Genomic DNA, 144,179 nt, shown 5'->3' on the forward strand with positions numbered 1-144,179 from the left:
ACTTTTTAGCTTGTGCTAAAACAAGGATACCCACAGACAAACGCTTGTTCTGAAATGGCAGAGGAGTGTCCAGGTGGCACCACCATGACAGATACCTGCAGGTTCAATTCCTGGCAGAGGTTCCTTTGGCTTGACAAGGCATTTCAACCAATACGACTGGCAACTACAATGATTGGGAAGCCAGTGAGGGAGCATGTCCAGGTTCTAGTTTTTTTTTTTGCTCTGTGTGAGGGTTGAGACTCAATCATATGTCTGTAAAAATCCTATCCTCAGAACTGAGATGTTTAAAATGAATTCAAACATTTGATTGTTGTTTTTTAACAATATATGTCAAGTTGATACTTTTGGCCATCAAAATCATAATGCACAAACAGTCCAATGTTCTGAGTCTCCCCCCCTGACCTGGAAATCTTCTTCAACCTCTTGAAGTTGTTGCTGCCGATGTCAGATAGGTGCTCATGTCACCATATTTGATTGTATACACGTTAAAGACTGAGAACAGTTCTGCTCTGATGCTTGTACCAGCATGGCTTTTAGCCACTGGAGCGCTGCAAAGACAAAAGCAGGGCGTGATTAAGTGGATGAATAGATGGACAGAGCTATTGGGCCTGGATGATAGGGAAATAAATACTGAAGCGGGTGGCGCTGAATGCCAAAGACTCACTGGATGTGAATCCTTGAACACAAGCATCAATTCTTTCAAAGCACTCGGCAAACAATAGAATGTGAAGCCACACAGAGAGCTGGTTGGCCAAGAAAAGAAATCTCTGTTATCAGCAAAGTTCAGAGACAGAATAATGCTCATGATGAGAATCTTCTCTAGAACCAAGGCCAGAGTTAAGAGAGTATTTTGGCAATGCTTTGAATGGCCATAAAATGAGGTGGCTCTTAGGAGAAATACTTTTACAAAGAGTGTGTGCCGCATTGTTGTTTGCAAAATACCAATTATAGGTCCTATAAAGGGAAAGGGTACAAACAAGCCTTGCTCTTCTTATTAAATATAGCCTTTTAATGAGAAATAGATTATTATATGAAACATTCATTTGAAATAAGCTGATATAATGATCTCAACAGAACAGCAAAAAAGTACATAGGCAAGGTATTAGGTGTAAAAATCTTCAGACATATCCATGGATACATGTAAGCAACACCGTGGTAGCATAATGCCATACGAGTAAATGTGCTTGTTTTATGGACCTTGCAGTGGCTTGAAACTAAATTGCAATGTACAGTATGTTTTGACAATATAAAAACAGTCATAAATTGTCATGAATCTAATTAGATACATAAGACATGGATGCCCTGTACTTTGTGCCAATGTACTCAAATAGAGGGCTTTTATGAAGTAGTCTTTGTATTCCCTTTCAATACTGTTATATTTCATAATATTGTTACTGTAGCAGAGTTAATATTTACAGATTTACTGTACAACAGGGGACAAAAATAAAATATCCACCATTTCTTCAAGTCATCCTTTGTCTCTGTCTGGTGGTCGTTTTCCCCACATGCACAAACCTCCTCGAAGGCGTAGTTCTCAGGAGGAGATGAAAGGTGTATATTTGATCAACATTAATGGTCTTAAGTTCTAGCTAATTCAGTGTCACTCTTCTGTGTAACATCTAAAGGTTTTCTCCAGCTCTAAATGTGTTAAAGGGATAGATAACAGGCACTTAATAATAATAATAATAATAATAATAATAATAATAATAATAATAATAATAAAACAATTCATTTGGACAGTCCAATGTTGAAGCTCAACAATCTCAAAAGTCCCCTACTTACTGCATTTCTATTCATTCCAGTCTTGTGATCGTCTCGTGACTCAATGCTTAGTTTGTCAAAATCAGCTCTACTTCTGCTTCAACAAATCTATAAGTGGATACTGTTACCATGCAAATGTTACAATGGTAATGCTATGGATGCTAACATATTTGTTAGATAAGTGTAAAGTCAAGCAGATGCACTGGTCACCATACAGTACACTTTACTGATATCCAGTGATCCAGAAACCCTCTCTCTCCTTGCTGCTGATCCTTACCTATGCAAGTTGGAAATAAATTAGCAATGCAGAGGTGACTGCTTACTCGCAAGAGGCACCTTTACAGATGCTCTTAACCTGATAAAGATATACACTGATGGAAGTATTGTACTGTGAGATTATTGGACAACATAGAGCTGAGCTTGACAACCTGAGCCTTACAGCTTGATTCCACCGGACACGGCTGCAATTGCGTTACAGCTGCAACGCAGCTAATCGTGGCCATTCTAGGCAATGCTTGTGATTCCACCAGACACAACAGAAGCATCCCAGAAGCAGCTGTCCGCTCTGCTCCGCTTTGTTTTTGATGTAGACTACGTTAATCTTCATCTTCTTCATCAAGGCCCAATTAGTTTGATTAGAATTTGATTTTGGAGTCTAATTCCCAATTCACCGATACAAAGCATTAGTATTTTGCAAATTGCTAATTCTTACAATTTGGACCTTTAACAGAGCAGATCAAGCCATGTAGGAAGTCAGGCACAAGAACGGCATAGAGGATCTGGTAAATTTTAAAAATAAAACTCTGCATCGACTCCCGATCATATATCACATCAAAACAGGCAAAAACAAAAGAAAGCTTATAACTACATAGCCTACTTACCCATGGTAGAAGGACAAAAATTAATGAAAAAAAAATGACTAAAACAAAAAGAAATCTGAGCAGGTTCATAAAAGCTGGCAGGCAAAAATGCTCCATTTCTGAAACGCTTCCAATGTGTTATGAAGCCATGCAGAGGACAGAACAAAATTGTGTTTCTGCCAGAACTGGAACTCGACACAGCTGTGCCTGGTGGAATCTAGCCTGTAGTTGTCCTGAATGGACCACCACATTTGCACGAACACATTGTAGTTACTAAGTGAAATTTCCAAGCACCTCTCAGGTGTTAAGAGTGCTTCACAGAAAGACTGACAACAGTAAAATAATACATAAGGATAATCCATCACATAGAGCCAGACATGACTCTGTTTGCCTAAATCATGACACAAATGCATATCTAGAGACAACTATTTAAGTTGTGATTGTGGATGAAGACAATTCTGCAGTGGAAAAAGCGTTGTCCTTAAGATCAGAACCAGGTTTGTTCTGCTGCTATTTCTTGATTAAATCATCGCCCTCAATTTTGACCACTGTTGTCAAGAGGTGGTGGATTGGTTGTGAAGTTCCAAACCTGCTTTCCAGTTTCACTGTTGTTCCCACCCACATTTGAGTCACAACCTGCCATGGTTGTTCCTAGATATATTACATACTTCTGCTTACAGTTGACCCAACAAGACTAATCTCATATAACAAGTCTTTTAAAGAACACAAAATTAAATGTAAAATGACAAACCAACCAGCTATAACTACACAAAGAGAACACACATAATAAAAGAATTGAAAAAAAAAAAGAAAAAGGTCAAGTTTTTAGATGTTATTCTAAAAGCTTTCAACTGGGCTGGCAGCTTTGACACTAGGAGGAGGGTTTATCCAGAGTTCGGGTGCCATGGCAGCGAAAATGAAGTCCCCTCTTTTTTGAAGTTCACACCCATCTACAGCTAGAACTGCTAGGTTGTATGACATGAGTGACCTTGCCTTTGTTGTTGTTAACAAACATGCACATAATGGACTGGACCTACAAAAAATTCATCAGCAATAGTAATGTTTCAGCATTAAATTACCCAAATAAAGTGTGACCAACAATACATAGGTAGTGTTTCATGTCTCAATTTGATGATTGAGCGTTAAAAAAGAAAAAAAGTTGCAGCTCTGTTGATGTTTCCAGCAACACACAAAACAAGGTTAGATTTCATATCTGGAAAGAAAAACAGAAATCTTTACATTTGGTCATAAAAAGCTTACAGATTAAACACTGCCGAAAAGGTATTTTAAGCTTTAATATAACCATTTCTTTTTTTTTTTTTCTTTTTTTTTCCTGTGGCACAACAGAGAAATTCAATGGCTTTACAACACGATTCTTATCCAACATAATATGCCTTCTCTTGTCGTCTGTCTTTTTGCTGTGCTCTTATCTAAAAACTGAGAGAATAAAATAAAAACATACAAATGGAACACTTTTTTTCCATGTTATGAAGTAAGTACTTCGTGATACGGGGATGAACGTTATGTCTTACCGTATGTCTACCTCAGGGAAGTGTATGGCTTTAGGTTGTCTTGCAAATGTGCCTGAACGATGAATGTTTACACTTTGCTCTTGGTGCTGAAAAGCTCCACAAATCAGCAGTCACAACATGTACATTTTGCAAAGCTGTACAAAATAGCATTGATTGTTAAATCTTCAGACCACAATATTGCACTCACGCACCAGGAGGTACTGCCTTGTGAAAAACACAGCTTGAATTTCAAACACGGGAAGAAGCGCTCCAAATGCAAGATTTTAGCTTAGACTGGAGTCAATCTCAAATGACACATTCAATTAACGAACAGCAATAAGCATCAAGCCAAAAAAAGGTGTACGCACACTTGCACACGCGCACGCACACATACACACACATTCACCCACATATACTGTATATGTATATATAAACAGCTGGCTTTTGTTATTTGACATGACTATCCATTACCGCCCTGCTGTGTGCCTTACGTGTCAGAACAATGACAGAGTGCCTCATAACTCACAGAGCAAATGCAGATTCGCTGTGGGTTTGAAATGTAATAAAGAGCCTATAAGTAATGTGTTGACTACTTGCTCACTAGGGCTATTTAATCCTTACAATGTATAAACATTTTTATTATTAAACCGTCCATTATGTCTGAAATATTTTGCACATTAGCTGAAATAAAAGGATATCTGGTCTGCCCTTGTGTTATGTCATTATTCCTTTAAAAATGTTTTTTCTCAGTAAAGAATGGCAGTTTCAGATACAACCTTTTTGATCCCTCGGAGTAAAATCAAGGCCTCTTTTTCACCAGTACATAGATTTAATATTTCTTTTTTCTTTTTTTTCTCTTTTTTTTTTTTTTCTCGCTCTCTCTTTTAAGTTCTTTTAGGGAATGACAGACATGCTGGGACAAATATGATACAGTCCTTATAGTGATTCCATTAATCTTCTTTATCTGCCTGAAATGCTTTTCATCACTGCCTTTTTCCTTTTTCTCTTTAAGAATTATGCTTACAAAGTTAATATTACATCAAAAGGCAGAAAAGGTCCAAAAATGAAAAAGAGAAAACAAAATTAAGATTAATATCCCCCTCATAGTTCATTTGTTGGGTGTTTCTGTTTGCTGTCCTTATGTCACTATGTTCAACAGAGTTTAGCAGTCAGGTGATCTGATTGTTTTAGTATCTCTGTGCTGTACATGTCCAAGGCATGATTTACTCGAATCATCTCGCTGTTGTTGAGCTTGAGCCTATGCTTTAGCATACAAGAGAAGAGGTCCAGCTGGGGTTTGCCAGGTGCAGATGGAGGCGCAAGGCGGTTAATCCGATCCCTAATGTCCAGTAACAGGAGCATAACAGATGAGGATGAGTAGAACTGAGTTCCTTGCGTGTACGACTGGTTAACCTGCTGCACAGCACTGCGGAGCAGGTCGGCATTAAAGCGCAGGCTGTAGCCGAACACTTGGATATCAGATATTTTTATGTAGATCTGGCGCTTGTTAGGGTCTGCAAGATCCACTGGGCCCTGTCCCGTGTCATTGCGTAGGCCAGTTGGGATCTTAGCACGGCTACGCAGGTAGATGTGCACCGTCTCAAAGAAGGTCTTCCACCGGTTGCCCAGCAGGAGGGTCCAGTTGAAGCACTGCGAGTTCTGCAGTCGTACTTTCTCCCAGCGTGGGTAACCATGTTCCCCAAATGGCATGCTCCAGCCTTCCGAGTGGCTACCACTGAATGGGTTGACATAAACAAAGAACATGGGGTCAATGCTGCTGTTTCTCATCTGGCAGATCTTCATTGACAGACCGATTATCATGTGTAGGTAGTCCATCCGGTTCTTGTTACTTTTAAGAGTCAGGGACATGCGCTTACGCCATCGGGGGTCAAAGAAGGTCTCTAGTCGGATCTCATTACTGATGAAAGTAGTGTGAATGTAGAGTCGTGAATCCATTTTCTGCAACAGGTATTTGAGTTCCAGGTCCTGAAAGTCCAGATCAGTTTCAAAGCTGATGAACTGCTCGCTACGTTCTGAGTCCACATTCTGGGGCTCACAGCGACCACGGTACAACTTGTAGCCCTTGTTGCAGGAGCCACATTGTGAGATGTTGGCCAGGCTGCACATGGCACAGCTGTTGTTGCCCCCTATGACACATGGGATGGGTCGCTGGCATAGGGTGACACCCGTGTGGCACACGCATGTCCTTTGGCTCTCCAGGAAGGTCCCCCAAAACCCGTTCTCATTGCAGTAGAGGAAGGACTGAACCCTGTTGAGCCACTGCATCACAGACCTAGACAGAGAAAAAAAAAAAAAAATCAGTAAAGAAGCATTAACAGTGGTCAGAAGGAAAGTTTAAATCCTTCTCATATCAGCAGTATTTTAAGCCAATTATGTACAAATTTTGTATGCAATACATGGTGCACTTTGTTCTTTACATTTTCCAGAGGACCTTTGGCTTTCATTTATCTCTGTGCATTGTAATAATCACCTTGCAGAGACTTGAACCTTGAGAGAGGCTATCTATAACTGTGGACATAATGTTTTAATTATGTATGTATGTATTGAATTATCTTTTACCTGTCTAGTAATACACTTGAAACCTTTGGAAAACTTTTCAAAGTATCTGACCTTTTTCCACTGCTACACTTCTCACAGGTGCAGTACACACATTAAGTGATAAAAATAAACCCATCATTAAGTTAACTGAGATGTATGACTGTACCTATATAGTCACTTCAAGTGCTTCAAGTGCTTCAAGTCTTTGCAAGTTGACTTAGCCATACTAAAATGAATGAACACAATGGCCGAATGGTATTAAAAAATATTTCAAAAAAATCAATGAATCCATCCATCCATCCATCCATCCATCCATCCATCCATCCATCCATCCATCCATCCATCCATCCATCCATCTAGTCAGGATGGCCAGTTAATAGGATAATTTCTTCCCTTCATGGGGTGGAGTTGCGTTATTTCCCTGAGGTGGAAGGCATTACTTGCTATTCTTATCTTGTCTCTTTTTTGTTTCCCCTCAGGCATCTTTCCTTGTCATCTTGACAGGACTGGAACTTCTTTTCTGACTCTAGGAGGTGAATTCTGAATCCTGATTCTTCCAAGAGAGAAGGGCTGGTCAAGGTTAGCTTGACATGTTAATGAACCTAAGCATTAACTATGATGGATGACATTGCATTCTCAGCAGGCCAGAAAGCCCCCAAGCTATACCCAAATTGAGAACAGAACAGATCACCTATGAGGACAATGGAAGCACACTGCTTGATTCCGCTAACTTTGGCTTCAAGTCAAGGATGGGTTACAGTGAAGGTATGCTAAAATGTTCATGATCTCATATTTGCGCACATTCTCCCAAATATTTAGGCTTTCGAAGCCTGCATTTTAGGAAATGTAAGCATCAACTTGAAGCATACATACTCAAGACTACCCAACACAATCACCTTTACAAAACATAATGTCAACATATTCAGTTGTCATTGAATGGCTGGAACTTATAGGTAATAAATCACTGCTTGTTATGTAAAGGTAATTTCAGTATTGTGTGCCAGCTGTTCATATGCTCCTCAAAAATCCTCAATTTTGCTATTACATGATTCATTTTTCATCTAGAGTCCCAGTTTATTCAACCCTCCCCTTACCTTTGAGTGCATTGTTTGAAATTAGTTATTTATAGTCCTGATGTATTAGCAATAGCTGTTAGAATGAATGTATAATGAATGAATGAACAATAATTTTATATTAGTGTTTATAATAAATATGCATCTGCACCCATAAAATTGCACAATATATTATCTTTACAATCGTAATTTAACCACCAAGGTAAATGGAGTGTTTCGCTTACCTATCACAAATAAGTGCTCCATAAATCAGAGAGATTTGAGTAATACTAACACGGCTTGAAATTGCTCAAGGTAGCTAACAGGATGTGAGATAGTGGATTTCAAGTGATGCACTATTAGTAAAGCTTAGAAATACTGACACTAATTAAAGGTCCAATTTGTAAGATAGTTAATTGTTGAGTCTCATTCCCAGCTTGTCAAATATCAACGCTTTTAGGTTGGAAGAACGGGCCTCAACAATTTACTATCCTATTGGATATTTAATAGCATAATAAGCTTTGAAAAAGTTTGAAATGTATAACAATAAATCATCAGCATACAAACACACTTTTACGTGTTTTTTCTCTGGAGGGACACTGCATGAACAAAGATAACAAGCAGCAGATGAGAAGGGCAAGGCGATACTCCGTCACTAGGAGAACAGCTGGGTAAAGTGACTAGAACTGATGCTATTAAATGAATGCACTTATGAGTAACATTGAAACCTCAGCAAGGATAAAAAACATGTGGGCTGGCAGTATACATAATGTTGAAATATTAACAATTACTATGTTCACATAAAGTCTATTTGATTCAGAGTAATAAGGTAAGAGTAAAAGGCAACGTGCTTCTTTATTGTAGGGAGGGGAGTCCTTAAAAAGAAAAAAAATAAGGATGAATCCTTAATGGCTTGTGAAGGATATAACTTCATTTAAAAGAACTTCTTAATCTCCTATAGATAAGTTAATCAGGATTGCAGCCTTTTTCCTTAATGTAGAATGCTTTAATTTTGCCAACTCTCACTGGCAGAATGTAGGTTCTGTATTAGGCAGAAGGTTGCTTGTCTCATTGGATGAAAGTAGATTCAGTCTGGAGAGGATGTATTCTCTTTGTATTAAATCTGGTGAAGGAGAAACTAAATACCACTGATCTAATTTCAATATTTTTTTCCACGAGTTTCATTTCTTACCCTCTGTGCTGTTTTTTAATTAGTATTGTGTAAGATAATATGTCTCTGAATTATATACTTTCAGTGTCCTATGAGTGTTATTGCTGCTTGTAGATTTCTATGGTCAATATGGCTTTTAATGTGCTCAGCAAGTATTTCACCTGATAGAAAGTGCCACACCTTGGTTGCATGTTTTGGTTGGTGTTTGGCATAATATTTGTTTACACCATGACAGCATGAAACAGAGTCTGAAAGCTTCTGTCTCACGCCAAACACGCAAGAGTTGGCAACCCTTAAAAATGAATTTTCCTCAGAATATTTTTCTTTGGCTTAAATTTTCCTGACCTGTGCATTTTTCATGTATTTTCTTGTACTCTTGCCATGAATCCGTGTGGTCTTTTCCAATGCTGCAACTCAGTTCATGTCACTCATTGATTTTCCCATTTGTTTGTTCTATTGTAGACTTATATGCCTTGTCTGGAGCAGCTATTTCTCGAGCTTGTGTTCTTATGTGCACTAGTGTGCTGACGTCTTCTTTTGCCTCTTCCCAAAGGATGAAATGTGTTAATCTCCTGGCACAGGCGCTGCATTTCTGACTTTATAGCATTTTCCATTGCCTCTCTGTCATATTGCAGTTTGGCCCCGAGTGTCTTTAGAGAGATGGGTGTATCATGTTTGCTTCCTCAAGCTTGTGTTTGTTGTCTATTCCAGTATGAAGATCCCTGAAGGAGTTACCAAGTAGAGATGTGTCTGTATATCGATATTATTATACCAAGTCACAGCAGGGCAAGCTAACCAGTCTGTAGCTGCTCTGGCCGTTGCTTAATATGTTTCCATTAGCTTGTTGACCTACTGAAGCAGAGCTAGTTTGTGGGTGTTGAGTCATAACTTTCAGTGAGAGAGTGTACATGCATTTTACATGAAAGACAGAGAGGGACTGTGCACATTGAGTTCCTCCGCACAGGTGAGTTTCAGCTGTAACCGAGTTGGCTATGGTCAGGAATTAATTCTTGATTCTTTAAGAACTAGAAAGTTTAAAAAGTAACAAGAATGTAAACATGAACTAGTGGCAATCATGATGGAAAATATTATTCACAGTGCTGATAGTTGTATTTCTGCAAAATTTGATGAATGTCATGATTATTTGGCCACAATAATCATACCATTTAAATTGGTGGCAGCATGCTCCTACAACTTGACTGATTTTGACCAGTGACATGTTTATTGTGAAGAACAACGTTCAGCTGCTGAGGTTTGAAAGTTTACAAATATCACAAATGATTTCTTAGCCATCACTTAACATGGATCTGACACAATGATTTGGTATTGTGTAGAATACACAACACTTTTCAAACAGTTTTTCTTTGTTCAAAAAACAAAAATCTTGCCCCATTTGAAATAGCATTCAAAAGAGACTGCATTTGCAGGTGCCTCATATATAAAACTATTCCCATTATTTTTTATTGGCTATTCATTATTCCATTGGACACAGGCACTATCATAATGATCCCTCCTTTGAATTTATTCGCAATAACTGCCGAAATATCCACTCCCAGACAGAAATAAAATATGTTCTATCATATAACTGCCTCACACAATAAGCTATTTGAGTGCATCAAGTGGCAAGTTTTATTTTGCCTTATTTGCTTTCATCTAAAGCAATGGCTCGGCTTACATTTCGCCACAGGAAATTAAATGAAAATATGTTGGAATGGATGCTGTTTGTTTTCGCGAATTCAAACATTCATACTTGGTGTTTGTAATGGGGTATCAAACAGCCCTGGTGTTCAAATGACATACATCATTGCTCCATCCTACGTCATTAGATCAGGAGAATGGAATCTGCCACTCACAAAAGAAGAGAAAACAAAACAAAAAGACCAAAAAAGTGAATCGACACGGTTGTGCCGGCTGAGTATAGTAAAGCCACTGTTATCCTGAACTCCTGTGGTGTATTGGTAACACGTCTGTCATATCTGATATAGTACCTCACAGCCAGTGGCTGGATACTGTCAACACTCGGCTTTTCGAAAGGAGTAATGAGCAATAAATGCATAACGCAAACTGTCACATCATCTCTCCTCTCTGTGGTATCTGCAAACTGACAGTATATCACAACTGGACTTGCTAACTGTTACTATGGATCAGGAGTAGTGTAACAATATTGTGAGGGAACTAGGGCTGGGCAGTATATTGACTTTTTAGATATATCGATATATATTTTCAAATGAGATATAATTTGAGACAGTCATGTTCATATCAATTTAATATTAAGTTACGCTCCACCAACCCTTGCCTTCTGCAAAGCAATGCCAGTTTGCCACACACGGCACAGCTATGCCTCACTCACTCATAAGTTCTCCTGAAGCATTGAAGGAGACATAGCGCCGCTACTCTATTTTAATTAGTCTACAGTGCATCATAAGTCTACATGTTGCACATACTACACCGAAATATGTTTGTGTGAATGATATCGCAAACAATATAAGTACAATACAACGTTGCACTGTGTGTGTGTCGGACAGAGCTGCTTATTTGTGTGAGGAGAGTGTTTGTGTGCAAGGTGAATCATAGCGCATTGTTATTTTACTTGGCAGTTGGTAGTCTGTTGGTGATGAGGGCGACAGATGTGTTTTATAAAAATGCAGCGCAGTGATGATATAGACGTTTCATGCACAAAACATATATAACGTGGACAAAGTCTCTCTCTCTCTGTCCATTCAATGTGCATAAAGAAAAACAATAAATAAGTCAATGTATTAAAAACAATGTCTGCAAGGCCACTTTGGAAAACCGCTTTTTAAACTCACAGAATTGTAATGGCCTCAAACTACAATGGACTTTATACCATTGAACCATCATACTATTCTACTATTATACCACTGTTTTGTGGCCTGTGCTGCAAAACTTTCAACCTCTGCAGCACTGCTATTTATTTTATATAATTTTTCATCTAAATGTTTTGCAGACATATTTTCAAGCAGAAAAAAAAAAAAAACTGTCTTTGCACATTTTTTGTTCAGAGTTTGGTTTGATAAAAGTGCTTGTGACGTCTCAAATGTGGCTTTGAGTTACAACTGAATAGTCATGCCACCTAGTAGAAAATATCGAGATATGAGTTTTGGCCCATATCTCCCAGCCCAATTTCTTTCAGTGGCTCAGTATGAGGAAAAGCAATACCCTTGATAATTATACATGACAGGATTTCTGCATCATACCACATAATTTAAAAAAATTGGGCTTTTTTCGAACAACAAAAGATGTTGGAAAAAGCCGTGTCATGTCAAAATGGATAGAAATTAGGGGGAGGTAATTCATCAAAAGGAGGGTACATTCATATTTGTAAATATGCTCGACTTTGCACATGAATAATTAAAGCCAGTGCATAGCCTGGATGCAAATGATTTGGCTGGGAGTGATGCTACTTCATATCTGTCACTATTAATCATTTATACCAAAGACAAACCGCTATGTTCATTCTACTTGAAGCATGCTGTGATACTCGTTACAGGAAATGCAATAGCAAATCCAATATAGTTCAGCTATAAAGTTTCCTCACAGTTATTGCAGTGAGTGTCCACAACATGAATTTACGATGCTTATAATGAATGGATGGATCCGCGGTGAGGTAAAGCTAGAAAAATGATAAGGTGGTGATACGCGGTTGTAATTGTGGCCAGCCAACAATGCATCTAATGCCTGTCTCTAATTGGCTGATGTAAATATGTTTATTGATTGATCTTATTTAATATAATACAGTGAAGGAGGAACATGATTGAAAACACAAGCTTTTTTTGGTATAGGTTTAACTTGATAACATAAGTTTCAATCATAGTAATTGAAATTAGTAATAAGTAACTTCCCCTTCCCCTGTTTTGCATCCATAATTTAATTAAACTAAAAGCGCAAGTGGCATAATATGAATGCTTCGAGGCTCCATGTAAGAATTATGAGATAAAATGAAACTAAAGAGGAGCTGCTTCATTGAGAGTGAAATCACTCAACTGTGCTGTACTGTCAGTCAATACATTCTTACTGAATGCATATTATAGTACCATGCAATTGGTAACTCTGTTTTTAACAAAGCTGTAAATAAACTGTACAGTTACTCACATTCAAAATGAGGCCTCCAGTGTTTGCATAATAAACATGGTTTATTAAGCAGGTAGAAGGTCGCTCGAGTGAAGCAGATTAAACAAAAAGTGATTTCCTTGTGAGTCCAAGCTCAGCTCCTCAATGTCTGAACTAGCTTTCTTAACAAGGTTGCCTAGGCAACAAAGCATCACAAGAGCTTTTTCTTTTCCTTTTTCTTGTTTGTCTTACCTTTCATGCACATTGCAAAAGACTGTGTGAGCACAGACATGGTATACAGCCACAGACTTCTCAGAAAGTATCAAATTCTGATGTCCCCTTTTTGCATTGCCAACCAAGTATTTACAGTCTGAATCCTGATACTACAGTTCTCTTACTAGTGTTAATGAACCTGAGGGAAGGTTCAATCATCCCCTAGGTTTACTCCTCAATCATCTCTCTTATCTTGGTAACCTTTAGTCACTGGTGATTTGACAAGCTAGCCTCCCGTGTCAGACCCTTGCATTTCTCCTTTCTCCCCTAACAGATGCTCTGCACTATGACCCCGTTTTCAGGGAACTTCTGAACATAGCTTGACTCCGAATGTTCCGAGATGTAAAGGTTAAAAAGCAAGCAAAATAGCACAGCCCCCCGAGGAGCCGCTGTGTTTGTTCCCCACTTGTTGATGTGACACAGAGTTGCATAATGTTGGTTGTGGCTCAGGAGGTAGAGAGAGTCGTTTGTCAGCTCCTCCTGTCCACGTGTGGAAGTGTCCTCGGGCAAGACACTCAGCCACAAACTGCTCAAATGTTCAGCACCTTGCATGGTAGGTCACAGCCATCACTGTGTGTGTGAATTTGGTAATAATGGGTTAATTGTAAAGCACTTTGGATTGAAGTGCTACATAAATGCACCTCATTTACCATTTAGCATCAAAAACTATGCTGTTGATGGGCTAATTTGTGATTGCACATGGGTAGCAGAGGGAGATTCTCCCAGTAGAAGAGCTTGGATGGTGTTGCAACCACTGGAGAAGTCAATGAACATGATTCCCACAGCGCCTGTCCAAGCTGGAGTATGCACAGAGTAGCAGGTGGATGACAGGATGGTCCTCCCCATTGTGGGCCTAATGTATGAACTGGAGGGGATCTAAATGGTCTCTCACAAGGGATCTGGCCTGCTGTCATTTAGAACCCCGGTGTGCCCATTCTGGGCCACTGGGGCCAGACACATTGTTTTTCACATCATCATCAGCACCCTCCGCAGTCTCACTGACAGGTTGAGGATGTGCTGGAAGGCCTCCCTGAGGTGGTTGGCAAACGACTTGAAAACACTTGGGCCGCTGCTTTATGGGCCTTCAGCTCTGCCTCAATTCCCTCATCCTCTGATCAGCTGTTGTATGCAGCCCAGAGGAGAGGTGAGGGTTGGAGTGCCCGTTGGTGATGGCTGCACTTTTATTGAATGAGGGACATCAGAAGAGACAGGCTTAATGGGACTATACTGACAATACACATGTGAAGGTCAAACTCACAAATATGCGATAAACCCATCTTTCATAATAGTAACTCTTACAGTACTGTTAAAGGGTAACTTCACTAATTTTACACGTTAAAGTGTGTTTACAGGTCTTTAGGAGTACTATTGCGTATGTGAAAAAGGTTGTGTAAAGCCTTTTGTGGTGCCAGAGGAGGCTGCATGTAATCTGATAAATGGCCTCCAATGATGTCACTCAGTGGCGTTGCATTGTGGGTAATGTAGGATGCAGGTTTTGAAACAGAAGAACATGTGGAATAAAAAAGGTGATACCTCTGGTTCTGCGCTATCGATTTTGATCATTTGTTCAGTCCAACAGTGTCATAGGTGTGTGATGCGAGACCAGTGGCCTGCCTTTTCAAAAAACTTGGTGCCTACATTATCCACAATGCAACTTAGTGTCTGAGTGACATCACTGGATGCGATTTATACAATTCCATGCAGCTTCCTCTGCAGCCACAAACGGATTTATACTACTTTTTTCACATATGCAGTAGTGGACCCTTTAAATATTGATAAACTAATTGTTCTTTTCATAGGACATTAACGTTATACAAATTAGGGAGTCAATAAGACATGGGATGAACTAAAACATAACTATTTTCTGCATAACAGTTTATACTAATATGAAACTACAACAGTGAAGCATAGTATAGAACCCTATATAAGCTATAGACCACTTGTGCTTCATCCGGCATGTATGCAAAGCACATACACACGCGAACACAAGTGATGAAAACAAATAAGTCCTCCATCTGATGCAAAGTTGTCTCACACAAGCAAGCAAATAAACATGCTGCTCTTATTTCCAGTGCCATCAGGCACCCTTGATGCGTACTCCATGGAAGAGGAAGCGCGTACTGCGACTCTTTGATAACACTTCAGAACAAACCTCTGCCAACTCTCACACACAAATGTGGGTGTGCTCCTTTTCTGTCACTGAAAGTTGACAACTGCTCATTTCCAGACCACTTAAATGAATATTTCACGGATTCTGTTTCCATTTATATGGTGACATCCCCTACACAGAGCAGTTTTAGGGGTGTTTCATGTGGCAGCCTGAAACTTTGCATATTTTGCAGTGTTTTCTGCTATTTGCTTGAGCGGATGGGGAAATTCCTGGCAGTTCAGGCAATGCTGACACCATGGCACATCCGCGGCGAGGCTCTTAAGCTGCAACTGCAGTAGGTGGTGACAGATGTGTGCAATGACCTATCAAGAAAACTCCCACAGCTACATTTTCTCTGCAGACTGCAATGTGAAATACAAGAGTGAGCAAGAGTGCTTTGGGCATGTGCAAGGCTCAGCACTAAGTTGACTTGATGGACAGAAACAACAGAACCATAAGTTGAGATATATAATGGATGACATCCTTACTGTGCATGCTTCGAGAAGCAACAATCAAAATAAAAAACCCTACATCATCCCTGATGAGAAATTGCGCTGAAAGGTGTCACTCCTCTGTGGGATTTATTTCCGTGTCTGCTCTTTCAGCACTTTGAAAAGAACATCCACATATATTGACACCAGTAACAGCACTTTTGCTTGATGCTGTTGCTGAGTAAATCCACATCTAATTTCCATCATGATGCAGAGGTTGTATTTCCACCCACCTCTCTCTAGGCATCTGGTGGTTTGGGTTGTGGTGACAACGGATGCTGAGGCCAAAGAGCTTGCGGGCGGTGCGCTGAATCTTGAGCCGCTGGATCTCCAGGGAACTCTGGAGGAGCCTGTAGCGGGCCTGAAGGTCCCAGTCGCTGCCCCACAGGAGATGCACACTGCTGATGGGCAGGAAGTGAGTGGAGGGCAGCCTCTTCAGGAAGGACTTGAACTCGTCTGGATCAGAGAAAGGGATGGAGCGAGAGAGAGGGACAGAGAGAGATAAAGTTAGGAGAGAATGTGGTGGTGTGACAGAAAATGTGAAAAGGGAAGAGTTAGGGAGGAGGCTCGATCAAGTAAAATGTGAAGATGCAAAGATGTAGCATTCTCCATTTGAGAATAATTCATTTCATTTATAGTTAAAGACATCAGAAATAGAACATCTGAAGAAAAGGAGGGCTGTTTTTATTTATTTCTCAAACTTTAAAGCAAGTTAGTTACACTGACGTTTCCATAGCAAGTCTACAAATTGCATTGGCATTTGTTTACTGTTGTTGCAACCTTATCTGTGAGCCTACCGGTGTGTTTTCAAACAAATGCTAAGAGTGTAAACAATATTGTTAGGTGGGTTTGCTTTACAGAAACACTCGACTTATTTGTTTATTCAACACTAATCTAGCAAAGCATCCTGGGTAGAATTACAAACAAGGAACAGCAAGCAGCAGACTGTGTGAGTGACATAACTCCTGGATCTTTTAGTCCATCTGTAAGTTGTTCATCTAAAATGACTGAATGTTACCTGTGATAAAGAGCAATGCAACATTGCAAATTCATTAGATTTAGTATTACAACAAATAATATTGTAATTTAGGTATTCAAATTGCAAAGTATGACTTTCTTGCCACTAGCTGTCTATCAAACAAAAAACAATGAAGAGACAGTGTATCATTTTGTATTTTGATGATGTCGGGAAGTAGTGTGGGATCATGGGAGATGTTACCTTCACTGTCAAATACCACAATTGTCAACACAAATCTAACTTGACTCAGGCAGAATTAATCATGGATGAGCTAAGTGACGTTTAGTCATGCTCATGGACTTTTCTTCCTCACTGTGACAACCGAATGAAACACACAAGTTACCTTGACTAAAATGAGGTATTTATCTATGTTTAAACATAGTTGGAAACATTTGGGATAGTGTAAGTAAACAACTCACCAAAATACGTTGATGAAAAGTGGCGAATTCATTCAACATTTAAATATGTATCTGTGATACACTGCGTGAAAGGATCATTTAATCAGACTTAATATGAGACGACTGTCATTTCTATATTTTCAAATGTGACAGTGATCAGTGAACCCAGAATTCTGACTCACCTTCCTAACTTTAATATGTAGTCGGTTTATTTTCTTGGATTGCTTCTGTTGTGGGCATTTGCAGAGAACTGAGACCTTCAGTGCAGCAACCACCCTCTTTACTCTGTGCTCCCACACACTTAACTGAAGAGCACTGCCCAAACAAATTAGTTCCCACCAGTGGTGATGATTGTCCTTACGTTCCTCTTGCTGCCTCTGATAATTCTTGCTTGTCTGCTCAGACAGCCTGTGAGCCCAGCTCTCTGACCTTTGTTTTCAACACGAGCTCGTATTTTTCAGCAACAATGGGCATGAAGAAGTTACTGAGATTCCAGCAGGAAATACACTAGGACAAGGAATCTTTTATCTGGTATGCCAATTATGAAAATATTGAGTCAAATGACTCGAGAGTAGCTCATTATTATCTCCGAAGATAAATTTAAGCACATCATTATAAATGATAAAGTGAACAATTGTCTCCTTAGCAATGGCAGTCTAAAACAAGGATAATCATCTCAACTACGGGTTCACATTTCATCTGTATACCATCTCAATTTAGATAATGCTAAACTGCATAATCTACATAGTCTAATCAACCCCCCCCCCCCCCACACACACACAATTCTGGAGGGAATGAGAATATAAATGTTCTTGGAGAAAAGGCACAGCTTCTCCATACTCAACTCCTTGATGAAGGCATCCCCATATTCAAAACATGCAAGGACCAGTGAAGTAAGCCAACACCCTCCTCCAGACCTCTCCATGACAGTTAAACAGCATTAACCACAGAGTTTAGAGCAGTTCTTCAGCAACAGCCGAGAAATGTCAGAATTTCCTCCACTCTCCTCCCAGGCATGTCATGGCTCCCTTCTCCCCCTTTCTTCAAAGAGGCCTGATTCTTTCTCCTCCCCTGTTTTGAACTTGCCATATTCCTCCACCCAGTTTTCAGAAATGTCAGTTACCGCCCTTGCTCTTTTCCTAGAAGAGCTTGGTGTCTCTGGCACTCAATTTTCAGAAGTGTCTGATTCCCTCACCAGAAAGACATCCAGTATCAAGCCATTCCCTCATGCCAGTTCAACAGCTGCCAAGCCCTTTCACACAAGCTTCAAAACCATCAAGGATCCCCTCCTTGATACAGCTTCCAAAGAGTCCGTCGGATGACTCTTATCTCAAGTCACCCAGCACCTTATCTAGAGATTACAGCTCTCACAATGTAACCCTGCTTACCTCTTGTGCCGTTCCTTATCAATTTGTTGGGTCCAAGACATATAATGACAATAATTTCCCATTTCCCAATCTTAAGTCGCCAGTCATGTCATACGTGCCATATCAACATTTCTACAATACATGTCATATCACATTCACACTCCATAGACTATATGAACTGAATTCATGTAGGGAAGTGGAGGGGATGGTGGAAATGTTACAGCTGGGAAAGACGGCTACCCATATGCCATTTGTAGGCGCAAAACCACTAGATATTTTTAATGAGACGTTTGGACATTTTTTTTTAGTTGTGTTTGTTGCATCAGAATCAGAGATTTCTAGTTGTGTTTGTGGTGACAAAACCTGGCATTATAAACCAAAACATGACGTTTCCCAACCCTAATCAAGTGTTCCACATGCCTAAAACTAACACAGCCGTGTCACAACCAAAAATTTAACTTAACGACATAAAGAAACTTAAAGCTCCTGTTAGTAGGATAGTTGATTTTTGAGTCTCACTCACAACTCAAATACAGATGCTATCGGACGGTGGCCAACCCGACCTACAATGAAGTGTCACCATTTAACGAGTTGGAAACGAGAATCAAAAATCAACTATCTCACCAACAGGAGCTTTACCATAGTTTCACCATATTGTGGTTTGCAGAAATGTATGCCAACATCATGGATCAGGATCAACATGGTGATGATTGTCCTGGATTAACATGATGATCCAGGATCAACATAGCGATGATGGTCCAAGATCAACATGGCGATGATGGTCCAAGATCAACATGGCGATGATGGTCCGGGATCAACACGGCGATGATGGTCCGGGATCAACACGGCGATGATGGTCCGGGATCAACACGGCGATGATGGTCCGGGATCAACACGGCGATGATGGTCCAGGATCAACACGGCGATGATGGTCCAGGATCAACACGGTGATGATGGTCCTGGATCAACACGGCGATGATGGTCCTGGATCAACACGGTGATGATGGTCCTGGATCAACACGGTGATGATGGTCCTGGATCAACACGGTGATGATGGTCTAGGATCAACATGGCGATGATGGCGATTTGGTCATCTTTAGTCAATGTTGAGATTTATGTTGTAGTTGTACGAAGCCGAAATGGTGCATTTCAAATCAACTGCAGCCAGCAGATTTAGGATCAGATGTTTTCCAGACTTTCAGAAAATCTATCCAACACAGAGCTCTAGTAGCACCAATTGTAAAAAAAAAAAAAAAATCTATCTGACATGGCAAATGTTTTTATGGATGGATGCAAAATGCAGACAAAGTGCAGCCATGTAAGCAGTGGAAAATGCATTATCTGTGGGAGTGGTAGATGGTGATATCAGTCGGGACAAATCAAATCAACTCTTCTCCTCCCTTCTAAAAAGGAACTGACAAGGCCAAAAAAGTTGTTTCCCAAGAGGAAACAGGAATCTTTGTAGGGAAGGTGCTGTGCATAATTGCGGATAATAGCAGAAGACAAGTGTCTTGAAAGGATACATCTCAGTTGCCAGTTCATTTTACTTAATTTATACCAAGTAGGTGGAGGTGAGAACAAAAATTGTCACTCTGCAGACACACACAACATGACATAAACTTAAAATGTCAGTCTGGTTCTTCTACAGCACTACATTTAAATTAGATTTTCATTTAACCATGTTCGGAGATACATCTTTTGTGATTATAATGAATTTACTAGCTTGAGAATTTAACCACACTGTGTCACAGGATGTTGAACAACATGGATGTCATTTATTTAAAGCAATAGCCTGTATCTAATCCAATCTTTTCTTGGAAAAAAACCCGGTTATTATCGGACATTTATTGTTCCCTGCTGTTGTGGTTGCATATGTAAATTATATAGTCTGTCTGTATAAGATTATATTTTTGTGTTTTTGAAGTATAGAAATCAAGTAAAAAAGGTGTAATGCCTTTGTTTAAAACCAAAGACAATTTGATTAAGTTTGGACAAATGTTCCTTAAACAATTCCTTAATTTATTTTCTTGAGCATGTGAATTGCATTTTGTTTTCTGGGTCATTTATATAAATCCTTTTATTTGGACTCTTCACACAAACTTCTTTTTCAAGCACCTCTTCACAGACGCAGTGCACTCAGTGACCTCCATGACTCACATTAACTTTCTTCTTTGGTGCATAAATATATTTATCTGTTGCTGGCAGGTTTTATTGGGACACTTTTATATCATATCAATAATAGATAAACACGGTGCCTTGCCATGTAACAACTGGGCACAAACTGTGCTCCCCCCCTCCCCCGACTGGGTCCAGTATTCTACTGCCACTCTTTGTGTCTGCATTAGGATTCAATGGAGTAGGGGGTTTTGTATAGGAGACAATATTGCTTGCTGTGACATTTGAGCATTTGAACATTTTTCACTGTCATTCATTCCTTCTGTACCATAAATAGTCACACCTAAGTAACAAAATAGTTTTTTTTCCAATGCACATCAGTGATGTCCCATGTGAGTCTTTTCTGATCTACTGCCCCCACAAACACTTTGACACAAGTTAAGGAAAGATCAATGTGATGGTCAGAAGAAATCAATGTTTACCATTGGCTGGAGACAGGAAGTTAACCCCAATCTTTGGTGTAAATAGGTTGCACTGTCTGCCCATTCACACACCTTGACCTTTTCACCTTGACTCTTTTTTTAGCCCTATGAACGTTTCAGAATACTTTCTTTAGTGAACAAAGATGAAAACCTTTCTATTATTCATGTGGATTTGGCAGTGGGGCAAGGAAGGACTAAGTTGCCAAATTATGAAATGTGTTTTTAAAGGATCTTTAAGCAACAAGAACATTGCGAGATTATGAGATCACCTTAACTGAAAAGCAAATTGATAAAATGGATTTCAGAATAAAAATTGCTAAATATGTCAGGACTTCTCCCCTGGCAAAACAGTAAAAAAAAACCCTATATAGCTTAATCTCTAATGCAATATTGCACAACAGATTGTATATTATTTTCATAAGTGCAATGCTAAATAAAAGTTGGATGCGTTTCCAGCTTACCAGAGTTCTCAAAGTCTTTGTAAGAGGAAGCCCAGGACTCAGACATCCCCAGCAGGGTGTTCTCCATAATCTGGATGTCGGTGATGGGACAGTTGCATTGGGGATACTCGTCGGCGCACTGACAGATGCATTGGTTTTCATGGCACACATACTCGCCCTCTCCGTTGCACATAATGTAGCTCAGAGCTGACTGGACAAATTTCTCCTGCAGGTATTCTGGGAAAATGACCTGCAGACCTGAAACAGAGATACATGGGAGGTTTTAGTGAAGCAGAATAAAAAAGTACAATGCAAGAAAAAGAAAACTAATTTCAATCCTTTTATTGTGTTGAAAATCAGTGAAGGAATTAGTGACAAAAGAAAAACCTTCGAGCTGGTTGTATCACGAAAGTGCACTGAACAATAAAACACTCTTTTTCTTTTATTGTTGTCTCTTTATTTTTTTTTTAACAAAAGCTCCAAACAAGATCTGACAAAATGAATCTGAGAAATACGCCAAAAGCCAAAAAACCCAGTGTGAGGTGAATAGCTTTCTCAGCATTGTGTGTATATATTAAATGTATACTTGTATAGTATGTATACATACTGATGTGTTTAAAGTAAGAATTGAATCACATACGCATTTTATGAGAAAAAGTCGAACCAGAATGGGAAACGGGGCTGTGAAATGGCTGACTACCCTCCAAGATTGCTTTGTGTTATGAGCGCTCATTTATTTTTCTTAGGGATGTGCTTCAAATCTCGACTATGAGTTTAAATCTTGACTGGAGCTGTCTGTGCTGCTGCCAGTCACTCATGATGTGAGAGCGTATAACAGTGATTAGTACCGGCTCTCGTACCGCAAAGAATTCCCTTTGTTCGCACATGTGCTTTTCTGGGAACTATTCATGTTATCATTCGCTTGTGGTCTGCATTCCCAACTTTGCAGCCTTCAGCTTATTAAACACTAATGGTGATGGCCAAATTTGTAATCTAGAGGCCAATTTGTGGCTGAGGCTGAAAGTACCTCTTCACTCTCACCACAGACATGGTATTTATAATTTTTTGAAAGCGAGCCAATCCATATCTCACCCCGGGGATCTCCTAGAATTGAAGCTTGGACAGAAAACAGTAAAGCCTTTTCTCTTCTGTCCAGGCCCCGGTAAAATAAATCCCTAGCTCTACGAGCCACTGGATTGGAAAAGAACTAAATAGATTTTTTCTTTCCTTCTCGTATGAAACAGCAGCTTGGCGAGGCAATATTTTCTTAATAGGTTTTACTTGAGCACAAACAGTGCCTCAGCAGAAAATATGCAACCAGGAACCAGAACGTAACATGTTATTGAATGATGAATGATTGCATTATTTTTTCGCTCACATATTGTTTTCACCTCTGGGTGAAAATAGGAGCCTGTTTATGCAAAAAGCGACATAATGTAGCCGGGATGAAAGGGAAAGTAAGCATATAATTTCATACTGAACACATGAGTCATTTTCAGGGGGCTGTCACTGAGTCAAATGGTATCCCATATTATGCATATGCATGTGGCAATTAACACTTCTTATTTTCACCCACAACATACACTGAACTGAAAACTGTGGGTAATTTAGACGCAAATGAATGTCTCGATATGCAGCAAGATTTGGCTCTGAAACAGGACAACTTCGACATCCATCGTCATGGTGACAGGCTTTGAACAAAAGTGATCCGTGCTATGTATTCACGCGGCAATGTTTGTTAGTCATATCTATGAGTAGCTGATGCTAACAGTTGAGGTCATATTTCTGTGTAATCATGATTTGAGATCAAATACGCAGCTATCACCAAGCAACTTTTTTTACTGCTCCATTTATTCAGCACAATAATACTTTCAACTATGCTCATGACAACCTTTACTTGCTTAGTGTATCTCTGGTTCCCCTTCAGCTCCACACACTCATCAGAACCCCTGCCCATCGGTGACGTTGGGAACGGAAGGAGGGAGGGCTGGAGGGAGTAAAGGGGATGGATGGATCATGTCTGACCACAAAAGAGTTGGGTTGCATGAGGCTTTTTCTCCATCAGGCCTGTCTGCGGCCCCTGGATCCAATATTCATTTAGCTTGATGTATTCCTGGGCTTGAAACTTTAATGTGATTTGTGGGAGAATCCAGATGGCAAGTTCACGGATCAACGCTGCTCACTGACAGTGCCGGTGCCAGCGGCCGGGTGCACAATAACACCGAGTGCCTCAGCCCTCCCTCTTTCGCTCTTCTGTCTAAGCATACCTCATATCCCGCAACCCTACCATCCACACATACACACACAGACACACACACAGACACACACACACACACACACACACACACAGACAGACATTACTTTTTTTTCTGATATCTATGTGTTGGTACCGGGAGATTGCACAAGGAACCATTCGGGATGCTGACATTCAGCTCAGCACTATCAGTCTTGCGATCTCTTGTTTTCCACTCTCCTCTCACTGTCCCTTCTCTTTCCATTGCCTCTCTCCCCGTCTCTACCCCTCACTCCGTCTCTGTACACATCTCTGCTGTCTTACTTCATTACGCTCACTCCTACTCCCGCAACACTCATGCACATGCCCCTTGACTCGTCCCCCACCATCCTTTGGCTCTCATTCACTCCATCAATCACTCTCCTCATTCCTGTTTCTTCACCTCTCCTGCTCCCCTCTACATTCTCCCGACGAGCACGTACCAAACTCAAGTATTGGAAATTTGATGTCTTGTCCTCCCACTCCAGTGTAGAAATGATGTCATGCAATAAAAGTAAATCCATCAACATTTGTTAGTGCGGTGGGGAATGTGTAAGAGAATTGGAGCCCTCGGGCCGAAAATGAAATGAGAAACTAATCAGAGTAAAAACATTTATCTTTGTGACTTTTGCAGCTTTGCCGTGTTAGCGCGGTAACATGTGAAAACATTGAGAATGATTGGGCCATAAAGCTGGAGTTTATATGGCTCTGAGGTCGGTGTTTGTTGAGGAAAACACTAGATATTGAAGTCGGGAGTTACACTTACCATCATTAAAGAGCTGCCGATAAAATGAATAGATGCATATTGGAATTCCCGTGCAGCCATTTGATAACCTCCAACTTCATGCTCTGTCAGTGCACATAATTCCCTGCAACCCCTATGCCTGGCTTGCTCTAAATAAATAGCACCTCAAAATGGCAGTTAATCTCATTGCATACATCAGAGGCTGATATATTTCCTCCACGTACGTCGGAGGATATAGGCCCGCAAACATTCCATGAATGCTAAAAACGGAGACTCTGCAACTGTGACTTTGCCTTTTTTTCATTACGTCTCTTTCCAGAGTGCTCTATTTTTACATGGTGATAGATGGGGAGTGTAGGCCGCAACTGAGGCTTGTAACTGCCTTGGCAAGCAGTTGCCTGCTTATTGCAATGCCACGCTTCGCCTCATAAGTTACAGTTTCATTAAAGATTAATTGACCATTGTGTGGCCGCAATTTCGCAAAATAATCATTACTTAATCCACTGGTGCAATAAAGTGCATTACTTCAATGGGGGCATTAAATTACCATTGGAGGTTATCGTTGCAGCCATGATACGAAACCAAAGACCTCTGAACTGGAAGATTGCCTGTTTCTCTTCAGTCCAGGCTGCCCAGTCCGCCTTGCTGATCCTAAGATACTCAGAGCCGAGGGGGCATATAGCTTTAAGATTTGCTGCGTTGGCTCATTTCACACAAGAGCTCCTCTTCCACAACTAAGAGGTAAAGGTGCAGCTAAAGTAGCTATTTATCCACTTTTCATTTCTTTACATAAAGCGCTTTAGGTCTTTGACAGTGTGTGTGTGCAGGGCCTGACAGAGGATAACATGTTCCACAGGAGCTACTCTCAGCTCTCAGAATATGTTAGCATTTTTTAAAGTTCTGAATGAGGCGTACTTAGCATTCAAATGGATAATGTGTTGCTGTGTCTGCGCTGAGTAGATTATCGTAGATTATCATAAGTGTTCTCAGCACACTCGCAGGCAGCAGCCTGTGTTTTCAAACAGGACCGTCGACTCCAAATTTGGTTGTACAATCTTGTTTAAATATTTGCGTGTGGGGATAATTGTTTGGGACAATTTGATCAGCATTTCCATCTCAAACATACTTTCATTTCCAACATCGAGTACAAAGAATGCCAAGTTAGGTTTTTTTTTTTTTTTATAGTACATTGATACTTGGGCACGCATATATTTGAAAGAGCAGAACAACAGAGATGCGGCAAATCCCATTTCCTAGAACATATTAACATACAAGTGCCTGCATACGCATACGTGATACACTCCGCTCTATCTGTGTGGAACAGAAAGACCTGCGGAACCAAATGTGCTTTACACAATATCTATAGTGTTCGCTTTGAAGAAACCCACTTATTCATATTGTTAACACAAGAAGCAAAGGAGGATGCAGGTGCGGTAATCACTGTAAAAGCATAAATTACATATAAAAATGGTCTTGGCATTCAGAGCTCGCTGCTCCTGCCGCCTGAAAAAAGGGGGGGTGGATTGCTGAAATTGCATGTTGAAGCAATTGCTGTATTGAGGAGGGCCAGCAGTCTGGAGAGGTAGATGAGCTCTCCATGGTGCTGAGTTATTGCCAGTTGTGCTACACACTGGACACAGACACACACGTTGAGTCAGAGCAAAAGTAAGTCAGTGATTACTGTTCTTCTCCTTTCGCTGTGTGCAAGATCACAGTGGGGCAAAGGCAATTTTGTATTTTTGATTTTTTTTTTTTTAGGAATGATGCCCTCAGAGTGCGAGTGTATGCCAGTTGATTGAAGTATATATTATTTGAATTAGCAGACTGCTCTCAAACACACTGAATATTAGCTCAAAATATGCGATGTGGTTGCTGTTGGCTGCTTGTGCACTTCCATAGCGCTATTCAAGCTGTTCCGTCGTGTGCTGCCATGTGTCCCCGCACAGCAGTGGCAGTAGGGCCTCGGCTGGTGAGATGCTGTGCTCGTGTCACACATTCGCGTGCGTGCACGCACACATAAACCCATGGACTCGTGCACGAGCACGCGTACACACCCTTTGCATGCTCTTGCAGAAATCACATGTTTTACAAGAACCCTGGAGAGGGGGAGGAGAGACGTATGACAAGCTCTGACATTTCTATTTCAGCTACAAAAGATACAACTGCCCTCAAAGTGTCAAGATGTGCTGTGTGCACGTCTGAGATCAAAAGCCGAGATTTATCACAGAAATTACGTCTAGCATCCTTAAATGCAGAAATAATGCAAATCTGTTTGTATTGGGAGGTGCATATTTGCTTCACACTCTGCTTAAAATGAACAATCTGCTGATTCAGAAACAAACTGTTGAAAGTGAGAGGTAAAGTACACAAGCTTTTGTGGGTTGCTTATTTATCATTTGAATATTCAACCATTTAAGAGGTATGATGTCACTCAACAAATATATATAAGACAGTGTGTTAGTTGTAACAAACACATCAGGATTTTAACAGCTTTTCAAAATCAAGTATGTTTTACATTTTGTGAGTCTACTGTGAACCATTTATTCAGTTATAAATATATTACATGTTTAATAATGAACACATAATACAATAATATTATGTTTTTAATTACAATCTAACACGTTTTTGCATACATCACCCCTATTATGCATGCACACATTATAACAATTTAACGTGTTGTGACAGCGCCACAAGTGTTAGAGAAAAGATATATATAGCATGGATGGTTTAATACTGGAATCGCTTGCAAGTTCGAACAACTGGTGTGATCTCTCCTTGTCACATCTGGTTTTACTTGTCTGCCATGTAAAGTTTCCTAATAGCTAACACCGGTCAAGGCGATCTGTACAGAATCACAGGTGTAGGGGGGTATGGTCGAAAGAACAAAAGAAGGAATTTTCTTTTTTTTTTTGGGGGGGGGGGGGGGGGGGATGAGAGGTTTTCGGAGGGAGATGGATGCTTTTCAAGCCTCTTGGTGTTTACAATAAAGAAAAGTAAAGACATTTAGCTCTTTATAGTAGTAGTTTTAATGGTAAGGGAGCTATGTGGATGTTAAAGGATTTCAGCGAGAGGAGAGGACAACAACCACTGAGCAGAGGAGCTGAAGATCAATTCAAGGCTGGGCAATCAATTCCCACTTCCATGTTGCTTGAGTTTGATCCTATTTGGGTTTTTTCTTTTTGCAATGCAGTGTAGTTCATGGTTTATATATTTGCATTTTAAAGGGGAGGACATTTATTCCCTTTTTGGCTTTTGGACAATTCAATGGGACACATTCCATTTTTGCCTTTTGGACAATTCAGTGGGACAAATTCCATTTTTGCCTTTTGGACATTTCAATTGGACTAATTCCCTTTTTGGTGTTTGGACAATTCGATGAGACAAATTACATTATTGGCTTTTGCAAATTTCAAAGGGGCTAATTCCATTTTTGGCTGATGGACATTTCAGTTGAACTAATTCTATTTTTGTCTTTTGGACATTTCAGTGGGACATGTTCCATTTTTGTCTTTTGGACATTTCAATGGGACATGTTCCATTTTGGCTTTTGGACATTTCAGTTGGACAGGCCGGCTGTACAAGGAGTCTCTTATTGAGTTGGACTGACCTTGTGGACAATTTTTGGTGAACTTATTGTGGGGACGGGGTTTTCTTAATAAACTGTTGTGTTTTCTTACATTTAAGTTTTCATATAATGGGTTCTCTTTTTACAATATGTAGGGTTTGATAGCACCCAACACCAAATTTCCTCTTTTATCCGGATCTCAAAACATTTATCACAGCGTCCCCTAAATTCTAACTGTATCAAGGCTGAAATCTTAAGCTGGTTCTTATAGTGTTACACACTGTGTTTGTAAAACAGTTCAATGCAGCAAAGGCCCTTCTAAATACAGAAGAAGAATAAAGTCAAGCCGCCCCAAATCAATAGATGAAACTCAGTCTGTCAGAGAGAGAAAAAAGACCATGGCACTTGCTGAAATGGCAGCCTGTAGCGGGCAAGGGCGAGTGAGGGGAAAAAAGGAGATTTATGGTCATGCTGGCCCAAATGGAAACTCACCCTTGATTGACCACTTCCAATTGAAAGCTGACCTCCAGGTCAACATGGAAAGATTTCATCAGGTTCTGGGGTTTCAGCATGTTAGCGAGAAGTGAAAAAATGTGCACAGCCATCCATCTTGATGGAAATGATCCTGCGTTATCAGTTCTCTGGGCAAAAGGACACATGTGCTCATAAAGAGAATAGTTGCCTCGGTCGAATGCATAGGCCTGTCTGAGAGGTGGTTCCTTAAGACCACTTCTGTGAAAATCCATGAGATAACACAGTCGCCCTAGTAACCCCATGAATTCTCAGTCAAAATAACATGGAACAAGCTTTTTATCTGTGCAATTCTATCATCAAATAAAAACTTTTTGGTTTTGGTTTGTGTCCTGATTTCAGAGAGGAAAAGAAGATGGACATTTAAAGACCCTGCTATGTTTCTGTGTGTAAATTGAAGGATGCAGGGCAAGTAAGAGCACAAGTGAGTTGTAAAGAAAGCTGATGAAAATGCCTCTGTCTGTTTATTGTTGTGCTGGCCCAACATTTGCTCTCCATGTTTTGCACCAAAGATTTCCCTTCAGTAAATTATTCACTGGTAACAGAGGACATTGTGTTTACTGATATACTTTACTGTCTAAATCAATTTTTCAACAAGTCTGTCATCAAAAACAACTTAATTGATTTGTATGTTTGTTTGTCTTCCCCACAGTGTTTGCAGCGTTTTCACTCGAAAAAGAGAGACAGGCATCGAGCGACAGAGCAATGAGTATCTAATTCATCACTCACTGCACGACTTGCCTACAGGGCTGGTTTAATTTATTTTCACTTCACCACTTTGAAAACTGTTGGCTCAGGCTATTCTAACATATTCATAAATCTTCCAAGATAGGCTCATGGCTCTTCCAAGATAGGCTGTTGAGGAAACCGGTGAAAAGAGAGAAGAGAAAGGGAGAGAAAGCATGCAGCGGGGATTGAGAGAAGCAAATTAGTTTGCTTTTGTTTTGGTGCTAATTTATGACGGCCATATTGGAGGTGATTGCGTCCTTGCAAGGTAATGGCTTGTCGAGGTTCCAGGGCCTTGTATCTTTCTTTGGCCTAGTTAATATATGTACCCAATTTGCTATTTTCAACCCCCAGTACGGTGTGTGTTCTCTATTTGTGTTGGATATCAAATTACACAAATATTCCAATCTTCTTCCTAATATGCTGAAAGTCCCTGCTGTGTTGCCTTTTAAAAAAAAATACCACCAATTCAAATAAGGTAATCAATGATAAATACTAACAGATGGCAGGAAATTAGGACATAAAAAAATACCACCTCAAACACACTGTGTAAGAAGACTTTCAGTAAGTAATGAAAATTCTGACCATTTAACTACCACGCGCTAATTCCCTCTTTCACTTAATTCTCATCCTTAATAAACTATTTTTACTTCTACGTCCCAGTGGAGGCAGAAAGTGAGAATCCAGCCAAAACCAATATCATCGGGTTTCTAAGCTTTAGCCTGGAGAGAGGACAAACAAACAGGGAACAAATTAATGTGGAAGAACAAAAGTGTATTTAAATCCCAGTTGCAGTGAAGCTAAATAGTGTGGATCTTTCCTTCAGATTGAACTTGAGAAAATAAACAAACCGACATGTCTATGTGCCAATGAATCACAGGAGACATTAAAAATTTAAGAGTGGGTTCACACCAATGGCTTTTGCTGCATGTGCAGAATACGTCTTTGGCCCAGCAGATAATTTGTAGTCCAAAATAGGTCGATTATATCATGTTCGGACACATGAGTGTGTGTAAGGTTATACTGTGATTCATGTTGGGTGACAGGCTGGGTCAGGATCAATGAGTTCCTCTTGCATTTCCACAAATAATCTGTGCTAATAACACATCCTGATGCCCACTGGTGCTGTAATTAGCTGCTAATATAGCCGTGCATATGCACTCAGGCGCTAAACATGCCAAAAACCCGAACCCCCCGCAGTCACATTAAGTTTAAGCAACACAAAGTTTTCATGTGTGATAGATCAAAGCTTTGCTAAGTCATGCATGAAATCTAATGTGAAAAAAAAATCGTTCCAGTGCCATCTCTAATTCTGATGATTGTCAGGGAAATAAGGGGAGAAAGCAGAAGGTGTTGGTTAATTTCCCAAACATTTTACAAAGCAAAAACTGTGGGAGAGAAGGGGACTGAGTTTAGACTTTGATAGGTAGCTCCCTTGATGTCAGAGACCACTACAGCGTTCTAATCTAAATCTAAGTGAAAGCAGAGGGAATATCCAGGGAGTGTCATATCCGCATTGTGTTATCTGTAGCTCGCAGCCCCACCAGCTCACAAAGAGCGGACCACAGGGGTAAGAAAGAGAGAGGAAAAAAACATTTCCTTTGAAAGAAATTCTGTTATTTTAGAAAAGACTAAAGCCTAGTGTCTCCAGGAGAAATTTGACCACAACTAAATTCACTAACTCGCTTCTTTCTTGCATGTTAATTTAAACCACAATGCTGTCTCGGACCATTCAAAAGCGAATCACTCAGAAAGCAGTAAAATGTTTGGCTACAGGTTTGTAATCATTTCCTTGTGTACATTCTGTAACAAAGTTTTGCACTTACAATTACGCCTCAAGGTAGATAAAGTGCTGAGGTTTGGAGCGAAAAAATGAAAGTGGGAAAGAAAAAAGGCATGATTAAAAGTTTAATTAGAAGAATGAAATGGAGTGGGTTTTCTATTACTGCATCCTTCTTGTAACTCACATGGTGCTGCATACTAATATGATCCCCTTATTTAATTCATAAGCAATTAAAATAGCTAGTCTAGATTAGGCTTTTTTATGAGTTTATTCATTTCCAAAAGATGGAGAGGGTGCAGTATTGTACTTGGAGGGTTTTTGTTCAACCTCTAACCGTTGGTCTAAGATAATTAGAACTAACAGTTTAGAATGTCCAAAATGTGGATCACTTGAAATCTTATGTACGCCAGGATAACGATGTGTTCACATTTGTACATGTCATCGGCAATGTACCATATTGTATCGTATATGTGGTTGAGTTACAGCCGAGAAGGCTGCCAAGCCAGCAACCGCTGTTCAAGATTGTGTTTCAACATTTGTAAGAGTAACACAACTGGATATTCATAAGGAGACCTCGGGACAATTTCCAGCCATGTGGCAACTGACACAGATAAGCCAAAACCTGCTCTTTTCCTAACCGTAACCAAGTGATTTGTGTGCCTTAACCTAACAAGAGCAAAAAGGACAGCATTGTCACAAGATCATTGAAAATTTAACCTAAACTTGTCTTATCATATGAGGCACTGGTTTTTGCATTTATTCCTTAAACACTTTATGTTTTGTTGATAAAGGTTCTCAGTCATCCAGGTCATGGTAATTCTAAGCACTGTATCGTAGGCAACTGGACTTAAATTAGTCAGCATATTTAGTCATATATGGTTGTTCTTGATCAGCCAGTGTTAGGCAGCATATTGTGCCTCAGGTATATTGGCAAATCTCTCTTATTTCTGTTAGCTAGTAAATATTTCAGTCAGGATTAATTTGACAAAGTAGCCAGAGGCCTTCTTCAATATGAGAGCACACTGAAGATGCCTTGGACTGCAAGCTGAAATATTTGTGCTACATTATTTCCCCTGTCCTGACAAATGAGAGAAAAGAAAAAGAAATTTTTTTGAGGCTCTGCACCAATTTTGTGAGTACAGACCTTTCTTTGTACATTTCGTCACAAACTGGTTCAACTCAGCAGAGCAAAGAGGACTTGAGATGCATTTTTTTTTCTTTTGCTTGGATGCCATCTTGTTATTTCAAGTTCTATGAATATATTTTTTTTCCTTCTCAGAGTCAAAACTAAAAATCATCTGTTGTCACTGTCTTGTGAAAACCATGCACCTCCAAGACGCAAGACGGGGCAAATCAAAAAAGAATAGTTTTCACAGGATGACAAACGTTTGTAGTGTGTAGCACAGGTGATTCAAATCAGCTATAATCATCATTAATTCAAGACGGACCTCCTACAACACAATGTCCACATTTCAGGAAGCAAATACAAAAGAAAAAGAAACGTAACAGACTAAAAAACAAGAAGTAGAAAAACATTCAAGCAGTAATTCTTGAAAAGGATTTATATAAATACGTGAATCCATCTCCATAAAAATAGCATTAGTAAATCTCAATTTTGAAGGCATGTCAAAATCTAATCTTCGATATTGAATATATATCGCCAGGAGGTGTTTTTGTCTTCTTCGGCAGACTTACTGCTTAATCTAACTGAACGTATGCATTCACTTGTTTTCGAATTTGCAGACATATGGGCATCGGAAGCCTGAATGATCTCTCTGTGGTGCTGCCTCGTGAGCTTGTTGATTTGAAGCACGTGCTCACAACTGATACCTGTCCTACACACTGCATATGGCACTATGAAGATGTGTAGAAGAGGTAAAGATAAAACGATTGCATCAGAGTTTAAAGCGTGCTGCTCCCCCCATCCTTCCTTTTGATGTCTACCTTGAGATAGGTTTGCATTTCCCTTCCGTTCTTTTTTTGATGTGACTCACTTTAAATAGTTAGGTGGGTTGAGAACTGTGGACTCAAGTTCAGTGTGTTTATTTGAACCTTTGTCCCACGAGTCAGTCATGCACACTTTTAATCAAATCATGCCCGTGTGAACAGAGTCTACAGAAAGAAACCACCATACAGGGAAATCAGCAGGCACTACATGCACCGGGTGTTCTCCTGAGGTACATCCACATTGGGGTAACCTCATTTTAGGCCAAACAAGATTTGTCTCGAAAGCTGTTTTCTTCAGTGATTACTGTAAAATCTGAAAATTCTTTTTCAGCTAAAATGTTGCATGGTGTGCATATTTTGCACATTAGACAGTGCTGCCAATGTTCTGTGATCTTCCACATTGGCCAGATACGACTCCTCCCCACAGTTTAAATGCCAAAAGTTTGCATTTAAGCTAATTGCCTGGTAAAAGGTCAATGGGCATTTGGAAAATGAGACACATGGTGGGTGTTCATTAGATGTGCCGAGAGCTGCTAGCGCTGAAGAGCAGTCCTGGGCCCAGCCAATGTCTTCCTCCTCAAGGGATAGTTTGTGAAGTCCATTTATGGCGTGTTGTCAAAGAACAGGACAATGCTGTCAAAGCTGTTACTTTTGAAGCACTGTCAGTAAAGACCAGCCGAGGGATGTGGTAAATCTGTGTTTTGTATGAACAAAAGGAGATCAAGCTGCTGTGGGAACCACTGTGGGGTCTGCAAGTTGCTCCAAATGGCTCAACCATTAACTTGCAATTTTCCACATATCCAATTATTCTAAGTGCACCCATATAGAGGGAAAAGATTTAAACTCAAGCTGCTGAGATTTCTTCTGTGTAGTGTAGGTTTTTTTCATAATCACACTCGGAATTGCCATAGAAAAAGCTTCAAATACTCCAGCAGCAGTTAATTAACACCATTGTGGCACCATGAATCAACCTAGCATCTACTGGATGTAACAGCTATCTGTAAATGTCCCAACAACCACGTCAAACACCATAGCAACTGCCCAACAAAGCGTCCACACCACCACTTCGACCACCGATCAACAACCGTGCAACAAAGTATCTGTAAGCATCCCAGCCATGCCTGGGTGTAACTTAGGCCTGGACTACACGAATACGATATATTTCTAAACGCACGTTTTTCTGTCCAATTGGGCCTCTCAACCACACGAACACGGCGATTTCACCCACATAAACGGAGATATTTTTAAACGGATAAAAAAGTGGAGAAATAAAAAAATATCCGATTGAGTGGATCCGTGTAGCGATGTTAAATGGAGCTGGTGTTGACGCGATGACGTCAAGCGCCTAGCGACAAGCCGTTCGCACATGCGCATTGAAGCAAAACGGTTGTCAACAACAATTGCCGACATGTACCGGGCTATCTATGTGTGCTTTGCACTTTTAGGTCTCATCTCAGCTCTACACATGAACGTAACGTTGTTGCAACAACTCCACTTCATTGTCGGTCCACACAAAAGATTCTATTTTCGTTTTCTTCGCCGTAACTTCTTACCCTAACTGCCGCCGTTTGACTGCTTCTTCTGGACCGTTTGACTGCGCATGCTTCTTCTGTGGTATTTTACATTTTGCTAATCGCCACCTATCGGCTGGGCATGGCATTGCAGGCTTCAGAGGCGATCGTTTTCAGTTTTTCCTCTTTGTATGGACAGAGATATTTCTGCGGTGTGGACAGAGTTTTTTTTTTTAAAACGAGGACGAAAATATCCGCTTAAAAAAATATCCATTTACGTGTAGTCCAGGCCTTAAACAAAATGTCGAAACGCTAACCCAAAGCATCAGCATTTGATGACCTGGGGATGAGACTCAACAATCAACTAAAAGTTGTTTGCCCTGTGGAGGTTTCTGACAAAACAAACAAACAAACAAAAACAATATCAAAAAGGAATTGGTTTACGTTCTGTGTTAAACCCGATACAAGCCATGTTCCTGTCATACAAACATACAGAATACATGTCCTTCCTCATCCAGCTTTGGCAAAGATGATTTTTGTAATATTTGAAATTGACTCATATTTAAATCCATGTTCTTTTCATTGTCTTTGCCGCATTGCTGCATCACAGAGTGAAACCCAAGGCAGATATGCGGGTCCTCAATACAAAGAAAACTAAAAAAACAAAGGGGGCCCATTCATAAACCATTGCTCCAAAGTACCACTATTGTCCAAAACCTCCCCAGGGTACGCCTAAAGGTTGATGCTAATACATTTTGCTTACACAGCAACAATTAAAACTGTTCCAGCAAATGTATCCTTTTCAACTTATAGAAAAATCCATTACATTATTCATTTCTTTTGTAGAAATAAAATAATTAAATGCTTTACCCCCCAAATAATGTTATTCAATACATAATTTAAAATAAGCACAGACACATACACCCCCCACCTATGTTTTATGACTGAGATCTTGCAACCGCATGTCATCTTGTAATTTCAAATGTTGTTAGATGCTGGGAGCACTGATAAACATATCAAAGCAAAGACCGTCTTTGTGTTTCTCTGTCATCTGCTTGTGTTTGTTGACACAGAGGAAAAATGGCCTATGGACACAGCCTCATGTATCTTAATACGAGTGCATATCTTTCAGAAATAGAGAACTCTGGTGATCTGTAATAATATGTAATGGCTTTATATTGCACTTTCCACTTGCGTTGGAGAAAAATAACACTATTTCGAAGCAGACTGAATTGCCTTGAAAGTACAGAGAAACTCAGAAGCATTAATCCAACCAATCCGGGACGCAATGCAGACTGTGACCCAAGTGAATGCAGAGGTTTAACCTATGCTAATTTTACACAGGGGGAGAAAAAAATACATGACTGGTTAGATCTGAGAGGAATTTATACTGTAGTTCACCAAGGGATAAAACTTTACCACTTAAAGGAGTGTTTATGACAAAGGAAAAGTGTAGGATGAATTAAACGATTGGATCTCATTATAAATATATTTGAGCGGCATGGACCTTAAAAGCTCTCCACTGGCTGCATGCCTCTCCCTGGGCTGTGTGAAGTGCCATCACTTTGAGGAGCGTTATGAAGAGCACGGTGATTGTTGAAGAAGTTACACCATCAGCTGTCTTTCTAATTAAAGGCAGGAACCATAATTGCTCTTAAAAGAATGCATTTTCAGGAGAACACTCAACACCTCCCCTCACCCTTCGCCCACACACAAAATGCATAAACACACACACACACACACACACACACACACACACACACACACACACACACACACACACACACACACCAATATAATTTGGCCTAATATCTAACTCAAAGCCAGAAACCAATCGGAAAAGCTTTCCAATTCTTTGGGGTTATTATCAAGCCAAAAGAAAGAATCTTTCCAAGCCTGTCATCTATCAATTGGGTAAAAAAAAAAAAAAAAAAAACATTCTTCAAAGCACAAGGCTAATACATTTGGTGCATGACAATAAAGCTTTTCCCAAAACCTATAGAGTCCTTTGAGTAAGTGGCAGCAGAGGACTTAAAAGTGTTTCTTTGACAAACCACTTAGTTCTCTGATTTTAGAGGACGAGTAATGATCCCTCGCTGAAAGGAAAAGGAAGGGGGGGCTGGATTGAAAATAAGCCTCTGTGATTCTCAAACTGGTTTTAATAACCTGCATAAACTGGAATAAATCAAAGAGGCGATCACTCTATTCAAACACTTGACCACGGTTACACGGCGTTTCATCATTCCTTCTCCCTAGGGTGACTGTCACTGCAAGCAAATTCTTCTCTTAGGCTAATTATTAGGTGTGTCAGTGTTTAAGAAGGAACTATTTTCACTTGAAAGAACATAGCCACTAATGAGTAGAAGTTGCTATTTGCATCCGCTGACGTATGATCCGTGAGTGACACGCTAGAAGATTAATTTTCTCACATTACGGAAGCCTGATGAAAGTGACTCCTTCATAAGCTCAACACATTTCTTGAGATACATTTGGAGGGACTAAGAATAGATCAGGGTTTGATGCTAGTATTGATAGTTAGGTTGTTAAGTATAGCAATACCTTTCAATGAATTCTAATTGACTTATTATACATTCAACCGAAGAGAGTGCTTGTTTCTGCTCTTATGCCTGCGTTTTTTTATATTTATGTATAATCACCTGAAACTAGGAATTTTTGTGTTTTGGTAACATCAGAATGAGCATTTTATATACCATTATTTGGCACTGCCATGTTTCCACACTAGCCCAGAACAGACAAACCAAACTCTGGCTTTAGAGACGACCTTGTGCATTTTTTTGCATCCTTTGCTTTTTTTTGCGTCTTTAGACAAGGAGTATTTTGTTGCTGCAACCTGCAACCTCACGGCTAGATGCCACTAAATCCCACAAAATGGTCCTTTATGAGACTTAAAACGTGAGAACATTGACATCTACCACCACAGAATCATATCAGGGAGAACAAATCTAACAGGCCCTGATTAAGAAATGTATTGAAATTCATTTTTTTTTAAATGCTAAAACTGTTTCCATTGTTCACCTAAGAGAATTGAATGACTACAGATCCTCTCAAGTCCAAAATGGAGTAGAACCCTGCTATACAACATCACGGGGCAGCATATGAAAAATATTGATACCAGTGTGTTTACCTTGCAGATGAAGCTTGCTCTCCGGGCTCTGCAGAAGGATCGAGCTGACTGAGTCCAGATTGTCATAGCTACTGCATCCCAGTGGCCCCGTCCGTGTCTCTGTCACCTGCAACAGAATTAAGACTTAAATGTAAGACACATTCGAGAAGCAAGCTTGTGGTATGTGTGTAAATGTGTGCGTGCGTTGTTGCAAACATCTGCGTGCTCGCTCACTCTTAAATTCTCACATTCTCATTCCTGATGTATTCGTCTTACGGTGCTAAGCACAAGACTTTAAGACGACATGTGCGAAGTTAGGGATCACGAGACCCACCAGCAATTAACAGATGGTTACAAGACATTAACACCTGTTCATGACTGCTGTCAGTGGATAATGTAACAGTCTGCAATTTTCTTCTTAGATTGACCATGAATACAGTATTTAACACCCTGTGGCCCCCAGACAAAGGGAGATCATGCAGTGGCAGAATGCATCGAGACAGCTACTCACAAAAGAAACCTGTTTTTTACTTAGTATTTTTTTTCAACCAGCCATAATGACAACACTAATTGACTCAATGCACAAAGAAGGTTTAATTGCATTTCAAACAACACTTTCACAGAATGTGTTGTGAGGATAGCAGCTGGTGACATGTTCAACTTGTTGCAAGGTTGTGAACTCTTATTGAGTCGCTTTAGAAACACTTTTCTTTCCAAGGAGAAATATTTCATATTTTCAGAAATTTGACATTTGAAATTTGACATTTTTTCCTGTCCTTGTTCCGTTCTAAACAATACTAAAGAGACTGTAGCCGTGGTTCTTGTTGTCCAACCTGAACCAGTGTCAAAGGAAATAATAATGCTATTCACATGTGAAGAGGCTGCTTTAAAGATATAGCCTCCACATTGGGAGGCCTTGAGGAAGCTGTTCTTGAATAGAAAGGAAGGAGAAGTTTCTTCTCTTTTCAGTCGCCTTTGCTCATTAAGTTCCTCCTGTTGCTCCTAATAGTATTTTTACAAGGTTCCAAAAAGCCAAATGAGATGGTATTCAGCAAAGGAGATTAAGGGAGAGAATAGATGGATCTTACTCAAAACCTCAAGAGTATTTTTTCTTCCCTGCAGCTCTTTGTTGAGCACAAAACTAAATAACATGCCTAAGCCAAGTCTCAGACCCACAATTCATACTACAAGCCAGATAATTAAGACAGTAATCAAATACTAAAATTACTTGACGGCTGATTTATTTAGTTTTCAGTTCAGAAATAAACGTGCAAGATTATTATCACCTTTCAAGCTGATATGAGTCATGAGTCATGTTTCTAGCAGAGACAGGGGATCATTTTGTAACCAAGAACAACCCATTTCACATACAAGTCAAGTGATTTATTGTTAATTTAAAAAAAAAAAAGTTGATTATAGCTGCTTTAAATGAGAGCGACAAATGGGAGAGAGAATGGAGAGCATGAAGAAGATAACTGTAGTAAGGCATAAATTAAAATCAGTACCTCCTTACAACTGTAATGGTCCTGAATAATGTGTTTTTAAAACATTGTTTAAGCTTTGTACATGAAACTAATATTAAATAAATAAGAGCTGAAGGCTTGGATACAGGGTGTAGGGCAGGGTGATCCAAGCTGATCCACAGGGTTGGGATCAGGGCCGAATTGGACATGCCTGACGCTCTGTTGAAAACCTTCAAATACTGACTAAAATGATCAACAGAAAGTGCAGAAATAGCGGTTTTGACTTTATGATGTCAACACATTGTGTTGTGATAACTTCTACTGAAGTTACCATGCTAACCAGCTAGCCCCACCACAAAGCTCCTGTGCTAACGGTATAAACACAAACACCTCCCTGTTCCCCAAGCTCCCAGTCCGAACCACTGGCCGCATGGCTACCTGAGCTAACCAGCTTTGGGGCAGCTATGGTTAGCAGCAGTTAGCGGTTACTCTGGTAATAATGCTCCCTCCATTTTTTTTTTAGTAAAACATCCCATCTATAGGTAAACAAAAATGACCAATTTGTTTGTGATATGCCCACCACCTATAGATCTCAGTAACGTGCGCCTCCTACACTAGTGTGTGTGTGTGTGTGTGCGATTGACAGTGTGATACCATTTTTCCTGTCTTTAATGTTGACGCTGTACCAGATGGTGGGCTGACAAGCAAGAAATTAGACAGATGTATATCTTACCCTTGGCATCAGGCTGTTGTGGGGGAAAAATGCAAAATCATGGGGAGGCAGACGGGGACAGACTCTGCAGGAGAACAATACAGTCTCACTATTCAATGGCTTTGCTCCTGAATATATTTTGCTAATTTGTATCATCCTAGGATACGTGACATTCACATCTCAATTGTGACATGATTGCTGCATGCATTGTATGATTTCCAATGGCTCTACTGCTCCAGAAATTCTGGATACACTGGCATCTATTGTTAGGGTGGCAAATTGGCACAATCAGCATGTTACTGCTGATTTGGAGTTACATTCTTAATGTGTGTGTGATAAAAAGAAAACATACACACACTTAAGTTTAATGACCAGTGATGCATTCAGAATGGATTGACAGAGACATGTCAGTAACTCCTTAAGAAATATTTCCCGATACTTTTGTGATTTCATTAGCTTACAATATATATTAATGTTACCTATACTCCTTAATAATGTGTCACCTGTGCAATATGCTTTACTGAACAAAGAGGCTATGAAGTTAAGTATGTGCAGCCAGTTTATTTATTTATTTTTCTGTAAAAAGATCTTGTTTACATCCTGAAAGGGTAGTGCAATTCAAAGGAAACTGAATAGAATATTAAGACTAATAAGACCATGGTAAGTAAAAATTGCATTTTTCCAGCAGGCCTGCTGTTGCATTGCAAACATGTTTTCCGCTCTATACAAGATGGAAATACATTTTTTTCACATGATTGAAATTGAATTTGATGTTTAATGTACTGAAAAGATAGTGTAGCCTATAAAACATTTATAAAAAATGGTTTACTAAAAATGTAGATTATATCAGACCCATTTGCTGAGGATTTTACCCTCTGGGTGAGGTGTAGTTTTGTACAGTAAATGTCGCTGGATGCTGGATCTTCAGGCTTTGAGGCTGCTATGAATGATGTTTAGCTATGCTTAACAACAAAAGACTACTTTGGTTCGCACATACTTTTGTATTTCCTCCTGGGTGTCAAAATTGTCTATTGTTGTTAATAAACATTAATGATCACTGCCCCTTAAACAAAGCTAAACCTGTGTCAGTCCAATTTTACCCTAAGCACAACACAATAATACAAATACGTTTTAGTATAACTTGGAGAAATTTAGCTTGACTGTTAAAAGTGTTAATGAGACATTTATAATCATGTTATTGTACACTTCGCCTAACTAGTTCACAATGTCCGAGCATGATCCCTCCTTTGTTTTCTTCCAGCCAAGCATTGGACTTTGAAATGCACTGCATGGCCTTGCATGGAGTGCATGTGCAGATTGATTACAGAGCTAGACTTGCCTATCACACTCTACCATCTTGATGGCTGCTGACAGTGCTCTTTTTCCTCCCGTTTTGTTGTGCTTATCGCCGAATGAATTACTTCCTTCAAAAGGTTGTGTTGCATGATCCATGGTGACTGAGCAAAGTGAATATCTGTCCTCTGTCGCCGACGGACATGTTCCCAGGTGGCAATGCGGATGTATGCAAGAGCTAGCTCAAGCACATTTACATTTGTAGTGACACACAAGTCACAAAAACACACTTTAATGGATGTGCATAAACATGAGCATGCAGCTTGCCACAGCCAGTTTACCATACTGTAATTTTTCTCCAAGAATTATTATTCCAAATTGGGAGCAGACATACTCAGCTTTATGGATTAGAGACTGACCCTTGTAATCTGAATGACTTTAGGGGAGCAGTATGCAGCACTTGTTAGGCCCTCTCCTTTCTTTCTCTCCAGCACACACCATAAGAGATTATGAAAATGGAGTATAACGTAATAAAAATACAAGGAGCAATCAAAGGACTGAAGTGGGCCGAGGGGGACTTAGAGGATTTGGATTATTAAGCAGAACACAACAGTGGAATCCCACTGGGCCCGGACTATATCACAGGCAACAGTCAGGAACCATGGTTCCGGAACATCCTCTCTAACTGTCATCTGTCATCAGGAAAATCATCTAAGCAAGTAAATAAGAGATGATGCACATGAGACCCCAGGTTTTTTTTTGCCTCTGTATTTTCTGTTGGAAACCGAAAGTACACATACTATTCCCCAAGTCCCAAATGTTGGGAGTTTCTCCTGTTCAGACTTCTTTGTTTTTCATATGTTGGTGACATACATAAAATGCGGCTATAGTGCACCAGGTAGGTGTAGGCAATGTGGGTTTATGTTGAGAGTCAATATCCCATCTGTCTTTTCATATTAGAATGAATCATATATGAGCTTGTGTCTCAAGTACAGACACATTCAGTTGATAATTATGCAAGCCAGACATTTTGCTGAAGAAATGTTTGCAATTTTGGTTACATGTTTGAATCTCAAGCAATCCACTGAAATGTTTGGCAATATTTGATCAGAAGTGAGCTGGTTAATTCACTCTAATTAGGCACCCGTAACAAACCACATAAAATACTGTACTGTTTACTGTATTTTCCTTACAACTGATGCCAGCCCTTCCCATGTGTTCTTAGCGCATACGGCTGGTTCACTCGTACAGTTGACCTTTCCAATGCACCTGCCTTTAGTAAAGCACCACTTCGAAATCTAATTAGCATCCTGGAGTCTTGTCTAGTTTCAGCAGTCAACATGGGAGCGAAGGTCACCTCATGGAGAGACAAAAATGCATGCCATTATTGCATTAGGCAGTGCCAATAATCCTACAGAGAGTAATTGCGAAATAGACTTATATTATCATGGTGCACTGTGAGTTATTAAGGCTAATTGTAGGCCTCTTACGCATGAGGAAGTCTGATTAAATGTATCCCATTCGATGCTCTAATTAGAGTCACTGGGAAGTTATTCGATTTTCAGTCAAACAAAAGCTTTTTATGAATTTCTTCCTAATAATGTCCAAATCAGTAAATGTTTCATTATTCACATCTTATTTTCCTCATACCTAAACAGCTAAATTGGTAAATTGCCAGTGACTCCCAAAATTACGTATTTGACTATTCTCACAACGACACAAAAACTACAACAGATGACTGTTGGAGAGTACCAGTTACAGGCGAATCTGATCGAACCTCATGTGGTCAATGTTGGGAAATGGTCACAATTTTATTATGTTTAGGCACAAAAACTACTCGGTTGAGGAAAAGGTCATGGTTTGGTCCAAACATGAAATAGTTTAACTATGTTGCACAACTTACCAAAGACTTTTGTTTGTTCATGGGACACAAACCATGGTCTCCTAAGTTAAAATCCTGTGCTTCTATGGCCCAAGCCGCCAGGAATAGCACTGGGCTTTTAAGCCAATTTGACAGTGGCCAAAGCAAGTTATTACATAGTCACATGATGCACACTGGCCAAAAAAATACTTTTTCCCATAAACTTACAGTGTAAAGAAACAGCTGTTGAACGTAGCCACTCCCATCATGTCCTACCCAGCAGCCTGCGACCATTTGACAACACTAATAACAGTCCAAAGGTCATAATATGTCATAATATAAGTGTCAGCAAACTTTACCTTGAAAGTATAACCAGATATTGTATATTATTTGTTATTGCAAACCTGACCGCAAAGCCTTCATTTTGAAAGTCTAACCGGACATTGCATATTACGTATTATTGACAACTTGACCGCAGAGCCCTCACATCCAAAACTGATGCTAGAGGAGTAGATAGAACAAGCTGTCATATTTGACAAGTTGGGAGTGAGGACATGTTGGTAAATGACTAACGTCACTATCAGTATTTGATTTATTCGCTCAAACAGCATTTGTAAAGTCCAGAAGAGCCACATAATTACACCATTTTGTCCCCATTCAACTTAGAGCTAAACCGGAAGTTACCTACTAGGGCAGCGATAGACTCTAGTGCGCATGCTTCATCGGCTGCAAAATGTGGAAGCTATGTGGAAGATCTGGATAAATGTACACCCAGGAAATCATACCTTTTTTGCTTCATTTGCCACTGAATAGCTGACTTCCTCCTTTGTTCCCCTCATAATCGTTACAGCCACTAGAGGTCGCTACCTTAAAATAAACATGAGTCATTCTGAGCTGCTTGCAAAGACAACTTACGCAGCCGTTGTTCTGATGAAGATGGGCTGCATTTAAATTAGTTGGTTTTGCACATATGCTTATATCTGCATCCTAATATACCAATAGAACATACAGTAAACATATTTAGACACTCCTTTCATTTTCACTAAAATAACCGTACTAAAATGCATGGAGTAAAATCAAAAGACTCTCAATCTCTGGGGGCTTAATCAGTATTAGCTCTACATTAGCACTGCAGCACTGTGAGATTGGCAGGGGAGAAATCGTATGCATTACCATCACCCTTGGATTTGTATTGACTGTTTCAGTTGAGCAATAAAACCACTCTCCACCAAGTTCATTAAAATTATCACAGCATATGGAGCTCTCATTATTTCTGTAATTCCTGTAACTCGTCCTGGGAGCAGTGTGTCCTCACTTCTGTTTTTCCAAACCGTACTGAGAGGAGTGTAATTCTCTCTCAGAAACCAAACCTCACATCATACTCTGTCCCTAGGTCGCACTTCGACTTGAAAGACAAAGTAGAATACAAAGGCAGTTTGAAGCTATGTGAGTTAGGGAAAACAAGGGATGAAGGCAAGAAGATTGGTGAATGGGATAGGGAAGAATACTGTAAGGTTGAACTGTCTTCATTACGCATCGCCTCTGCTGAGCCTTCCTAATATGCCCATCACCTGCCATTCTCTTAATGACTTGCTATTTCTGGATACCCAGAAATGAAGAGTAATTCTCCAAGCCTGGTGGAAGATCTCTGAGGACATTTTTTCTGTCATGTTAATGTCATATAACAGGTGGCTGCAGTGTTACTGAAAGTCACATTCCTATTGTTCATGCAGTAGCACATTTCTTGGTATACGCACCCTTTCTCAGAAGTATATTTAAATTACCCTTCTTTATGGGGTTGAAATATGCCTATAAAAGCCATTTGAACGAAACTCATTTGTTTTAAATGATACAGAGAAAATGATCAACTTTGGGGCTTTTCTAATTATAACCGTGGCACCCCGAAGTGCGCAACTCAAGCAACACTGTATATAAAATCTGTCATGCTTGCTTGTGGCGAATGCAAATGAGATGTAAACTGCTCCAAACTTGGTTACTGCAGTCAACAAAAATCTGGGTCATATTGTTAGCACGTTAAATTCCCCTTACCTCACGTGGGATTCCACTGTGATACGAGATACAGGATAGTGTGGCTGTGTGGCTGCCACACGACCACCACCCACAGCACTGCAGCATCATCAGGAAATATGCATATTGAGCGCTGGTGTAAATCAGTCCAGAGTGACTGTATGAATAGGTGACCTTGTGAGGGGATGCAGTAAGCACTCTCCCCGGCGAGGAATGCGTACTTGCACACTTCATGCATGAATGAGTATACAGTACACGCGCCACACGCACACACTCCTATACAGCCGTGGCCGCATGCAATGCACGAATACACTGGATTCGTAATCGCACTCTTCTTCCTGCATAATCACACTTTCCCACTCGTAAAACTGACATTTTATTTCCATTAAAACACTCCATTGGGTATCTTATTTTCATTCCTAAATGACCCTCCCTCCACACTGGAGTCCTGGCTCGCGGTGTTCAGATTCAGCCACACAAAGACAAACAACCACATGTCATTTATTTCTATCAGCAAGGTATGATATTGGTCACAGCGGGGAGAGAACTTTCTTTGTATTGACTATGTGTTTTTTTGGTGTCTTTTAGAACCCCACTGAGGTATAATGTGTGTGGAGAAATAAAGTAATGTTGCTATAATTTAAATGGGTTATTTTTCCTGATAAAAGAATTACTAAAGGGAAAAATGGTACACTGAAGGGAAAGGCATCAGAGGTGTGCAGCCCAGTGGTTAAGTGCAGTTGGGAAAGAAGTGAAAATGATGATGAATACAGATCCTGACAGAAGAAGGAACAAAACTATGATTTATGAATCACTACAGAGGCATAATGCAGCCTTGTTGAATGGATTCTGAGATTTTTTTTCAAATTTAATAAAACAGCTGCAATACATTCATGGAGATAAACGATGTACAACAGGAACCCCCCATACTGTACGATCTCATTACATTGTAACCCCAGGCCAGCTTGTTCTGTACTGTCGGCCTAACGTGTGCTTGTTTGTTTGTCTGTGCCTATGCTTATGATCTGCCATCGTTTCAGCCACACTGAAATACAGGCAATGCGAGAGACAAGATTTACCAGTCATCCCCGATATACATGTTAGACACAAGCAGATGTTCTTTACTTTTGTTTTAACTTTTATCTTCATCACACAGCTGCGGTTTGGGTCTATTTTTCACTGCACAAGGGAGAGAAAGAAGAAAATCATTTGTTTTAGCCGATGTATTTTTGGATAGGTGGGTCTCAGGTAAATAACAAGGCTAAGATTCTGCTGAGGGCGCCAGCAGCACAGTGGGGATATGTCTTGGTTTTGATTAACGCTCACATATAGCTAAGACCTCTTAAGCAGTGCAGAGGCTCAGGGAGACAGAACAGGGTATCAGGGATGAAAGGTTTGATAAATTCAGCCAGCCACAATGCACGTAGTCTATCAGTCCTCACATTTAGTGGCAAGCAACTGGATAAAGTCTGCCCAAAATAAGAAAGCCATTCTTTGCTTAAAGTATATCTAATGTTTGTCACTTTTGTCACTGATTTTGATTGCTAGCCAATTTTAGATTTTGTTTTATTTCAACAATAAAATCAGTGCTACTTAGGGACCAATTTGTGCACGCTCTTAAAAGCACGCTATAATGTGTTTTCATTATTCAAACCATTGCAGCTTGCACAGCATGCACTACCTGTAGGAGTCCAATAACAATCAAACAATTGTTTGTATTTCTCGCTGATGAAAAGACGACTGAGTTTATAATGAGAAAGCTTTGCATTAGCCTGCACAGATGTCTGATGTCATCGAAGACTGATTGTTATATTTCCTGCTGGCTGCCCTGATGTTCACGTAGCGTTCTGCTGCCTCATTAGTAGTCTGATAATGACACAGTTAATCAAATAATGCTTGAAAAAAATCATACACAGCATAAATTATTTTTTGATACGGAGCAGATACCAATTTTAGTCCAACTGAAATTGACTTGTGTTGCTTTTCTCTTCCCCGGCACACATATCTGCTCTGTAAATCATTGTATCACCTGTGTCCTCCTTAGGGTTAGGGTTCATATTCACACTTTTTGGTTTCCTGATAGTGCCTCCTAGTGTTGCATCAATTAATCTGAATACTGTTAAGCATCAGCTCACGTAGATACAGACCTTACTTTGGTTCAGCCAATCAAATCTTGCATAAAGCATTTTACGATTGCATTCTATAAGCAGTGTAGACGTCACACTGAGCCAGACAGCAGCCTGCTTTACAACACAACACCCACAGACTGTGAACAACAACCGCATTAACATACCTGCTCCTTCCTAAGTCTAACTTACAGACATTAGACACACATCTAGACTTGCACTTTAACTTGTTTAACCAACCACCTGACAAACATTCACTGGGGATAAGTGCACTGCTAATGTCTGTTTGCAGGCTAGATAGCTAATTAGCTACAGCGAATTTAACGGCATGTTAACGTACCTGCAAATGTCACTTCTTTCTGCTTAGATTCCGGTGTGGTCCCTACCCTTCAATACCACCAACAGCACACTGTGTGCCCATGACATGCAGGCTACAGTGCAAGCTTGTTTACTGTGTCTCTTGTTGCCCACGGCAGCAGTCTGAGGAGCAGGAGTGAAGAAAAAAAAAGGGCACCAGCACAGAAAGTTGTCATGCAGCCCAAATTGCATTTTTCATGTTTTCTTGCACATTTAGCCACTGTAGAGGGCACATTATAACAAACATTGGCACTATGGCCTGCAAGCAAGTGGCAACCTCTCCCTGCGAAAGTGCCAAAATCTTTAATTCCTCAATTTGCCACTCGAGGCTGGCTCCAAAAGTGAGTCAACCCCCATAGACCCCCATATTAAAATGCATAAAATTACAGCAGAATTAAACATGTTTACAGCCCGGTACAAAAGATGGATTTTGGTCTCAATAGATAATTTTCCCATTCATGACAACTGACGGTGGGTTAGGTTTTTATATAACATTTAATTATATTAAGGCTTAAAGTTATATGGATGCTTTGAGTGACAGCTGGACGTCACCACAGCTAATTTGCTTCACTTGAACTTGACCTCTCGGCTGTTTTTGTGGTTTCGGTGCCCTTTTTTGGCAAATATCAGACAAATAATATGGCTTCACTGTCCAGTTGCCAGGATAAAATATTGGCAGTTAATCATTCTGCAAACCAATGATACAGTTAAATATCTACATGACCTCAGTATTTTAAACCAAAACATGATATTTTCCTAACCCTAACTGGCTAAGTTTTGTGCCTTAACTTAACCAGACCATATGAACAGTGCAAAAGATACAATTGAAAACTGGACCTAGAGAAATTTGAAGTTGCATCATAAAGAAATGTAAAGTTTCTGTGGTTTGCAGAAACTTCCATTGCAAATGTGTTGGCGGTTCATTGTACTAAACAGACTGTCCAAGAGGTCTGTGTGCCAACTCTTTGCCCGAGAGTAGCCAGGAGTTAGAAACTATGGGTCACATTGCAGACACTACGGCCATCTTTTTACATCTATGCCCACAAGCTGCAGTCTCAAACACTGATACTCCACTCTAGCTGGTGAGACGAAAAAAGAGCTTTTATTATATTTCCCCAAAGAACTTTTTCTTCTTTTTAATGATTTTTCAGATACTACTTTTGATGGCAAAAAATTGAAGATTTAATTCATTTCAGTACGACTTTAAATCATAAGATGTTTGCTTTAGTTGTAAAATTGATTCTGTTTGGTGACTTCAGTGTATTTATAAACTTGATTTCTACATCATCATGATTCACTTCGATGGCACACGGTGGTTTTTGTTTTCCTATTTGACACACTATATGTGAATGTACTACATCCTGTATAAGAAACCTAACCTGATGTTACATTTCCTCAGAGGAAGATAACAGATTTGGTCACTATTTTGTTTTGGTTCTCTGATAGCTGCTATCCATCATAGGAAACCGTTCTGTGATATCAGGCGAAGAGCCAAAGAAAAGTTGGCGGCAAACCATTTGGGACATTTTGTAGAAGGGAGCGGGCATCCACCAGCTTGTCCCTGACATCTGCACAATATGCAACCTCTTTTCCAAATCAAAGCAATTGTTGTTTGGGTATTGTAAAAAAAGTTATTTTCAAGGGGATTTATTTATTTCTTTTGCTTTATTGACTAATGGTATTGGCTAATGGGTGCTCCCTTGTTTTTTATATATATATATATATATATATATATATATATATATATATATATATATATATATATATATATATATATATATACACACACACACATACACATATACATATATATATGTTTAAATATATGTTTATATATACATATATAAACATATTTAGTTTCAGGACAAAACATATCATATAGTCAGCTGTTTTCTTCATTGCATCAGTAGTTTTGCGCAATTCCATCTGCATACATTTGCCTACTAATTTAATTTAGAATTACTGCTAAAAGAGGCTTCTCATTAATATGGTCCAATGCTTCCTTATTATTATTATTATTATTATTATTATTATTATTATTATCATTATTATTATTACAGTGCAAGAACCGAATGAAGAATAACTTAAATCCAAGCATTTGTATGTTACCTCTATGAATGCTACAAATAACGTGGCAGAATGAGTCAAATCTGTCAGACAGCTTGTCAGTGAGCTTATCACAAATAACTTAATGAAATTCTCTCAGAGGCCAAAGCTGCAATTGCATCACACAAATATCAAAGTGGAACAAAGTGGACCTGATATTTATCCTGCTTACTTGCAGACAGGAAATGTCTGAAACATTCCTGCTCTATTGACACGTGTTTTCCATCCTGATTGTAAGTTTGCACTCCAAAGCAGGTCTCACAGCCATACTGAATCAATATTGGAGGAGCAGAGCCCTTGTTCTCTGTGTTTATAGATCCATGCCTTCTGCTGGACTTTGCTTTCTCTGCACATTCTGATCACTGTCTGTCTGCTGGCTACGTGACTGGGGAACTGCAATTTATGCTGCCTTTATTCATAGTCGAGGGATATGAGAATGCAAGTTCAGCCTCAGATGATTTTGGTCTATCTGACAGGTATTTACATTATTAAAATAAAGTATTTAAAAATTAAATCAACATATTCTATATTTGCACAAAACATGACTTATAATCTGTCCCTATTTCAAGATCTCTCATTTTGGCAATATTTTATGTTATTTAGTCTAAAGCTATCTAAAGAAGTGTGCATCAGTGTATCCATCCATTAGCTTCGTGCATCTCCGTCTGTGCACATTAAGATACTGAGTGAGTCATGCATACAGCTCTCAAGTTTTATGCAATGCAAATTATAGTGTAGAGGACAGGAGAATGTTTTCTTTGGAGAGAAGGTGCCCTGGACTCCCAGCCTCTTAGAGATCTGTCTGTTGAGATGAGAGGAGTTAATGTGATCGGTCATTACTGGAGGCTGCACCAACTCTGTTCTCCGATAACATATTTCTGAACAATCTAGGTATTCATATTTCACCCTTTACCATCTCTTTTAGTGACCAAAACTGCACCAAATTGTTAGTCAAGCCAACATATGTTTGCACCCTGAAACTCGAGCACATATTGAATCTCTGTTGTGCTCCTTATGTACACAGGTATTTCTTAAAAAGTAGCTTTTTTGGCCCTCTTGTGTACGACACGTAAATGCAGTTTTTAGGTCAGTGACAACAGACCTTTAAGAAAACTCCTTCAAGGGTGAAGAGACTCAGACTCTCCGTTTTTCAGTGTTTATGTCTGGACGGCAAAAACAGAGATTTTTGGGAACGACACCCAAACATCCATGTTCACTTCCTCATTGGGCCATATCAGTGTATGTAGCATCACTGGCAAATGAAAACTTGGAGTACGTGTTGTATCATATGATATTGTATATTTGAGTTTGCACATTAACAGAATGGATGTTATATTGTATCTATTTTATCTATTTAGAAAGACAGACAATGATGATACAATGATGGAAAAGAGAAAAAAAATGGCAGTAACACTTTCTATGAAGCCCTATAATGCATTACAACACATTATAAACATACTTATAATGCGGTGTATAATCTTATAATCTTAGTTAAAGACACTCATAAATAATCAGTGATAAACATTTTAAAGCATTTTTAATGACTTATAAGGTCAAGTATTGATACTCCACACTTGCTGGCCACTCACTATTTTTTCAAGGATCACAGTGTATTAAAATTCTCATAGTTGCAATATATTATAATTATAGTATAACGCATTATAAACACTATTATACTGCATTATAATGTGATATTAAGACACTGTATGTTACCATTAGGTGCTTTAAGTAAAGTAGTGAAATTCCTGGGTTATAGTCTGATGTAATACATTACAAGCTGGGTATAAGTAGCTATAAGTGATCATTGATTGCTGTAAGTAATTGTCATTGCAAGAACAGAAAAACAAAATGCTGACAAATGTATTTCTTTAATGGGTACTAATATGATACAAAGAATGGATTATTCCATTAGTTTAATCCAGTATACTAATGCTTATAATACATTACAGATATCTGTGTCATGATTAGTACTGATTATTATAAAGCATTATGAATATTCATGACTTCTTATAATTGCGATTATACGGCACTGTAGGCACATTGTAAAGCATTCAAAGTATGTTCATAAAGCGTTATATGCATTATGAACAAGGGCTTTACAGAAGAGGTCACCAAAACAGCATTATCCAGGAGGACTTTGTGAAGAGCAGTCACGTTTCCCTGCCTTGTGTTTTCTGTAAGTAACCAACCAACCAGAATATATAATCTGCTTCCTGTTTATAAAGGCACGCACATGCCCTGTGTATGTGAATGGCCAGCTGATGTGCATTTTTAAGAAACAGTGCTAAAATGATCTTCCGGATGGAGATGTTTTTTGTTTTTTTTCCCAAAAATCGCTATGTATGTGTTTATCTAGAAATATGCTTCAAGTAAGCAAAATATAAGATGAATAAGCTGTAACTGGGCCCTTTTAAAAGACAGGAACTTAAAGATAATATAATAATTTACTCATCTTAAGGCACTTATCATTGATTTTGTTCATCAAATTGCCACTGAGCAATTACACACATTGAACCTGGAGCTTTCAGGGACCCCCGGGCAGTTGACCGCGATGCTTAGTCAGTAATTAAGCCTAAAACTGTGGATTATAACACACGGGAAATGTGGACAACCTTGAATTCAATGTAAAGTGAAATCCCCTGCTCAAGTAACAAACAAACATACAAACAAACCCCAACACTATAGGTGCACAGCCATTCCCAATGTACACTACTTACTTTATGCCCTGTGTGTACACAGCAACGTTTGTTTCGCTTGAAAGAGCAAACCTATTAAGCTGCTATTTTATCCTGTTAGAAGAGCAATACACATCCATTGCGAGTTTCAAACAAGTCATTACTAACTCTCAGAGGATGCAGTAGGTGGGTGAAAGACAAGCTATCTTGCATGCCTGCATTCCCATTAACCAACGCACAAACTCACTCGATCATCAATCCATTCCGAGCCCTTTTCCACACTGAGACAAGCCTCACCTCTTGACATATGCTACAGGTCCATCAGTCTTGATCAGCAGACATGCAGTCCACTCAGCTTTGCAGTAACTTTGTGTATGTGTGTGTGTGTGCTGTATGGATACTCCCCCCCACAACACCTCCTACCTTCCCTTCCTGACTCAGCAGCCACTGTCAGGTCTGCTTAATTTTGTCATGGTTGACTTCCTGCTACCTGGAGTCTCATCTGCCAGAACCCCTTAATCCACTTGTCACTCACAACAACAAAAAGCTAGGAAGGTGCTCCTTGAATGTAGACAGGGAGGTGGAGCACTGGTGGGTGTATGGGAGAGTTGGTTTGGAGGGTTTTTAGTGCAGGTGCGCAGGCACAGGTGCATGACAGCAGCTGTGGGAGCTTTGGACTTATGGAAAACTTCAACACTATTCTGAGACTTTACCAAGAAGGACAGTTAATCCTTCACAAGAAATAACAATGAGCCATTCAACCATGTAAGCAATTTGTATTTATAACAGCAAACAGGTGAAAATGATTGCAAGAAGAGTAATTCACTCAATTTTATGTGAGGAGTCTGCTTCATGTTTGACTGAATAGAAATGGAAAAAATAAAAACAATTTACTCTTTGAAAGATATTTAAATGAGCATATAATGCAACAATCCTGATACCTCAGCATGTAATGTAATAAAGTTATTTATAGGCGCTGTTTCAACTACACATTGTCAATGATCAGCACACGTTTATAACAGAAGCATCCATGCCCATTATATGCAAAAGGTTTGCTCAACTTATACTGCACTTGTGGTCAGTGTTCCTTGTGGCCATTCAATTTTCTTTTCAGATACAGGTATTAAAAACAAATAATTGAGTGAGTAATTTGATTTTCATTCTAAAATACGAAAATTATAGTGGAAACACAAAGCATTTTTCTTTTCCATGGCCAAAAGGGATGAGGGACATTTCAAAAATGGATTAATTTTCATTTTCTATTAAAAAAAAAAAAAAAAAAAAAAAAATTCAACAAAGCCTTCTTCTTTTAATATTCTACCACCAGATGTGGTCATTCATAAAACAGGATTGCCATGCAAGACATGTGCAATCCTACATATGTTTGGCAGGCTCACACTTTTCAAACCTACTCTTGTAGGATTTTAGACCGATTGATTTTTTAACTGTTATTAAGATCCTCAAAAGGGTTAGTTGACATTTTCGATGGAATCCTGTTCAAGTTGACCATGACTATAGCCATGTGAAAACTGTGTTTTTAATTGCACAGTTTTTGGCAAAATTATATAATGTAATTTGAAATTTTCTCTAAATCTGACGGTAATATAACTTAAATTTTTCACATGCTAACAGTAACGATCATGGCAAAAACAATTCTATTGAATTGAATTTCAGAAAACATCTTTAAGCCAAAAAATATATATTAAAATATGAGGAATGGTATACTGTGTATTGAGCTGACTTGTCATTTAATGTTCTATAATGGAAATGGTTTTAGCTAAATTTATTTTTAAATTATTTTTTTAAATTTCCCTCATTCCATTTGGCCACAAAAAAGAAAAACCCTTTGTTTTAAACATATGCTAAGGCAAAAATCAAATAACGACTCAATTTTATTTTATTTTACTCAAAGAAACACTGACCCAATTAAATATTACTTTTTTACCAGCTGGGCAAATCTCAACCAGAGTAACCTATTCCCTGTTCCATCACCATCAATCCTCCATACAAATATAGTTACTGCATTTAAGCAATTGGTTCTGTTCTTTGACATCATTTCGGTCGTTGCATTAAAAATGTAATTTTATCAATGCGTCTTGTGCCAGACCCACTGGCAAGGAGGGCATCAAGCTGGCAGTTGCAGCCCAATAACCCGGGATGAAGACATGGAAAGAGGATTGGCAGGAATGGGCAGTCCTGAGGATGTTTGGTGATGTAGAGAGGAAAGATAAGTTAAAATTAGTTTTCATGGATCTCTGTAGTGTGTGTGTGTGTCCAATATGCCTCCAGGACGGTTGCACTCCTGCTGATCCACGCTGCAAAAACTAGCGGTTTGGTTAGAACACTCACAATAACCAAGCAGTTTGATGTGCACAGACATCTGTCTGGTTATTTTTGCAACAGACTGCTGCATTATTTAAATAAGATAGCCACATTGGATTGAAGTTCTATAATGTTTTTTTTTTTTTTTTGCAAATAAGTTAATCTTGTAAGTTCTGTTGCCCCGAGCTAAATTTAATCAAATGAAAAGAAGAGACTCCAAAAAAGGCCAATATAAGGTTATCAAATACATGAGTGATATAACCGAATCATTTTTAGCTCAGATGAGACTTTACTGTCATTACTGCAATATTCACATTGAAGAGTTTTTTGGATGCTTATGTGTGCAGCGTGTTAAAAATATCAACTCAATTATATGAAACTCCTATTCCCCAGATCAGCAGTGTCAGATTACATCAAAGCAATGATCACCACATGCCAAAATGTTTATTTAGCTCATGATTCAATTTTAAATGGTTTTTATTAAAGCTAAACTGGATGTGGTTAACTGTACCTATACCGGCTGATGTACAAATCTAAACTGTGATTTTGTGAGATTCATCTCATGAGACGGCAGTTCACAACTTGTGGTCTAAGCGAACCCACAAGGGACACTCGAGGAGGTCCCCAGATAAATTAAGATTTGGTCCCATGTTATTGTTCTGTTATCTTTCCAGATCTGAAGTTCAGATGGTCTTCATTGATATTTATGGGAGGTGATGCACTGTTGCAGGATGAAAGTCTATATGACGGTGCGACATTCCAGTTTCTCTGCGGTGTGCTGCCTCTTCTCTCATCTGCAATCTGTTCTTTTTTCCTACTAAGACTTGTGTGATTGCAGACCCATGGAAAACTGAAGTAGTCTGAATAATTATGATCACCTGGGCTTGAAATTAACACCAGCTAAACTCGCTCAGTGTAGGTAATATTTGACTGTGGCAGGCAACACAATTCTACCTGCAGCTTTGTTTGCTGAAGTGCTTTCCCTCTATTTCCATATGTACTACATGAAGCTCCTCCAGTACCGAGGCTGCAAACGTTTGTGCTTTTTATGCATCTTCTCCCACCTAACTGTTTTAAAAATAATAATAAACATTTTCTATTAACTGCACAGCTGTCTCATTGTCCAATTCTGAATTTTGTGTTATTGAGTATGAGTTAAAATGCATAAAAAGGCAATAAAATGGTATGTTTGCAACTATTTTAATAACGGCACAGATGTGGTTTCCTCAATGCAAAACTGCATGTTAAAGGAGGAGAATCTGAAAGAATGACATTTGCACAGCGAGCACGTTGTTTTTGTCACGATGCTGCTGCAAGTGTAAGATTTTTGTGTATTTGTGTTGTGATATATTTGGCACATTTACAGGTTATTCATATATAGGTGGAATAATACTAGAAACACAATGATGCATTTCACAGTCAGCCATCAAGGCTTAGGTGCTCTGGCTTATCAGGGTCCCCGCAACTATTCTGCAAGCATTATAGAAGCAAGCGGTCCCCGCTGCTGCTGAACTGCAGACTTGTTAATCAAGCTGACGTCTTCACAAAACAAAACATCCCAGAAGCAGTGCTGCACACTGAGGTTCACTCCTACTCTATCTTTTTTATTTATTTATTTATTTTTTCAGTTGTGGCATGTATGTATTGCCTTGCAAACATATCAGCAAGGTCATAGCAGACAGTGGATGTTGTCCTGGGGCCCTGAGCAGAATTATTCATTTGTTATACAGGTATACGCGTGGAATTATAATGATTCACTAATAGATACTATGTTGGGCCTGAGTTGTTGTGGCCATGCTTCATTTTTAGACTTTTCTTGCAACAGTCTTGCAATATATTGTTGCAAATGTTTCCATTTCAGCAAGCATTAGATGGAATTAATGACATTACATTTTTAAGTCTGGGAGCTGACAGCAACACTTTGAATTGTGTTTGTGTACGTGCCATTTTAGAAAAAGTGCAAACCACAGTTCGTATGATTTAGTGAACAGGAATTTATCTGAAGCCCTGCTCGATGCATTATTGTTTTTATTATTATGATTTTTTTATATATAACAAGGGGGAGAGAGACATTCTGTGCTCAACTGGTAAATTTGCAAACTAAACCTTATTCCAAGCTGATATTAGCTCCTTCTTCACCTGAGACATTAATGAACATTTGGGCTAATTACTGCAACATGCACCCAAAACCGGACCGGTTTGGTTTGACTTGATGTTATTTATATTTTAGATTTTACAATTGCTCTCCCTAGCCCCCTCTCCTCAGTCTCCCTGGGTAAACAGGCATGTAAATGACCACAACTGGCAAGCATTTGCAGGTAGCAGGCTCACGCAGCTTAAAAATCCCATTTTCTTCTTTTCTCTCCGGTTATCAGTCGTTTCACAGCCGAAATAGAACAGAAATAGGAGACAGAAAAAACAAACAAAAAAAAAAACAGGATTGCCATTTGTCCAAATGCCTAAATCAATCTACAGTATGTGCCCTGTTCCTGCTTGCTCATGGTTAACTTAATTTCAGCACCTCCTAGTGGTAAAATCTTATAAAACTGTTTTTATAAACCCTGACGTGATGAAAACATGTTTAGAATAAAAGAGACAGTTACATGCATGTAAATGTAGAGTCTGTTTCACAATGAACCTGTTTGCATTTTTGCATTTTCTGCATTTTTTTTGTTTTATTTTCATTACACCTCCTCTTTCATATGAATACTTTGTGAGTTTTTGCATCAAACGTAGCGTATTGTTTACTGCTGCTCACAACTTATGCCAGTGCAAATTTATTGATATGCACTTTCTTCGTATTCATGTGTACGAACATGTGTAATTCACATGTATAAATGTTAATTTTTTATGTGGACATTTTCAATGTGGAATTATTTTCTTTACATGTGTTACAACTTCACTTCTCATGCTACCAAATGTTAAAATATTAAATCCACATTTGACATTGTTATTTTTACAGTAGTTGTAGTAAACATTGTTTTGGAAAGCACTCACAAACAACTATGTTGTTTTGTTTCATTAGTTTTCTAATTAGGGTTAAAAAAAGCAAATAATACATAAAAAGCCATAGGCCTATATACTAAAAATATTTATAAAAAAAATATTAATAATATAATTAATGTTATCTAATGTTAATGATTGCTACTGTTGAAGTAAAACAAAAAAAACATTGTATTTATCACTTTCAGCTGCATGTTTCGTGTAAATGTACTGATTGTCCTGTTTACTATATGCTTCATACGACAAGAACTAGAATTCATCAGATAGCGTACTGTATCCATGTTTCATCTCACAGACATGACTCAATAAATATGTGTGTGTGTGTGTATGTTCAATATGCACCGACCTTGATGGCATTGGTGGATATTTGTATCTCGTGCAGCTTCCTCATCGTGCCGTCACGGTCAATGAAGTAGGACGAGGCCAGCTGATGAAGGGCTTCCACGTTCTGAGTAGCGTTGGCAAGCTTCCTGTCCAGCTTGTTTTTGGCCAGATACATAGTCAGCGCCTCCTCTCCTACAGGCAGCACAAGGGGAAGGAAATATGATCAGGATTATACCTACTTAATGCCTTGAAAGTTTTGTGGGAGAAAAAGCACTTGATGTGCTTAAGGTGTTAAAGTGAAATAGAGAGTAAAATATTTAAATTCTCATCTAAAGAAATCACCTTAATTTAAATTGCACTGACATAATGTAAGTATACTGTAGATACCTTCATTTGTGAGCATTGTCCAATCCAGGCTTATCTGAGCTGCCAATAGAGCTCTTAACAGGAGAGATAAGTCAGAGGTCTGAATTCCAAGGCAAGCAGTTTTAGTTCGTGAAACCAGATGCCCCAGTTTTCCAGGAACAGTCTCAGTATTTGCTGCTTTATCCCCAGCTGGCACAGTCCCCAGAAATGTCCCCGAATTTACCCCTATCGGGACGGCATTATTTCCATGAGAGGTCTACTGATATAGAATTTTTAGCCCCAACACCACAGGAATTGTATCCTGTGGAGAACAAATATATCACATCCGGTATCTTTCTAACCGAAAGCTAACATAGGATGGAAAAAGACAAATCGAATATAAAGACACATGAAGAGAAAATAACATCACAGATTGGATAGATTTAATTAGTGCAGAGAAAAATAGAAAAATAGAGACGATTACAGGAGCTGCTGCAGCTGGTGTTAAAACCATGTGCAGCCACTTGAAGAGGATTGTACCTGTTTATCTGTACAGTAGGATTGTGCAGCATGTTCCTGGATTATCATCTGGATGACTGACTTTATTTACTCATGTGCATGCTTAAATCAAATTACTGACCCTGTCTGGTGATAGCAACACACTGCCTGGAGAGGTGTTAATTCTTTCTTTCTATGTCCCATAATTAACACAGATAGGGACCATTTTTTCCCCCTCTATGATGCTTTTAAACTACCTCTCATTGCCAAGTTGTTGTCTCTTAAATCAACACACAACACAATAAGCTCACAGCTATGAAAAGAATTGAGCTATTTCTCATCTGATTGAAGAATTATGTTGGTATCGTGCTGAAATAACTGCCAGAATTAAGCTCAGCACTCCCGATGAGTCATTGTTGTTCACGCTCAACGTAGACTTGGGTCGACCTTAAATCCTTACTCATTTTCGGAGGTAAAGAGACAGAGTTCCCACCTCTGGTGTGATGTGAATTTAAAAAACCCCTGCCACGGTAATAAGGTCACAACTACTGTGAATATAAAACTGATTATGCACACAAAAAAAAACAGCATGTCTGTAATCCCTCTCGCTAAATGCAGTCGTATGCAAGCAGAATTATAATTGCAGAGGTGAGAAATGAAAACCCAAACATCCTCACCCCTTCGCCGTGTTTGTGTACAGTACGCACTGTATGCCAAGTTTGAATGTCCGCAGGAAAACGGGGGTGACTGCGATTAAACGGAAACCAGTGACCTTTTCGGAAAGCGCCTGTGCACCACAAAGGGGAAGACTGCGAACGCTTAGAGCAGTAACAGGGCCAAATATTTGCAAAGCACCAGACAATCTCTCCGATTTGCATGTCATATGTTTGTTTGTTGACACACTATGAAAGGTTGAGCCGCTAGTTCTATGCACATCGTATTTTTCCATCTCTCATTCCTACGAGCGGAAACAGACGCATAAAAAGCAAACAAGCAAACACCAATTCATTTCCACGAGCTCACACAAACTTGCCTTCGAAGATTACTGTTCAAGCGGCGGACCATATGCCTGCGACTCGCTCAAGAGCGTGTCACATATGTTCAGGTTTCCAGTGATGTGAATGGTTATTTGGCCCCCAGCGATGCATTGGAGTTGGTCATTTAACTTGTGGTGACCGTGACTAGGGGTGGGTAGCAGTCAGGGCCAATGTCTCATGCCTGGTTAGAGTACAAGCACTGAGGGGACGAGGCCCCATTCTCTGACGCTGCCATGCTCCCGCGGGGGTTAGCAAAGTTACTTACACACACTTGACTTACACTACTGCACAAGAATAATGGTGCTACATTAAGCTGCTGATACGCCCTTTTTTAATCTCTATTGCAACTTAGTGTGGCAGAAAGGAGCTCTTCTGTACATAAATATTTTGTGGTTACTGCTGCTGGTCAGGCAAAATAATTACCTCCGAGGCGTTAAAAATTCAACCGTGTGCACCTCTCTGTAAGTAATACATTGTGTTACATTATTACAGGGCCCCTCACTGGCACGCTGCCAGAATTAATCAGCTCATGCAGAGCTTCTGTGTTTTTACAGCTGAGAGGTATTTAAAAACAAAGTGCTGTTTCACCTCGAAATCAGTACGAGTGCGTGTCAAAGTGTGCATCTACTACCTATGAACATTTTTTTATATTTTTTTTATCCCTTTTGTGTGCATGCATGCGGATGTCGACGAGGGTTAGGAGTTCAAGTAGGGTTTTAAAGTAATGGAATGGCTGGGAGTGCTCCATTCCGTGTTAATGGTACATGTGCGGGTCACTTTATGGAGAACATTAAACTGTGCTGCTTTCTTTCTACAGTGCAGATGAAGGAAGCTAATGGTTTTTTTTTTTGTTTTTGTTTTTTTCAAAACACTCTCAGAAACCATTTACATTTGCAGAGTATACACAGAGATAGAGTCGGAAACATCTATCCTGCATTCAAGTTGGGCTGTCATTTGGAAACAGACCCCATCATAATAATTAGCTATTTCTCTGTGTTTACAATAAATTTTTGTGTGTACTGTAGATATGACAAAAACAAAAGATTAAAAAAAAATGTGTCCTGAGCTCAACAACCATCCGTGCATTTCAGAACAGATAATGGTGAGCAGTAAAACCAAACAAGATCAATGAATGGAATCTGCAAACCTTCCTCATGTTAATCAAGAAAACATGATATAAACTGTGTTTCCAAATGGTATTATTGTTGGAACAGGCGTTGCAAAGTTACCGTTACGTGATCATGTGATCTCGCAAATCCATCTTCAGGCTCCAGGCTTCAAGCTATGTGCTTGTGGTCGAACACAAAGTGGTTTACAAAAGCAGGTAAAATTACCTGGATCATCCGCATAGCTTAATTTTGTATTGTGCTGCCCATACAGCCAGAGAGAGCCACTGTTTGTTTGAAAGCAAAAATGGCAAATTCTGCTGCTATAGCATCAGTTTTATCAGAACTGAAGAGTATATTTCATTGAAGGACGAGCAATGAAGAGCACTGAAGTCTTTTCTTGATGAAAAAGAGTTTTCACTCTTCTCTTGACTGACTTCAGTCAGCGTTCCACCGACTGGTAGCGCTCTACTACTGCTGATCTGACTGTACAAGCCGATGATAGACGGTGATAGACAGATGGTTTAACCATAACCAGCCGAATATTTTTCAAAAGTGCCCTGCCCTTTTCCAAAATAGTTTCTAGCGGTGCCTTTGCAGATGGTTCCGTGTAACAAAACATCTGGCGCCTCAGGTTAGTTGCAAAGACAGAGCCGAGCAACTTCCAACAACACAGGACATACTGCATTCGTTTGTTGTTGTTTTTTTTTTTTTATTCGGTAAACAAGCAGTCAACACCAATTTGGAAAGAAGAGAGGGTTAATAAGCATGTCTATTAAGGTGTCATCCTTTTAAATTGATTGATAATATAGTTTGAGTATTGCTTTGCGCAAAGAAGTAAAGGTTGAGTCAGGGTGGAGAGGGGAGTGAAAGGAAACATTAAGCAAAAAAGCATGAGTTAATTCATCCATTTAGTCTGTAATGGAGACATGAAAGCAGATAGGGTCGTACCGTAAATCGAGCCTTCATTTTCGCAGCAGATTTTGTGCCAGGCAATCAGAACTGCATAGTGAAACCGAGGCTCATAGGAACCCAATTTAAATGCTGATGGTGTCATTATTCTATGGTCATTTCATTGCGCAATCAACATTTACTTTATAATGATAAGTCAATGCAAAAAAAAAAAACTTGTCTACTGCCAGTTTAAAAACAGGTGAACAGACTAGACAGGTAGTGAATGCACACACACAGTACATTCAAATAAGTGGAGGAATGAAGTGAACCAGTTTTCTGTTCAACTATAACTAGATTGTCCTCGCTTTATGTCAGAGATATTCAGAAAATGGGGCTGTTGCTTTGAGATAGCCACGCTCTCACTGCCCAATTATGCCCTCTACTTTTTATGTTGGCTGCGGAACAACCACACAAAGTTTCAAGCATGATGTAGCAAAAGGTAGTTGTGACAGCTTTCACTGGGTCATCTTCCACTGCAACCCAGAGCACAGCAACTGTTCTGCATATGAACTCTAGCCTCAGGCTTCAGTGCCCACAAGTCATTTCAATAAACTACTTCTTCCTCTTCACTGCTGAATGCATAAGACTGTTGCACTGAAAAGGGCTCTGATCCAGTCATACTGTATAGGCTGTCTACTCACAAGAGAGTAGGAGGGCAAATTAGTGTTCAGAGCCAAGATACGGTCCCTCCTACATTCGCAGTTATGCCGATACATCCTTTCTTGATCTGGTATGACCAATAGGTCAGTGTTGAGGTTGATCGATTGGGGTGCAATCGACTGAGTTGGACCTTTAAAGCAACGATATGTAACTTTCTGGAGCAAGATATTCGATTGTGAAGTCTCATCCCCAGGTCATCAAAAACGTATACTTTAGGTTGGTGTCTTGGTCCATTGCCAGCCCAAAGCATCTGACGTCAGTATTCTCCGCACTGAGTGTAAGACCCAACAACCAACTATCTTTCTCCAGAAACGTACACATGGTAGCTTTAAATGTCCCATATTGTAGAAAGTAAGAATTCCTGTCTTTCTTTTGATTATAAAGCAGGTGAAGGTGCTACATAAATACTGTGAAAAAATCAAAACACTCAATTCACGCAGAAATACACACAGCCCATATTTGGAAACTGCCTTCAAATAAGCTGTCGGGACTTCTGTAACATTTTGATGTTACAAATACACAGTCACTGCTCTCAGCAATGCTCCTAGCACACTCTTGGTTGCAAAAACAGAGAGTGGATGCAGAAATACAGTGGGTGATGCCTGCTCAGGCCTGTTAGAGCTAACCAATCACAGCAGACTGGCCTTTAAGAGACAGGCACTAAAACAAAGTGTTCAGACAGGGTGAATAAAAGTGCTGTAGGTATACACAGTATGAGAAATATAATGTGTTTTTTTAAGGATTAAAGCATGGAAACATTTTTTTGCTGTTTCTTTTTGTCTTCTCGAGCCAAAATGATTTACAATGTCCTTTTCAAAACTGTAGTTATAAAGCAAAAGTGAAGTCAGTTGTCTCGTTTGTCTTCCTACTTTCATAAACATTTGCATCCTTTCTCTCTGTCAACTCAAATGCTCTGGGCCTCTCTGTGCAAACACCAACCAAATTCACAGCGAGACAGCAGCGCCTTTACTCAAAGTGGAAAACTGATTTCAAACATATGAGTGGCAGAATTGACAGATGTGGTGAAATATGTCCCTCAGAGCTCTGGCAAAATGCAAATCTGTCCTTCACGCTCTTTTCGTCAACAACACCTTCCTGTAGCATTTACACACAGCTTTGGTTGTGCAGGGACTCTGTCACTATTCCAAAGCTGTGTAAACATCGCAGGTTTGGATTCTATTGTCAATAAGCATACTGCACGCAGTGTTCTTCTCAGTGGCTTCAGGCAATCCAGAGATGTTAAGCATCTATGTCAAACTGTCTTGATGTGTTTTCCAGTTTCGGCTTCAGAACTTCAGTTAAAATCTGGAGCACTGACTCGCAGTGGTGGTGTCTTTTGTTTGGAAGTCTGCATTCGCTCTGTTTAAACTTTAAGTCTCCCACGCGCAGTATGCACCCAGGATGCAGTCGGGTTATATGTTGCACATCAAAATACACATCCCTTGATGCCTGCTTTAAAGAATCCACATACTCAAGGAGAAACTCAGCTTCAGGTAATATGGGGATGTTGGAATGTTCAGACCGCAGAACAGCAGCAGGTAATTGGTAATTATCCCCATACAACTTCAGCAGACGCTGTCAGTCGGTGGAGTTAAGAGTACGTGACAATCTTCCCCTCTTAAATGCTTGTTAGAATGGAGTTTACCCCGACATTGCTACTGTGGCATATTCCCACACCTTTACCAACTGCAAGAGCTAGACTTTTGATGGCATGGTCCAATGTTTAGTTAAAACAATAATAATAACACTTTTGATTACTATCTGCTTTTTTTTTTTTTTTTTTTTAAAGTGCAACAACCACAGCACAACTGGTGAGTCATTGCCCAAATTCACCATGAGCCAGCGCATCTCCCTTGGCTTTAAAAATATATACAGTATAAGCCTTTAGATTCAGTGAAGATTGTCTCCGTAAATCCAGACACAAACAAAGGGTATTGTCACAAACAGTTTTTTAGTCCTCTGAGCGCTGCGTGTCAGTGCCGAGTGCTTCCAGGCGCCACAGGCACTATTGTTCTTGGCATGAAAGGAAGCCACGGGACAGTCAGATACAAACAGATAAATAAATAAACCGAAAAAAAGGTCACACGTTATTTGTAGAATGTAGTAGTAATACTGTACTAAACTTAGGGCTTTGGTTTTAATAGCGGGATAAAGGATGGGGATGCATCAGCTTGGAGGATTAAAGGAGAAAAACAGCAGCACTGGCCAGTTCTTCAGATAGTCAGTGGCAGAGGGGTCCATTTGCAAAAACAGATGTCTCTATTTGGATTTATTTCTTCTGAATGGTTCTTTTTGTCTGCCCTCCAGAGAATATCAGTATAACTGAAGTTGGGTTGTTTCAATAAGATACCTCGTGTTTTTTTTTTTTTTTTAATTTCCTGAATCATATTTTTTTTATTTATTTTTTGTGCACTCAAGGGAATATAAATCAAACACATGTTGGTTTATTCACTTTTATCTGTTTTTGCAAATGAACTTGTGTGTGACAACTGTGGGTCTCATCTTCTCTCCCTTCCCCCAAAAAGTTACTTTTTTGTTTCTTCGAAATGTGGCCGTGTTCTTTCCCTTACCCCAACCAAGTAGCTTACACTGCTTTAATTTGACCGTTTAAAGGTGCCCTGTAGAGTTTCTATTTAGTTCAAAGGAGGGGACCTCTAATAGGGCTCTTTAGATTTGACCACTCAACTTTAAGTTGCCTGTGAAAAGGAGAATTCACTTCTTTCCTCTTGAGTGCATAATGGCTCTTGAGACCACACAGTATAGGTGGCTTAAGAGAGAATTAGCCTCTTCTGTGAATTTTATCACTTGCCTGGTGTGTGCACATTTATTGGTTCATATAACTGTGGTCTTTAGTGGGCAATCCAAAGATTGAGATAAGAGTGTGCTGACCCATAACTTGAAACAAAATGGCCTCAAGGTTAAATCTAACATGGTGAGAACTCAGAGGGTGGGAAGAGGAGCCAGAGGTTAAAAAATAATGAAGGGCAACAAATGTGAAGAGAGGGAGGAAGCTTATAAGGGGATGCAACATGATGAGAAAAAGGAGGATGCTGTGGTTGAAAATGATATTTCTGTGGCTTCCCCCCCCCCCCCCCCCCCCAACTACTGTCGAGTTTAAGCCAGCTGGTGCATTGGTGGCAGTGGTGTTCTTCCTAGCTTAGACACGCTTTATTACACTTTACCTTCATATAATGTTTCGGGGCCAATATTGTGTTCCCAATTTCCCAAATTAGTGTCTCTGCATGAATCCTCTTACAGAGCGCTAATGTGATATTGCAACCCTAACCCCTCACACCTGATATTCCTCTGCACAATTTAGCTGAATTATTAAAGCATACTGTTTGATATTAACTGAACTAAAAATGTTCAACTGAAACAAGTCTCCATTTCCTTTTTCTGCTAGTTGAAGTATCAGTCCTGACATATTAAAACAGTTTGAATTTGTTCTGTAATTGCTGGACACAGGGAGTGGACGATAATGACGAGTTGTAATTATTCCAAATACAAAGCATTTGCACATAATTGATAGGTTCATTAGATGTCTGAAGAATTGACCATGATCTTCAACATTCTTCATCATTAACCCTTACTTATCTTTCTTGCCAAGTATTGAAACAAATGTACCCCAATTAAATCAGGTCAACGCGTGGCTAAGTTCCAAGATCCAAGTACAGTGTGTACAGTGTTAGAGAGAGCAAAAAAAACGTGGTGAAAGTATCGTGCATATTTCTCAAAGGCATTTGATTGTGAGATTACACAGCATTTCACACAACTGGAGCGACTACTTGGCAATGTTTCATGCATACAATTATATAATGCAGGGTTTGAGTAAAAGAGTGGATTATCTTACTAATTATATCTTTGAAATGCAATTGGCAAAGTAATCAGAGTGAGCTGCCTTCATGAGTCCCTCAGAGCTTGAGATAAGATAAGAGATTCGAGGGAGAAGCCATTTATATTTAGACTTGGACAGCAGGGGTGCTTAACTTTTATTTTTGGGAAGCACATCCAAAATACTGTACACATCCATTAGAGGCATGTATTCCTCTTTCCAGAGTGAGCTTTTGGAGTTTGGAATTTAAAATTATATTTTTTTCACAATTGCAGGATTTTGGGAGGGTGGTTTGATTGCCAAAAGCAAAAAAGAAGGCCTTGAAAACAGGCTTTTATAAATAACAATGTTTCTTTGATCAAAATTGCATCTCTGTATATGTTCGTCTCAAAAAGTACTTCTCTCTAATTCAGGCTGCCTGAAATTTGCTAAGTGTGTCTGTTATTTAATAAGTAAGTGCCGGCAGATAAATCAGAGCAATACACATGATAATCATCCTTCCCCACTTACCTGTAAAGCGCATCAGTACTTATGAAGAAGATTATCTTCACGTTAAATTTAGCATCCACAAAGAGAATGCAATCAGCATGTGTATGGCTGTAATGGTTTGGGGTGTTGTGAATGAAATTGAAGCTGTGACGTTAGCTCCGTGTGAAATGAGTCAGCTCTTTCAGAAAATGATTTTGTTTCCAAGTTTCCTGGAATCAGCATGCTGTCATCACATTCAGTCCATCTACCCGTGATGGAAAAAGAACATTGTGTAGATGTAAAAGTAAAACTATGAATCACAGAACACAAGCTCTGCCTAGAGGTCAAAACACATTAGGGCAACTTAAAGTTAATGTTGGGTATTTTTTAGGTTAAAAACACTTTATATTGCCTGTAGGAGCGAGTCGATTTTTGATTTTTGACTGCCAGCCCACATGGCTGAAAATACCTACTGGCTGTGCACAAAGATCAGCTTATTCAATGTTTAACTGCTGACTGTGTAATATGAATGGAGCTTATGGGTCTGAATAGTGAACCCAATACAGAAGTGCCTTAAACCGGTATTCTTTCTAATGGCCAACAGGGGCCAACGCCACTGGTTTAAAAAAAGAAGTCTGATTTTATGTAAGCTTATGAACAAATGGCCCTTCTTCCCACTTGATTTATTACCACAATGAACAGCTGTCTAATGAATTTATGGTCTCAATCTCAAGTTTTAGGGGTTTTTTTTCATTTCAACATGATGTTCATTTTTGTAAATTATGGTCCCATTTACAGTAAAATAGACAATAAACAGAGTGTCGTTTAGGGCGTCACTAGCTTGTGATTGACAAGTCACTACCATGGCGTGTCCTCAAGTTCTCAGTCACGATATCCTCTGCAGCACCACCCTCTCTTCTTAATGTGGTCACTTCTGGTTATAAAAACCAAGATAGTGACTGCCGTAATGGCAAACTTGTGGCTTTAAAACGGTTGGCCGCAAACCAATGGGTGAAGTCACAATGGGTTCATACTTGTGTTTAACATTCCAGTATAATGCTGTAGCTGATCACTCACCCAAGCCACCAGGGAACCTTACTTTTCTGTGTTTGAATCTGGTTCGTCACATTAGTATTTTCACTATTTTTCCTGAGATGTGTTGTTTGGCAAAATAACGAACCATTCTCTCACTTAAAGGTGCAAATTATGTAAGAACTGGTCATCCTTTGAATTCATACTCAAAACAAATAGGGTGACTGCAAAGTTCTGCTAATTTAGCTAGTTAGCTCAGTTCGCTTCGTTAGGCGTACATCTAGGGGTCCAGACTGGGAGCTTGGAGCACCAGTGGAGTGTTGGTGTTTCCATCACTAGCACAGGAATGGTGGACAGGGACAGGCTGGGGCTAACTGGCTAGCGTACTAACTTCAGTAGACATCTCTGAAACAAAATACATATATGTCAAAACTGTTATTTCTTCACATTGTGTTGATGATTTCAGTAAATCTCTGTATGTTTTCATTAAAATTCTAACATATTGCACCTTTAACTTTATTTTTGATTGATGGGTATCTCCCACATGTTGTTTTAGATACAGACTGATCATTACCCATGCAAGAAAACTACCCATTGACACAAATTCTGAGAGTTCTCTACAGTATATTTGGTAGGTTGATAGCTTCCAACCGGCAGCCACACCTTGCATCCACAATATTGAAGATTGTGAGAATTCACATATGATTTTACAGTACGGTTTGCCAGTTCACTTATCAGACGCTCACACATTTGTTCACTGGGGCTGCAGTTTGCCGACTGTGGATGTAAGATAGTACTGTAACAGCTTTGATGCAAGTTGTGCGTCACTGTCACTGCTGGAAAATCCACTTAAGCCATATGAGATGGAATACCTCTTCAGAATAGAGTGATACCTCTCTTCAGCCAGTACGGATCCTGTACAAGTCACCTACCCTGGACAACCGACAAATCCCCATACCTGAATACAGCCACCACTATTGAAAATGTAGGTCTAACATGCTGTTGTTACAGCAGTCTCATCATATTAACAGTCCAATTACAATGACTTTATAGATAAAACCTGATTCAAGTTTTAACTTACATGTTCAGATGCACTTTGTCATCAAAGAAATAGAATGGAAACTGCAACTCATTCATCAGTGATGTTCTCTGTTCATTTAGCTTTGCTTTATGGATGCCAGGGCTGTCTTATAAAATGGTTCAGTAAGTCTTCTGTGCTACCACTTTGGTCACTTTAAAGGTCCCATATTATAGAAAGTAAGATTACATCTCTTTTTTGATTATAAGCAGTTCTAGTTGCTATATAATTACTGTGAAAGTATCAAAACGCTCAACACACGGAGAAACGCACACAGCCCAAAATCAGAAACTGTCTTTAAATGAGCTGTCAGGACTTCTGTAAGCTTGTGATGTCACAACTGTACAGTCACCACCCTCAGCCATGCCCCCAGCATGGCCATGGTTGCAAAAAAACAAAATAAACAAACGGTGGGCGTTGCCTGCTCAGGCCTGTGACAGCTGACCAATCAGAGCCGACTGGGCTTTTCAGGAGGGGGCCCTTAAAGAGACAGACACTGAAACAGAACATTCAGACTGAGAGTGAATAGAGGTGCTGCAGCAATGAACAGTATGAGAAAAATAATGTGATTTTTTAATATTAATGTATGAAAACATTTTCTAGTACACACCCTAAATAAAAACATGAACCTGAAAATTAGTATAATATGGGATCTTTAAGTTGCCATAATCTCGCTGTGGAAGAAAGTAATTTGTATCGTGAAAATGTCTGCTTTGCCCTGCCCTTCTGTGATGTAGCTGCAGATTTGCTGCTGGAGAGAGTTTTTCCAACACCCGGGAGAACAGCTTGACCCCAAACTGCTTCACTGAGCTGTTCTGACATGGTTGCAAACAGGCAGATGAATAATCTTGGACACTGTGGTGTTGCAGTTTCACAGTATTATCATATGTGATATTTATTTGTACCAATGAGAAGAGAAATATCTATAAATTCATGTTTTTAAAGGTAAAATGTGTAATAATGGTAGTTGAAAATCATATTGTTGGTTATCTTGGTTATATTGTATTGTGTTACAGTGACATCTACTGAAGTTAGCATGCTAACCAGTTAGCCCTGTCCCGCTCTGTCTTGATTTATGTTGCATGCATTGTCTGGAATTACACTAATGATCAATTTAATAAAAAAGATACTGTTTTAAAATTATACACATGAAGTATTATTTCAGTCCTCATGGTCATTTAAAGTCTTGTTTTAGTATGTTAACTTTGCTGCGTATAATGACCAACACATATTTGACAGTATTTATATTGCACCTAGACCAACACATACTTTGCTGCACATAATGACCAAATATCTATTTGCACACGTATTTGCAGTCCAAGAAATTAAAGTCTCTGAAAGAAGGCTCCCCAACCTCCCCAGCCTCCCCAACCTCACCAGTAAAGCCATTACATTGACATGAAGCATACCACAAACCATGTGTAAAAAGGCATTTAAATCAGTATGTGGAAACTGTTAATTAAGCATGGAAGTGAGCTAATGAAACCAGTGGACCTCTCTTACCTCCCAGGGTGGCTGAGATGAGAATATGAGTTCCATATTTCTTAATAATGGTGTCGATGAACTGCTGAGTAGTGGGTCTGCGGCCCAGCAAGCGTACGCTGCGCTGGAACTCAGGCATGAGCGGCACCGGGTTCCGGATCAGGTCCCTCCTCTCGATCGCTGTGTTCCTCACCTTCCAACGTGCAAATTCCCTGAGAATCACAGGAAAAACAACCACTTAGTATATGCAACCACACAGTCAACAATACAAGTAAAGCACTACTAATTACAGAATGGTAACTCATGAGTTAGCCCAATGCAATCTTATCAAATGCATTTGTGGGGAAACAATAGACATCCGGTAGTGAGCACGTCTAATCTGTCTGATAATGAAGATGATGAAAAGGGCTGGAGTATTTTAATATTTTATAAAGCAGTTCTAAGCTTGGAGATATGATCAATCACATAAAATATGTATTTTAAATTGAATTAATTAACAACAAAAACACACATTACACCATCACTTTAATGAGTCTCGTGATGGTGAAGCTTTGCATTCTGCGTTTAGTTATTCACCCGGATGTCAAAAATCATCAATTTAATGGATTTACTTTGACCAGTGTCCCGTGACGTTCATCTGTACGAGGGTATGATCTCATTTAACTTTCTCAAGGTTCTTTTTATCTGTGTAATGCTCCGACTTGAACCTTTAAAAGAAAACTACCAAAGCCAGCAAGGGGATTATATAAACCAATAGTACAACCTGCTAAACTGTGCATCATTCTACCTTTGTTCTTTTCCGAACTGCAGATAAAAACATTCTTTTATTCCAAGTATTAAAAAGATTCAGTAAACTATTTGTGTGGATGTTCATGATGTTTGCTTCAACACCCGCTGAGACAAACATCAAGACAACATTTCTACAGACAGACATTACAGGTATCTCTGTTTCTCTGAGGACCTTGCCCCAAGGATAAAAACACCAGGTTTCCTTCAGCTGTGTAAAATGCAATAGAAGGCACACAGTTATTGAATCAGTGGCTAAATGCCTTGCATATCCAGGAACTGTAGGTCAGTGATTGGGGAGTCATGTTAGCATGGTTCTTTGGCAAAAATGTCAACATAGAGAGTTGCATAGATATAGTTAGTGTAAAACATATAACACAGTATATTTGTTTTCCTGGGAAAAGCTCAGCAGAAGAGGGATTGTGTTAATGCAAACTGAACTGGAAGCTGTGATTTTCATTTTCTGTCATTCACAGAAACCTAAGTATTTCCATATGGAGTGTGGACATTCTCAAACACCTCAAGCAAACATACATGAGCGTTGATCTGTTGATCTGATACATGTGCTTACACCTTACCTTAAAAGTGGAAGCATGCTCACATTCAGATGTTCATATTCTGAGGGGATAAGTATAATTGAGTCAACACTAAACTAATTCTTTTTAGTCTATAGACGGGGGGAATGTAATTTCCTCATTAGTGACTGATAGTTTTAAAAGCATTTCCTCAGAATTGGATTTAGATTGAATTTAGATATATTTAACGATGCAGACTTTACTATATGAATGATGAGCGCAATTACAGTAAGTGTGTGTGACTTTAAGTGGCACAAAGGCTCCATCGGATCAAGCACAAACAAACAGCCTCGTCGTCTCTATAATGTAACCCTAAAAGCTCGCTCTAATTGAAATCTGAGATCTGCTCAATCGTTGCATACAAAAATCAACCAACAGATAATAAAAAATGCACACGCACACAATATGTTTGGGAGATTTTAGCTGCTCATTCTGCTTTTTGGATATTGTATTTTAATCTTATTAGAACGTGTATTTAAATGAGTCTTGCAGAAATCAGATGGGAACAGAGATCACACAATTGTATTAGATGAAATTCTACCACCTCAAGTTTGATGAGAGTAACTCCCCGAATCACTTAACTGAATCATTTCATTTCTGTTTCAATAAATACAGTTCGTTGGTCATGGATTCCATGTCTGCAGAAGATGAACTCTTTATACACAATACCGCGATTCAGTGCCATATCTCTAAGCACTATAGAGAGCGACAGCTTGTCAAGATTTTTTTGAAGGACCATGGTATTGTTGAGAGTCAGCGTGTCCTCTATGCTCTCCCTAACAATGCTGGTGACAGGTGTTTATGTTCACACAAAGCCACTTAAAATTTGCGAAGAAACTATCTTGACTGCGATCAAAACAAAAAAAAGGAACCTCACAAGAGGTTAACGTAAAACAAGTATTGTAGAAGCACAGTCAGTGACATTGACATGTCAAGCTTTTGTGTAATACAGCGGTGTTAAGTCAAATAGCGCAGCAAAAAAACTCACACATGTAACACTGTCAAGGACTATTTAAGCGATTTTTCAGTGTTATTATCAGCCAATAACAAATGATTTTTTTCATTGAAAAAGTAAGCAATGTGCACAAAAGCTAGAGCACACTGCTTTATACTGTAACAGCTTCATCCAAACATTTCCTCCAAGTCTTTTCTTTCACAGCCCTCGAGGGCTCCTCATAATGATTTAGACATGAATAGATGGGTCCCCTCCAATTGATCGTTGGTTTTTTCGTTTGAATTCCCTGACACGCAGTCAGCGATGTGTCAGTCTGCCTGAGCACGGCTTGACGGCAGCACTTTTTAATGCTCTGTTCAGCACTCTATATTAGCATTTAGAGCTGAATTCCTCTCTGCCCATGGACAGTTTCCTATACACAACCTAATGATGTCGCCAGCATTTCAAAGGTAATATCTTGACGACTCTGTCTCTCTCTCTCTCTCGCAGGTAATTTTACACATTTGGTTCCATCAAATAGCAGTAAGAAATGAAGACGTAGTCTCAGAATGAGTGAATTGATGCTTATATAATGACAGTGTACCCCACACCGCTTTTTCTTTACTGTCTAATCACACGCGCCATTGAGTAATGTTTTCCAACCAGATATTCAATGAATGCTCTCTGGCAGATTTGCAGGAGTCTTAACTTTTGACAACTTTGCATTTCCTCGACGCTGCAAAGACAAAAGTTCTGGCGGGACAGGTCTCGCCAGTCGTACGAGTACAAGCTGATTCAGCTTCCCCTGCCTGTTCCACGTCGCTGTTATTTCTGAAATCTGGAGCAAACACACACGCCAGCCGAGCTGAAGGAGACTTTCAGATTTGCAGCAGACGTACCGAAATCTCTCCCTTGTCATTCTTTGCCGAGCTCTCTCTCGCCGTATCCCTCACTGCTGCTATCTCCCTCAGATATCAATTCATTTCCACTGAATCCTCCTCACGGCTCCGTCACTGCCAATTATTACATAAAACTTTATATGGCAGCCATATGTACTTGGGGCCTTCTGCCCCAGATTAGGCATGCCAGCAGATGGAACCTCCGACATGATTCAGTGCTTTACTTCACAGCTCCAAGACCAGTTTAATGACCTATCAAAGGAAGTTAAGAGGAGATAAATGGGATTGCAGCTGCATAGGAGGAAAATGGGAATGTAGGTGATTATTGCTTTATGGTGTTAAAGTAACTCGCATGGGAGGGAGGCTACATTACATCTGCCTGTGTGGAAGTGTCCATGACCTGCAGAAAATACAGGAAATAATAATAGAGAGCCATAAATAAATACTAATTAATTTATAAATATTTACAGTTAATGGCACTCAGGGCCTTATATATCTGTGTCATGGGAAGGGTTCATCTGCAAAAATAGACATTTATTATGTATATATATATATATATATATATATATATATACATATATATATATATATATATTTTTTTTTTTTCCTAAATGATTTTTTATTGCGCATTCAAGGGAATATTCAAGCAGTGTTGGGTTATTCATTGAAGAATGGCTTTAATCAGTTTTTGTTTATGAACTCTACACTATATGGTGGATTCTATGCATCAATAATGTGCACTCTTTCATCCCACATACACACTTTCATGTGTTCTATACAGCAACATTTTGAACAAAGAGTTTGCTCCGTGATGAGTTCTTGTTTTTTTTCCATTAAGAGCCAGCTAAAGTCAGTTAATCCCCCAGTGCCCTTTGAGACCACCATTTTATCTGATTCCTTTTCAGTGTTTGTCTCAGCACATTTTAGTCAAGTACATGAACAATGGTTGCTAGGAAATACATTAGACCTTAAATCAAGAAGTCCAAAGAAGAGTAATGTTTGGAAAGCAGCGTTTGTACTGAAATGGTTTTTGGGTTTTTTTTATGAATATTACAGTGTGCTAGAAGAGAAATTAGAGGGAACTCAAGGCAAGTCTGTCTAAGTCAACACCTGCAATAAGATCACTAAAAGGCAATATTAATACTAAGTGTGTGCAGTTTGCTTGAGACAACTGACTGTCCTTGTTAGAGCCAAATTACAGGAAATGCTCATGGCCAAGTTATCTTGTGAGGATCAACTGGATACAAAATGCAATGCATAACTGAGATGGCAGAATGAAAACAAATTAAAAATTTAACAGAATACATTAACACATTTCTGACAGTGTCCCAGTTTTATTATTTTGGATTAATTGATGTGTACAAGGGGTGTGACCATCCCTTCATTGTACCGATACATCAGCTGTATATTATGCCAATTCGACAGCATCGGTCTGGGAAAAAGAAATAAACAAGACCTCAGTAATGATCAACTTGAAATGCCTCAAACCAAACTATTTGCAATTTCAAAAAGTTGACCATGCTCTTGACCAGGCTTTTAAAAGTGTGCTTCTCAACATTAAAGGGGCACTGTGTAGTTTTGGAGAAGAAATTAAAACTCAGATTCTTAATATTTACAATATTGATGAGGTCATAATACAAACTCCGAATCCATTTCCAATTTCCATAACTGAATAAACAAGCTGTTCTCAGAGGAAAATAAGGTTCCCAGAACACTGTTTGAAGCTGGAAAGGTGGCAGGGTCCACCAAATAATTCAATATATGAAACTGTGTCATACTTTAAGGTCAGTTTCTTTATTCAGTCATGAAAACAAGGATAGTTTTTTTTTTGTTATTTTGTTTCGGCATAAAAAAACAGTCAATAAGGATCTTTCTCTTCTGATTAAAATGTCTTCCCCCAAACTACAAAGTGCACCTTTAAAGTTGTAATTCATACTATTTTCATGAAATGGGAACAATATCATTTTTGATACTTTTGCTTTTTTTTACTTCTTACTTCTGTATTTTTTCTGCAATAGCCATTCAGTGTATTCCGATTCAGTAATCACTTCTCTATATTTTCATTGTCAGTGGCAGGGTCTATCTTTCATGCTCTGGACTACCTACCGATGGATGAGGGATTAACAGGAAACAAAACATTTATGTAATCCAGCATTATTGTTTTATCTCCCTGATATCAGCCTGACTATCTCTCTGTTGTATTATAGTTACTATAATATATTACGTCACTGCACACGCAAAACAAACATTGCCTACACTCACACAAAGTGGATTTCATTGTGATTTTCTGGTGAATTTATCCTTTAAGGACTATGCGCAAATGTCCAGTGTGTAGGATAAACAAGGGTATACCATCAAAAATGGATGTTCTGTCCTCTTCCATGGAGTCCACTATATTGTCCCACTATGTTTCTACAGTAGTTTTTTGCATTTGTAGCGGCCACCACAGAGAAGGGTAAGGCATGGCATATTCAATTGGTTGCAGCCTCACTCTTGAATGTGAATGAATCCGACACACTGGACCTTTTAATCCTACATGACCTCAGCAAACTGCTACTCTCGCATACAAACACCCTGCCAGTGATGAAATGTTAGATTACTCTTTCTATGAAGCCCAAATAATACGTTAAATATGCCTTCAAAGGTCATTATTGTATGAACATTGTATAAATCAGTATAACCTTGACAATTATATGATTTTTGATGTCTTTTGACAACAGTTGCAAGGTATTATAAATATGATCATAAAGCTATTCTTTGGATTGTTTTTGTACAGTAAGTGTAATTTACCTGCTTAGACAGTAATCGCTTTACTCAGTTTGCATGAATTACAAAATGTTATTAATATCATAGTGCTCTCTGTTACCATAATGGATTGAAAATCTGGCTATGGCATGTCATAACACCTTCCAGGCAGCATGCTGTCTGCTTCAATTAGAGTTGGGCTGCATTGACATCCACTGAATATTCCCCAAAGCTCTGACAAGGGCAGGAAACGACCATCACACGGTTTGTCACCACAGGCACTTTGTTGATCCTGGCGCTAGAGCCCAGATTAAAAAAAACCTTGAGAGTGCATGACAGGCATTCAAAGTGGAAGTATGGCGGCACAGAGGAATGAGAGGCACTGTTTTGTAGGAAGAAAATCGCTAATTAATTGAGTGGGAAACGGACCCGGAGACAACATGTTCTTGGCTGCCTCATAAATGACATCAGAAAACAATAAAAGCACGAGTGTCAGTAAATTAGAGAACTTGTCATACTTGGCTTCTTGTTTACCTAAAGTACGTCCTCCTCTCATACTGTATCAAACAGCCAAATGTAATACATATTCAGAAGGATCTCTTGTTCAGTTGTATTCTTGACCTTTGTCAGACTGCGGTACAAAAAATAAAAAAATAACCGATATCTGACAAAAAGCCTGTGCCAATTTCTCTTCACTTGAGTCACACAAACAACCATTTATGATGAAACAAGTCAAATAAAAATGTTACACCTAGCTATAAACATGTAAGTGGTATCAAAACATCTTGACTTTATTTGAAGCAGACAAGATGTTGTCATAAAGGGCAGCAGTGTGGCACTCAGCATTTTGTAAGGAAGATTTAAAGCATGCACCTGCTTTGGAAAAAATAATGTAAGAACAAAGACGGGCCAAAATAAATCTTGCATGCTTTTTTTTTTTTTTTTTTCTTTTAGTTGAAGTACTTTTAGCTCATCTCCTTGAGTGACTGCAGACACTTAAAGCTGTGGTGTTAAATAAGAAATCGGGAGATTGTTAATAAAGCGATGTTTTGTGGACGTTAGCACAATGTGTCATTCAATTCTATTCAAGTGCAAATTATTGCACTTAATGTTGCATAAACTAATATCAAGTATAATGGTTTGTGCTTCAGCTCAACTTAGCCTCGTATTTTAAATGTATGAATATTTTGGCTTATATTGAAATAATAAACTGTAAAAGAAGGGGAAAAAATCTTGAATTTATTCTCCGGCTACTGATTCAGGAACACTTTAAATGCAAAATGTTTAATCTTTGTTTAAGGTTAAAAATTAAAACTCAGTCACTATCTTCTTACCCTCATGTGGTTGGACAGTCGGGTAAAGTTTCCTAGTCCACAAAACATTTCTGGAGCTTCGCAGGCCAAACGGCGTTGCAGCGTTCTCCTAAACAACTGAAGCAGATGGGGACTTGTTTTACAACCTCTTTTGAAATTAATTTGGGTAGGGGCTTCCAGAGACTTTCAATACACCAGGCGAGCTGTATGGAGCCACTTAAAACAAGTCCCCCATCTACTTCAGTTGTTTAGGAGAACGCTGTTTTGCTGCGAAACTCCAGAAATGTTCTGTGGACCACAAAACCTCACCCTACTTTCCATCCGCATGAGGGTGAGTAGATAATGATTGAATTTCCTTTTTTTGGTAAACTTGTTCTTTAAAGTACTACTTTCGAAGAGGCTCCCCGGCACCACACAGTCGACGAGAGGCCAGGGAGAATCAACCCCCCCGTGCTCTGTACATTCTGCTCATTATGATCCTTTTAACACAGACTGTGTCAGATGATGATTCAATTCTGCTGTAATTTCTGCAGCTGTAGTTTATGCTTATGTTGTACTGAGTTGCATCATATGTTAGTAGTAGTAGCAGTATTTAAAGAAAGGCTCTCTTTCGCAGAAAAATGCCATTTGTTCAATGAAAAACAGCCTTACAATTTCTGTCAATGTTGTTTCAAAAATGTAATATTTTGACATTTTAATACTGAACCAAAACAGCAATAAAAGTTGGAAACTGATGGCAAAATTTGACAAATAATACGAATCAAAGTCATATCAGCATCTGTCTGGCATCGTTCCAACACTGTTAGTTCGCTATTGATTATAAACAAACATGTAATTATCCGAGCACGGATCATTAACATACCGCATAATAATTGTGGGATTAAAAGGTGTGGTTATTATTAATTATAGATTAGTGTGACACATAAAAGTTAAGACATTTTAAGTCTTGGAGGTGCAAAATAAAAAAAATAAAAAAAACCTAAAATTACTTTATTTCATTCTTAGCCCAAAGGTTTTGATTTATAGATAAAGATACATTATTCATCATGCTGGAAGTCTCACTATATACAAGGATACAATATTCATCCCGCCGAAGTCACAACAAATGTTTAATTCAGGCTTACATTATTTTGTAAGCCCTGTTGTTCCATTGCTTCTGCTTGTGTCCACTGAAAGTCTCCAGAGCCACACTTTGCAGTTTCTTCAACTTCACTTTCACTCTGCAGCCGTCAAGTCCTGCATTTCACCTTTCACACGGTAGATGTTTCATATCTGGGTGAGTCAGTCAGTTATGCTATTCTTGCCCATATTCCCATGATACCTATTTGAATTTGAAAAGGACTAAATCAGAGGAAGAAGTCATGGCTGCAAGGATGGTTGCCATTCACTACACTCTGTAAACCTGGCTATGCATGAATCTGAAACCTAGTGCCATAGGGTAACCCCTGGAATCAGCATAGGCAGGATGCTTTCTACGACATGAATATAATGGACAGAGAGCCGCAGTGACAGAGGCTTTATCCAACACAAAGCCATTAATTAACATTTTTTTTCCATTATAATTGAAGAATTTGTCTCCCCTTCATGAATCCAGTTGTTTTCACGATGCCTGTGAAATGCAAAACTTCACGGAATAAGCTTTGTTTGGTGCGACTGATGTGGTAGCCTAGTGTTTGCTCCTCCTGATGTGAGAGGGAACAGACAGCATCGGTTTTCATCCTTTGATGTAGGATGAACCTTTCATTTTTAGTAATTTGTTCCACCACGCATTTGTTAGGGATGACTTGACTATTACTTCAATTACTGGTTGAAAAGGACACAGTACAAAAACATGATTTTGAACTATCTACTTTCGTCAAATTCATTGTCACATAAATAGAAAATACTCCAGAGGGTAACTGTCCATTTCCAACAAGCAACCAAAGATGTGGAAACATCAACTGTCGTCAGTCTAATCGCTGCCTTAAAAGTCTAAATAAGTTCCAGCTGAGCTTAAATGTGTTACTGATAACATTCAGTAACTAAATGTGGCATTCCACCTACCCTTCCATTGCATTCACAATAACACTCTCGTTCGAATCATCTACGCCCTCAAGTGGTTGCCAGTTTGTTGCGCTAGCTCATGCTGCTAACAATAGGTAGTAAATTTGAATGTTGCTAACGCTAACTAGCAAATGTTACCAAATATGATTCTGGCTAGCTAACGTTGACATTGCTATTACTAGCTAACGTTAATGTTGCTGATGCTAGCTAGCTAATGTTAGTACAGTTAGCTAATGCAGTACAGTATGCTGGGCACATGCTGTAGAAATAAACCATTTTTATGTTTTTTTCCACAAACTAGCAACTACCAAGACTGTTGATGCCAACGAAACACAGATACCACGTGATACCAACAGCCTTAAAGCTGCTAATGGGACTGCAATTTCACAGGGAAAAAATACCAAAGAATTATCAGAGAATCGTCATGCTTGCTTATAGCTCTGAGATATAATATAATTTTGACGTAATATTGTGGCACCGAAGCTAATGCGATACTGCTCTGATTAACATTTACATACGGATCCATTTCAACAACCATTACAACAATGAAAATAGCACTGAGCTCTCAATCTGCTCTCAGTGAAACCAGAGTATGATATTGTTACCATTTTTGTGAGATTGAGATCACAGAGAGAGGTTTATAGAGGCACAGATGCATCTTCTTTGCTCCTGTGTTGCATTTACTTGCTCACACTACTCTTTTATATATTTGCATCACTGGATTTGCTATGGTTAACATGGGGGAGAGAGGTGAGGAAGTCGGAAATTTGGCTGCTGAAAAGGTGAGGATGATTTATGTGTTGTGCACAGACTGAAAAATAAACCCACACAAGTCGAAACTAAAGATTGTTGCAACTTTTTAGAAATGGTAAGGGCTTGGTATACAGTATGAGCCAAATGACTGGGGTTGGATCATCTTTGCTATGATGATCTCATTTATATACGGCCATTATACTATATTATTAAAATTGATTAGCAAATGATCCTTCATATGGAGATTTTGCATTATCCTACATTATTAACAAAATACCATGAAAGATTCTATAGACATCGTTGATTGAATCTTTGCCACACTCTTCTTTATAGAGCCATGCTCAGCTGACTGATAGCGGTGCACCATGAGGGCCTCAACAGACAACATTGGCAAGCTGCGAGGACTGGGGGAGACTTTGATCCAATAATGGTAATTCCCCCATGAATGACTTTGTGAAGCGATTTTGTCTTCCCACACAGTATTGACTTATTCCCTTTCATTCTGTACATGGTGTTCCCACACAGAAGCGGTGCAGCATGATCTCATCTACTTGGATATGATACATTCTCAGGGATGTAGGATAAATGTTATTACATCTAGACCATCATGGGGCTCACCAGGGTTTATGAATGTCCATATGTGTTGCATTTCTGAGGCGGCATCCATTGGAGAACAACTTGTCAAGGCTAGCGACAAGCGGCTGCTATGATTTACATCTTGCGGTAGCTTTTTCATTTGTCCATTTCAGGTGATTTACCAGTGATACAGTAGATGAGCAGCTGCGGGCAAACACCTGGTAAATAAAACTTAATCCAGACGGTCTTCAACTTTCAAGGATATCATCGATCGTGTAATACTGATTTCAAAAGCATATAAAAGCTGAATTTGTAGGAAGTAGTCCCTGGAATGGGACACAGCCTCTAGTCATACTTGATTGACTCATTTTTGTTTCATTGAATTTATCGTTTCATAGATGTTTTATCCTGCTTTGAATATTAATATGTGGATGACATTAAGGTTTATTCATCAAATATGTAATAAGCTTTACATTTACACAGTTCAATACCATGTATGCGTAGCTCGATTCTTAGGTATTTAGCCTGTGAAGAGCACAATCAACTTTTGTGTTGATTGAGAAAATGTAAAGCCATTGTAAATTCATATTAAATGCAGGATTTTCCTAGCCTGATCATCAGACAGAATTAATGTCACTTCTTTCATTTACATTATCTTGTCCATGAACATTTGTGCCTGAATCACGTCAGATAGATTACCATCTGCAACGTTAGGCTGTTAACTTGTGTATTCACCACCATCTCTGGAGTGTGTATTTGCCCCAAACAGCCAGATTATTGTACCATACATTAGCCGTAAACTAGTCCTAAAATAGCAATCAACGGCGTTTAGAGGGTGTGTGTATCTGTGTAATTGTATTCAGCTCATTTATTGAAGTAAAGTACATTGCCCCTTCAGCTTCAGTCAGTACATAAATGCCCGACAATGGCGGTCACCTTTCGCAGATCACTGCTGCAGTCAGGTTGATAAACAGTAGTGAAGATAATCTACTTTTTAATCACAAGGGTTTAAAAGTAATCTCTGAGCTCTCCTCTCATCTGTAAACGGCTCAGAATCAGAGCACTATCTGTCATGACTGCAGGTTTTTAGGTTTGGCTTTACACTCGGCACACTCGGAACTGCCCGGCTGTAATCAGTTACGCCGAAGCTATGTCCTCCCCAGCTCCGCTGGCCCTCCCCACACAACACTTGTGTGTTGAAAAACACACTCCACAAGGTTGCATATCCTTGATCTGGCTAAGCTAGAATAGATGGAAATATTTTAAAAAACAAACAACCAGACTACACTCATCATCTATAGTGCATTACATACTCCAGATTTACATGTTCCTTGGGGGGCTTTAACAGTCATTTCTTTAGGGAAGGCCTCAATAATCTGAGACCTTATAACCCTTGTTCCTGTGTTGCCACGGCATTATGCAGCAGCTTGACGGAATGAAAAGAAAAAAGAAAAGTCCCAGGCCTTTCATGGTAATATGGAGGCAAAGCGTAGTAATAAATCAAACAGACAGAGATACAATTGAAATCCTGTATGAATTTCAACCACCAAGAACCATTCAAAATATTACAGAATGAAACTTAATCCTATGCTCCAGTGCACATCGAAAGGGCTACGTGGGAAGACAGGGGGATATTACTTTGGTAGGCTGAACTGTTTGCTAGTGCTTGTTTTATTTATTTTTGCACTTCGATACTAGCACGGGCCACATTTCTAAACATATCAGTGTAAATAGTGCAGGAAATCTGATGGGGCTATTTTGAAATTCTGTTATAGTGCAGCTAAAAAAAGGAGATACCATCAGCAGAGAGGCCATGTAAAAATATCCAAGTGACTGTTGCAAGCTAATGGGTTTAGATAAAATTAGGTGCGTGTTAACAGTAAATCGCTTTAGACTCACTGTCAATGTTCCCACATGTCTGTCAAGTTAATGATAATACTGTACACGCTGTCTAACAGAGATGTCTGCTTATTTTCCTTCAAGTGTAGAAACATTGAGTGAGACAGCTGACATTCTAAAAGTGTCATTATATGGACTTTAATATCTTACCTTGTACAGAAAAGAATTCTTCTATCAGAGATCTTAAAAGGGATAACTTTAAGGTTGTAAGGCATTTAAAGTACAATCTATGTGATGAGCCAGATTGCTGGCTGCAATATTCTTGCTTATCCTGCCAGAATGGGGAAGCAAACTGTCCAGGAATACAGGGCAAATTGATTTTTCCTCCCTAAACCCTTCTTTCACAAATTGCAACAACATCTTTCCAAGCTGTGATGTCATGCAACATGCCTGATGCCTGCAGAGTCCATCTGTGTAAAATGGTGGCTTTAGGCCGGTAATGACCATACTGTTGTCAGTGCAAAAGGAAGGGAAGGAAGGCAAGGAAGGGAAGGAAGGATAGACAGCGAGACGGACGAGAGGGAGAGAATCAGCTGTGTAGAAAGGATTAAGTCAAGGTTACTCTGATGTACAACAGAAGTAGAAAAGCTGTCTTTAATTGTGTAGCGCGGCCGCTTAATTTCAGTTGATTTGAATTCTTCTTCTTTTCAATGAGCGTCAAAAATCAATTTTAGTCTTTCTTTTGAAAAGCTACTTGTAGCTAGAAAAAGGTGAAGAAAACAGAAGCCTGCTCAAATTCGGAAATTAATCTGCGGATGACATTTCTTCCTAGTATGGCAACTGCGCTGCTGTTGATATAAAGCTTTTCAGAGTCTTCTTGCTGGATCATTTTATTTAATTTCGTGTCTGCGGAAAATGGACTGACCCCAGAAGAAATCCTCAACAGGCAAGTGAAGCCAAAGGGGAAATAAACATAAATCTAATTTGCTTACTACCATAATGACACAGCTAATGCAATAAAGTATGCTCAGTGGTAACATAGCAGAAACTTATAACCGAGTTGGTCTCAGAGTTGCTCTATGTTGAAAATCTGTATTGAAATGGTGACCATGTTTAGCAAAATAACTACTGCACATCACTCACAAATTATTAGAAACCTAAAATAATTATATTAACTTCATATTCACATGTAAGAATCTTAGTTATTAACCATTAATTGGAGCATATCAGCAAATGGAACGCGATTGCCTAAATGGAATATGATTGCAGGCATAATGGCTCTGTTAGTGCACTTTGTAATTGGGATGAGGCAATGAAACGAAAACGGATCTAATCAAAAACAATCTCTTAATTCACTTTAATCTCAAGAATTTGATGGGACATGGTGCCGGAAGCGAATGCACGGGTGAGTGACACGAGCACGTGTTTGGATCTAATTAACTGTGTAATGTGAGAAGTTCTGCTGATGAACTATTCCAGCTGTGTGGGCAAGGAATGCACGGGAATCATTATGAGCCTTCACAACAAATAATAGGATGAAAGAGGCTGACTTGCATTCAAGTGAAACACCGGCATCATATGGAATTTCAAAATATCTCAAACGTTTTTTGTTACAAAGAAAAGAACACATGGCTGAGTGATCACCTTGAAAATTCTGCTTACAGTGCATGCACAAAACACCAACACAATGCTAATGATTTCATCTTTTCCCATATGCTTCTATCTCACATGTAAAGTATTCCTGTATATCTTATATTGTTTACAGCTGATGAAACACCTCATCACCTTCTGTGTCCTGTAATGAAATCACTAACAATGCTCTCCCAATGTACATATAACGAAAAACCTACCAAGGTCAAGGCATTCATGCAGTAAAAAGAAACGACTGCTATTGTCAGTGCCCTAGATGCAGCTTATTGTATCCCATCCATTTGCTGCTGAACTCAATTTCCCCTGTAATAACTGTCAGTCACACCCCAAATAAAAGGGCATTGTGTTGATGATTTCTATGTACTATTTTCTGCTGGTCTAATATGTAAAATAAAAAAGCAGCTCTTTCAATCCCTCCACTTTATATCTACTGGAAACAAAGCTTCTTACAGTTTACTTCAATATTCAAACAACTACCGCTGTGTCTTACTGCCGATACTATGGTGATTAAATCAAATTAGAAAAAGCTTAATATGTTAATTAACATCTGACAGTCGGGTATGAAAAGACAAGAATTTGTTTTGTCAACTTGTTGAAATTTGCAGCGCAAACTGTGAAGAGTGCCGAGGCAAATAAGAGGCTTGATGATAGATTTCAGCACCTTGGACAGCGATAGCTCACTCACACAAATAAAACCTTTGGATGCAGGTCAAAATCAAGAAAGTAAATATAAGTGTTATTCAGGAGAACAATCTTTGCAAGCTGTTTTAGAAAGCACCGTCTCCAAAAAAAAAAAAAAAAAAAAAAATGATGCCACTTTTCAATTTGAGATTTACTGCATGCTTCACATCACATATTCAAGCAAGTTAACACATTTCTTACCATTCAATCTCAAGTCATCATCAAATATGTACGGAAGGCCAAAGAGATTATATGTTTAGTAAGAATTTGTAACTTTTTATTTTCTTGTGAGCGCAAAACAATTATTCAAAAACACATCCGACATGGTCACATTCAAAAATTCCACATCAAGTGGAGTAAATGGACTGTGGGATGAGACTGTTGTCAACTGCTGTTTCCAAGAACAAAACTGTCGAGCTCAACAGCTAATAAGTTGACATACTTTACCCTGTTAACAAGAGAGAAGAGTTTTGTTGGCTTGTTTTGCCGAGATAACAAAATGAACACGAGCATTTTATTTCGCTTGAATAACATTTTCACTCAAGAAAATCTGCCTTTCCGCTGACAATACTGAGCAAAGCAAATGCATTTGAATTTTTCAAATTGGTCAGAGTATGAGTTTTTCTTATCATCGTTTTTCAGGTGTTAGTCACAAGGGCCCATAGGAACCTTTATTTTCCTTGTGTAATTTTGAGAAATGATAAAATGAGTAATCCCATGTAATTAACGACTAAATATAGTATGACTACAAGGAGTTCTATCAAACTCTTGGTAGCACTGGATTTAGAAATAATTATAATAATCCATGTTTTGATCCAGTATAAATCTGATATTTAGCATTTCAAATGAATTTTAAACTAATTTTTGGCATTTTAAATCAACTTTGTCTACCAGTCAAGGCATGATAAATATATGAAAACAAAACTTTTAACAAACAAATATGTAGCCATATTTTCTGTTTCCACCTTTAACAGAAAAAAAGGGTTGTGGGGCCTTTCCTGAACATAATAAATACAGAATGTCCTCTCTGGCCTTCCGTAGATGCTTTTGACCTCTAATAAAAGTATGTTTCTAGATTTTTTTTTCCGTTTTAGCTGTTATATATCATGTCAGAAGTGTTAAAGTGGACACAAGCATGAACAAGTCAGTTGTAATCTATAACATCATTGCTGCTTCACTGCTTCTAGTCTGAAAATGAGAAACATGTCATTACTTGTTAAACCCACTAATCAGGCCTTCGCTGTGTGAACCCCTAGAGATCAGAACAACCTTCCTGAGGATATCAGGCCGGCTAACTCTGTGCCCTCTTTCTGAAACTCCCTTTATACACATGGTGCACTATGTTCTACATGGAAAATTATGTAATAAACATTTTTTCCAACCTGAATCACCTCGCCATTTGCTCATTCATTAACATGTAAAACAGCGCATTTGTATCAAGCACACGTTACACAATTACGTCTTTAAAACAATCCTTTGGCTCAGTCAGACCTGAATATTATGGTGTGAAACACAGCTGGATGGTGGATTGTCTTCCTTCCCAGTAGTCCATTGTTATTGTATTCTCTCTGATTCATGTATGTAAATGGGAAGATCTACCTTTTAATATAATGCACTATAGCCTCAACAATTACTGTGGAGTTGAATCAGCAGTCTCTGACACACTGAATATTATGATTTACTGAACAGCTGTTGCTTTGTCCAGGTGTCTCCTATTCATTTAATGTAGCGCATATTTGTTGTTCATGTTTTTAATGTTCAACATCTATTTTTTTGTATGTCTTGTCTATATGTCACCATGGGTTTTTTTAGTCCATGGACCAGCTCCAAAGATTTGGTATGTAGATACCACTGAAATTGGCAAAATGAAGCTTTCACAAATTTTGTCCGTAATTACTATTTTTGTACGACCACTGCATTTACTATTGCGGACGTTTATTGATGCTTAAAAAAATTGTGAATATCAATTTAAAGGGCACATTCTTGGCTTTCGTTCAAGCCCAATTTTAAGGTTGAGCTCCAATGGCTATCTTATATGTTTTTTGTATTGTTTCATGACAATGACAACTGAGAACAAAACAGATCCATTGTCAAAAACAAAATGGAAACATACGTGTTTCCTATGTTGTTTTGGAATGAGGTAAGGACTGTTTCTGTATTGCTTTGAACTTCTTTGAATGTCAGATCAGTTTGACACAGCAAAAAAATTATACCTCACAAGGGGTTTTACTACAGAACCCAAAGGACAATGGTGGACCCATGTGACCAATTTCATAATACGCAGGGAACTGTGATCTGTAAAGGCAATTTTCTTAAATGTAGTAATGTTATGGTTGGCTCTTGCAATTGCAATTTGTAATCCTTTCAATGTATTTACGTTATGTGAAAGATTTTAATCAGGTTGTTTTCATTCTTAGTGGAAGAGTCTGCTATTCCTGCCCTGGAATCAAATTGACCACCTGCAACTACGTACAATGTGAATTTCCTGTTGAATTTCCTGCTGAATTTCATCTGCTATATTTCTGACAGAGTACCTCTACCAAGTACCTGTAGAAATAAACCACACTTGCAGTTACCACCAGTAATCACAGCCGTTGCCATGTCAATCAGGATTGAAATGGGAAATGAGGATTAAACCATAATCATATATCAACTGGAGCACTACACTAGCAAAACAGCCAACATCCTGAGATAGATCCAGATTTGACATAAAAGTCCTTTTGAAATTAATTTTGGACAAGTAACCTTTCTGAATTCCTACAGTACAGGAGATCCTGTCAGACACTATATTTCGAACACAGCTGGGATAACATCCCTGAAATGTTCAGCTTTTTGCTGGAAGTGAACTGACTCAGATGTTCTGCGGGAGGCTGAGAATAAACCTCTTTGTGCTTGTGTAGGTCACACAAAACACAAAAGCCGTGCACTGACTGCGGGACACAGATGTAGGAGAGTAAAGACACCTCTGTTGAGGCGTTCAGCAGGCGTGCTGTGCACCGACTGTGGGACTGAAAATATTCCAATCCAATATATGTTTTGACATTTAAAGAATATTTGGGAAATTAGCTAATATCTCAATCTGCATTTGTGATGACAATTGGTTTATGTGAGTAATTTGACCTTTAATTATCTGTGCTCCTTTTTTTAATGATTTTGAAATGAAAGCAATTATCACTTATTCGTCTGCAAAAATGAAGCAGGCAGTGCACTGAATTCGGCTTTTATTGGCTAATCGGCATCAAGCATTGCAGCATACAATACGCTTTACAATGACTGACTAATTCACAGCTGTGTGGCGAGTAACGTCCAATTACATTCATGCTGGTATATAGCACAGATATCATAAGCCGACGCTGTTTACTCTGATGGATCACCCATGCCAACGCTGTTTGATGCTGCAGCTGACCTGACAGAGACAGCGCTACTCATTTCAGATGACTTTATTAAGGAGAATGAATTATTGCCTCGTATGGCATGTCTTCTGCTTTCCACTATCAGTGGGGGTTAGCTGGTTGTCAAACAGACATCATTTCAGATGCTAGACAGAACCCTAGTTTTACTGGGTTTCCTGTCCACCCGCTCTGCCAGACGCCATCACCATATTTTCACTCGCCATGCTGGGATAACCATTTGCTATTACCAATGAACCAATGAACCACTGGTTAAAATGGTCAATTTCTTGACCCATGTGCCTCTGACTTACACAAAATTCTTCATAATCGCCATTTTTTGCCCATATATTTTGACACTAGAGTACCTCTATCTGTACCTGGTGTTCTGTCTTAAAATCTCTGCACAGTACACCTACACAGATGCCCTCAGTTAGTTTGCCTGAGAGGAACTTTTCCCATGACTTTGTTACAATACACTTCATGCTTGACTCCCTCTCCCTGAACCCTCTGTGTTATGTGTGTTGTACCTGTTAGGCTAACACAACTAAAGGCTCTGATTATGTTGAATATATGGAGTTTGGGGACTCAGACCTCAGCTCACCCTTACCTTAACCTGAACAAGGTCTAATCAAGCTGAGTGAAAACGCCTACATGGGCTGACAACCTTACAATGTAGCATATGAACTAAGGAATGGCAGAAGTTGAGTCCTCGGGGTTTGTTTTGCAGATTAAAATCCAAAAACAGGAAAGTGTCATCACTGAATGGCTCATATTTACTTAATTCCATGGCCAGCAGTGGCTTTTACTGCCATAATATGCACCTTTCTGATATTCTGCATGCTTTTAAACCTACAGTAATCACTTTAGTGGAACATTTAGTATGATTTAGCAGCACGGATCACCTCTTCACACAAATGGTAATATGAAGCATGCCTGCTCCAGCATCTTCTTATCAGAGCTCACTACTCTTCTGGTGATGTTGTATTGCCAGTCTCAAGGGAGAGTGGCACAGGCATCCCACGCATTGAATTAGTCAGTACTTAACCCTGACAGTTTCTTCTAGCCTCCTGTTTCTTCTCTAATTACCATCCCTTCCTTGCCAGTAATTAAGTTGTCCCGTAGCGGGGGCTTTTTACCACTAGGTAGGAGACAGGAAGTGGCATGGACTCCCTCCCAAGATCAGCCTATGTTGATTGTCCCAAACTTATACAGCTGAGAAATGGAGGTCAACACCCAGTATAAGTGTTTTCCATTGATTATAATTGCAGTGTAGCCCCAGGATCACATTGCTTTTTGTTTGCTTTTGTGTCTGTGTCTGTTTCTGTGTGTGCAAAAGAGAAAGATGCAGCGATAAAAATGTAAATCTAATGTGAGGCAAATGCAAACTTGTCATCTACATTAACAAAGCAAGATTTGAAATTCATGCGTACACGTCAGCACAACTGTGATATTTCTCTGCGTCCCCGGCAAACAAGATTCATACACTTCTGTCTACACAAAAAATGTTTTAAAAGAAAAAAAAAAAAAAAAAAAAAAAACCAATTTGGTGCACAACAGTGACAAGCTGTGCTGGAATTTCAGCTTGCCTGATTGGCCGAGGACAGTGTTCGAAATCCAAGTGTTGGAAGTAGTTAGTGCTTTAGTCAGCAAATGGGAATTCACGTCAGCTGCCAGAGCGTGAGGTGACAGCCAACATCCTCTTTGGTGACAGCATGTTCATGACTCATCTAGTCTAAATTTTCATGTATCACAGTATCACTCAGAAACTGCACAAAGTCTAAGACTCCGAGTCGACTACCAAACAACATTATGAGAAACAAACTGTTTAGAGTTCACTTTTTTTTCTCGATTGCAAGTGTCATTATTGAGTGCTGCAGGGATGACGTCAACAAAAAGCAAATGGTATTTCCATTGGATTTTTGGCAACCAAACAAAAGTTTACGATACGTCCAGTTATTTTTTTCCCGGTTATTGAAGTGTAACTGCAATCAGCAGGAGTTTCAGTAAGGAGTTAATAGTTTGCAAGTAAAGTCTGTCTGTAAAGGCAGACTACTGAGTAGATGTGTTTCCGTGCTTGGCGTGATGACATTTAATATCCCTGACAACCTATGCAGCTTCAGAATTCATGAGTGGGGTATTTCCTAAAGTATTTTATGCCATGGAGCAAAATGTGAAAATATGTTCAACTCATGTTACCACAGACCTTATTTAATTAAAACGGATGGATTTTAAGACGAGGTAACTGTGAGTGCAAAAATACAAACAATTTTTTTTTTTTTTTTTTTTGTGATCATCGCTGTTCCTGTCCTGGTGAAAACAAAAACGAATGTTGACTTAATATCCAATATGGTCTATTAAACTCCAAACCACACTCTTTTTCTAAACCTGATCAAGTACTTTGTATTGCCTAAACCTAACCAAACTGTGACTAAAATTATTCTTTTAAATACCTGAAACAATAAATTCACAAAGTGACACAAAAATTGTACTTACACAAGGGACACAAACTCCAGTTGCCCGCTTGAAGGTCATGTGCAAGATCTAATCTTTGAGAAACAAGTAACTGAGCATGTTTATACTATATCACCTAAGGGCCTACTTTTACAAAAGGTTTTTTGAGAAATGTCTCATGTGACGTTGTGCAAAACTATACCCATCTGGGCGAAATACCAAGTTTTTGTGAGATCCTCCCAGCAGCACTCTGCTCATGTAGTTGTATTGTTGCCTCTATTATAATTCAGCATTTCTCCTGACTCCACCACAACATGAAGACTGCCTGTGTTACCTTCTGGCTGCTGAGAGAAAAAAAAATTAGCAAATAAATAAAATCATGTTGAGTCACCCACTGAAAATTAGCACACGTGTACGTGGATGAAAACAAATTAAATAGTATGCAATTTTCTAGCAGTGGCCAGAATCCTTTTCTATGTCCTGGATAATTATCGAAAACATTTTGACAGATGATAAACATGTGATTTCCAGAGCACAGCTATGATTAGACCCAGTGCGGGCTTTAATAATAGATGGCTTTTGTTGTTTTTTGTTTGTGAGAGAGAGGTTCACTTGGCTATGTGGTATTTGTGAGTCATCCAAGCCACGCCAATGCCTCTGTTAGGCAGCTCTTCCTCACCTTGACTTTGACCTCACTGCCAGCGTACCTGTCTGCTCCCCCATTACTTGTTTTGATAGTGAACTCAGCAGAACCCCTTCCATGTCTCTAGCATTTATATACATTCTTTTTTTTTTATTAGGCACTTTAAGCACCTTCCTGTCCCACTGCTTAATGGCATCTTAGACCCCATGATGTCCATGTCCTCTTTCTACAGTCTGTTTCATCCCTCCTGACTTCCTGACTGCCTCCCTCCCTCTCCTCCTTTGGCTACAGCCTGCTGAATTAAACATTGCTGCAGCTTCTCTCAGCGAATCTGCCGACTACATCAAATACGCCTTCCCTCGCTCTATCCAATTACAGATGGCTCATCCAAACTAATTCAAGACCTGAGTCGGACAAATGTTACACCTTGTTTCTGTTTAAAACAAATCGGGCCCAGATCAGCACTGACAGACACATCCACACTGAACACATGAGGCAAGGTGTTTTTTGCCGTTGCTCTTTGTTCATGAAAAGAATGTGAAGAAAAGTACATCAATGCAGCAGACGGTGCGCCGCTCGCTACAAATTAAGAGACAAATGAGGATTAAAAATTTGAAATAAAAGGTGAAGTGCGTCTCAAGATACAGATCTATGTGTCTGATGAACAGTTTAAATTAGAGACTGAATAATAGAAGTTGTTTGCAAATGCAAATTAGAGCTGCAGATTATTCAGTCATAGTTTAGTGCTGATCAAGTGGTTGTCTGTGGACTGATTATAGTTAGGAATAATTAGGCTCATGAAGGAAATGTTCAGAGATATGAATAATCTTCTTGTATTGAATATAACCATGACAAATCCGTCAAAACTTGGTAAAGTATTTCACCAGTGGAAAGAAGGCCCTTGCATAAAACTAGGCTGTCTATGCGGCAGAAAGATGCAAACATTTTTGAATTTGGTGCCATATGACCAGAGAAAACAGAGAAAGGGGGCTGTGTTATTCCCTGTTGTTAGAAAGGTAGAAAAACCTACAACAACCAGAATGCACCTCGCTGCAGCAGACCATAAACACGTCTGACGATGGGTGACGCACTGCGAATTGGGCGGTGCTTGGCTTTGACTCATTGCCTCTTTTGAAACAGGACACAATAAGGCAACCATCTGGTTACAATTAATATCATATTAAAGCTAAACTGTACACTAAAATGTGTTTATGAACACATTTAAGTTGAGAAATAGACAATAAACAGGATCATGGGTCGTATTTAACAAGCATTGCCTTGTTTTACAGTTTGATATTTTTTCAGGCTCCATTTTCACAAAACAGGAAACAATATGGCCATTTCTGGTTTTCTATTAAACAGAGTGCTAAATATATATATTGGAATTGGAAATAAATTCTCAATGTGGAATTTGCAATAGATCTCCTCTGCCACTTCTTGCTTGCCACTGTGGTCATGTCAGTGCATGCAAGCTAGCTCGTAGCTTGCTTAGTAGCATGATCTAAATAAGCACTTACCACTTTTTCCAACTTTAAATGTAATGTTGCGCCAGGCCATACTTCATTTTTGTTTGGAACTGGGGGAAACCAACAACTACAGTGAGGCCTAAAGTCTAAACATCCTGTTCACTTTTCCTGCCAAAAGTTGCACTCATTTGTGTAAACGTAACATCTTCCGCTTCTGATCGCTCCCTTTCCTTCCAACAATGCTTTGAGTGGAGATGTCCAAATTAAGTTTAGATATAACATGCTATTTAGTGAGCTCCCCGTACCTGAATCTTTATGCTAAGCTAAACTAGCCTGCTCCTGGAAGTAGCTAAATATTTACGGGACAGACATGAGACTGTCCAAATATTGAGACAAGGAAGCTAGGAATATCAGCCACATAGAGCAAACACCTTTTTTTTGTTGTTTAACTGACCAAACAGAACAACAAAATCAATTGGCACAAAACAAAAATGTAAATTAGTCTCTTGATCATAAAAGACCTCAATCACTCCAATAACAGACTCCAATCTCTGCTGCAGTCGGTTGAAGGCAAAGACAGAGAGGGTGAGGAGGGTTTTCTTTCCTCAGGTTATTTTGGATCCTGAACCACTGACATATAAATTATAATCCATCCAACTACCTAATACATCGATGTCACACTCATGTTACCTTGTAACAATATTGTCATATTGTTCATTTTAAATCTATTTTATACATTTCGATTTATTCAATCTATTTTCTAGATCCGTTCTTTATTTGTTTTGATTACATTTTTTTCTCACATAGACCCTTATTTAGCTCTAAAGCCGGAATACTTGGATTTATAAATACACATTATTTAATATCTCCCTTTATAACACTTGATTGAGGGTTTGTGATGCTGACATTGACTGAAATATTAAAACTAAAGATGGCCATTTTTGTGGCTATTTATCGTCCCGATTTTGTCATTGGCATTTTAAGCACAGCTCCACAGCATCTGGCTAAGACAATCGCCAAGAGACTGTTTTACTTGACTTCTTAGCTTGCTAGCTATTAGCTTCATAAACCGTGTAATGTTTAGTTTTGCATTGGGAAATCAGTTGATGCAACATTACTCATATGAAAAGCAGCTTTCACTGCTGTAACGTCCTAAGAGACCACAAAGGAATCAAGTGAGACGTAAATAAATGGCGGCAGAGATAAACGGAGATGTTACTCAAGCTACTATTTTCTAGTATTTGTGTAACACAAAGGGCTTGACTCAGATAAGGAGAGGCAGACGCTTAACAATATATAATATCAAAATGAAAATCATAGTGATGTTTTTTTTTTTCTCTTTGAGCTGAGCTATTGCCATCTGGGAAAGGTGAAAATAATCTCTGTGGGCTTTGATGACTGTAATTTAGAGATATCATACTGGATTTACAATTATCTTAAACAGTGCAGTAAAACATACAATGGCTCATTTTCCCTTTTTAAATCAGCCTGATCTGTCACTTAGTTTATATATAATCATACAGAGCGTATATATTTCAACTGATTCTGTCAGCGCTTTGCAAGAATGACTCTGAATCTGATTTTTTTTTTTTTTTTGTTACCTTTTTAATCAAAGTGCAAATTGTTCTGTTTTTGATTTAACCAAGGACAGTAGATTCATTTAAATTGAATTTCCAAGTATTATTTTAAGGTCACCGCGGGTCTTTTGAAGTCTCGACGAGCCCTGGCCCAATAACAAGAGTAGCTCTATCAACCTCTCCTATTCAGTCTCCTCAGCATGGCTTTTCAAAGTGTGATCAATCAGAGCTATTCATTTTCATAAATATTTTTATTCTAAATAACAACCTCCATCTCCCTTCTTTGATTACAGTGCAATGCTGATTCGAGGCCTTTAAAATGCATTAATGGCGACCAGATTTGCATTTATATTGGTTTTTCACTCAGGCACACAAGAACCTGAGATAGAGCTCTGCGAACAAAGACCAAAGAGTGAACACGCATCATCTGAAACACATTCGACCCCATAATAGAGTACAAGCAACAGAACCAGAGATGCTAGTGTGAGCAAAACAGGCCATCGAATTTCCCCACTACCTGAAGCACACTCTGATACACATTATTCAGCTGCAGGTCTGATACAAGAGCATTATGCAGCCAGTAGTGAGAGTGGCTTTCTTGTGACTGATGAATACCATACAGGAAATGTACACTTATGCATACGATAACAGGGAAGGGTAGAGAAAAAAAAAAAAAAAGGAATTCAGTTTGAAGATTGCAATCAGAGGTGACACAGTAGTGATGCTTACTTATACAAAACATGCTCCAATAATTTCTTTAAGAGACATAAGTCTAGAGGGAGAGGATAATTGGTGCCTTGTGGTGTGTCTTTCCCCTTCAAGCGGCTGTGACCTTTTCAGCGCACTAGACAAGAGGCTGGCACTTCCTAAATCTGTGTTTATCCTTCAAATTAGGCGGAGTGCCCATGTTATTAAAGATGGGGCAGATTTGTTTGTTGCTGATCAGGTTGGCATTGTCCACGCAGCGTGCCTCCGAGGTAATCTCGCTTGATAAGAGAACCCGAAAGGAATGGATGCTTTGTCTCTGTGCAAATCTGATTCGACCACTTTCCACCACTAAATCGTCGAGGCAGAGAAAGTCCCCGGGGAAATTTACAAAGCGATTCAGTTCTCATTGCTGGTTAGAGTAGAGCACGGCTGGGCAATCATGTGCCGAGGAGGACCGAGGGTATGTATGATTTCATTCCAGCCAAACACTACACCAGCTGATGTCACTGATTTGCTCCCCTTCTCTGGTCGAAGATGTGCTAATCAGTGGAATTAACTGGTGGCCGAGGTTGGGATTTAAATCCTTGGAAAACACTTGGACCTCTGGGAGAGCATTTCACACCTTTGCCTCAAATACTGTACGTGATTATTCACTAAATATGTTATATATTCCGCGCTCACAGGCATCTTTCATTTAGTCCACTTATGCAATTATATGACACACTTCACAGAACTGTTCAGCGTTAACTGTATATTATAGTACAGCCCAGTGTCAGGATAAAGCATGTAATAGATCCGACGATTGAACAGAGTGTGTGATGTCACGGTTCACCTCACCTTGGCGTTAAAAGTACACGCCATTATGAAGGTGATGACGGGAGCACAGGGCAGACGTAGTATAAAAAGCCAGAAACTCAGTGTGGTGAGGGGGGTTTGGGGTGGATGTTTAGATCAGTAACAACACTTTTACCATGGAGGCCAGGGTTCGAAGTAGAAGTAGCTTGGCGCCTAAACCTAACCAAGACCTTTTGTTGACTTAACATAAGCAAGAGCTTTTGGTGCCTAAACCTAACCGAATAGTTTTGGCACCTAAACTTTTTGTTAGGAAGATTTTCATTTTTACTGCAGTGTATGTCAGTAAAAAATATCCGTTTTTGGATATTGGTTGATCACTCAGAGCATAACTTTCAAAGTACAAGGAATCTATCAAACTTTACCTGGTCTGACAGTGCTGCAGGTGTCTAACAGATGCGAATGTGGTTTCTTGATTGTTGTCATTTAAATTTTAACGAGAAATACATTTTGCACTCTTACTGCATTTAATTGTCTCATTCTGAGGAAAGGGACATCCAGCATTGACGGCTGAATTTGATGCCACTAATGGTCTGTTAAGAGGGAGAAACAACAGGAGCCACCTGGGCCGAGCAACGCTCCCAGCAGCACCCAACATGCAAACACACACTCTCCGTATTAATAAATCACTGCAGCATCACAGACAGCTCTCGATGGCTGTATAGTGTCTGTGGGAAGCGGCTTCTGAAGTTCTGCCTCTGAGATTCATGTCTCTGTGCAACAACCCGCTCTGTCAAGTTACACATTATGCAAATACATTGTTTACTGTTCATGTGACAATATCAAGGCACGAAAGCCAGTGGGGACCGGGGGCTGTGGCAAGTTACCAAGAGAGACGGAGGCGGGAGAGAAAGAGAACAAACTCTGCGAAAGAACTGCCAGAGGAATGAGGCAAATGACTCTCTTACTCTGTCTCAGTCTTTCTATACTTCAGAGTTAGCAGACCGCAGAGAGATGCGAGAATATCAAAACACATCATTCTGAGAAAGAGGTTTTCTAGCCATCTAATTTGTCTACCTCTACCTCCCTGTGTGACACATGAAGAGATGAATGCAGCTGCAGAACTATTTGTATGGAGCCATTGTAATTATTTAACTGAAATAAAAAAATATGTATATTTGAACACTAGTAGAGATAAAGGTTGATCACTGAGGGATCAGTGAAGTGTGGTTTAAAGACAGAGGTATTTGTAATGGTCCTATAGTTTAGGGCTAACATAAAAAAAATTGAGAACTAATAGTATGTGAAGTTGTCATTATGTAAATTCATATCTGTGAAATTGAAAAGTAGGAGAACGGATAAATCAGATTACTCCTTAATATGATTTAGCCCTTTTACTTAATGCGACTGAACACATTTGAGTGTTCAGTCGCAGTGTGAGTAAGTTTTTTCAAAACCTTTCAATCTGCCCAAACATATTTGGCTAATCAGTATCCAGTTCAAATGATCAGGGTTGTCCAATTTGGCAATGTTGTTTGACTTACACAACTCAAAAGCTTAATGCGTCTTCTCTCCACTCTTTTGAATGGGCCAATTGTGCAAATTCTATAATGTTTTTGCAAAAAGACCTTTATTTTGTGTAACCCTGGTGATGTCATCAGGATTATTGGCCTCGGAGACCACTAGCCTGGCAACAAGACAAATCTGCTACGTCATGTGTCATTTGCTTTGGCAAATGCATCTGGTCTCTTCCTATTCAGTCAGATTCTTCAGCGAGGACTGGAGGTGAGATTTTCAGTTTTAATATTTGTCAGCAGTAGCATGCTAGCTTATGTTAGCCCAAAGGGCATGTTTTTATATCAAACATGTAGGATATTTATCTGGGCAGTGGCAGAAACACATTTAGTGTAATTTTTAGCTGTAATATGAGAATCTGTGACCATTTTTTTACTGCTTAAAAATGGAACGAGCAACTCCAACTTGCATGTGTTGCTCAGCGCTACCCCACATGTTTTGTTGCTCTGATTGGTTGTAGGCCTGTCGAAATACATCCGAAGACATTCTGGTTCGCGCTCGTTAATAACGGCCAATGGAAATAGAAAATTAGCGAAAAGGTTCCAGTGTAATACGGCGACGCAGGGCTACACGTCCTATAATGCTAACCTGCATTATGGGAAGTGTAGTCAGGATATCTCAGTCTCTACTGACCTGATTTTCTTTTGCTGGTCTCCCAACTAAATGGAAGCACAATAGTAAATTGCTGGAAAAAAATTTCCAACATTGTCATTTGTTCACCAGTTCTTATTCAAAAACATGCTATATGTTATTAGTTGCCCTAACTGCATTACAGTACCTATAACTTGCAACCTAAAGCCAGTAATGCAAATCTTTAGGCTGTTATTCTTTACTAAGATCCTCAGGCTATTGTCTTTTCTCATTTGTTTTTGCTTATTTTCTTCTTTTGAAGAGACAGTGAGTGTAGAAAAGTGAAGCTATATTATGATTATTATTTTTATACTGTACGTGTATGGGGGAATGAATTTGGTCCGAAAACAGACTTGGAACCTGAGTAATAGCAAAGCAGAGTGAAAGTCCTGGTACTTCATTAATATAAGAAAAACAAGTTCACAGTGCTGAGAGTGGCTGCAAGTAAATATAAAAAATGCACACTTAATAGGCTAAAAATGTACACAGTGCAGCTTTTTGCAACTGAAATCTCAAAAAAGAAAAGCCATTAAAACAGACAGACTCTTAAAAAGCCCATGTGGCATCAGTACACAGGCTGAAAGTGAACTCACCTATAAATTTTATATCTGGTCGTAAATCCTTGGCGGAATCTATCCACAAAGGACATATAACTCCGAGAGTGGTGGAAAGGTCCACGGTCAGAGATGAGCCAGTCATACTGCTTGGTGACATGTTGTTCAGTGGCCAACGGGTCCTGGCGGGAAGACTGAACTGTTATATGGTCCCATATAAACAGGAAGCAGATGACCTCAATAAACCTCCAGTTCATGCTTTTTTTTAAGCCGCTCTCTGTTCATTCTCGCTCCATTATGTGGAGACCTGAATGGTGGAGAAGAGAAGAGGGAAGGAAAGAGGGAGGGAGGGAGGGAGGGAGACACAGAAAAAGATAGCTGTTACATGACACAATCTATTTTAGCAGTACAAGAAGATGTCATAGAGTTAGGTTAATTGTGTTGTAGTGAACAAATAAGATAGTGCCCTTGTCATTGTCACTTTACTGTGGCATGATGTGTATTTACTTTCTGCTCTTCCTCAGATTGTTCACCCTTCATGCCTCTCAGACTATTTCAGAAAGCCACATTGGGCTGCTCAATACAAGTTAACTGTTACCCTTTAGCAGATGAGCATGAAGTACATCGTCAGCTGTGTGGCTGTCTTCTTTTTTTTTTTTAAACTAATTGGTGTCATGATAAGTTCTGACAAGGTTAGAAGACTGCTTTATGATATGTTATGACACCCAGTCACTTATGTGGAAGAATATCATCTCCCTTTACCCAGTGGTGTCAATTACTGCCGGAGGAAACTTTCAACTATTGACTTGCGACTTCATGAATTGTTAAAAATGTTGTGGCACAAAATGTTGCCTTTTTAATCAAATCCAAATAGGAACTCATTTTGGTTCCACTAAAGCTGCGAGGGATGGTTAATACAATTGCATTATTGCCTGTAGAAATCCACGAAAGCACAATAATGCTAAATATGACCCTGTGTCCTATGAATATTTTAGAGTGGACACAGATCAGTAAAGTAGCTGTCTGTAGGAACAGGTCATCTAAAAGCAGATTTAAACAAGGGCAGATTTATGGTGCTTATTTAAAAAATCCTAGCGGCAGCATGATATATGCACCTAATGCTGTCTGGACATCTTGCTAAGAATGCAGCGGTGTGACTACAAGCATACAGGGGCATAGCATAACATTATGGACCCTGTACATAGATATTTGGTATTCATGGGCTCTCATACAGGGGACTCGTCAGAACACTGTCACCAGAATAAATTGTTTCCAGTTAATGTTTCTGAAAACCACGAATACATTCAAATTTGCATGTGCCATATTTATCACATTGACATTTCCACAATATCACATATATACAGTACATATGAGCTGACTTTCATGTCGGGATCGGGAGGATATGAAGTTACAGGCGAGAATGTTGCCAAGCTAGTGACCACTGTTCAAGACTGTGTTTAAACATTTGTAAGCATGACACCGCTGCATATTTTTAAAGGAGAACTCGGGACAGCTTCCAGCCATGTTTGTGGTGATAGAAAATACATTTTTTAAATGTGTTACGTCCCTGTAAGGCCAGGGGCTGAGGGGATAACCGGGCATAAAGGAGGGAAAAGAAACAGCATGTAGTTGTTAAAGCTGAAAATAGTTTATTTACAAAAGTAACACTGGTTTGTCTCTTAAAGAAAAATGCAGTCTGTGGCTCAGTCACTCTGGCTCCTGCGCACCACAGCCACCCAGCCAACTGCCACCAGCAGCACTTTATATCACTCGGCCTAAGTGGCAAGTAGGATCAGGTGTGGACCTCCAAACACAGGCAAGGAGGAGGGGGAGAACGAGGGTGACACCTGAGTGGAAGCACAACACCAAAACACAACACAAACATGCCCACAAACACGCCCACAAACACGCCCACAACACTAGGGCTGTAACACCCCCCATAAGAACAAAACACCAACACACACACACCTCTCAACACTCATGTTTTTCAGACATAGCACCAAAACATCAATGGGCAACACACAAGAACTTAAACCGTCAGCTTACCCGCGAGACAGTGCATCTGCCACTACGTTGTCAGCTCCCTTTTTGTGACAAACCTGGATGTTATATCCCTATACTAACAGAGCCCAGCGCATCAGGTGCCGATTGTGGTTGCACATTGGGCCAGGAACACAAGGGGGTTATGGTCAGTACAAACTGGGTGGAGTCGAGATACACCTCAAAATGCTGGAGGGCAAGGAGTATGGCTAGCGTCTCCTTCTCTATTGTACAGTAGTTGAGCTGGTGGCGTTTAAACTTAAAAGAAAAATAACACACAGGATGGCTTACACCACTTTTGCCATCCTGCAACAGCAAGACGCACTGGCATCAACCTCAAGCTTGAACAGCTGAGAGAAGTTTGAGGCAGCCAGAACAGGGGCACTACAAAGAAGGGACTTAGTCGCTTCAAAAGCACGTTGACACACCTCACTCCATACAAAAGGGGACAGCATAAACTGGTAAGTGGTGCCACCACAACAGAGAAGTTCCTACAGAAACACCGATATAGCCTGTCATGCCCAGGAACCGCCTGAGTTCACGTCTGGTGGATGGGACAGGATACGACAACACTGCCTGGACCTTAGCATCCACCGGACAGACTTGACCATGGCCCACCTGCTTCCCAAAGTAAGTGACGGTGGCCTTACCAAACTCACACTTGGCGAGGTTTAACGTCAGTGATGCCTTAGACACCTCTGACAAACTGGACAGCGATAGGCATGCTGCTTAATGGGAGCAGCAGAGCCAACGTCTATGTCATGGGACAACACACTGGTTCGGGAAGGCAAATCACCAAACAAAGAGGGGTAAGAGAGGACAGATGTGACTCCATGTTTGACAATATTTTTGAGTTACACAGCCTACCAGACTGCATAGCGTCTCTGCACTCATCCAAACCATCGTCATCACCACCTGGCTGTGAAACCCACCTGTGCAACAACTCGCCACTGTCAACACAAAATATCTGCTTCTCACACTCACCAGCGTTATTCTCAGCTGCAGCAAAACACTTCGCTAAGGATGGATCACCTTTCTGGGCGCTGATCAGAGCTTTTCGAGACAGCGGCAAGGGGTCTGCAGGTGCAGGTAGCTTGGTTTTGGCTCCTTGGGCGGGCAATCCACCGCATCACCAACAGGGGGCAACCTATCCTCAGCCAGGACAGAAGCAAACAATGAATCACACAAATCAACATTTTGAGTCTGCTAAAGACACTGCGCTGAGTCAGCACATCAGCCACAAACACTCCTGGGTGGCGTTTAACCAGGTGGTCATGCTCAGACTGAGGGACGGGATTAACTACAACCTCTGGCACAGGGAAAACTACCACCAGCCACATCGTTCCCCATAATGAAATCGACTAGATCTACAGGAAAGCAAGCACAAACAGCTACTGGGAAGAAACCAGTTATCAGCTTACACTTCATGTGGACAACATGGAGGTGTGCAGGTACAAACCCCATTTCAATGCCTCTTACGTCACAGGCTGACTCAGCACCCAAAGGCAGCACACCTGAGAGGATGAGGGACACTGATTTGTGCGTGAGGGCAGACTCACCTGCTAAATATGCGGCCTGCTGCAGAGTGGCTACCTTCTGCTCATTCAGATATAGAATAGCGCTCTTCACCTTATCATAAACCAGCCTGTCCTCCACTGACAGAAGAGCAGGTCTTCTGAGCCTTGCCAGATAACTTACATTGTAACAAAATAGCCCACACGTCCCACGGCCACTGCAAAGCAACTTGCAATACGCTCAAACGCACTGAAATATGACTCAACTTCACACTCACGAAACGGGGGGAACCAGAGAAATATTTCTACTCACGTCAAAAGTGGAGAACAGACCGTGGCCTTTTGCAGCTCCAGCTGGCGCATCTTTTTAAACTCCCGCTCCTCCCTCCTCACCTGCTTTGCTAACTGCAAAACGAGCTAGTATCCGGAGCTTTATCCGAGCATCTATCCTTGAGCCAGGCGACGACTCGACCGAGAGTGGTTTCAAACCGAGGCAGCGTAAACGGCTTCATCTCCGGCCCAGCTTCCCCCGACCATGGCCCAGCCACCCCTCCCACGTGAGGAGCAGAGCGGCTGGCGACCGAGAGCTCCGCCGACCCGGGGCGGTCCTCGCGCACCAAGCCAAGAGACTCTGACGCAGGTAAAATTAACACACCTTTACCAACTAACCCGGTAAGGACAACAGCTTTTAGCTCCCCCGACTTGAAAGGTTAACTATCAGCGGTCGAGGCCCTGAAACGCCTGCCTCCTGCAGGGAACTTTATCCCCGCCCAGCAAAAAACAAAAAAGGCAAAATAATAAGAGTGCCCGAAGGAAAGGCTGATTAACAACCCAGCTGGGCACCTAGCTTACCTGAGGAGCAGCCTCTTTCAAAAGGTAGCAGCGGTTAGACACTGGCAAACCAGACAATTAGTACTGAACTCAACAGTTTGTCAGGCTCCTTTTATCCCGGACGGGACCCAAAATATGTTAGAAAGGCCAGGGATGAGGGGAATAACATTGTAACATGAAACCGGCTTAAAGAAGGGGGAATAAACAGGATGTTTTTTTGTTTTTACTCATTTTGGTTCCACTAAAGCTGCGAGGGATGGTTAATACAATTGCATTATTGCCTGTAGAGTTCCACGAAAGCACAATAATGCTAAATATGACCCTGTGTCCTATGAATATTTTAGAGTGGACACAGATCAGCAAAGTAGCTGTCTGTAGGAACAGGTCATCTAAAAACAGATTTAATCAAGGGCAGATTTATGGTGCTTATTTAAAAAATCCTAGCAGCAGCATGATATATGCACCTGTCTGGACATCTTGCTAAGAATGCAGCGGTATGACTACAAGCATACAGGGGCATAGCATAGCATTATGGACGCTGTGCATAGATATTTGGTATTCATGGGCCCTCATACAGCAGACTGTCACCAGAATAAATTGTTGCCAGTTAATGTTTCTGAAAACCACGGATACATTCAAATGTGTATGTGTCATATTTATCACAATGACATTTCTACAATATCACACATATACTGTCGGGATCGGGAGGATATGAAGTAACAGGAGAGAATGTTGCCAAGCCAGTGACCACTGTTCAAGACTGTGTTTAAACATTTGTAAGCATGACACCGCTGCAAATGTTTAAAGGAGAACTCGGGACAATTTCCAGCCATGTTTGTAGTGATAAAACCAGTTATTTAAAGCCAAAAAACAAAATATTTTTCTGAAGCTAACCAGGAGGCATTGGTGACTAAACCTAACTTGACAACATATGACTGTATACTATATATATGTGTGTGTAACAAAATGTAAGCACACGATGTCACAACATTAAATTGAAAACTGAACCTAAAGAAATTTCAAATCATAAAGTCATGTAAAGTTTCAATATATCTGTGGTGAGCAGAAACATACATCGCCAACATTTACTATGACTGTCCTACAGCAGTAATCTCCCATTTATTTCCAGTTGCAATAACCTAAAGTAAAGACCCACAACTCCATCACACAGCAGAAGACCACAACATTTAAAATCATCACGTCCTGCTTAATGGAAAATTAATTTAAAAAGAAATCTTGAAAACAATTTCATATTTCAAACAGAACATAAAAATGACACATGTCCTCATTGTGCATTGACTGTGAACATTATTATCCACTTGGCAGAGAAATTATGTCTCTTAGTTACTGATAAGGAAACGATTTCCATCAGTAATTGCATTTAAGAACTTTGGCCCCTGGCCGTGGAGCACCCAACAGCGTGCTATCAAGTGCTACTGTATGCAAAAATTCTTCCCCCTTTCATGGTTTATTAGACAATAACACATCATAAAAGAGCAGGGAAAATTTAATGGGCCTAATCTTTTCCTCTTAAATAGATGATGAACTACTTGATTGCAAAAGTTAAAGAAATCACAGTGGGCATTCTTATAGGGAGATTTTTCTTTTCTTGTCACATTGTGGTTAAAATTAGTGCGTCAGTTTCTTATGACGCCTTAAATTAATTTTGTATTTTAATATTTAAATACTGCTTCACCTACTTGCCAAAGGACCAGGAATAATCTGGGATAATTTGAATATCTCAACTTGTGTAACTAATCTTAATTATACTGCCATATTTAAAGTATAATCAGTTTTTAAACCGATTGAAATTGCAACTATACACTGAGAACACTGCAGTTCAGCTGTAATTGAATATTTGACATGTAGAAAACAAGTCTTCGCTTTCCGCCCATCAACCAGATACTCAGTGACAATGTCAAAATATGACAGTACACTTAACAGGCCTGTTTTAGGATATGATAACTGTCACAATGAAACAATACATATTGTGATAGAGAGGGGTGATGCCGAGCAGGGGATTGGAAATGATATGCCTTTGTTTAAAATGGGGTGTAAGTTGTTCTGAATTTTCTTGAAAATATCAAAAATGAGCAAAAAATGTAAAGATAAATTAAAAAAAAGATAACAATTGGCTCATAATAGTTTGTTCATTTGCTTTTTTTATATATGTGGTGAAGAATATGCAAATTACCTCACTCATTGATAAGTTTACCATGAAATCTTCTGAAAGCATTTAAAAGTTGAACTGGGCTTGAAATGACCTGAAGCATGTCACAGGACATAAAATTATATTGAAAAATCTGTTTTAAGTTATGTATCTTTAGACTTTATGGTGGCTTTTAGGGGTTAACTACCAGCCAAACTTTGCAGGACGGTACCACTCAGACTTGGTAGATGCACATTTTTGCCAAAAGTAGTTACACTAGCACATCTGATTTTGCTATTTGATACATCACTTTGCGTATTATAAACAATGGTATTGAATATTAACTAGAGGAAATGGTTTCATTCATTCTATTCATTATTTTGTCCCAGACTAGATGGTAAGATAGGTAGTTTGACAAATGTTCAAATGGCTGAAACCAAATATGTTTGGCATTACATGTTTTAGGCATGAGAGATTGTTTTCTGGTGTTTGAAGAGCAAACAAATAAGTAACAATATTAAAAACTCAAAACAATTTGCCTTTACATGACCTTAGAAAGCTCCAATTTATCACATTCATTACTGAACCCCTGACCCTGATTTTCACTTTTACAGACACACTGAGTCTGAACCCCAAAGTTAGTTTGTGTGTACTCTTGACCATGAAAATTAGCTCTGCAGTTGACCCACAGGCTTAGTCATTTCCACCACCTGAGGCATCAATACTGTCTCCTGCAGTGATTGCATTTAAAGTCAGACGGCCACATGTTGAGAGTAAATTGTCAGTGTTCTCTGTATCAGCCACATTTCTATCTGTATATTAACATCTGTCTATCTTATACTACCATAAAAAATTACATTTTCTGCTTGTTTGCTTCGTGGGTTTCGCAACTGTGCCACTTTTAAAACTAAATTTATTTCTAGATAAAAGAGACTCTGATTCATCAAACAGCACCAAGAGGAAAACTGGACAAATATGAGTCATCGTGGCCACTTACCTCTCATAATTGTAATGTGAAATGTTGTCTCAGTATCACATTTGTCTGATAATGAGAAAAGGTATTATGAACAAGAAAATAGCTTATAATGACAGGAGATAATGGTGAAAAAATATGAGGAGAAGGTATCTTAGTGAGGAAAAACAATGTTATTGGAAGAGAGGCTGATGGATTGATTAAAACGAATGTACTGCATGTCCACATCTCAATCTGAGGGCCTGAAATCAGTGCACGCAGGTAGAAAACACTGTCCACATGGGGTTGGATGATGGACCTTTGGTATTTTGGTGGTTGGAGCCATGTGGTGCAGTGCACCAGCTGCACAGCTGGAGTTGCGCTGCGATTAGGAATCAGATACACTCTTATTCTTGCCTTTAGGAGAAGCAGACTCGACGCCACGCTGCTCTTTCACTTTAAATATGGAAGAGAACAGTTGGGAGCACCCGCTACAAAAAATAGTTTCTCTCAAGAATAAACTATGTTCATGTGCAAGAAGTGCTGACTCACCAAGAGCAATTATGCAGCACTGTAAATAAGCCACTGAGGGCTGATGATGTTAAATTGGCTGGGGACGAGATAACACATGTGGTTAATAATTGTTGCTCAGGTCCTATGAGAGCTGTTGTCCGACGTAGGAAACAGTTCAATGCCATCACAAGGAGAGCCAAATAATTTGGCAGGGAACCACAGGGACAGTTTAACAACTGGATGGGGGCCATCCACCATGGCCGGTCCCTTATGGTACTGGAGATGATGCGACTGCATCTACAAACCCAGCTCAAAGTTTAAAAGGTTTTAGGGGTTGGAGGGTGGCATTTGGGGATACACTTGTAGCCTGACAAACTCTCTAATTGGCATCAATGTTGATGTTTTGGGAGGAATCTGGGGACCTGGGGAGTGCTATTATCGAAATCAGTGAGAAACTGCAAGCATGTCTTGGATTTGATGAGACTTTCTTCAGTTGCTCTGAAGTTAAGCAAATATAGATTTAATGCAAGAGTAGTTATTTTTGAAAATCTGTTCGCAGTAAGAAAAGATAATATTTTGCATGTACTGTCAAATAAATCAAACTTCAAAAGGAACTCCATTTTCTGCTTGTTTACACCCATTTAGAGCATTACACATGAAAAGCTACAGTAGCCAGTTTCACACCTACATCAAGGTCAGAGTAGGTTAGTGAAAGAGGAGCAGTGCTGCGTTGAAAGGATGATGGTGCCCTGCTCTTCTCTGATCACCACTGATGTGGATTTGATATGTTCAAGAAGGAAATGACTTCCTTGAGTAGGATGCTTAAAGTCCAGCTGAAAGTAAATTGTTTTTTTTGTTTTTTTTCGTCTCCTACAGTAAACATATCTGCTCTGTTATCACTTGTGATGTGTTTTTGCTGGGAAAAAGAATCTGGAACCAAAAGGGAGGAACGTCTATTTTTGGTTTCTCGCAAAAGCAGTAATGTCAGCGTTCTTATTATAGGCAGAACAGACGTCACCAAAGTCCTTTTAGGCTCGCCGCTCAGCAGCCATCTCGGCAATAGCCCTAGACAGTTAATTCAGGCTAACAAGACCAGGCCCTCATCTAAATGAAGGGAAAACGAGCCATAATTTCACTTTAAATGGTCACAAGGAGATAAAAACTGCATGCATAGAATCACTGATCACAAAATCTGATAAAAACTGCTCAAAAACATCAGTGACTTTTAAGGTTTAAAGCACTTCGAATGCGCAAAGTTTCACAACACTTACTGTTTTTACAGCTCATTCCAGATTGCCCTGTCGTGACGCCGTCCGCTCATCCTGCCTGAGCACTTGAACAAATGCAAGTTTAATGTCTGATGCTGAAACTGTTGTGGATCTCTACTGTGCGCCGCTTGCGTCAGTGTAACAACACAATTGGCTAGATATGTGTCCCAGTTCAGCTGTTACAAAGGAGACGATTGTCTTTTGGGGGTAAGATGCGGGACAAGTGTCATAAAAGTGCCATCTCTGGAACTACTGACGTTTCTATTCACAGTGCTGCGAGTAGTTTGTCTTCTCTCTCATAACATCTGTGTTGTCACACTGAGCCAGACAGCAGCCTGCTACACAACACAATAGCCACAGACTCTTCCTCTTTACCTACTTTACAAACATAAACACACATCGTGCCCTGTGTTGAGCGAACTACCAGACAAACATTCACCGGGGGACTGTGCACCGCTAATGTCTGTTTGCAGCCGATAGCTAATTAGCTGCTCAGCTGCAGCACATTAAACAGCATGTTAACGTAGCTGCAAACGTCACCAGGGTCAGGTTAGATGCTGGTGTGGTCCTTACTCCTCAATACTGAGGCTGTCTGTTAGTGACATGAAGGCTAAAGTGCAAGTTTGCTCCTCCAGCCAGCTGAGAGGAGGAACATTTATTTTTTCTTTAATAAAACAAAAAACTTTAAAAAACAGGCAACTAAAACATTGTTTTCCCTGGTTGCTATCCCCAGGTAGGCTAACGGTGCAACAACTGGAATAACTGTGGAAACTCTACACTGCAAAAGAAAAAGAATGCCACTGAGGAGGAGGAGGCAAAGAAGGCGAAGAGGGAGAGTAATAGAAACCGAGGTACAACAAGAGAGAACGGACAGGTGTTCACCTGATGGAGAACGCTCTGATGTTGTCCTCCCGCTGATATGTGTTTCCCCTTACCAGTGGGACTCTAGACGGGTCAAATTGGAATTCTTACGGTTATTTTTTGCTTTGGACAGTAGCCTGGCTGCTAGCAGTAGCCATGTAGCTAATGCTTTCTTTGAAATCCTAGGGGAAAGTTGGATAATTGTCTATTTCTTCTTTAAGTTCAGTGTTAGACACGAGAGACTCCAGCCATAAGAGAAAATGTTAGACAGCTGAAGCTGCGGAGTAAACAATTTAAGATTATTTTATTATAAATATTGCACATTTCATCAGAAAACACAGTCACCTTAACCAAAAACCTCATACACTAATTAAATGTATTGACCACCCTGATATTAAGGGCCAAAATATCGGAGGGCTGGTCCAATCAATGCATAATGATTTACTGCTAACAAACAACACTCTTTCACATTACATGAGTGCTCGTTTGATTACTCAACGAAAAATAATGCACCAAAATATCGTGGACTCCACTCCATCACCATCACCATCAATCTCATGGCAACAGTTTTTTCAGCCTCTCTTTCCATCATGTTGCTGCATGAGATCGAGATCATAACTCCCCCTTGATCCCAGATCTTACACGCATACCACAAATTTGCTTGGTGGTACGTCAAGAATTTTCCCCGTCTTCTATTATTTGCAGATTACTGTTATTTGCGGTGTGGATTAGTGAAACAGTGAGAGGAAGAGACAGAGAGTGGATCATGCTACCCTTGAATAAGCAGGGTAAAAAAGGGGAGGATGTCTGCTTCAGGAAATCACAAGACAGGACAAGGGAGGCTTGTTTTCTCCATCCTCTTTTTAAACAGCCTTATTCATGCCGCAACTCCTCCTCCATTCTGGTTCATTCACGGGGATTCAATCTCCATTCTGGTCCCGTCACTAGCTTTGCCAATCAATTCCTCCATCCCCTGTGTGGAGCCCTAAGTGTCCCTCTTTATTCTATAAAGTTCATAAGAATGGGGAGGCTTGTTCTCCTTATTTGTATTCTAAATCCCAGGGAGACGAGAGATCAGGGTAGAATGAAGGCTTTCGTGGGGAGACAGGTAGACTCAAGGGAATTATAACAGATATACTGTATTTCTACACTATCCATGTATCCATTGCTGGTGCATGACATCTGGTCACCAATATGCAATATTCATTTTCTACACTATTTGTAGATGGAACTGCATAAGCAGATGGAGTTTTTCTCCCTCTGAACTGTTATCAGCACGGCTGCCTCAGAGCGAATTAATTCCCAGTGATACGGGTATAATGCACGTAGTGAAGCAAAACCTTTGACTTAAGGTAATGGATGGCTGGCAGCTTAAAAATGAATTTTTATACTGCTCCTGGGTTATTTTAGCTCCACAGTTCATATTAATACGACCCCAATGAGACCAAAGGGTTATGTGAGACTGACACAGGGGAATGACAGAATGAGGAGGGAGCGAGCAAGCAGAGTTGCATCCAAACATGCCAAACCAGTGTCATGTGAATCCAGAGAATTATTATCGTGCAGCGTCTGGAAAGGCGCAGTAATGGTCTGCCACTTGCAATTGCGAGGAAGCGACAGAGGAATGGGAAGGCCGGCCCGTGGCTAACTTCGTTTGTACTGGATTCTTCCTCCCCCTGCCAAATCTCTCGCCTTGGTCCTGTCGTTTTTTTCTAAAAAGGGACTGCAGTGGCACCCTGACCTTCAGAAAACATGGCTGAGCAAGCAACACTGTTTGATAATTAAATTCTCTGGTTGGTCAGCAACCAATCAGCTCAGCTCGGGGATCAATGGCTGATTTTAAAGAGCAAACTAATTCACTAATGGTCAGAGTTATTCCAATTTACCTGGCTGCTGAATTATTGTGTCCAAATCTATTCTTGGGAGGGGAAGGATCAATGCAAACCGAGGAGAGGAGCGGCAGAGGGGAGTCGGTTGCATCTGTCATGTGAAGCGGTGCAAGGAGTGTGCTGCGAGGTTTATTTGATAGTTGCCCGGCTGAGCAGCAGCAATGCGGGGGTGGTTTATGAGATGGTTCTAAACGGGGACTGTCTCTGTCATAAAGCAAACTAATTAATAAGGCTTCAGAGTAGCATGAGAGCAAACACTCTGAAAGGTAAAGGTATAAGGTTTTTTTGAACGCAGGATTTGGATAAATTAAGCACATTGGATGGCCGCAGGGCTATTAAATTTAGCATGAAATAAAAAAGAAATTCATTTGCTTCAGGAGGGATTCTGCAGCAAGGGAAATAAAAAACATTGTGACAATTAAATTATTATTTTTTTTCCACACAGATTTCTCCCTTCAACCTGTTTATTTTAATACACGGCGCTCACCTTTTTATTACCCGCTGTGAATAGGAGAGCTGAATTGATTATCAGTAGCATATGTCTCTTAAATGCATCGAGTGAAAAAGAGCACAGCCGCAGTCATTTGCTCCTGTGTTCATCTCATTCCAAGAGAAGGTGTTTGGAGCTGATAGGAACAAAACAGAAGCATTCTACCTCTTTAGCCAGCATCAGAGTCTTTCACCAAAGAGAATGAGATGCTAGCTAGCGCAGGCGAGCCATTTGTCACCACATCCACCGCTGCTGCTTTATGCTACTGTGGCTGCGTTACAGATGAAGATTGATCATTTGTCAACCCGCAAATTGGCTTTCAAGTGCTTTCTCTAATTACTCTGTGGTTTTATTGATGGGAAACCACTGACTGCTTTCCTTCGATTTACCTCGCTGGGCACAGTCTTTGTTTTGAATATGTCGTCTCTCACCTTCGTCTACAAAAGCATTAGAGGGGAAAATAAAAAATGAGGCAAAATGCTCCAACCTTTACTTATATCACACGCTATCTCTTGTTCTAAACGTTCCCCTGAAACAATGTAGGATTAAAGGCAAAAGTGCCAGAGCGAAATTTCATTCCCTGAGCTGGTCACAGTGAAAATGCACCCAGAGGAGCCCCTGACATGAATAAGAGCTGGAATAGGAGTTGCTGGGAGGATGTAAATGACACTCTACGCACTGCAGCTCTTCCTTGCTCATGCATGTAAATGTCAAGTGATGTTATCCACTGTATGGTTTCCACTGAATCGACCCCAAAGGTCTAGACCAGAGGAAGGGATGAACACGGAGGAAGAGAAAGCCTCAGTGGAAGTCTAAATGCATTTATCTCTGAGAGAGTGGATGTAAGATAAGTATAGTATGCACACACCTGAATTGCTCTCCTGCTTTTCTCTCAAGTGTCTGCCTGAATGCACACACTTGTTTGTCTTTGTCGCATTTGCAGCTATGTAATCTGTGCATTCAGTAAAATAAACATAACAGGCATTTCATGAAGCTGTGATTCACCTGAGGCTCCATTAATATGTTTTTTTTTACTGTAATTACCAGCAGAATTTAGCAGCGTGTCCTCCTTCCTGTTTTCTCCTTCTGTGACTGATCTGTCATAATTGCTTGTGTCTGTAGCACTTTATTCAAATCTCACTATCGCTGCTCTGGGGTAGGGTGTGATGAAGTGTTGTTGCGAGGCAACTGTGAGACTGCAATTGGATCGCAGAGCCACATTTTATTTCAGAGACATATGTGGGGAAAGTATCACCCTATCAGGGTGAGGGCATGATTTGCTCATCCTATTTCAGTGTCTGAGATACAGGAACTCTGCTCGAGAAAATAAATGCTTCTTATTTCGTTCCGTCCTCGATTGTATCAGCATGTGTAGTGCCCGAACAGAAGAATGTGTTTCACTCTCAAACTTGTGCACTCCTAACGATCGGCGTACTTTTGCAATTTCTATCACCAGATGTTTATATATCACAGGAAAAAGGGCTGTGAAAAAAGAATGGAAGGAAAATGTTTTGGTAGCACATTTCTGGGTGTTAATGCGGCTTCACCTAACCTTTTCACGACAAACCTTTCACTTTTCCACATTTTTTTTCAGAGAGAGGTGGTTCTCTGACAGAAATACATAACAGCTGCTGCCCTCTCAAGAGACTGGACCACTGGCATTATGTGTAGAGAGGTTTTTGTCCAGCTGCAGTGGGTTATTTCTGTTCGCCTTCACTACCCCCTTTTGCTCCACGCACTCTGATGCGTTGCCATCCCCGAATTTACTGACCTCATTTCCTTCCCAATTTGATGTTTACTTTCCAGTTCACCCTGTGACGAATTGCTAATCACGAGACTTTGGCAAGAGTTCCCCTGTATCTGACCAACCGCCTTGCTCTCGGGCAGCAGAAGGACTGGGGTGTTAAGACTGTGGTCACTGCTACTATTGTTCCTAATTCAAAGCCATAAATTTGCAAAATGGAAGGAAAGCAGAGGAGCAAGCACAGGCTCAGTGGGTTCTATAAATCAGCAAAATCTGCAGAGACGCAGAGCAGATGGTGAAAATATAAAAAAAAAGTGCTCCCATCTCAATTCCTTGCAGATTAAGCATTGCAAAGTTAAACCGCTCTGTATTACGTATGCCTCGTGTCAGCGCTGTGCATGAATATCAATATTCTAAGGGTGTTTTGTACAGTGCCAGGCTCAATCTCCCTCACAGTTAGAGTGAACTTACTTTGTGTCAGCTGCAATTTAGTGTCATCTTTTAACCTACAGCATGTCACTTGCAATTTAGTGCTGTAATGTACATTACAGCCTCAATCCCACAGAGATGCACATAGAGTGCCTGTATATTTGCCTTTTTTATATTCAAAACTACACCCGTTCAGTAATATACCATCCATGAGAAGGAGTCTTTAAAGGATGGGCTGTTTTATTTGCTTGTAGTCTCCAGATGAATTGGATGCATCTGCCATTTAGCCCTGGGAGCATTTTTAGTGATTACCCTGCAGTGCCAAGGACAACGACGATTAAGTCTCAAAACGGATGGAAATAGTTCATGTGGATGTATCTGTGAGTTTGTCACTGTCTAATTGCAGATGCAAACATGATTAGACGATAAATCTGAAAGATACATCACTGTACAATTACGGTAAAAAATGGAGGTCACAGCTTTTTTTTATTCTTTTTCATTTTAACAACTGCAGTGGCGAATGCTGTCATGACATGACTTTCGGTGATTCTTTCTGAGTGCATCAAATAAGAGAGTGATTCATTGCATCTTGGAGGAGGGAAGTGGTGAAAAGGGTACTGCTTTAGGGAGATGCTCTGTCATATACACAAGCGCGCTCACACACACGCACATAGTCATAAAGTACATAGATCCACATGCGCAAAGGCATCCTCAGCAGACATTTTCAGGCCTGATATGACTAAAAGGATTGTGATTTTTTGCTGAGAAAAGCTTTTTCTTTTCTGCACCACATTTCGTCTCCTCTTCCTGGGAGGTTATCGTTGGCAAAAATGTGCCCTTGATATGGGTTATAGCAGCCAACTTGTACCCATTCCCCATGTTAAGATTGAAAATAGAGTGCTCTTGACCTCCTGCCTTTGAAATTCTCCTACTGTCGCTATATTCCTCCCCTAAGCTGTCCTCTTTTTATGCCGTAGCTCAGAGGCTTTTGCCACAAGGCTAGCATTTTCATTTCCCACGCTCCAGCATTTCATTGGCCTCCCTCGTCTCCGAGACAGAGGTAAAGTGAGCCATAAGCCATGTAAAATGCATGTGCTTATACAGAGATTCAAGTCATCTGTGGTTATAAGCACCAAGTGAAACCTCAGCGTATGATAGCAAATAACACGCCCAAAGCTGCTTAATAATTCACAGACCAAATTTTGTAAATGTGCGCAGAGAGCCACAGAAGAACAGGGGTGATTTTGTATGGTCTTTTTCAAATGTTTATGTTCCAGTAAAGACAGCAATGCCTCGTTACAATTAACATTTAAATTAGGTGTTATAGGCTAAGGTAATCCTTCCTGTCTCTGAGGTCAAAGTACTTAAACTCAAAGTGTAAATTAACGTTAATTAGATTAAAGCCGCAATATGTACAGTAGAATTTGAAAAAGTCCGACTTTTGTGTCGCTTATAGGTAGCAGCTTGAGTATACAGGGCAATCAGTCAGCTGCCCATATCGCACAGTTCACTTAACTCTTTCACTGGATCATTTTTTTTTCTAAATATTAAATTTTTTTTTTTTTTTTTACTGGATTAATGTGGATGTACATTGAGGTAGGTGCAGAAAAATATATATATATAAGAAATATTTGTCCGTGGGTAAACGTTGCCAGCCATGATTTAATGTCATTCAGATTGAAGGGTTAAGGTTTTTACTTGCATTATTCACACTGTGAATCCTTAATGAGTGAAGCTGCTGTTTCCACTAACAACATTCAAGCCCAGGTGGTGAGAGTATAATATTTAAAAGATGCATTTTTAAAGGTATTATAACGGATGAGTGGACGATACAGTTTACAGTTGGGTCAAAAAGGTGAAAATACTGTTATTTTGCATTTGGTTTAAATGTAATACTATTTTTGTCTTAGCAACTTCAAATATAAGCTTAAAAATGTCAGTGAAAAGTAGAATATCTAGTATTTGGAATGTCCCTCTTTTGCTTTATTGACAGCAGGCACTCGAGCTGGCATTGACTCCACCAGTGACCTCAAGCACACCTCAAGGCTTGGCAAGAACTGCTTGAAGACCAAAGAAGACCATGGAGTCATGACTGCCCTGGTCTTTCCTCCACAGTCCCCTTGGCAAAAACGTGTAGAGTCCATGCCAGTTCGAGTGCATGCTGCTATTAAAGAATACGGGGGAATAAATGGTCATTTTCAAAGATTCAACGTTTCACACAAACTGGTGCAGTAAGCTGATATCATCAATTGTAATGAAAAAGAAATAGTCAAAAGTATTTTGACTTGTGGTGTCAGACTTTTTGACCTTGCTGTAGATGGGTATCAGCTCAATGTTGTAGATTTCTGGTGGTGCTGTTGTACCTTAGAGGAGCTGAGATGGTGGGTTTAGATAGACGGGGATGCCTATAACATCATAAGAATAACAGAAACAGGCTTCTGTCTGTACATACATTGGCACTTCCATGGGAGCCGCAAATGTGACATCTCACTTTCTAAGTCTTTGTTTCTTTCAATTTGCTTACATTTTGTAGCCTGTATCACTGGTGTTTAACTTAATTGTTGCTGTGAAGACTTTTTTAATGCCATGTCCAGATGAGTCGGTGTGTATTTAAATGTCAGTTTTTTTTGTTTTTTTTATTAGGAGCGAGTGTGTGTATTAAAGGATGAGTTTCTGGAGTGTTGCCTAATTTTCTGTTAATATTAAGCATCAGTTGGCGAGTGTCTGCATATTCTTGAGTGGGCTCAGGGAGGTCATTACAGATCAAAGACTGATTGCTCGGCTTTTTAAGAGAGCCAGTGTGGAGGAAACTTTGCGGCGGTTCACAGTGATGTTGTGCTGTTTAGAGAAATTATGCCTAAGTGAGGATCCCACCGGGAGAACCATCTTTTTTTTCGCCTCTGAAAATAAGCTTTGATAATCTATTTCCTCTTTTGTGACAAGGCTCTGGCTTGGTGGAGTCATTGTTTCCACGTACGTGTCTGTGTGTGTGTGTGTGTTGTGTCGTGTGTGCTGCATCTGTTACAACTTGTGATAAGGGTGGCAAATTTGCTTTGTTAAGTGCCAAAAAGGCCACCAGAGGCACCGGGTATGAGTGAGCCTCAGAAGCAGTTGAATGGGTTAATAAAGAGCGCGCTGATTAGCGATTAGCTCCCATGTGGGTAGGAGAAAAGGAGTGAAACTGAGACTTGATTGGATGATGAACTAAAAGGAGGCTGCCTCTTGAATGTTAAACTGATATAATAATGGAAGGATGTGGGAATAAAAGGAATGCAGCCAAGAGGTGTGGCTTGCAAGGAGTAATGAATGAAGGAGTAGCCTAAAGGTGAAAGAATTAAAAATGAAGTAGTCTTCCTTATTAAACTTTCGCTAAGCTCAATTACAATGATAAAAGACTTGTCTGATTAACCATTCGAACAAAAGAACATTGGATCAGAGCATCAAAGTAGCAGCACATTTTGTGGAAATCTCGCCTGAGCTCGATGGTACATTGGCAGAATACAATCTGGTGTCACTATCCGTGTCTCTTTTAAATGTGAGGGCTGCTGTTCTTTGAATGTCGCCAGACTCTTATCCAGCCAAAGGCTACTACCAGAGCACTTTAGTATTTTTTCTGCTCGCCGCTGTGACTTGAATGTGCCGCGTTGCCTCTTCTCTGCCCTACATCGGTGTCATGTTGGTGTGCTGAGTCTGCACATACACCGGAGAGGATATTGCTCAGGCTAGCTTCACCTGGACTGGCCTCTCCATCATTAAAACTAACAACGCCAGCTCCATCAGCGCGGCAACACAGAGGTCTTCGGGGATGGTACACGTGTCTGAGCGTGTGTGTGTGTGTGTGTGAGCTTTGTGAAAATGTGCGTGTAATATGGAAATGTGTACTGGTCCTTGTCGCCGCCTGAGATTCAATCTGTGTTTTATGTTTGCAAAACGTGACACACTTTGTATTGGTTGTGTGGGCGTCAATACGGGATCGATGAACAGGGTCAATGACACACACATCATATGTGTCATATGTTACAGAAGACTGAACATAACCAATAACCACAGGACAGTAATTATGTCAGAGTAATGATCACTTTATCCCTTTTAGCGAACAATCTTGTTTCTGACAGTCACCAAGTGTAGCTGTGAGGGAGCACGTAGGTTAAGGACTTTGTCAAGAGCCTTCTCAATAACTACTCAGAATCGAATGGAAATAAAAGCATTCAAGAGGAAAAATGCAAATACAGAGAACATTAAAATATCAACAGAGGACCAGGGCCAAGACTGAAATCCAAGAAATTCTTCCTGGAAGGCAACAGTAACCACGCAGAGAAGCATATTTTTTTTGCCAAATCTCTCGCAAGCCTCATATTAAACAATGATGTTACCCTAACATCACAATATGCAGAATATCCACATCACTGTGGCATTACATCCATAATTCATTTGTTGGGAGTAAAATATAGCAGAATGTGTTCACAGTAAATCATAGCATACAGTGGCTGATTAAATCATATATGAGATGCTTGTGAATTTACAGAGCGCGCTGTGCATCGTCTCCCAGTCAGTGCACTGTCAGCAGTTTGATTCAAACACAAATCTGACTGAAACACAAATCTTCTCCCTGTCTGGCTCAGGCACGCTTGTCGGATTTTGTAGGGTTTTTCGTGCTAAAGCGGCATTTCGCCGTAACAAATAGGCCCACTGTGTGCTGATTTGTGATACTTTATTCATAGTTCAAACACTTAGGATGTGTCTGTGTCTGTCTCCTCTGTGTAAAGAACAACATATAAGACAGATCGAAAAATAATCTTGGCACCTGATTTCACGTTGCTCCTAAAAAAATTAAGAGAGGACTGTTAATGGAGTGATTTGCCCGGTTGGCACAGCGCTGGCGGCACTGCACTTGATTGAGAAAACAAATTATTCATGTGAAGAGACTCAATCGATGTGTATTTCCAATGCGTCTGCCGTTTTGATAGAAGTCAACAAGTGTGTCACGCGCTGAAGTGTTTCGGAATTAATTAAACAGGGAATAATTTGATGTAGTATTTCCTGCATATGGACTGACTTAGTAGGGGGATCCAGTTTTGCTCAATTAAAATAGAACTCGTGCAAAGAATGAACTGTATGTGTTTGTCTTCTTGGGTCTTGGATGCTGCACGTATATGAAAATACTGCAGTAAAATCAATGAGACGGCGACTGAGGTGTTCAGTCTGTTTTGGCTGCCAGATATAGTCTCCAACTCAAATCAAAAGAGTTATTGAAACACAAAACTTGGCCTCGCTTGCATCTCCATCAGCTGATTTATGTTATCTGATGCACAATCATCCCAAAGCAAAATATAATTACCCCCGACATTTTCTTGATTGTGTTTGACGCAAGCCCAGAGGGAGCAGCAGAAAGACCTGTTCTGCTTTACAAGTGAGTTTCACATTATTACAGTTGTTTTAGTTCATCTCAAAAATCAAATTAGCTCATGTGTCCGTTGGCAAGTCTTTCTTTTATAGATATACTGGAAGAAAATCTCACAGCAGAATCCCTGGTTGGTCCCCTTTAACCCCATTCCCTTACAGAACTGCTTGAGTTTTGAAAACCGCTTCCATAATTGTCCTCCTGTCGACCCCTTTCCCCTCCCTAATGTATCCCCACTCTCACCATCTCTGTCACCCCAACTCCCCTAAAACAGGACCCGGAGAGAGGCCCCCTCCAATTTCTCTACACCTCTAATAGGCACTTCCTCGCGTTACATGATCACCGGGTGTCAAGATTAAAGAATGGCTACTGCTTCCCAGGGCAGACATAGATAGGAGACAGAGAAAATAGCGCTCCATAATTACTGATAAATCGAGCACACTGCCTCCACTCCTTCCACTCCTTCCACTTCCTCCCCATCCACCTGGCCCTGATGTCAATGCGAGGGGCTGAGCGAGTTAAGCCGGAGGAAGAAAAGTTGACCACGCCAGCCACTTTTCTTTTTTTTGCACTGCTGATATTGCAGTTAAGTTTGGAGCAATTCAGGGCCAATTGACTGACTTGGAGCTTTTATTCACCCTCCAATCGTCTCCTCTTTGAAGTGGGACTCACAGCCCTCGATTCACATAAGGCAGCTGCAGCTGGAGTACAATGGCGCCAGCTAACACTGCGTGAAACTGTACCAAACTACACTGTTGAGCTCCCCCACTATAAACAGTACAAGTCTTGCCTCCAGTTTCTGACAGGGTTATAACCTACAGAGGATGATGGATGCACAACAGAGCAAGCATCCCTTTTCCACTGAACACTACACATGTGCAGTGTAAGGGCTTGCGCCTGGCGTCAGTGGTGAAGAATGGCCAGCTGGTCGGGGTCCGCTCCTTCCACCAGGCAATTGCAATAGGTTGCCAGGTGGCAACCCACGGCCATTGTTTATTAGTAATCCCAGCAGCCTTCATGGAAACCAAAGTGGAGGCAAATGGAGTCCAACAGTGCATGAAAGCCTCTGCTGCACTGAGACTGTTTTGTTCTATTCTGTCTTATTGGAGAATTTGAATATTCAGTTGAGTCGGCAGGCAACCAGGTGGTGAAGAGGGATTACCATCACAAGCAGTCTACATATGAAGTAATGAGGTTAATATAGCATGTATTATATGTGCCAGAAAGCTTTATCTATGATGGTGTAGAAGAGCTAAACCCAGCCGATGTGTATGTAGTGTTTTAGCCTCAATCAGACTGAATTATCTATTAGTTTCAGTTCATTCATTCAGCCTGACATAGTGTTCATGTTGGCCAGTTTGGAAGTTATTTTCAGCTGATGAGAAAGCAGTTTGAGGGGCACATATCTTGTCATAATGGACATAGAAATGGGCATATCAGGTAGTTTTTGTGGCGACCAAAACAGGTATTTTAAGCCAATCCGCAATGTCCTCCGAGAGAATAAGCAGTGTTGTGATAAGTGACAAATTAAAAATTCAAACAAGTGTAAAGTTGGAACATAAAGAAACGTCCAGATTTTAACGTGTCTGTGGTTTTTGCATTGACATTTAGACTCAGCATGCTAACATTTATTCTGGTGATCGGGTATATTTTTAATGGTGAAGCTTGATAAGAAGATGATGCCTCAGTTTTTAATCCTGCCCACAAGCACTCTGACTTGTCAATTGTTTCTTCAAACGGCGAATCAGCCATCAGTGAGCACAACACCAGATTGATATAAACCAGTGAACACATCAGAGATGTGGCTGGCAGTTCAGACATCTGAAACCTGTGATGTGCTGTGTGTCTTAAATTGTCTAAATGCACACATGGCTTTTTGTGCAAGGACACTACTATAGTTAACCATCCTAAATTGATCTGCAGTATTACATTTAATGTAACCTGTTAATCAATGCTATTTTTTATCTTGAAATTACAAAGTAGATCCAATAGTGGAACTGAGCTGCAAAGTTTTTACACTGCCAATATAACTGGGATAGAATTCAATACAAAAAATGTCTATTTGACAGTGAAAAGCACCAAAAATCTCAAAGCATATTTCTTATAAATATGTTTATCTCAGTGTTAAGGACTTTCATGGAAAGAAAAAAATAATAAAATCATTAATGCGAGTGATTAAGTTCCAATCTGTCCAATAATTTTGTCCTCGTAACTTTCGAATTAAAATTGATTCATCATTGTGTCTATTTTTATACAAGTTCTCTGGCCAAAGTTCCCTTTTGAGTTTTAAATATGCAATGCTTGATCCTCTTTTCTGACACCATGCTGACAGTTGACCTAACCCGTTTCCTGCAAGCTATGAGCGCTTTTGCAGATTGACCTTCTTCATGCAGGATATAAAAATAAATAAACCTTTAATAACACAGGTGGTATTCTTTATGGTGGAAAATACTATATTTTGCTCTAAAATGAGAGTAGTATTTTTCAAGGACAAGGTTCTTTGAAGTGTCCCAAGACTGTACAGTGATCTTACATTACTGGGGATTGAAAGTCACATTAAATGAATATATTTTTCCGTACAGTCATCAATATTGTAGTACGTAGATTTCTAGCAGATTTCTTCATTAGAGATGGTCTAAGATACCCAGTTCCATCTGCTTCAGTGGCTTTCAGTCAACATCTGCTTACTTGTTTCATCTTCAGTGGACATTACATGCGGGATTTGTCAGGGTTCTTTTTTAGCTTTTGCTTTTTTGAGATTTTTAATCCCTGCATGCTCCCTTTCAACTGAGAAAGTGGGGAGATTTTCAACGTTAAGCGATCTGGGAACACAATAGCAGAGACTACAGGACACGTGAACCTTCATTCAAACCATTCAAAGCACATCAAGCTTTAATAACTTCAAGTCATGTATGAGCAGGCAGGGGCCCCTCAAGCTGCTGCCCTTTTTACACATTCCAAAATGCGAATTAAAAAATGACAGACTTTGAATTTTGAGATCTTTTTTTAATTTTTTATCATAAACTCAGGATTTCAATAATTTACCAAAACATAAAGACCATTTAGAGGCCAAACAAAAAAAGCAACACATGCGGGCCTGAAAGCAAAATATGATATTTTATTTATAATATTTTAATCACATTTCTCAACCTGAGGCAAATCTATTTTATAGTCAATAATGTCCAGAACAATATTACAGCCTAAAGGTGTGAATTTTCCTTTCAAACGCAAGTAGCCCTGAAAATCTAGCAGTGTATCGACATCAGTTGAAAAGACGGGTCATTATGAAACAGTTCATGTTTTTTTTCTCATCATTCATTCATTGAGTAAATTAAAAAATAATTATTTCATGAATGATAAGTAGAAATTAATACAAGCACCCCAGTTGAAGGCGTGATACAAGGTTATAAGAGTTGCCACTGCACCAGCCCCGAAGGCAGCGGATCACAAATATGGACGGAGCTCCAGTAAATCAATGTACTTCAGGCTACATGTGACAGGATGTGGTGCTTAGGCTGTAAAACTCAGATACTCTCGGCGTAAATGCACTAATGGTTCACCCATCAGGCCATGTAGGATTGACATAAGTGAGCATGAAGGCTCTATGTTTAGAATTCTAATTAATATACACGTCTGCTGTCTTGGCAGATTTTCAGCCTCAGCCGCTCAAAAGATGCTCAAAGCGCACACATACAGTACACAGGCAAGGTCAGGTACATAAAATCTATATGTGGGTACTTCTGTGAAAGTGCTGTGTCAGGTCATTCATGTGCTACTTCTGGAGTCAGTGGCACAATGCCTTTTACAGCACTAAAGTTGTTGCGGAAAAAGACTGCTGCGCTAATCAACTGTATCTCCTGTCCGCTTTGCTTTCGCAGTTACATTTTATGGGGAACAGGTTGCTGCCTGGATTCTGTTTTCCTTTCACGCATCATACTTTATTGTGCTGGAAACAAACAAAACATTCACTGCCAGTGATTTTACAAGATTGATCCTACAGTATCCACTCACGCAACTGAAGAGAAAAGCCATAAAAAAGACAGTAATTAAGTTGTTAGAGTGATTAAAAGGAAAGTGATTATGTTGTTCAACAGTGACTACCGCTATGAATGTGGGATGGGATGTATGTCCATTCTTTGAATGTTAAAGAACATCAAAATGCATTTGCTCCACCTGGGACTGACATCCTATTCAGATATGGAGTACATAATATTTGTTAGTCTGACAGCGTTGGCTGGTAATTTTTTTGTTTGTGAGTCTGTGTGTGTGTCATCATGGCAGAATGTCTTACTGGTGACACCTTTTGCAGCGGGAATCACCACAGAAGCAATTGTGAGTATTTTACCAGTTGTTCATAAATCTGTCTGTCTGTTTGTATGTCTGCGGACAGATTTTTGTCAGCGGCACGGCGTCCTAACCATGCAAGATACAGCCACAAAAATTTGCAGGTGTGTAGTTGAGATCAAAATGAAATGTCCGTCTGTCTGTCTGCAGACTGACTTGCGTAATAATGTAGTCATCACTACTGAGCAGTCATTGGTCAGAATGTGAACATGTTAACGGGCATCCTGGTTGGCATGATCCCATCGCAAGATGGTCTCTAGTTATCTATATATCTATCTATAAAGTGCTGACGTTTTGTCTTTCAGACATAACCGGTGACTTGAACATTCATGTTTCTTACACAGCGAGTCCTTCAAATGAAATGACATAACACATGTTTTATCCACACCCTCTCATACAGAAGCCTTATCTAATTGGACGCGGCTATCAGCATGATGACATCATTTGTCTGGACCTCTGTCACAACTGTTAACAAATCAGTGTTGTAAGTAAAATAAATCTGTTTTAGGATTGACAACACTGTGGTTAAAATGTGATAAGACTTAGTTAGGTTTAGAGGGAGATCGAATTTTGGGCTTAAATAAGTACTTTCTTCAGGCTAACCTTAAGGTTAGGGGACCTTCATTGTCATGCTTACTTTGATAAATACATGGTTAAAGTTAGGGAACGATTGTAATCGTGCTTTTAAAAAAAATAAAGTTGACTGTTGATTTGAAACAGGAAACGGACAACTGTGAAGTTTGATGTTTTGTTGAATCCATCCACCCACACTGCACAGACTTTGTCACACTAGTACGAGGTAACCTCATTTGCTCATGTCATATTTACAACAGCTGCTAGAGGCCTTTCTCACTAGACTCAGCCACACCCAAAAGGGACATTATGAGAGCCAGTGAATGAGAGTGTAGCAGCACTACAGCCCATCAGGGCAACTGAGTCATTTAATTTAACTTAACATGTCTTCTTCTAATGTATTACATCAAAATAATAGATAGAATAAGACTTCAAAGATGGCAGCAGCAACATTTCAAGTAGTCAAGTCAATGAGTTTTCCACAACACGTTACTAATGATGTTTCACAATATAAGCCTCGAGAAAAAACAAAGGGATTCTGGCAACATCAGAAACCTTCCCAACAGTAATTGTCACTTCATAAAGTGTTTTTGGGGAGCACTCCAAATGACTGATGGTTTAATGGGTTGTACTTCTTGGAAGCTAGTCTCCTTTTCAGACGTCAAGTAAAGCTTCCGTCACATTTATGTAAAGAGGTGCATATCTGAAAGGGCTTTAAACAGTTCAGTAAAGGAAAGTACATTTACATAATGTGTGGCCGCAGCTTGTAATCAGTGTCAGGGCATGTACTCATTTCACAATTAGATTACAAGTGAGACCACAAATTGCCACTTATGGACTAAACAAAATCAGTGCACACATTCTGATCCAATAGCAACAAATCTGCAATAAGATTATTTAACAAAAGCTAGAATTGTTGAGTTAATGTTTCTATCCCCATAGCAGCTAAGCCAGATATTAAAAAAAATTTAACGGCACCTCACAATATTACCTCACTCCAATGTGAATATCCAAATCTGGTCAGTCATTTGCTGCTTCGTAGGCAGCTGCTGCCCTGAGCTGCAATATAGGTCAGTGATGCTGAGAGCCACTGGCATGAGCCAACGGTGCATTGACTCACCAGCATCACATCGGTCATGGGTCAGTCCATGAATCTACCTCCTCTCCCAAGTGACTCCTCCACTGCTTAATTTTTCAACATTGAGACACACTGTATGTACTGAAAATAGATTATCTCCATACAGGCATCATATTATGAATCCAGACTATTTGAGATGTTTTAGCAAATGTTTCTCTATTCTTAAGAAATAATTGGGGGGTATGTAAAATGTTCCAGTAGGGAGTGCTTCTTGCTTAGCAAGTCAGCACTAGGAAGATTGGAAAAGATTAAAACATTCTCTGAGGGAGGCCTAATTAAAATTTTTCAGAAAGATTATCATCCCATGATTTTTCACATCTCAAAATGAGGTTTTTTTACACAGGCAGCCACTTAGCTGACTCATAGAAATAAGTAATGATTTTGATTAGATTTTTTTTTTGTTTATACATTTTCACAGTCAGTGTGGAAGTCCAGTATTGGACAAATGTTGAATGCATTCCTTATGAAAATGAATGCTGAAAATTAAGTTTAATATCTGATTTGCTTGTGACAAAAAACATTAAATTTGAGGATGAATGCGTTGATAGATTACAGATTATAACAAAAAAGTTGGTTATATACTATTTTTTTAAATTGCATATGAATTTTTAAAACAAATGTACTGAGAGATCACAAAAAAACACATTTTCTGTTTGGGTCTTTCACCAGTCGTGAAATCTTTTTAAGAGAGAGTTAAACCTTCATTTTCATTTTTAATGGAACAGATGCTTGGGAATGTTTGTAGCTCTAGTGCACTTGAAGATGACCATCAATACGACCACAATTTTGGTGAATTTATTGCCAGTCAAATTTTCTCTCACTCCCTTTAAAAGTTTATAGTGTGCTCCCTGCTACATCACATGGACAGTTGTACCGAGAAGTCCAAGCCAACTGCTTTCCCAGATGGGCTCAATTTTCTTAAGATTCCAGGCTTTTCAGTCCATAATGACCCAAGCCAATTATGACAAACGAAGACTGACACAGTGCAGATAAAATGTTGCCATTTTTTTGTTGCAGATTGTCAGCAAGGCAGACATCTGATTGATCTAACAATTGTATACAATACCAGACAATGTTGTTATTATAATGTCAGTATGTAGCCTGACTTTTCAGTTGTTTGTTGGCCTAAACCAGTCAACAAATTACCAATCAACTGTCACAATGCCCTGCCACTACCTAACATACAACTTTGGGAAGAGAGAGTCAACATGCCACTGATACACTTCTGGACTGGACTTCACTGCTGTGTTTTTGATAAGAACACACAGTTACTATACTGAAAATCGTCAGTGGATCTGTGAGAGCTATTGTTTTGCAATGTGTAGCCTTGAAATCACTGTCGGTGAAGCGGTATCTGTTGTGCAGAACCCTGCAAGCTGTGAAATACACAAAAACACTGAGCCAGAAGGTACGTGGCTAAAAAGAAATCATTCTCACAAGGTGCCCAGAGTGGATTGGGTCTGTATTACTGTGTTGAAAGGATGGGTTTTGGTTCTGCAATGCTGCAGCAATTCTTACTACAGTAATTGCCAAAACCATGAAAATAAATTCAAAGCTATTGGAATGGATTTTTCTTTTACCTCTATACAACATGATGACCTGGGCACATGGCCAATGATGTTTACACACAACTAATTAAAAATTTCCATTAGCCAATGCAGGAAGTAGTTTGACATTTACACAGTGAAAGATTGTCGAGGTCGAGGTGTTAGATTGGTGTATGAAAGAATCGGGTTAAAGTGTTGGCATTTGTCTAATTGAAACATGACTGCAATATTTTCTCAACATAAACCAGGACATTTTAGTTGCCTCACCTTAAATGTACTTTAATTGGTGTTTTGTTGGCCACTTGATATGGAAAAATATGTGGGTAAAAACAGTGGCTTGTCCACTTGAACACTGTGCGTTCAATATTCCGTTCAATATTCCGTTTTGGTCACCACCAACTCCTGAAGGCAATGCCTGGCTATTTAACTGCTAAATGCTCCACTATGTTTACCAACTGCTGAAAAACATCTGTGATGATGCATCTGTGAGCCACAAGGGTGAATGAGAATAGTCAAGTTGCAGACCAACGTTGTCAGGTGTACCATAATTAGCGTATTTGTATGATAACTTTGCCCTCCGTAAGATGTGCGATCAATAATGCCAAAAACGCCACAATGTGTAGGACAAAATGTATAGTTATTTGAATTTAGAAGCTGGTTTTAGTCTACGCTGTTTCATTTCAATTCATTTCCTGCCAATAATGCTTGACGTAGGTTTTGACAGTGGCAGACTCAGGATGTTTGAGGGGCAGGGGCGAAAAAAACAAAAAGGGCACCAGCTGTATGCTTTATATAAGTTATATAATATGTAAGTTATTTATAATGCACCAGTAAGTTCAGTTATTAATTTAATTAGCTTAGCTTCATGCAGAATATGGACAGACTTCCAGCTGTGCTGTCTTGTAATTTAATTTTGTAATAGTAGGTTATTATAAAAATAGCTAGACCGATCGACTTATGGACACCCCCTGCCACACATCACCATTGCTGCATCAGCTTCCTTTTTATGGATAGATTTGAAGTAGTGACAACAATTTATTTAAATATTTTTGTAAAAGTACACATTATGACTGGCGTACAATAATTTCCCCAAAAATACAATAATCGTAAGCTACTAATACGACAGTTTAACGTCCATCTGGCAACACTTTTGCATGCCCTAACACCAAGCCCTGAGCTAACAGCAGAGATACTGTCGGTGATTATTCTCTGTGGGTTCATCACTCCTGGCAGACCCCTTTCACATTACTGTTATAGAGATATTGATTAAAGCAGATTAAACGATACCTTAATTATGCATTAGCTGCCACAAGTGGATATTGTAGAATGTAACACTGAAAAACAAACATATGTTAGCTGTGAATGTTTTGTAGATATTGACATATAGAATTCATATCATAGACAGTATGTACTGTACATGTCTGTTTTATCGAACATAATCTACACAGCATCACATTTCCCAAAAATGTATTTATACCATCGCTTCCCCACAAAATTAGCAAACAAATGAATGTGGGAAAGAAAACCTCCACAACAAAATTGCCAATTGCCAAATCATGGTCACAACTGCATTCCATCTCCATACAAATTGAGGCCCTAAGATATTTTGCCACTGAGTAGACTGTTTTCTGTTTAAAATACCTCGGACACAACTTCCAGACTGGAGCAGATCAAATTATAGTGCTGCAGGCAACATGGGAGGCAACAGTGAAGCAAATTACGTTAAAGGTTCTACGTGTAATCGCCGGCCAGTGCAGACCTCTATTGTTCAGTGATGTGAGAGACCACAGCACATCAAAACATCGCTCTCCCTCTCCTGCTCGCAGTAACACGGGGCAGGAACATTCAAATAGATGTACAGCCAGAGCCAGTAAAGACCAAGGCAGTGTCAAGCAAGATAAATTACTGTAGTTATTACTGTGTTGTCAGAGTTATCATATTTTTAAGGAGTAATAACTGAGCTCCCTGACAGTGCTTAATGACTCAGAGGGTCAGGTTTATAAAGGCTCAATTTAGCATCGCTTTTCTCTCCTTTTGTCTCCTACCTGGCAACCAGCAAATGTTAGGTCAGGATGCATAGTTTACAGAGGATTGTGGGTGTGAAATGCAAGGTCTACTTTTGCATAATTGAAAGCAGAAATCATCAGTATGTATGGGGGACTTCTTTTTTATTTGGTTTTACTGACAAACATTCAGCAACCACTGCTGATACATAACTAGCCACAAGATCAAGGTCATCAGCTCATGTTTAGATATTGCAAGATTTATAATTCCGGAACAAAACCGCACCTCCTGCAGATAAGCTTAATGTTTTATGATTTTTTTTTTTACGTAACATTCAGGTTATATATATATATATATATATATATATATATATATATATATATATATATATATATACATGCGTCTGATAAATAATAGATGTCTGTTCGCTTGCTAAAGTTTTGATGTGCAATTTATTTTTTGATTGTGTGATTAAATGGTGCTCATGTTCGCAGACAAACATTCAGACTGTGGAGTCCTGCTGTGAAGGGAGAGACGGGGAGAGAACGAGGGAGATACAGAGAGAGAGACCGGACAAAGGCCACTGCATTCAAATGAGGAGCTGCGTGAATCGAATGCCCAAATAGTTTTTTAACAATCAAATTGTCACTGTTTGAGGTTGTTGAAGGATTTTCTGAGCCTGCTTTGCAGCTCCCCTGAGGCTTCACACGAAATTCTGCGGCTCCAGCGGTTGACAAAGACGGCAAGATGAATCTCAAAATGGTCCTTCACCAAACTATGGTTGACTTCTCCGAGTTTAGGTCCTTGTTTTGCTACTGTTTGCTGTGCATGAGCGTGAGAGGGTAGCGCTCCACATAAAATGTTCACATGAAGGGCCATTGTGGAAAAACTCAAACAAAATTCCCTTCTGGAATTGTTAATCAAGGCTTAACACGGTTTAAATTTTATGGTGCGCAAGAATGCAATTAACCACTTGTGATCAGCCACCAACCCTTTAATTATGAGCCTGCGGGGTGAGAATCCTTTTTTTTTTTTTTTTGCACATCATACTGTACAAGCATGGTTAGTCCCACGCGGTCTTCCGGGACTGATAGCAGCAGTGCATAGGTCAGACAGCCTCTAGTGGAGGTCAACTGGTTCAGCTGCCTCTCCGACAAATATTGTAAGCTCACCAGTGTTTCTGTGAGATTTTGTCACATGTCATTATGTGACCCTGTTGTTTGTTTCCAATAAAAACAGATTTTGTTTTTTTGTTCCAACCTCTTGGGAGGCAGCCTTCTGGCCACTACAGCTGCAGCCAGCACCCACATAAAAACAATGCCAATGCAAGAATACAAAGAGAGAGAGAAACTGAGAGAGAGAGAGATGGTGGACTCTGCCAGAACAAGACTGTTCTTTGTCTACTGCGAGGACAGATTGCACATAATATCCTTATCTATGCTCAAGATGCTATATGTAGAGTCGTTTGTATGCAAGAGGTGAATTCTATCACCCATTCCTTATAATTATGTTTATGGCAGTTTATATCCGCGCCTTTGAGGAATCACTTTGCAGACAATTCATCAGCAAGTTGCACTGCCAAGGTCTGTAAAAGGACCTCTGCTTGCTGCTGAATGTTCTCTTTTCCAGTCCTTGAAAGCATCATCAACAGTGGGTCATCTCAAGCCATGACACAAATATAGCTTTAAGCCACTGCTGGCATTTTCATTTTGGCAATGTGATGTGGAACGCTTTTCCCTCTGAAAATGATTACATGTTGCCAGCCTTTTGCCATTGAAAAGGCCACCAGATTGAATGAGGCATACTGAATAAGGCAGCTTTTCTTCTGCAATTTCCGCTGCCAGCGCAATTTTCTGCACTGCATTTGGAGATGAGGGAACAATGTCGCAGGATGTACTGACTAGCTGTCAATATATTGTCATTTTTGAACATTTAAGCTCAAAACTTACAATTCACACTCAGTGTGCAGGATTTTTTAGAGACGGGTGACGCACACACATTTTTCAAACTTGCTCTCAAAGGGGAACTATGTAGTTTTCAAGAAGAAATTTAAACTTTTTAACACTTGCAATACTAATGAGGTAATAGTACAAACTCAGAAACATTTTTTCCCCCCATATCTGATAAACAAGCTGTTATCAGAGGAAAATAAGGTCTCCAGAACACTGTTTGAAGCTAGAAAGGTGGCAGGGTCCGCCACATATAAACAAACTAAAACACTATGAAATTGTGTTGTCCTTTAAAGGTGCACTATGCAGTTTTGGGAAAGAAACTGTAAAATGTTCATTTAAATCTTCATTGACTGATTTTTTTATGCCTAAACAAATTGAATAAACTCTCGTCATTCCTAAAGGACGACACTATACTACTTTGTTTATATGTGGCGGACCCTTCCACCTTTCTGGCTTCAAACATTATATTCCTCTGAGAACAACTTGTTTATTCAATTGTGGGAAAAAAATCATAGTTTGTATTTTTACCTCATTAATAAATATTGAAATTCTAAGTCTGAATTTCTTCTCAAAAACTACACAGTGCCCCTTTTAAGGTCAGTTTGTTTATTCAGTTAGTTCGGTCAGGAAAACAAAGAGAGGATGTTTATTTTTGTTGTCTGTCACTGGAGATCTTTCTCTTCTGATTAAAATGCCTTCCCTGAAACTACATAGTGCACCTTTAGAGGCTATCATTCGCATTAAAATCTTGCAATGGTCATTGCGCCCCTCATTCATTGTTGACATGAGACTGATTAACTTCATAATCACAAATGCATAAAAAGCATTTTTCTTTTCCTGGATATTTCTGTTGATTCTGCATGAATGTGCAGAATTAACAGGAAAAAAATACACATTGAAAAAACAAAACAAGAATTGCAGTCAGTGGCAGTCACTGGAAGTGCAAGATAAATGCTTCCGGACCAATTTCAAGCAGGAGCCACTTCTCTAATTTCATAGAGTTGGTATCAGTCTCATACACAGTTATCTTGCCTTGAGCCACATAATGACACCTAGTGTAAAAGAGCATGAGCTCCCCTCGCAGTTAGTCAGTGGAACAGCAATCAAAGCAACTTGAGGGGAGCGCACGGAACGACAACTTTGCCTCACTGATGGTGACACACACGCACACAGACACACACACACACACTGGGAAACAAGTACATGTACGTGCTTGCTTGCATGCATGCACGCGCTCAGAGCCCCGTGCAACACAGACCGGCACGTAGACATAAACACAGATCCAGAGGACTATCTGCTTTCACAGAATTCATTACGAGCAGTAATTCATCCACAGCATGGACATTACAAGAAAATAGATATTAACAGGAACCGCAACTCATATCCAATGTCCCAATATCCAGGCTGAGCACTTTTAGTGAATGGCTCATGCAGTTTCCGGGCTGAATTGATCAACATGGATGTGAAGAGAAAAACGGAATTAGCTTTGAATACAAACATTGATGTCGACTGCACAGTACTACAGGCCTGCGAATACACCTTCCACTCTCGGTGTTGCCCCTGTAGTGCCATTCACTGAAGCCGCGGCGGGTCTGCGTAATATGCGAACCCCCCCAAAATCCTTGAGAATCGTTTGTTTCCCCCCCGCACACACCACCACCTCCACCACCTCTCCCTCTCCCTCCAATGTTTTCTGGCTCCTCTGCGCCCGCACTTCTGCAGCATCAACCCCGGGAAGATGCTGCCTCAGACGCGGCTGCACATGATGGAGAGGAGAACTCATTAGCATACTGCTTGGAGGTGATGGGCTTATTGGGCTTTTTTTTTTTTTTTTTTTTTTTTTTTTTTAAAGACGCGTGCGTGTTATTATTATTTTTTTTTTATTTTATAATAGCCTCAAACGCACCCGTCGACATCCAGTCCCGGGCGGAGCTTGAGAGGACCCGCACACCGATTTTTTTTTTTTTTTACAAAAGGTGTAGCTCCACGGTGAGAGGAACAAATTGCCGCCATCCCCCCCCCCTCCACACCACCACCACCGAAAAGGACACCACCGGCCACCACAGTAACATGCTGACATCGCCATAATTGTGCCACATTATAGCCCTGCCTACCCCCGGCCACTACCTCGTGGTCAGTGATGGACAGAGAAAATGCACATATGACACCATCATGTAAATGTCAGACATCCACGATCCCGGGATAGCCGCACTTACCTAAAACTGACTCTCCCCTCTTCGCTGTATCTGCGGTCCAAGATTTGTTAGTTCTCCGGCCAACAACTTCTGCTGGAGCATATGTATCCAGTGCTCATGCTGGTGGTGGCTCAGTCGGTGATGTTGGATTGCGGATGATTTGGCAATCCTTTTCATGCTCAAGGGAAAAAAATCCTCCGTTTCGGCGTGGTCTCGGGCATTGGCGCGCGGAGGAATAAAGTGATGAAGTCCGTCAGGGAGGAGAAAGGGGAGAAAGAGGGAGCTCTGGATGCGAGATTTATGCCGACGTGTTTGAAACTGTTCTGCTCTCTCCTTCCCTCTCCTCTTTTTTTTCTCTCTCTCTCACCGTAGGAGCCGTTCGCGGGCGGAGAGGTGTGGGATGGATATCTAGGAAGGGAGGCTGGGACGCGCAGACTGAGGGCGAGAAAGGGGAGGTACAAAGAATACAGTCTCATATTGTAGAGGACGGTCATGGCAGACAGTAAGGGGTGGGTCTGGACTGTATGAGGCGAAAGGCGAGGGGAGCCGAGGGTGGATGAGGATAAGGAGCCGTGTCGTGACTTTTCTCTGCTCGTAGGTACACATTTACATCCTCACCTATGGGTCGACGAGCTTGATCACCAATCAATGGGGGCGAAATTGGGGAAGGTCTAAGCAAAGGGGCAGACAGGCTTTATGATTTAATAGACATGCGGGGCTTACTTACAAGACTGAAAGCAACAAAGTGAGAAGGCGGTGAGTTGCACAGAAGGCGCCACACTATGCCACGTGTAGGCTGTGTACTTTGCATAAAGTCCAACGTGACTGTATGACTGTGTTAATGTAAACTTGGAATGGCTCGCCTGAAACGTCTCGATGCTGAAGATCACCCAGAGGCCAAGCTGCGTGGAGTCTGTTTAACTTTACCTAAAAGTGAATCACCGAGCTCTAAACCACAATTTAAAAGTGTATTTCTATTAGTTTCTGTCCGTGGTGCTGCAACATGATTTAAAAGAAAAGTCTAGTCGTTTCTGTCCATGGTGCTGAAACATGTTTTGATAGTTAAATGCTGGTAGTTTCTGTCCATGGTGATGAAACATGATTTAATTGTTGGTTTCCAGTAGTTGCTGTCCATGGTTTCGAAACATGATGTAATAGTTGGTTTCCAGTAGTTGCTGTCCATGGTTTCGAAACATGATTTAATAGTTAATTCTGGTGGTTGCTTTCCATGGTGCTGAAACATGATTTAATAGTTAGTTCTGGTGGTTGCTGTCCATGGTGCTGAAACATGATTCAATAGTTAATTCTATTAGTTTCTGACCATGGTGATGAAACATGATTGAAGAGTTAATCCTGGTAGTTGCTGATGATGGTGCTTAAACATATGCTCAGTGCTAGTGGATCTGCCCTGGGTGCTTTAACAGAGCTTCAAGCTCCTATGGTATTTATATAGGCGGTATGTCAATCAACAGTGTAGGTCATTGTGACATGCACATAAATGGTGCACATACCTCACTTGTTGATTAACTGGCAGAACTGTAGTTTTTGTATTATTTCTTGGAATCTGTCAGTTTTAAGGGCGTCATTAGAAGTTTTCATTCAACAGTTACAGGTGAATGACACATTGTTAGGTTTAAGGTTAATTTTGATTTTTCAGCCATCTCAGTTTGACAGTTTTAAGCCAAAGACATAACTAGACTGGTACATACTCCGACTAAGGCCCAACAGTGCCCTTTAGTTCAATCAAGCCTAATCCAATATCAAACTCTCTAGCCCTGTATTACTCTAAATTTTGTGTTACTCTAAAACAGTCCATAACTGCTTAACCTTAATTTCAGCTCACCAGATCTTTAACAGCCATGGGACAAGAAAATAATGCAGATGGAACCATACCGCCCATTGTGTCGTAGAAGAATAATAGATTTATATTCAGATATGCATCAAATTTTTACTCACTTATAAATACCAGCCACCTAAAAACATTTTTTTCCATAAAGATCCATGTATTGTTACCTGAGAAATCAATTAAAATGTAAAAAAAGAAAAAAAAAAGAATTGCCCTTTCTCGCTTTATCAGGACCCATCCTCATCCAAGTTTTGTGGAAATCTGTTCAGTAGTTTTTGTGTAATACTGCGGAAAAAAAACAATGGATTTTTGAAAACGTTTAGACAATCATGAAAAAATATTTTAATATTAAAATACAGAGAATACGTAACATACATACATACATATACAATACACATAAAAACACCTAAAGCTAAAGTATTATATTCTCTGTCTGTGTGTCTGTGTTCAACATTAATTCAGGATCATATCAACTTGCATCTCCCTTGATCAGGATCCCTCCAGCATTGTGCTCAGGCTGCAGTTGTGTCTTTGATCTTATACATGATACACATGTATTATTAACTTATAATACTTGATCATTATAATGGCACATAGACATACATGCAAGTTATATGAATACCTGGCATAATTTAAGCAATTTATGGATCACACATTCATTATTTATTTGTAGCTTAATGACATGCATGCTAATAGCTTGTTAGTCATTACAAACCACTCGCTTTACGAGGATGCGGAGCTTGCCAGGTGGAAATATGTCAATGTTTCCTCTCTCAGTTGCAGTTTTAAATAACTTAAATCCATATAAATCAAAGCAGAAAACTAGAAGCATTAGTAAAGCTCCAGTAACTTCAATTTTTGTGGGAGGAAAATGACTGTCATCACTCTAAAGTGAAGTCTAACTCGGAGCCCACACACTGTGTTTGGCGTTGTTTATTACTATTGTTTACTTACTACAATTTACCTTTTGTAAATGCTTTACAATGCAGCACATAATTCTGAAACTGGCATTTTGCATTTTGATTGTCATCTAAATGTCTTAACAGGATGTTTGTTTGGTTGTTGCTTGTGTCTTTGCTTAGTTTTTTGGTGTTTTAACTTGAGCAAAGGGTGTGTGTGTTTTAAACTATGAGTGTATGAACCCTTGACTAATCTATTGCATCCACCTTAGCATGTAAAATTATGGATATGAGCCCACACCTTCACTTGCTATTAAGTAATTGCTTGACAACTTGTGTAACAGATTCACAGGTAATTATATATCCCTCTTAGTTTAATCTTGGTACCACCTGCTTCTTTCTTTGATATCACATACTTGGGATACTATACTCCACAGCTGCACTGCATTACAGAACCTCAATAAAATATATGGATGAAAGCTCAGCTCAATATCAAGCTGGTAGCATTGCAGCTGAAGCTTTGCCTCAAACCATTTTTGGTCAGGTTAACGAATGTAGCTTAAAATATAAGGCTCCTCCTGGGCAGTTTAAAAGTTAGGAAGTTTGAAAGTTGTGCTAGTTTGAAGGCATCATGCTGAATAAGTCATACAACACAGTATATCCCTGAAGAAATGATGGGTGGGATTGTATTAGTTGGATTTAGTGTAACTCACCAATGTCTTCGTCACATTCAGGTTTGCCCTGTCTACCAAAATTCAGATAATTGGTTTGAGAGCAAAAAACTCCTGCACCGCATGCTGTCCTCTTTACTTGTAATCAGGAAACAATGTTTCAGTACACAGACCCTCAAGAGGTTATTTTAACACATCCTCATACTTAAACAAGTGAATAAATCTTTTGTCAGCATCTCCCAAAATGACATATATCCACGTTCCCAAAACAACAAGGCCGTTGCAGTGTAACGGCGACACATGCAACACTTACTGTTTTTTTGATTATTGATTGATTGAAATCTTTTATTTTGAACATGTACACTTTTTTTTTATTCATAAACAAATTAAACAACAAAAGAGTAGTGCATATGAAAACAGACAATTCTAATGACTTGTTCAACCAGGAGTGGGAAGAAGTGTAAATTTATCTAATCCCACCCTTTCTCTGTTAATCTTTAACTAATAATTCAGCATAGGCTTCCTTATTTAATCATTTCTTATAAATAAATAAATAGGTAATATATATATATACACACATATATACAAACATATATTATATAATTTATAACCAAATATGTCCTGCAAAATATGATTTAATTTGTCAACCATTATCTTATGTATTATAGCTTATACATTGATTTATTTTGTCTTCTATAAACATGTACTATTCCCATAATTATTTATATATCTTATAATGATTTAAGTTTCCACTTACCCCTCACTATACCTATATATATATATATATATATATATATATATATATATATATATATATATATATATATATATATATATATATATATATATATATATATATATATAGAATATATATGTATATATATATATATATATACACACACACACATATGAGGACAGGCTCGTTATTTTATACGAATTTTGTCGACACTTGGTCTTCTCCTCCACACCTGTCAATCCACAGGTGAGCAGAATGTTGGTTCTGTAGCTAATGGGTTTTAGAAATTCAATGCAGGGACATGATGAAAAGCACATGCTGTATAATAGAGATTTATAGACTCCAATACACCCCTATGTATTATTCGACATCACAAGACATCAAAGTAACCTGAATGGAATTCTCTAAATACCTCTCATTTGTCATAGTTGACAGCACCCAGTGGTTATACTATGTTCAATTCAAATCTTAATTGTAGCTCAAAGTCTGAGCATGTAGGAAAGACAACTTTTGAATTGATTTTGACACCACTGTATCCATTGTGGTCAACGACAGCTTTGCAACTCACTAGCTCTCCAATGGTCCACTTGCAGTCAAGTGTTTGAAGCATCCACTGACGGGCAAAGAACCTGGCGGGACCGGCATTGCAGAGAACTCAATGAGGCTAAATGGATAAATGGGGCCATTACAGAGTCATTAGCCTGGAAGTGGTGGTGACACGTGACAAGTTGCCTTTGCGATTGTCGACATAAAATACTCCAGGGATCATTGAAGTTGTTACATCCCATAATTCTATTGGTCGTAGTTTTTAATTTAAAACTTTGTTAATTAGTATATTCTGAGATTTACTGTTGCTGAGTGATCGGGAGGTCTCCAAATACATTCGACATGGATCTTAACATTTGATCACTCTGTGTTGTTCTGTTCATCTAAAGACATATCACACAAAATCATCAAACAATTCTCAAGTCACTGTCGGCCTGTCTATGATACATGAGCCACAAAGGACAGACTGGATTATCAGAGAGACTGAAAATGTCAGTCAAGGCTTCATCAAACACACCAAAGCAAGCAAGTTACAGAAGAACTGGGATTAAAAAAATATGCCCGTTATGTGTATGTTGGTCATGAATGCCATAGTCATCAGTACCACTGCTGCACTGGGTACGCCTGTCTGGAGCAACGTGTAGCACCGTATGTGTGTGTGGCGGGCTGATGACAAGCAGAGTGTTAGGTGGGATATATATTTAAAATATTCCAACCCCCAGAGGGGATGTTGCGGTGAGGAAATGTTGGCAAACTAAAAAGAAAGGAGAGGATTAAAAGAAGGGGCAAACAGACTTGGAAGAAAAAACTGGCAAGAACGGAAGGCTTGTTAATTATTTGAAGAATGTGATTTGAATGTTTACCACGGGATCACACAAAATAGTGGGTATTTCGAGGCCACCAAACCCCTTCTGAACAGGTAAATACAGACCAAGAGCTCACATCCTCCATTTTGATTGTTTGTGCTCGTGGATTGTTGGACAGAGAACCGCTGAGCAAACAGACTCCTTGGGCCATTTGGCACTGCAGGTATTAGAGATAAAATGAGGTGGTCTGTTGTTCTGATTCTACTTGTACATCACCTTTCAGACAAATAAATCCAGGGAACGTGTTCCCCCGGGCAGAGCTGACAAGATGGCAGTTTTACAGATACATGGAGGCCTTACTGGTGAATTCGGATGAAGCTAAAATCAAACACCTGAAGTCCAACCTGAAGTAGAATGTGCTGTTATTTTCTGCATGTCCTGCTAGGAGTGGGGTCTAACTATTTTGGAATAATGTGTGAATGCCTCCGAGACAGACTTTCAGGAGGTTTGCCCATTCTTCCCTCCCTGCCAAAACTCTGACAAATTGTCTTACAAAAAGCTAGTCAGCTGTAGCAAATTGAACAGCATCCCAATCGGCAGAATAACTGGCGGCAAAGTTTCTGCACAACCACAAATAAGCTAAAACTTTACATTTCTTTCAACTTTTTATTTCTTCAGGTTCAGTTTTCAATGTTTCTCTTTTCACAATGCTGTGCTAATGCTCTGATTAGATTTAGGAGCAAAAACTATGTATGGGCTTAAAATATCTGTTGTGGTCACAATAAACACGGAGTGAGATGTCCTGAGGTCGCATTAAAAATATCAGTTTTTCGTCGCCACAAACACGGATGGAAATTGTCTTGAGGTCTCCTTAAAAAATATCTAGCGATGTCCCGTGGTCCCTTGTAAAATATACAAGGTGGGTTCGCACTTACAAATGATGAAACTCGTCACCGCTTTACCCTCCACCTCCCAACATGACCCAGTGAGCACCAGCTGGCATTTCAACACCATCTTTTTGCCCTCTTTTCAACCTGCTAAAATGTGGTTACAACATCAACCAAAACAGAAATTTGTGTAACCATTTTGATAATTTGTGCATTTGTATTTTGAAAGAGAAGACGATGATGATTAATGTGAAGGTATTTCTCCAAAGTCATAATGCACTGGTAGGCAAATTGTGGTCAACATAAACATGTAATCAATCAATCAGTCAATCAATTAAAAGCTTGGCGGTTAGATCCCCAACTCCACAGTTGAAATTATTATTACCTCAAAAACACCTTTTATCATCTGTAATCTGCAAATAAGAGCATATCGTCATTTTAGAGCCTTACTTAGAGACCACATCCACCGGTGGATTTTTTACTGTAAAAGGAGATACCTTCTGTGATTACAGTTGGATTAGGATTATTTGTGGAATACATTGAAGTTGCTCATACACAGAATTCAAACAGACGTGCTGTTTGCCATGAAGGTTTTGGATACTTATACAAATAGACAAATAAATGTGAAAGGACTAATTGGAAGAAACGGTATGAATCCCACAGAAATGGAAAACTTTGGCAAGAAATAAGATAAAATTGTACACCTCTTTACTTTTCCATCATGAAGATTATTATTATTTTTATTTTTGAAAAAGCTGTACCAAGGTGCCGTGTTTTAAAGTAGTAACACCTTATTAGCACCATAGTCTACTGTGCAAGGCATGCTTAGAACCTAGTTTATGTGCATCACCCCCCGAATAACTTCTCTTAAGGAGATTTAAGGAGCAATATGCTGACATGCATGCCATGCAGCAGCTCATTATTGGTGAGCATGTGTCCCTTTATGTCAGATATTACCAAAGTTTGTAACTCACAGCCTTCTGGGAAGTAAAAATACTTTTTAACACTGTGCAGATTTGACTCCATTATCCACATAACCATAATAATTGTGCCATATTCAGCAGCGGCCCAGACACAATATCCTAACAGGAGCTAAATTTACCTGGACTGTAATGATCTCATATCTACCTGCTTGTTTGAAGCCATAGGCTGAATCTTCCTCCTAGCTGCCCAGAAGACTGTTAGTGCTTGCTAGATTGACAACCTACTAATGGCTGATCTCTAAGGCTTAGGCCACAGAGATGGTTCTACCTGGTGTTAGTACACGCTGTTGCGGAGGCCTGTCACACTGTACCCAGACCTCTCCCTGCCAGGGCTATGAAGGAGAAGACAGATGTCCAAATAGCCAGCAGGTCCATCAGTCATGAGGATTTTTTCTCCTGTAGGGCGAGGGAGGGAGGGTCAAGTGGGAGAAACACAGATGAATGAAGATGACACCATTCTAGCCTTTCTGCTACCCTAATGAAAAAACAAACTCATTTTCAGGAAGTTTTCTGGGTAATAAGACAGTCATCCAGGCAGATCCACACAGCAACTTTTTAAAAGTAATACTTTTGTATTGAGGCCACCACATGAGTCTCACACTTCATGCCAAATGGCCTTTCCTGAGTGGGGAAACAAACATTTAATTGTGAGAACACTTCAACATGCTATGGTGAAATGTGTCAGTGTATTTGCTGACCAAACAAAATACAGGAAAGTGTTTGCGATTACTCTGAAAACAGAAAATGACAGAGAGAGACAAGAAGTCAACAAAATATGTCATTGTTTGTGCTCTCTTGAAAGATGCAAACGTTATCTGATCTGACGGCCCTGCTGGCAGGGCAACATCCCATATCTTCTGAAAAAAAAGTCAATGTTGAAAAATAAATCACTCTTATGATGTGACTGCTCTCTGGTTAAGAGCTGATTTACCGAGGTTTCAGCTCAAATAACACTTGGTTAGGTTTAGGAAAAGATCATGGTTTGTGTTAAGTGGGCTTTGCTTAAAATAGCGGAGTGATGTTGTCATGGGGACAATCAGTGATGGAATGTACCTAATTTGCTCAAGTCCTGTACTGAAGAACAGTTTTTAGATACTTGTACTTTACTTGATTATTTCCATTCTCTCCTACTTTATACTTCCAATCCACTACATTTTAGAAGCAAATACTTGACTTTTTCTCCACTATATTTATTTTAAAACTTTCGTTACAAGTTACTTTACAGATTACTAAGTAGGCCAAAGACATTTTTACATCAATTTGTATTAATTGGATAAAATTGGATTAAAATGAAAAAGAAAAAAGAACATTGATTCCAGTCAGAAAACGCTCAGATCCAATTGCCAGTCAACCCAATGCATACAATACATATATTTAAATATAAGCACAATTTACCTTTATTTGTACTTGTACTGTAGAAAAAATACTTTTGATACTCAAGTACATTTAATAACAGATTTTTACTTGAGTAAAGTATGATTTTTAGTTACTTTTGACAACACTGGTGACAATAATAATAAAGGTAGCTAAGGCTTGGGAGCGATCAGGGTGATGCAAAATACAGCAATTTTGACAAAATTAACAGCTGTGTCCCTCGCTCAAATTTTGTTGACCCTTCCATGAACCATGACCTCCTCCCTACACAGACTTTGTCGGTCTTTAATGATGTCACCTGATTTCCTCCTTTGCTCCCTTCATAAGCGTGACTGCTAGAAGACTTTGTCAGCATAAACATATGTCATTTCTGGAGCACTTGATAAAACTCTCATGCTGTCGCGCAAAATAAGGAGACTGAGGAGAAGAAATAACTGTGATGCCCTACATTTAGAGGTACAGTCATGTAGGTTAGATGCTTTCTGATGCAGTGTTAATTTAGCAGCAACACATGGGGGCCTGTAGTGATATAGCTCAACCCTGATTTCCAACTGATAGCACTTTGGATGTGGTGTAGAATTTCTTGTCAAACATTCCTGTGAGACTGGTTACAAAGGTGTCGCATTTGCGCACACACGGTTTAAATCCGAACCTGTCCTCAGGGTCCTCATGGTTCAAATGTGATCCAAAGAGTTCTCAACACATTTATCTTAAATGAGTGGGTATTTCTTTTCTTTTACCCAAGGTCTTCTGCTTTGAATAGTAATCTCTGTATGTTGGTTATACATGTGTCAGTTGAGGAAAGGCCCTCTGTGCATTAGGCTTTTCAGGAAGTGGAATTTTGAAACATCTTTTGATTTCAGACATTTTCAGCTTTTATCGCTGAGAGATTCTTGGAAGATAGTTTTAACACAGTATGCATATAAAAATGTGTCTTGAGAAAGAGCGGAAGTACAATCACAGAATGAAATTACTGAACCCATAATGTCTTTGCAGATGTTCCCTACGGACATAATGCTGCTTGAAGCTCAGTGACAAGGACCTTGAATGAAGTATATAATATGAGTATTGTAACAGGTATTCTCTCCACATGCGGCAATGGTTGCAGCCAGTGTGTGGGTGGCTGCTCGGCATGCAATAACCATATTTCTAATTGCCCATCTGGCACGAAAGCAAAGGACTGAGCACACGGCGGGTGCACACCATGTCACAAAGTTAAGCTGAGCATAAAACAACAAGTTCCAAGCCTTTCCTTGAAAACATTCTTGAGTGCTGGGAGAGATTCAACAATCTGCCAGTGTTTTTTGAACGACTTTGCTGAATTCATGGAGGAGGGTACTTGACTGTTGAAGTGTTTTTTTCTCTAAGGCTTCACTTTAACTTCACCATCAAAATATTGTCTAGCTGCACCATGACATCCATGTTTCTTTGGACACCACTGTATAAAATGATGTTTGTGACATAAGTCAGCTGGAATACAAGGAATAAATCATGAAGTGAAGTCTTAACCAGCATCAGTACATGGAAGCTGTCTAGTCTTTATTTACTACTATGATCAATTTATTTTTGTGTGAAGTTTAAATGTGGGTTTCTTCTGGGTACTCTTGGTTCCCCCTCCATCAAAACATGTACATTAGATTAATTCTCCAGTCAGTCAGTGCCCTTGACGCAAGGCGCTGGCTTCGATCTGGACTTGGTCCCCAGGCGCTGTACATCGGCTGCCAACTGCTCTGGATGGATTAATTGCAGAGCGCCAGTTTCACCATGTTGTACATTATATGATATGTAGTAAAAATAAGGATTCTTCTTCATTCATTTAAAAAATATCTATAAATGTCATGTTAAAGGTAAAAAATGTTTAGGATTTAGTGGCATCTAGTGGTGAGGTTGCCGATTGCAACATACTTAATACCCCTCACCTCAAGAAAATGCAATGCTGGGCCAATGTAGAAACACAGTGGTGCAACATGGCCGCTAAGTTATTGGGTTCTATTCTGGTTACCCTATTCGAAGGATGGGTCATCCTTCACCCAAGTTTCGGGGAGATCTATGCGGAAGGTTTTGTGTAATGCTGGCAAACCAACCAACAACCACACAGACATGGCTGAAAACATTACCTCCTTGGCGATAGAAAATAATATATTGCATTCTGACCAATAGATCCTCTTAAATCCTACACACTGGACCTTTAATGGCAAAAATCAGGGACTAGAGAAAATTTGAAATTGGAAGTTGTCAATGCCAGATCTATTATTTTTGAGGGTTGTGGGGTTCTTTTTTATCAGGGCTGGAAGAACTTCACTCTTTCAGGGCTGAAGTAATTCTGAACAT

The 144,179-nt window shown here is 39.6% G+C and overlaps 1 protein-coding gene across 2 annotated transcripts; it reads right to left on the reverse strand.

The window, feature by feature from the left end:
• Positions 1-3,899: 3,899 nt before the first annotated feature.
• On the reverse strand, positions 3,900-103,462 carry brinp1 (bone morphogenetic protein/retinoic acid inducible neural-specific 1). 2 transcript variants are annotated; one of them, XM_073477431.1, is made up of 9 exons: positions 103,134-103,462; positions 102,291-102,453; positions 99,306-99,573; positions 70,706-70,896; positions 58,215-58,384; positions 37,944-38,049; positions 21,740-21,976; positions 16,132-16,354; positions 3,900-6,425 (listed from the first exon to the last, which is right to left on the reverse strand). In XM_073477431.1, exons 3-9 carry the CDS (start codon positions 99,521-99,523, stop codon positions 5,285-5,287), a joined length of 2,286 nt encoding a protein of 761 aa, XP_073333532.1. In that variant the 5' UTR covers positions 99,524-99,573; positions 102,291-102,453; positions 103,134-103,462; the 3' UTR covers positions 3,900-5,284. The 2 variants fall into 2 exon arrangements, with proteins under 2 accessions (XP_073333532.1, XP_073333533.1); XM_073477432.1 differs by lacking the exon at positions 102,291-102,453.
• Positions 103,463-144,179: the final 40,717 nt, after the last annotated feature.

Source organism: Pagrus major, chromosome 12, assembly GCF_040436345.1.
Source record: "Pagrus major chromosome 12, Pma_NU_1.0".
In the NCBI taxonomy this organism is placed as follows: domain Eukaryota; kingdom Metazoa; phylum Chordata; class Actinopteri; order Spariformes; family Sparidae; genus Pagrus; species Pagrus major.

Excerpts from the sequence above, each read along its gene's own strand:
- brinp1 (XM_073477432.1), bottom strand. The coding sequence starts at position 99,523 with ATGAACTGGAGGTTTATTGAGGTCATCTGCTTCCTGTTTATATGGGAC. Across the intron at positions 58,385-70,705 it reads CATCTCAGCCACCCTGGGAG|GAGAGGAGGCGCTGACTATG; the intron begins GTAAGAGAGGTC and ends TGCTGCCTGTAG. Across the intron at positions 6,426-16,131 it reads CACCAGATGCCTAGAGAGAG|GTCTGTGATGCAGTGGCTCA; the intron begins GTGGGTGGAAAT and ends TTCTCTGTCTAG.